This window comes from Panthera tigris, chromosome B4, assembly GCF_018350195.1.
Source record: "Panthera tigris isolate Pti1 chromosome B4, P.tigris_Pti1_mat1.1, whole genome shotgun sequence".
Classification (NCBI taxonomy): Eukaryota; Metazoa; Chordata; class Mammalia; order Carnivora; family Felidae; genus Panthera; species Panthera tigris.
The window spans coordinates 47,837,313-47,961,833 of NC_056666.1; the positions used below are offsets into that span (position 1 = coordinate 47,837,313).

General features: G+C 38.9%; 6 protein-coding genes and 1 long non-coding RNA gene across 25 annotated transcripts; 3 read left to right on the forward strand and 4 right to left on the reverse strand.

The window, feature by feature from the left end:
* The first annotated feature begins 2,073 nt into the window (after positions 1 to 2,073).
* On the forward strand, positions 2,074 to 3,081 carry LOC102962529 (histone H2A.J). Its single transcript, XM_007082765.3, has one exon. It carries the CDS (start codon positions 2,522 to 2,524, stop codon positions 2,909 to 2,911), a length of 390 nt encoding a protein of 129 aa, XP_007082827.1. The 5' UTR covers positions 2,074 to 2,521; the 3' UTR covers positions 2,912 to 3,081.
* A 15,941-nt stretch (positions 3,082 to 19,022) lies between these two features.
* WBP11 (WW domain binding protein 11) lies at positions 19,023 to 35,223 on the reverse strand. Of its 5 annotated transcripts, none has more exons than XM_042991811.1 (14): positions 35,144 to 35,223; positions 34,549 to 34,583; positions 34,289 to 34,445; positions 33,128 to 33,247; positions 32,611 to 32,642; positions 31,678 to 31,771; positions 28,559 to 28,755; positions 27,149 to 27,282; positions 26,737 to 26,936; positions 25,886 to 26,077; positions 23,541 to 23,642; positions 22,834 to 23,127; positions 21,688 to 21,870; positions 19,023 to 20,041 (listed from the first exon to the last, which is right to left on the reverse strand). In XM_042991811.1, exons 4-14 carry the CDS (start codon positions 33,189 to 33,191, stop codon positions 19,608 to 19,610), a joined length of 1,926 nt encoding a protein of 641 aa, XP_042847745.1. In that variant the 5' UTR covers positions 33,192 to 33,247; positions 34,289 to 34,445; positions 34,549 to 34,583; positions 35,144 to 35,223; the 3' UTR covers positions 19,023 to 19,607. The 5 variants fall into 5 exon arrangements, with proteins under 5 accessions (XP_042847745.1, XP_042847741.1, XP_042847742.1 ...); XM_042991807.1 differs by having other exon boundaries at positions 35,082 to 35,167; XM_042991808.1 differs by lacking the exon at positions 34,549 to 34,583 and having other exon boundaries at positions 35,082 to 35,167.
* Positions 35,224 to 35,266: 43 nt separating this feature from the next.
* CB4H12orf60 (chromosome B4 C12orf60 homolog) lies at positions 35,267 to 50,682 on the forward strand. Of its 13 annotated transcripts, none has more exons than XM_042991821.1 (4): positions 35,267 to 35,355; positions 36,266 to 36,323; positions 40,655 to 40,741; positions 49,752 to 50,682. In XM_042991821.1, the coding sequence occupies exon 4, from the start codon at positions 49,776 to 49,778 to the stop codon at positions 50,508 to 50,510; it is 735 nt and encodes a 244-aa protein (XP_042847755.1). In that variant the 5' UTR covers positions 35,267 to 35,355; positions 36,266 to 36,323; positions 40,655 to 40,741; positions 49,752 to 49,775; the 3' UTR covers positions 50,511 to 50,682. The 13 variants fall into 13 exon arrangements, with proteins under 13 accessions (XP_042847755.1, XP_042847756.1, XP_042847758.1 ...); XM_042991822.1 differs by having other exon boundaries at positions 40,662 to 40,741; XM_042991815.1 differs by lacking the exon at positions 35,267 to 35,355 and adding an exon at positions 35,487 to 36,042.
* On the reverse strand, positions 37,615 to 46,785 carry SMCO3 (single-pass membrane protein with coiled-coil domains 3). The gene is made up of 2 exons (XM_007082755.3): positions 46,723 to 46,785; positions 37,615 to 38,325 (listed from the first exon to the last, which is right to left on the reverse strand). The coding sequence occupies exon 2, from the start codon at positions 38,307 to 38,309 to the stop codon at positions 37,632 to 37,634; it is 678 nt and encodes a 225-aa protein (XP_007082817.1). The 5' UTR covers positions 38,310 to 38,325; positions 46,723 to 46,785; the 3' UTR covers positions 37,615 to 37,631.
* A 3,031-nt stretch (positions 50,683 to 53,713) lies between the features above and the next one.
* Positions 53,714 to 67,895, reverse strand: ART4 (ADP-ribosyltransferase 4 (inactive) (Dombrock blood group)). Of its 2 annotated transcripts, none has more exons than XM_007082758.3 (3): positions 67,085 to 67,895; positions 64,593 to 65,301; positions 53,714 to 56,795 (listed from the first exon to the last, which is right to left on the reverse strand). In XM_007082758.3, the coding sequence occupies exons 1-3, from the start codon at positions 67,268 to 67,270 to the stop codon at positions 56,704 to 56,706; spliced, it is 987 nt and encodes a 328-aa protein (XP_007082820.2). In that variant the 5' UTR covers positions 67,271 to 67,895; the 3' UTR covers positions 53,714 to 56,703. The 2 variants fall into 2 exon arrangements, with proteins under 2 accessions (XP_007082820.2, XP_007082821.2); XM_007082759.3 differs by having other exon boundaries at positions 67,052 to 67,134.
* Positions 67,896 to 100,536: 32,641 nt separating this feature from the next.
* On the forward strand, positions 100,537 to 103,702 carry LOC122240077. 2 transcript variants are annotated; one of them, XR_006219398.1, is made up of 3 exons: positions 100,537 to 100,631; positions 100,727 to 100,848; positions 103,395 to 103,702. It is a non-coding gene; the product is annotated as an uncharacterized LOC122240077 (long non-coding RNA). The 2 variants fall into 2 exon arrangements; XR_006219397.1 differs by having other exon boundaries at positions 100,764 to 100,848.
* A 4,385-nt stretch (positions 103,703 to 108,087) lies between these two features.
* On the reverse strand, positions 108,088 to 111,433 carry LOC102961207 (matrix Gla protein). Its single transcript, XM_007082760.3, has 4 exons — positions 111,284 to 111,433; positions 109,804 to 109,836; positions 108,876 to 108,951; positions 108,088 to 108,467 (listed from the first exon to the last, which is right to left on the reverse strand). The coding sequence occupies exons 1-4, from the start codon at positions 111,342 to 111,344 to the stop codon at positions 108,326 to 108,328; spliced, it is 312 nt and encodes a 103-aa protein (XP_007082822.1). The 5' UTR covers positions 111,345 to 111,433; the 3' UTR covers positions 108,088 to 108,325.
* Between the last annotated feature and the right edge of the window lie 13,088 nt (positions 111,434 to 124,521).

A 124,521-nucleotide genomic window follows, 5' to 3' on the forward strand; every position in this document is an offset into this window, starting at 1 on the left:
TTTTGCTTTTCAACAAATAACGATTTCTATGATTATTTAGTTGAAATAAAGTAAATTTCTTATTTCATTCAAACTTTAGGTTCTCACATCTTCCACTTTAAAATTCAGAGGTCTTAAAATAATAGAGCCCATGATCGTAGCTTTAAAGAGTGATTTGTACTGCAAATAGCTCATCAGGAGGCTTTCAATCTTTTTCTTAAGAGAATCCCTGAACAAAATGAAACTCTCAGTAGTTTCACCGCTCTAGGATACAGGACTCTCTGTCCTCCCAAAAGGTTTTATTGATAAAAGGCAGCAGTATTTAGAGGATGATTCATAACTCTCTCCCAGGCACTTAACATCTGGAGGAAGGAATATTGTAGTAAATTGTACTCCCTGTCCCGAGTCTTTAACTTTCTAAAAAAAGCTTTATAGTAATTTTTTCGATAGGTATAAATGCTTACAATTTACCCATCCTTACCCATCTCCATAACACATTTTTATTGTTAGTGATAAAAGAGTCCTCAGAATACTGTGTGTATGACTGCAAAAAATCCTGAATACTCATATTGTACTACATGACTTTAATCCTTGACAGGAAGAAAGAAAAGTCTATCAGATCTTGAAGAGATTGGGATTCTTATAATAGTAAATTGATTGATTAACTTATATTTTATTAAGACTAAAAAATCAAAGTTAGAACATTTTCAAGTTAGAAATCCTCTTGCTGACAAGAATAAAAGGAAAACATATCCAAAATAATAATTGTTAAAAGTTTCCCTTAATATCGGTAAAATTTAAGCAAAATTTACAAAACTCATATCAATAACATGTTAATAAATGCACCGGAGGTTTGTCTATTATTCAGTTTATCTAGCAGTTGTTGGATGCTTACTAACATATTTAATCTTCAAACACTTTGGGATACCTACAGAGCTTATCAACTGGTAAGTGGTACAGCCAGAATTTGGACCAAGGCAGTTTGGCTCCAGAATGAATGACTTAATCATAACAGTATACTGCTTCTCAACTTCAAATTGAGTGTCTACTATGTCAATTGAGTGTCTATGTCAATTGAGTGTCTACTATGTATATATAGGTTAATCATTGTTCTAGGCAATAAGGACACGTACAGAAATAGGCAAAAATGTGATTTCATTGCAATCAAATCTTTAATTAGGATGGTGGGAGGGTAAATCTGTTTTACTTTTAAATGGATACTATAATCCACATAAAATGTTGCTTATTTTAATGTGCTTAAAACAAATAGTATAATTGTATAATTGTTAAATTATGTCAGTGAATTGTTAAAAAATAGTTTCTTATAAAAAAAAACACAAAACTTATTTTGTTCCAAATGCTATGGCTCTGCAATTTAGGTAAGTACAGTTGCTACCATTCTTTTTAGCCTTTTCAGGACTGGAGCACCACAGGGGCAGCAGAGGACTGGGAAAGGGAACTACCAAGTGCCACCAGAATGTCTTAGGCGACCATATTGATTTCCGGACTCCTCTACAAGGAGACCCTCAGTCTCCTTGGAGAACATGATCAGCAGCGCGGTGATGAATAAGGAGCAAACCAGGGCCAAGATTTTTTGCTTCAGAAACTGTGCTGCTCCTGCGGCCTCTCCCTGGAATCCAGAGACTCTTTTCAGGCTCATAACCTCAAAGACAAGAGATGTTAGGTTTTGGCTAACCGACCTTGTTGCAGTCTCTGAGGAAAGCATTCACGTCTAGTCTAGCACTCTAGTTTCGCAGTCCCTAGAAGCGAAGATTGGCAACCTGTGAATGGCAGAATTGCTCAGGGATCCAGTGTCATCTAGGCTGATTAAGATAGTTCAGATGGTCAGTTCAGTCCGAGGCATCTTTTGGGGCCAGCTCCCCACACTGTTGAGTAACAGCAGGCGCATCTGAGTTTGCAGGATACAAGGCGCACATGTTTAAAGAAACGGCAGGGAGGCGCTTGCCCACAAGCGCGGGGTCTAGAGTCAGATAATTAGCTGGTTAGGATGCTGTATACGGTGAGAAAATCCACCTACCGGGCATAGCAAAGTAGGGCTCACCCTGCGTCCTCAATTGCTTTTAGTATTTCTTGCTGGAGTGCTTCGTACTTGTAGACAGAGTAGCTCTTCCAGATTTTTCAGTTTCTAACCATGGTTCCTTAATTCTTAAGAAGTTCCTTGGAGCAAACTTGCACGTTCAAATCTCAGGATGCACTGAATTCAACGGAGGCCCCAAACGCAGAGCGGTCCGGTCCTGCGTATTCATATGGGGGGTTATGTAAATGAGGACTAGGAGTTTGCTCTTTTGATTGGAGAGAGCTGGAGAAGGCGGTCCCTCAACCAGGAGCGCTGGTTGGAAGCGGAGCCTACCTGTCATTGGCCAATAGAACTGAGGATGTTGCTGCGCCCAATGAGAAGGCACCGCCTAGTGTCAGCACAAAGTCTTAAAGGCAGTTCCGGTGTAGTACTTCACATTCACTTGCTCAGAGCTTGATTGCTGCGGTTCGCTTCGCAGACAGGAGTTTTTGGCGAGAGGTAAACATGTCTGGTCGTGGAAAGCAGGGCGGCAAAGTGCGGGCAAAGGCCAAATCGCGGTCCTCCCGCGCGGGCCTCCAGTTCCCGGTCGGTCGAGTACACAGACTGCTGCGCAAAGGTAACTACGCGGAGCGAGTAGGCGCTGGGGCGCCCGTGTACCTGGCGGCGGTGTTGGAGTACTTGACAGCGGAGATCCTAGAGTTGGCTGGCAATGCCGCTCGTGACAACAAGAAGACCAGAATAATCCCTCGCCACCTGCAACTCGCCATCCGCAACGATGAGGAGCTAAACAAGCTGTTGGGGAAAGTCACCATTGCTCAGGGCGGCGTCCTGCCCAACATCCAGGCCGTGCTGCTGCCCAAGAAGACGGAGAGTCAAAAGGCGAAGAGCAAGTGATCCTGACGCCACCACAGGGGAGCTGGCTTTCCCAGCAAAGGCTCTTTTCATAACCGCCCGCAGTATTTTTCAATATACTCGATGTCATGGAAGGCTGGCGGGATTTAGTGGGGAGGTGGGCGGCGAGGGGCCCGCCAAGTCCAGGGCCAATAAAGTCGGTGAAAATCGTGTGGTGGAGAGAGCTATGTAGTCTCGGGGACCTTCCGGATGACCCGGGGGGCAACCGGGAGACCTCTGGAGCAGGTACTGGTGGGTTGGCTTCAGCCGCTTTGTGGGCTACTTTGGTCCGCACCCTCGAGGCGTTTTGTGGGCGGATAAAGGAGATCAGGAGGGACCCACTGGCTTGGAATTGGGCAGAGTTGGGGTCTCTCCCTACTCGCCTTAATGCAAAAGACAGGCAGAGTAGGGTGCGGTTGCGGCAGGGGGATTATTTTTACACCTCTTTCCCAGGGCTTTCACTCTTCTGTCTTGTCCCGGCTGTTCAGGAGGACCCAATTCGGAAGACGCAGTAGGGGCTAGCTGGTGTCTGGCAGGACGTTGGCTTACTGGCCATACTTTTCAAAAGGTGGAGTAACTCTCAGTCTTGGAAGAGTGGTTCTGATGACACCATGTCAACAGATTTTTCTTAGCCTAATAGCTGTTGTGTTTACATGCTTTGGTTAGCAGGTATTTTTATATACACACTTATGTTCACATTTCTTTAAGGTGAAGGAAACATCCAGTAAGATGTGTAATACAGAAGCATGAGTCATGAGTAAATTTGTTCTCCTGACACTCATGTTGCATAACAGTGCAGTGTCTTTAGTCATGAGTTGCTTATGCTTAGGAGCTTTTAAAATGATTTTCTCATGATGGCCTTGTCTCCACCATATTATACTCCTTTGGAAATGTAATCAATTTGATTTTGCTTCCTAACAACAAATAACTTGCTTGAAGTCTTTTATGTTCCCCCATTGGCATGGAGTAAAGATCTCATCCCAACAGTCTTCTAGGGTTTGCATTGCTTAATTGTACAGTAATGCTTAAATAAACATGGGATGTGTGAAAAGGTAAGGGTAAATGACTTAAGTGCAAGAAGAAACACGTCTCAGATCAGGAATCCACATTTAAAAGTTTAAACCCTAGCCATCCTATTCTGTCCTCAACTGACCCTTCCGTCTTACCCTTTTCTGCAAGCTTCATCCTGGCCCACCAGGCCCACAAGTAGGATCCCAGTTCAGATTTCACATCTTTGGAGTCCTCTTTCCTATGAGTCAGAGTTGCAGTCTTCCTTTCAAAAAACAAACAAACAAACAAAACATATATATATATTTCTTCATTTTGGTAGTGTGTGGCCCATTTTCCCACATTGACTTTATTTCTTCCCCAGTATTTTTTGAGGGAGTACAGCTGTGAATGAGGACAACTAGATTTCCACTCTCTGTGAGCTCACTTCTTTTTCCTGGTAACTGAAGACAGGACATTGAACAAAGAAATGTTAATATCAGAAAAAGAATCCCCTTCAGCTTCCATTAATACTTGTGTCTGTCTGCTGCTTGTGGAAATGAAGGTCGGGATTACTTCTCCAACATGGTCAACTTTGAGGGCTACACACATCTTTGTTAGGAGGCAGATTATTGCCCCCTAATTCCCCAGGAGAATAGACTCCAAGGGTACCATGGGCAGGTGCCAAGATGTCCACAGCTATTTATTTACTCCACTCCTACCTTCCATCCAGAAGGCTTCTTCATGTGTAAAACAGTCATAATACCAATTTTAAGGACTGAGATAGTTCATTTACTATACATATGAGGCACATATTAGGTACTGAATAAATTAAAAAAAGTATGATTTCCTACAAGATCTGGGGTTACCCTTATAGGTTAAGGTATAACTGTAACAGGCTTTTGTTTGGTTTTGTTTTGTTTTTTTAGCACACAATCATTAGGATAGTTCTCAGTGTTACCACTTTGGGGAAATGGTAGGCAGTACAGGACTGTATATATGGCATATAATATATATACATACATATATGGCATATGTATATATATAATATAAAGTGTGTACATATCCAATGCTGGTTTTGACATTTAAGTCTTTTTTTAAATGTTTATTTAGTTTTGAGAGAGAGAGAGAAAGAGAGAGAGAGAGAAAGAGAATGAGTGGGGGAGGGGCAAGAGAGGGAGACACAGAATTCGAAGCAGCCTCCAGGCTCTGAGCAAGTGGTCAGCACAGAGCCTGACTCGGGGCTCAAACCCACAAACTGTGTGATCATGGCCTGGGCCGAAGTCGGAAGCTCAACCGACTGAGCCACCCAGGCGCCCCGACATTTAAGTCTTAATTTTGTAAAAGATTTGAGGCATCTGAAAGGTTATTACCAAAATGGTGGCAAAACAAGAACAAGGGCTACTAAGACATTTATAAGAAAAAAGCAATTTTTCTTGTTCCTCTGAAGATTCACAGGAGTCTGTCTAACCCTGTTACATGAAGAGCAAGCCAGTCAAGCCTAAAAGTACAACCAGTGCCCCCTTTCCTGCACCACCTCCACTGCCCCAGGGATTGTTTCCCCTCAAATACTTCCCTTGCTGCAAGACTCAATCAGTCTCTCACCATTTCTGTCATTTATGTATTTGTTTGTGTGTTCGTTTATTCATTCATTCATTCATTCATTCATTCATTTATGAGAGAGTGAGCACACAAACCTGCACCTCAGCAGGGAAGGGGCAGAGAAAGAAGGAGAGAGAGAATCTTAAGCAGGCCCCATGCCCAGCATGAGATCATTACCTGAGCCGAAATCAAGGGTTATGCTTAACCAACTGAGCCACCCAGATGCCCCTCACCATTTCTGTTTTCAAGGGTTTTTTTAAACCTGAATAATTTATTGGCTGTTAAAAATGCATACTTTTTGCATTACTTTTTGTATTACTTTGCAGTAAGCATGCATTTACTGCAAAATCAATTCAGCCTGTGATCCTCGATGAACAAATAATTCTTGCCAATGTATGACTGTTAACTGCAAAGGCCAACATTTCTTCAAGCACTAGACTGCATAGAAGATGACTTAGGACAGAACAGGTGGGACCTGAATTCTGATTTTTTAATACATTTACAATCCACAGTTGTATTTATAGACACACGTACCCTTTCCTGCCAAGATAAGTCATTCATGTGGCAGGCTGTGACTTGGGTAGGATTTATGCTTTGTTTTTCCTCTGGGACCAGTCTTGTCTTTGTTTCTCTGAGAACTGGTCTGTGTAGTTTTTTCTGCCTGGAATCAAAAGGTTTAGTCTGTCTCCGTAATTGGTGATGACTGACCTACTGTATGCACTCTTCACAAATGCCCTTGAAAGGTCATAGACCATGGTGTTCAAGGACTTCAGCTACGTGGAACAAGACTTAAGTTCAAGTCCACTCTGCCCCATACTAGTTAGGTGATTTTGGAAATGTTGCTCAATTTCTTTAAACCTCAGTTTTATTTATTAAGGGAGCATACTAGTAGAGTTTATATTAGTGGATTTTGCAGAGGAGTCATTCAGTTAATGTGAATGAGAGCACAAAAGTTTCCCGTGTAGAAACAAGTAATTATTATTTCTATGCGCAACTCGATTTAGAGTGAATTGCAATAATTGTGGCACCTGTTGAAATAGAAAAACATCACTCTAGCAATCCTGTGACTTTTCTGATAGCAACCCATGAAAACAAGCTTAGTGGCTGTTTTACTAATTACAGGACATCCACAAATCAACCTATAACAGGAAAGAGAGTAATAAATGGTTAAAGCTTGTTAACCGGTCAGATTCAAATCTTAATATGCATTCTCCCCGCCCCTAAAGACCGCCTACTTTGGAATTAATGGCTTAACTACACCCACGCAGATTAAAAACGGAACCTGTTTGTTCAACAACTTATTGCGTATATATTATGTGTGAAACCTATAATTGATAACCAGCTGTTCAGAAAAATGATTATAATATAATAAAAAAAAGATTACAGTATAACAGGCTACACGTAAAGAAAGGGAGATGTTTTGGCAAAACATCTGTTTCGGTAAAAGCAGGTGTTTCGGTAACAGGGAACAGAGGCACCTGTATCACTCAGCCTGGCGGGGAGAGTGGCACCTGAGATAGGCCTAGGTGTGTGAGTTAGCCTGACATGCTAGCGTGTTCCAGGCAGAGAGGCAGCACGCACCAAGGCAGGGGAGTCAGAATACAATGGCTGCAGTTGGATGTGAGAGGACCTAGGGAAGAAGGTCTGGCCTGGAGATAAGAATTTGGGAGTCATAACAAAACGGTCCACTAAAAATGGTCAGTGGCTAAAGTCATTGAGAGGGAATATACATACACAGAATATATGTATAGATGCCTAAGTGGCTGTACAGAAAACAGCCACAGCTGAACGGGATGTGGGGATCTATGAGATCTAATCTCCTGGCAGAAGAAGAGTTGCTGAGGAGAAGGAAGGACATGGCCCATGGAGACAGTCTGTCAAAGGATGGAGATTTCTCATAGTTTGGCTCCCTGAACTCCTGGACACCCCTAATTTGCTTATACTTTGCCATATAATTAGAAAATGCTCTTTAAAAGTTATTATGTTCTCCCACACAGGCAATGCAGACAGGCTGACTCAGCTTACCAATGGTGTTGGAATGGATATGGATTTTTACCATATGAATTTTCACTTTGCACAGACAGAAATTTGGGGGTGTATCTGATGACAACGAGAGCATTTGTTTAAAAAAATTTTTTTTTAATGTTTATTTCTGAGAGAGAGAGATAGATCATGAGTGAGGGACAGGCAGAGAGAGACAGAGACACAGAATCTGAAGCAGACTCCAGGCTCTGAGCTGTCAGCACAGAGCCCCACGCTGGGCTCAAACCCATGAGCTGTGAGATCCTGACCTGAGCTGAAGTTGGACAGACACATTTGTTTAAAAAGCTGGGAAGAATGTTGGCAAAGAACCCTTTAATAATATATCCTTTATTATCATTCCATTTAGTTGAATATTTTTTTGAATATTGAATATTTTTTGAATATTGAATATTTAGTTGAATATTTTTACATGTTTTAATTTTAATTGAAGTTTTAAGTTTTAATCTTAAAGAAGTTACAGAAACAGTGGTAACTTATTAATTCATCAAACTAGTTATTTAATTTATTTACTTTCTTAAAGAAATATATATTGCTTATAAATATCATTTGTAGAAAGCTATAGTTATTCTTATTGAGGTACAATTGCCATATAACATTTTCAGCTGTAACATAATTGTTCAATATTTGTGTCTAATTAACAAATGTCACCACACATGGTGACTATTCTTGTGACCAGAACTTTTGAGATTTACTCTCTTAGCAACTTTCAAATATGCAATACAGTATTCGTAACTATAGTTACTGTGCTATATATTACATCTACATGACTTAATTATCTTATAACTAGAAGTTTTTACCTTTTGACTCTCTTTACCCATTTGGTACAACCCCCTCAACGCACCTGCCACCTAAGGCAACCACCAATCTGTGGTCTGTATCTATGAGCTTGGCGGTTTCATTTTTATTGTATATATATGTGAGATCATATGGTATTTGACTTTCTCTGTCTGACATTTTTCACTTAGATAATACCCCCTAGGTCCATTCATGTTGTTGCAAATGACAAGTTTTTATTCTTTTTAATAGCTGAATAATATTCCTGTGTGTGTCTGTGTGTGTGTGTGTGTGTGTTTGTGTGTGTGTTTGTGTGTGTGTGTGTGTGCCACATTTTCTTTCTCCCTTCATCTATCTAGGGACACTTGAGTTTTTTCCATATCTCAGCTATTGTAAAAATACTGCAATGAACATAGGGGTGCATATATCTTTTTGAGTTAGTATAATATAGACTTTTTCAAATGTTTGAAATGAGAAATTTGGCCTGGACAAAGTGATTTTCTTTTAATCAGCTAATGTTTAGTTTCCCAAGGGAGGGAAGTGGAAAGAAGAACAGAAAAAAAGAAAAAAAAAAAAGAGAAAAGAAAAAGAAAGGAAGGCAACTGGCTTCAGGCAGATATGAAATTACCACTGTAAAGCTTGACTTGGTTTTCTGTATAAGGAGAGGAAATAAAGGTTAGGTGTTGAACAACGGATTTTAACACATACACACAGAAAAGAGAATGACAGCACATTTAGAAAGTAACTCAGGTCCTTGATAATTTTATCAAGTCATACAATTGAAAAGCCAGTACTGCTTAACTCCAGTTGGGAAGGAAGGAGGAATAAGTCCTGTATTGTTACCTTTTTTTTTTTTTTTAAGACAAATCAGACCAACCAATCTCCTCATGTGGGTTTATTTGCTTTCTGTTTTAAAGTACTTCTCAAATGAACTATCTTGTTCATTTCAAAAGCCCAAGTGGCAACTGCAACTCTAAAATATCCCTGGCGAAATTGTGCTTATTACAGAGAGAGATGTACAAATTCCTATTAAAATGAGAAAACATGAAGGAAGCAAATGGTTGGCTTGAAAGAGGTGCAGTTTTAGATTGTGACAACTAGGAAAAACAACATGGTTTATAAAAAGAGTAATTTCTGGGGTGCCTGGGTGGCTCAGTCGGTTAACCATTCGATTTCAGCTCAGGTCAGGATCTCACGGTTCACAAGATGGAACCCCAACTTGGGCTCTCTGCTCTCAGTGCAGAGTCAGCTTTGGATCCTCTGTGTTCCCACCCCCCCCACACACACACACCTCCGCCCCTCTCCCATTCGCATGCACCCTCTCTCCCTCTCAAAAATAAATAAACGTTTGAAAAAAAAGGGGGTAATTTCTGATCCCCACAGCTTGTGATCAGTGATGACTGATCATAGATCCAGACAAAACTAAATGGACCAGTCTTCAGGGACACAAAGACAGAGCTCTTTATCTGATTTAGAAATGATGATTGAAAGCAAAGTTTGTCCTAGGGTCGCTGGTCTGAAGAGTCCTGAACGCCTCAGCCCTCGGGGGATAGCTCAGAAACAGACTTGTCAGGCTTCTGTCCACTCTCGCCCTGTGGACTTTTGTGCTCAGACACGATTACAGAGGAGTCTTCTTTTGGTTTTGATTTTTCATGGTCACAGAATGGCCTGGTCTGCTGTTGGCGTTCTATGACACGGTTTATGTTCCACAGAAAGCTATGGTGTGGCTGTGAGGCCAACCCTCAGCAGCACCAAGGCCTGGCTGACAGTCCAGACTGGTGACAAAGCTGTCCTGGGCTGCCTTCCCCTTTGTCAGTGGCTAAAGAAAAAATGTGACACCCGGAAGAGGGCTTGCTGAACCGTGGAAGTGGACAAGGGCGTCTCAAGACAATTGCCGGCAGTGTCCAAGCACCATGCAAAAGAGGGAGCTACTGTCTGTGGGTGTTTCAGCCCCACATTTGTATACTTCAAACATCCCGATCCTCTAACAACATCCGCTTGTTTTCATGTTCATCAAGGAACTTTTTATCTTGAATCATTTTTTGTGTGTCTTTGGGTAGGGTAAGAATATTCTGGTTTCTTTAACATGATATAATCCATGTATCGCTCATAATAAATGATATTTTAAATTTATATTATATTTATATATACTTCTATATATATAATTTTTGTATGTTTAAATATAAATACTAAGTAAATGCCATGACCTCACTTTCCTCCCATCTTCCAATATCCTGCTCCGCATGGCCCAGCCCAAATAGAAATCACTGTTACTCTTTTTTTAAAATTTTTAATGTTTATTTATTTTTGAGAGAGGGAGAGAGAGAGAGAGACAGAGTGTGAGTGGCGAAGGGCAGAGAGAGAGAGACACACACACAGAATCGGAAGCAGGCTCCAGGCTCCAAGCTTCATTCGGCACAGAGGCCCATGCAGGGCTCAAACGCACAAACCACGAGATCATGACCTGAGCCAAAGTCGGTCACTTAACCGACTGGGTCACCCAGGTGCCCCACCACTGTTATTCTTATTTGAACTCATGTCAGAAAAAAAAAAAAAAATCCAACCCAATAAAAATATAGACATTTATTTATAAGCTGGCTAAGCCTCTGTTTTTGCATGCATAAAAATAAGGTAATAGTGTCTATCCCTTATCATAAAGCATTTAGTGATTAGTGTATGGTAAGGGCTCAGTAAATTACTGCTATTGTTATAATCATTACCTTATATTTTCTTTTTCTTTTTTCAAAAGAGTTTTTATTTTACTTTTGAGAGAGAGTGAGAGCGAGAGAGCCAGGCAGGGGCAGAGAGAGAAAGGAAGACAGAGAGGACACTGTCAGTGAAGAGCTGGATGCAAGGCTCGAACTCACAAACCTGTGAGATCATGACCTGAGCCAAAGTCAGATGCTTAACCGACTGAGCCACCCAGGCGCCCTACCTTATATTTTCTCTGTGGCTTTTCTCTTTCCCTTTTGTATTACCCTGTGTCTCCGTCAGTGTTTATGATCTATATCCCCTGCCTGCCTCCTGAGCTTCATACGTCCTTCGCCCATTTCAGGTTCCCATGGGGTTTTCTCCCAGAGATCTCAACCTGAGCCTGTTCCGAACTAGACCAGTTCCCTTCGTTCTACTACCCCCTCCCTGGGTCTGAATTTCGACTCCCTTCATTGGGTACCCTGGGCGGGCTATCTAACCATTCTGTGCCTCAATTGACCCATCTGTAAAATGAAGGAAATGACAGTAGCTACCTCACTGGGTTGTAGTAAGCACTGAATACATTGATGCACACGAGGCAGAGGGCATGCTGAGAAGGCCTGGCACACAGCAAATGTTCCACAAGCGTTAGCTGCTCTTACCGTCCGTTTCCTCCTCTTCAGCACCATTACGCCTAACGAACCTGCGCCACACCCTTTATAAGTCCCCCGAATAACGAATAACGTCACTGCCATACAACCAAAGCTCTCAGCTGGAGACTATGCTCTTCCTTCCCTTTCTGTCTCATCCCTTCGATGACCTGGACTATCCAGTCTTGTGCTCTCTGTCCCTGAACTAGATCTTCAACTCCTCTCCTCCACCCTTCTGTGTTAGTCTGGGTGCTTGCCTGCAGTGGTCTCCCCCTGGGTCTCCCAGCTCTGGTGTTTCACCCTGCAGCCAGCCGATCCCCTGCATCACAGCCAGGGTCTCATCCTGAAATGCAGAGCCTATTCTGGCAAGCACATTGTAGTTAACCATGTGCCAGACGCTACTCTGAGAGTTTTATGCTATGAACTCAGTTGTTATCTGTGTTCAATGACTTCTCCCTGTCTCATATATTATTTATTTACTCAATAAATCTTATATTTATTCAATAAATCGGGAACTAAATCAGCCAGGATCCTGCCAGGAAACAGATGGCATGGCCCAAACACGGTGAGTTGAGAGAAGTGTAATAACGGGATTATATTTTTTAATATTTTATTTATTTTTGAGAGAAAGAGAGAGAGAGAGTGTGGGGGAGGGGCAGAGCAAGAGGGAGACACAGAATCAGAAGCAGCCTTCCGACTCTGAGCTATCAGCACAGAGCCCAATGTGGGGCTCACCAACTGTGAGATCATGACCTAAGTTGGACACTTAACCAACTGAGCCACCCAGGCGCCCCAATGGGATTATTTACAATGATGTGAGTAGTGCACAGGGAAACCACATGGAAGGGGGTTAGTGACAGCTGGGCTCCACTACCACCCTTAGGCTTGATGGAGTGAAAGGAAGGAGTGATCACCAGACCTGGTAGGAGAATGTTGAGTGGAGGGAGCCTGCATGACAGGAAGAACCAAGAGAATATAACCCAAGACAGCCATGCAGGGAGGGTCCAAGGGAATAGTTCCCATGACCTCACTTTCTTCCCTTCCTCCAGTATCCTGCTTCCCATTGGCCGGCCCCAGTGAAAGCCAAAAGACAAAAAAAAGCCCATTGATGCAGTCTCCCAGTTCAGTTTCCTGGGGCCATAGAACAGAGCAGAAACATGCAAAGAGGGGCTCTGGAGGGCCAGGCCTCTTAGTAATCCGAACGCAAAGTGAGCAGGCACCCACTGCCATAGGGGAAGAATATAACTGGGTCTTGCCTCGCATGACAAAGGTCACTCCCTCACATGACCCTTGATATACAGAGTGTGCTAACAAGAGCAAATAAAACAGATGAAATTCCTGTGTTCCTGAAGCTCCCACAAGAGTAGACCTTAAATGAAGTCCATAAAACTTACAGATGCCAGCCTGTTCTGCCATTTTTTTCCATATATATACCACTACTTCCTGTCTCTTCCAGTAGCCGACGTAGAAGCATGGGAGAACTCACACCCACTCTTCTTTGCTTCAGCTCCTTGAGTAGAACTAGCTCCATGTTTATTTATTTTTATTTTTTTAATACTTTTTTTAACGTTTATTTATTATTGAGAGACAGAGACAGAGCATGAGCATGGGAGGGGCAGAGAGAGGGGGAGACACAGAATCTGAAACAGGCTCCAGGCTCCCAGCTGTCAGCACAGAGCCTGACGCGGAGCTCGAACCCACAAACTGTGAGATCATGACCTGAGCTGGTCAGACGCTTAACGGACTGAGCCCCCCAGGCGCCCTGAACTAGCGCCATGTTTAATCTAAATGCCAATAAGGCTGGAATTTGTCGAAGAGCCGTTGGAATATTTTAGCGAGTGCCACCGTCTCTGCCAGAGTTTCCCAGAGCATGTTTTGCTGACCTCCTAGTTCTTAGCTTTGTTCTATTTAACAAACCTCTGACGTGGAGACTGCCAGTCAACCAGGGTTCCCTTAAGAGTTTGTTAAGAACAAAAATGACCAAACAAGCCTTTTATCATTAGCAAGTACACACAAGCTAACAGTGCCTAATGACCTGCCAGCAGGAGCTGGAGGAATAAATGCTCCCTATTTTTGTCAAAGGAATTGGTGCTGATAACTGTGTAACTAGGCTTGTGACAGTGGACATAAAGAAGACTGGATTTTCTTCGCACTCACATGTGCCAGTTCTGAACTGATTGCTTCTGAGCTCCACGTTCAAACTTCAGTACTACTTCTGAGAAAAGAGACCGAATTCCTTTAGTGATTTTTCCATTTTGGTAAGCATGCTGTCTCTCTCAGTAGAGGGCACTGGAATGACTTTGCAGGAGGAATGGGCGAATCTTGCTGGCTCAGGCTGCTGGTCGTTGTGGTGGGTAAGCAGTGAGGGTGCGAGGACACCCGGTGGCAATCTGTCCCACTATGTGCCCAGAATGCCCCGTCTCTCTGTGACCTGGCAACCTTGCCTCGCTCTGGGGACCAGCTTCCCGTAACCCCCCACCAGGGAGACCACACTCCAGGCCTCTGGCCTTCAGTGGTGCCCAGACTCCCTCACGTGCTTGCTTCCCCAGAGTTGATCTCCTGGGGTCCTTTCCTTGAGGTCAGCGAGAGTGACAGGCAGGCCACCTGCCTGCAGTGTGGGGTTCACACTACGAAGATAGCATTGAGTAGTTGTGACAGAGGCTGTATGGCTCACAAAGCCCAAAATATCCACCATCTGGCCCTTTACAGAAAGTTTGCTGATCCCTGTTCTAGTCTAATAGTGGAAACGAACAAATAAAAATACAAAATAAAAAAACCAAATAAACGCAAAGCATCTATTTAAATAACTGGGTTGCTCTAATAAATGTGGTATGTTATTCTTTGCTTTTTGCTTTTTTTTTATTAACCATAAGGTTTTTCATGAACATGTATTTTATGAATAAACTCTCAGTACAAATTATGGATTTTAAAATAGCTCCTCCTATGATCTGTGTTACTCAGCAATAAGAACGGCCGTAGATGTTGGATTTGTACCCTGCTTGCATTTTGATTCCCTTATCACTCAAAAAAGCCAACAAGTATTATTTGAAGGTATGGAGTTTTTTGTCTGTATGTTTTATTTTTTGTTTTGCAGTTAAGTCCCTAACTATGGCAACCTTTATCAACTCCCAAAAAAAAGTCCAGCTTTCATAAAGATAGAATGACCTTTTCGTTTGTGGGTAGTGTATTTTATAAAATCAGACAGGATTTCAGAGCTATTTTAATATCTGTTTTTCCCTTCTCCCTGCCTGAACTTTGGTTGTTACCTTCTTTCTTTACTCTCATTCCCCATTTTATTGGAGTCAAGGTTGCTGGGTGAAGTGATAATGGAGTTAATTCTGTTTTTCCCTGGACTCTAATTTTTCTTGAGATTCTATGGATATAAACACTATCGCATTCTAAGTTTCCTCCCAAAACATTGGTATACAAATCTCCAAAACAAAATTTTTTTTAACGTTTATTTTTGAGAGAGAGAGAGAGACAGAGAGTGAGCGGTGGAGGGGCAGAGAGAGAGGGAGATACAGAATCCAAAGCAGGCTCCAGGTTCTGAGCACAGAGCCCGACGCAGGGCTGGAACCCACTAACTGTGAGATCATGACCTGAGCCCAAATCGGATGGAACCACCCAGGTGCCCCGACACATTTTTTTTTTTTTTTTTTTTTTGCATCTCACAGCATTATTCAAATGTTAATTCTCCTAGTTATCAGTTATTTATCTCTTGTAAATGTGGTACAATTCTTACTAAATAGGGATTCATTATGGTAAATTGCAATACAAGACAACTTTTACGCTTCAGAAGCCTAATGAGGGGAAATAGCCTGTTTGAATATGGTAACAGATCAAGGAAAAACATGTATGTGGGAATCCATGGTCTTTTCTTTGCAAACTTATTTTTTTTTAAACAAAATGTTTTTCCTATTAGGGTCGCAGCACTATTAAGGTAATCAGTTGATATTTAGTATTTTTAACCTTTCAGAGAAAACATTTCCATTTTTAAAAAACTCATTTAAAAGATTTTTAAGATTTTTAAAAAGATTATAAAGATGATGAAAAGGTCTTTCACCGCTACATGGCATGTAATAGCCGTCAGATTATTTTTTTCCAAATTGTTTATTAGCACAGGTTAAATAAAATTCTTTTAAAAATTAGTATTGGTAAGTACCGTATTCAAGGTATAGGACAGAAGTGATATAGACACATGTTTATTTCTTGAAATTTCCCTAAGGATCTTGAAGGTAGGAACCTCATCTGATTTTGCTTTACACTGTTTCCCTAGCACCTAGCTCACAGCAGGTGCTCAGTAACTACAGAATGAATAGTTTATTTCTCATGTCTCCTTAAGCCAGGAGATACCTCATTCCATCAACTACCCTTTCATTCTCCAACCGCTCCTTCTCTACTGTCTATTGACCCTCAGCAAAATTGAGCATGCTGATCAAGCAAAACCCTTCTGCTCAGCCAGTCTTCAGCCACCTGCCCTCTGTCCTACCTACTTCTCTTCACAGCCAAACTATAAGGCATTCTTAGAAATAAGAGGGGCACCTGGGTGGCTCAGTCGCTTAAACGGCTGACTTTAGCTTGGGTCATGATCTCGTGGTCTGTGAGTTCGAGCCCCGCGTCGGGCTCTGTGTTGACGGCTCGGAGCCTGGAGCCTGCTTTGGATTCTGTGTCTCCCTCTCTCTCTGCCCCTCCCCTGCTCACACTCTTGTCTCTCTCAAAAATAAATAAACATTAACAAAAAAAAAAAAAAAAAGAAAAGAAATAAGAGAACTGTGGTAGGGAGACTTATTTTGGTCTCATAGAGGTCCCAGCTCTGACCTTTGCTAAAAGTCCTTCATCCCAGGGATGGAAAGAACAGAAAGATTTCCCCACAGCTCATTTATACCTTCCTGAACCCGGGACTGGGTGTGTAGAAATTATCCATACCTCTGCTCAGTGACAGCTTTGAACTCTAGAAGTGCTGCCATAAAGGCCTGTCCTCCAAACGGATTCTGACTGATGACCATTTTCATATAGTAGATGTGCTGCAGTCAGAATTGAGGACACAACCTGAGTGTGCAGTTGTATATGAGGTGGTGATTGTGGCATCTTCTGTGGCCTGAAGAATTACTGGATGAAGTAAAAGGAAGTTTAAGAAATATTAAAAAAAAAGTCTCCCAACTCTATATAAAGTGGTATTTTATGAAGAGCACAAACTGGAATACACAAAATGAGAATTGAAACTAAACAGAACTTGGGGCACCTGGGTGGCTCGGTCGGTTAAGCGTCCGACTTCGGCTCAGGTCATGATCTCACGGTCCGTGAGTTCGAGCCCCGCGTCGGGCTCTGTGCTGACAGCTCAGAGCCTGGAGCCTGCTTCAGATCCCGTGTCTCCCTCTCTCTGTGACCCTCCCCCGTTCATGCTCTGTCTCTGTCTCAAAAATAAATAAACGGTAAAAAAAAAAAAAAAAAAAAAAAAAAAGAAACTAAACAGAACTTTGGGTGTTGTCTAGGACTTTATGCTGATTCTACGCCATATTGTTGTGGTGATCCTTCACATCTTAAGCCCAGGAAAAAGAGTGAAAGGAATTTCAAAATGACTTTAAGGGGCAATTAACGTATAACAAAGTGACACTTTGAGAAGGAGACAGTAATATCTATCCATATTATCTGCTTAGAGATTTGTATCAAGCTTAGCAGTGATCGAACCAGTTTTTTGAAAACATGACATAAATCATGATCCTGATGGTTAAGTGTCGACTCAGAACCGACCCAAGTTTTGAACTGCTGATTCCCTTTTCCTGCAGATATGGCTAACATATAAAATGTGTCAGATTGTGCAACTGACTTTTCATACAATTAAACTAGTGATATTAGGAAATGACTTTAAGATAAACTGTCAACAGCTCCCTTAATAAATGTGAAAACACAAATCTCTTGGACAAAAATACAAATTTTAAGCAAGAACATTAAAAATTTGCAGACCAAATACCGAAGAACGATTGTTTACACTTAGATTATAATATTGACTTGATGATGATGTAACTGTGTTTCAATCTTGTATCTAAATGATAAAAGATTCAATTCACTTACTGGCCTGCACTGATTATACCAAGAACAAAAACCTCCAAATGATCCATAGACTGCTTTGACAGGATTTGCTTTAACCCAAAGGGTAACTTCCAAGAAAAAGTCACATACACAGATCTCAGAACAGAAATGTAAAAATCCATCAAAGAAATCACCCTCAAGAGAATAACAGCCTTATTGTGTTATTGTACTTTTTAGGATATCACCAATTTTTGATGACTCACATGACAGGTTTTTAAGATCTAGTGGAAAGAATAGGTACACTTAGCCTAAACTCAGTGTATACATGGTCTCCTTGGGCTTATACATGTGTCTTTGTTCACAGAATATTCACACTTTGGGCCACTGGGTAAGTCACACAAACCTTTTGGCTTCAATATTCTCATTTGTAAAATGGGGACAGTATCTACGAACATCATTTCCCAGGATTACTGGCTAGATGAATTAGTTAGAAAATGGTAATGATGCAAATTAATAAAATTAAGCATTCTTATTCATTTTATGTGCTTTTATTTTTTTTAATGCTTAGTAAGTTTTGAGAGTATGCACACACATGACCAAGGGAGAGGGAGACGGAGGATCTGAAGCGGGCTCTGCATGGACAGTAGAGAGCCCGATGTGGGGCTCGAACTCATGAACCCCAAGATCATGCATGACCTGAGCCAAAGTCAGATACCTGGGCGTCCCTCATTTGATGTGCCTTTTTTAGTATTATTTTTGAGAGGGAGACAGTGCAAGCAGGGGAGGGGCAGAGAGAGAGGGACACAATCTGAAACGGGCTCCGGGCTCCAAGCTGGAGGCGCAGAGCCTGATGTGGGACTCAAACTCACCAACTGTGAGATCATGACTTGAGTCGGCCATATGCTTAACTGACTGAGCCACCCGGCAACCCTTATGTGCTTTTACTAATAAAAGCTTATATAACTGACAATGCAATAAAGTAAAAGAAGTAACCATATCTGGCTATCTAATGATTTAGAAATGGTTTCAAAGCTTTTTATCATCAATTAGTGTCAGCTCACAAAGCTCTGGGAAAGCAAATCATCTTTGAGAAGACTCATCTTCCACACAATTAATAACCTCTCAATTTCTCCAAAGCCAATAAGATAATTCTGAAAGAAAGTAATCCTCTTTTCTTGATCCCTTAAAATTTAAAATGTAGTTTTAACCATATCTTCAATCAGAGTTTCATTGTGTACCAGCTACGGTAGTTCCTTAAAACCCAAGTTTTAAATACTGGTTTCTTTTCTGCCCATAACACAGATATCATATTTATATATTACCAGTAACACAGAGGATGTCTTGGTGTAGAACATTTATTTATTTATTCCATGAAACACTCAAAGTTTAGGTCAGTGGGAAATAGTTTTAATCAAAGAATTGTACAATTTCTTCCCACATATCTTGCTTTGTATTAGGAAATGACATTGCGATCCATTTCACTAAAATATTACAAAATATTTACAAGAAAATATTAAAATAACTCAAACACAAAAGGCCAAGATGGGGTAAAATAAACTGTTTTTCAGAAATCTCTACTCCAGTGCCCACAGCACACAAGAAGAGAATCATAACAAATAAGTAACAAAGATCCCCCGATCACGTTTCCAAAGAACTGGAGAAGGGGAACAAACGGGATGAAAATGGTGGTATGAAGGGAATGGATGTTAGCAGCACGGCTTCAATAACCAATCTATTCTGAATGAAATAACTCTGTCTTATATGCAACAAATTCTGAACAAGGCTAAATTTTAGGATATTCCTTGAACTGAAATTTAAAAATACCCTGACAGTGAAAGCAGCTCTTTCACTAAGTTTAGTAAGAGCCTCTTTCCCCACGAACCACTCATGTGAACAGAAACCTGTTCTGGCATTAAAAGCTGTCACAGTAGCCCTTCCATTTCTTTCATGAAAGCTTCATAAACATCATCCTTAGTTTGCACTGAGACCGGGACAGATGGACCAGATTTGGGGGCTGCTTTGGCAAGAGGCACAGCAGAATCATCCTCTGACTTTCTTTGGGGAGCAGCAGCGGCCCCTTTATTCTCCCGACGTACCCTCAACGCAGTGGGCACGAATCGAGTAATCTCTGCCTTGGGATTGGTGATCTGTGGCTTGGCACTGATGGTTGCGGTGGCTTTCTTCTCAATGGTGGCTGCGCTTGTATCATCCGCCTTGGGTCGCTGAATCAAGTTGGGTGGAGCACTTAGAACCCCCGGGTTCGGCAAGGGAGCTGGTGGGAAAAGCCCAGGTGGGGCAGGTCCAAGTGGAGGCACCAAAGGTGGGCGCATCATGCCAGGACGGGGTGGAGGGATACCTAAACGAAGGCGAAAACGGGCTGATGAATACTACGTGAGGCCATTTTAACCATTAAAGATGTTAAAAACACAGGTTGACAGTTTTTTAAAAATGGGCAATTTAGAAAAAATAAGCTAAAATCATGCTGCTTGCTATTTGAAACTCAGGAATACTTTTTGATAGGAAGGAATATTTTATCATGAAATTGTATTCACTTTCTTTTTTTTTTTTTAACGTTTATTTATTTTTGAGACAGAGAGAGACAGAGCATGAACGGGGGAGGGTCAGAGAGAGAGGGAGACACAGAATCTGAAACAGGTTCCAGGCTCTGAGCCGTCAGCACAGAGCCCGACGCGGGGCTCGAACTCACGGACTGCGAGATCATGACCTGAGCCGAAGTCAGCCGCTTAACCGACTGAGCCACCCAGGCGCCCCAGGAAATTGTATTCACTTTCAGTTTGTGTCCCTGTACTTATGTTTTCTTCCTCTCAGAGTAATGTACTATTTTAATCTATAAAGTTGACAACACCAACTGGTTTCAAGTAGGATGTCACCTTTGTCAAATTTCAAATCTGACAGCCCAAGACACTATACTAGCTGTGTAATGCAGATACTATCAAGGCCAAGGTTGGGGGTTTCATTCTCATGCGTTATTTACTGATTTTCACACCATTCCTCCCCTGAAAAAAGTAGCCCAATGGGCAGGAAATGTAATTCTAACCTTGGAATGAGAGAACGTAACTAATCACAGTATGTCACCACCACTGGAAAAGAATTCGTGTCCTTTTGATGGTTCAGACATACCATTGTCATTTACTCAGAACCTCCAGATTATTTTTCTTCAAACACCACTTTTAAGATTGAATACAAAGTACCAAGTTTCACAGAACCTAAGATGCTATTACTTATACAGACTCATAATTATTCCGGATACCACTGAGAATCCGGGGAGCTTAAAAGGCGGCTTTCACATTAAACAGGGAGTCAATGTAATAAACTAGAAATACACATACCACACAAACTAAGAGTGTAAGGAAATCTGCATATTTCACACTGATACCGGTTAAGAGAGGAGGGGGAATCTGCCTTATAATTTTAAACTTTAAATTCATACTCATGTAAATAAATGGAATGACTTCAGAATTAGAAGCGTTGCCTGTCCCTGTCTGTGCAAAACACCTTACTCAAATGGAGAATTTAATCCAAGGTGGTCTTTGGCTGGGAAAAATCCTTCATACGACAGACAGAATCCAATGCAAATACCCTTTGGAAAAACTCAACTTCAACCTACGCCAAAAGCGATTTAAAAACATTTTAGAGGGGCGCCTGGGTGGCTCAGTCGGTTAAGCACCCTACTTCGGCTCAGGTCATGATCTCACGGTTCGTGAGTTCGAGCCCCGCGTCAGGCTCTGGGCTGATGGCTCAGAGCCTGGAGCCTGCTTCCGATTCTGTGTCTCCCTCTCTCTCTGCCCCTCCCCAGTTCATGCTCTGTCTCTCTCTGTCCCAAAAATAAATAAACGTTAAAAAAAAAAATTAAAAAACAAAAAACAAAAAAACATTTTAGAATACCTCTTGACTTCAGGATATCGAAATGTGACAATATGCCTTAGAGCAGGATGAAGTATGTGGTAGTCAAATTTTTGTAGTATAAATCAAAAGCTTTACCTGGAGGCGCAGGGGGAGGTAGCCTTGGTGGGGGTCCCCGAGGAGGAGGGCCAGGAGGCAGACCTGGAGGTGGACCTGGGGGAGGACCAGGGGGCCGGCCTGGGGGTGGGCCTGGAGGTAAAAGTCGGGGTAAAGGCCCTCGGAGCCCTGGCATTCCAGGTGGTCTCAGGAATGGAGGAGCTCCTGTAAAGAGAAAAACGGCAAATTAGCATAAGACAAATAACATGAAGTAGGTAACTGTGGTATAAAGGTAACTCCGATGTGGTCTGACTTATCATTTTAACTTGAAATCAGGTAACTTCAAAAACTGACCAAAACATTATGGAAACTGAATTCATTCAACAAATATCTGAGCACCAGATAGGGTAGTAATTTTGTTATGGATCATTTCTCTTTATATCCCAGCACTGAAAAAAAACATACTCAATCACAGCTCTGCTGGGCTAGACATTGTACAAAGATGAGAAGAATTCTTAAATGTCCAAAATAAAGCTGAAAATGGAATACAGAGCAGGGTGCTTTAAGAATTCCCCTGAAACACAATAAGATATTGACAAGGACCACTGAAAAGGGCGTAAGATAGGTAATTTGCTTTTGCACCACCAATTGGAAAAGGATAAACTCAAGTGAAAAAACTTAACTGGCCAACTGCAGGATGAACAACTATAAAATCATAAATGGCCAAGAAGTTCGCATTTTAAATAAACTTCTTATACTGGTATGCCAAACTACATTAATACTGATCACTTTTATCTCTGAAGACTGACATCCAACAATTCCCAACCAAAGAAGGATACTTGATAGTATTTACTGTGCCCTAGTCTCACTAGCTATCAATTTAGAATTCGGCCAGCCTGTCATATTAAAAAGCAGTACTAAAGAAACCCCCAGTTTCGTATTCAGTTTCTGCCTGCGAACGTCAGAAGTAAAGAACCCTGAAAAAAGAAGACCTTTGGAGAAAAAGACGGCTGTCGTAAGTACTATACATTGCAAACAGTGCTGTAGGAATAAATCGCACTTATCCTTTCTCTCTTAGGGTATCAGAAGAAAACATCAGCACTAATGATGTATATTTTTGAAATAACTTCATCATTCTAATCACAGAGAGATGTAATTATTTTTCACAATACCGAAGTGCTAATTTACCTGGAGGTGGTCCAGGAGGAAGGCCAGTAGGTGGTCCAGGTGGCCGTAAAGGTGGAGCAGGGGGTGGTCCAAGAGGAGGTGGTCCTGGCATGGGAGGTGCTTGTATCTGAGAAGGAGGAACAGACTGTGGGGGAGCTTGCTGCTGTGAAGAGGCAGCAGATGTGCCATCAGAAAGAGATTCCTCTTTATGCTGTTTCTGTGATTGCTTTTCCGCTTCAGAATCATCAGAATCATCTTCATCATCATCCTCTGAAAATTCTTCTACTTCTCGTCCCTCCTCTGGGATTTCCTGACCTAAAGGAAATTTTAAACCAGGTAAATGGGACTGATTCATTTTTTACAGTCTGCAAAAAAGTGATGCCTGAAGACACATGCTCAATTCAGTGCTTTCTTACAATTATCTCAATAGTCTTCTTCAGTAAAATACTTAGATGTGGAAGAATCAAACAGTATTCCACTCATCTATGTTAGTGGAGCAGAGGGAAATAAGCCCAGGCTTTTGAACAAGACCGACCTGGATCTAAATGCCAGTGTAACAACTTACTAGCTGGGCAACTCTGGACAGCTTACCTTAATGTCTCCAAACCTAAAACAGGATTTATTATTTACTTTAGCGTTGCTGAGACACTAAATGGGAAACCATATGTAAAGGAACTAGCAGGAGGAAATATCCAAAAGGTGATTTCACGCCTCTTTCCCAGTTTTACCTGCCATTCGAAGCATCATGGCTTGAAGAGGAGTCAGCTCCTTCATGTTCTTCTTTTTCTTCCTTGATTTTCCAGGCATATCTGCAAATCTTACACTCAGACCTTAGGGGCCAGGGGAGGGAGAGAATGGGGTAGATCAGGAACAACAAAATTCAGTAAATGCTTACTATATAATGCTATAAAGCATCAGATATGATGGCTGCCCACTATTTGGCAGAAGTTAAGTGCTGAAAGAGCCATATAAAAGGTAATAGAAGAAGTGCCCACTGGTGGTAAACATATGCAATTGTGATTTCAAATCCATCAATTTTAAAAACTTGAAGAATACCATCAATATCTTTATGCCTGTAAAACTGAAAACCCTGATAAGAGACAGTTCTCTCTAAAAATATAAATTACAAAAATTGGCCAGAGATAAGACCAGAATTTATAGAATTGAAGTGGCAGTTAAAAATCTTTTTTTAACCTGGCCCAAATAATTTTTACAAGGAACTTCAGGCAAATGTGGGAGTTACAGAAATTTCCTGTAAAAGGGCACAGGAAAAGACAGAATGCAATCCAGAACTCATGAAGCCAGCACAACCCTGATACCAAAACTAACCTACTATAAAATACAGTTGACCCTCGAACAACATGGGTTTGAATTGAGTGGGTCCACTTATGCATGGATTTTTTTTGTGATACAGTACAGTACTGTAACTGTACTTTCCTTATGAATTATTCACACTATTTTCTTTCCTCTAGCCTACTTTATTGCACGACTGTAGTATATAATACACGCAACAGACAAAATGTGTGTTCATCAATGGTTTGTGTTATCGGTAAAACTTCTGGTCAGCACTAGGCTATTAAGTTTTGGGGGAACCAGAAGTTATGCACGGATGTTCTGATTGCACACAGGGTCGGAGCTCCTAACCCCGGTGCTGTTACACCCACCTGTATAACCAAACAGAATCTAACAGTGTTTTAAAAGAAAAATACATCATAAACATGTAGGGTTGGCCCCAGAAACGCAAGGTGAGGTTTAACATTAGAAAAGCCATGAATATGGTTCATTACATGAAACAACTTAAAAACCATAACAACATCCCAACAGATGCTTAAAAATATTTATTACAAAAACTCTTAGCAAAGTAGGACTAGAAGGGACCTTTTTAACCTGATAAATCAAGCTATCTACTAGACGCTATTAAACATGTTGCCAAAGGGTACAACATTGGAAGCAATCTTTGTTGGTAAACATTTACAAAGTTCCATGTGGGCAGGGCTTTAGTTGTGTTCACTTTGTATCCTTTGTCTAGGAAAATTCCTTGCATACAGTACAAAATGAACAAATATTAGGTGAATGTCAAATCATAGTTAGGATAGCCACTTTCAGCACATGTACACTGATGAGTATGTATGAGTAACAAAAGGTGGCAGGAAAAGGGAAAAATGAGGCAAAGGATCACACAATGCCAGAGAAAAATGGAGCTGCTGTGGCTCTAAGGACTTGCTGTTTTTGAGTGCTAGCTCCTATGTAAGTCCTCCATAACTTTTCGTTACCAGCTCTATACACCCCTTTAACCAAGTTTTTTGGTTTGCAACCATGATTTTTAAGAAATATCAGAGGAAAGATCTGTCATCATTATAAATACATCAGTAGTATTACTAACACATAAATATGGTATTGTAGGTTACAAAAACAATTTTAAAAGAAACTGCAAGACTACAGAGGTGTGAGAGATTATTATACATTTTGCACTGCTCAGTTTCTATCATGATGCTTAACATTTTCTTGATGAATATCATAACTACTTTTTAAAAGTACACGTAACTCAGTCCGATTTTGTAATAATCAAATGGACACATAACCTACATTTTGGATGTTTCCATTACATCATGACTCACTTGCAAGTGTACCTGAATTATAATTGTGGTCTGGTTCATGTGAAGACACAATGAACACAGAAAATTTAAGTTATTTAAACAGACTTATTAACAAACAAACCAACAATGTGAATATGGCTTTCTCAGTATGGTTGTGTGCTTATTCTCCTTTTTTCCTACACATCCCCATAAAAGTACATCCTCATGCTGTTGAAATAGTTATTTTTCTCCCCAAGTGGACTTTATTACATAGGCTTCTTTATTACATACACTGCTTAATTTATTTTTCCATCACAAACATCCACCGAGTACTTAGTATGTGTCAAGAACTTTTAAGATTGAGATATAAAGATGAATGGAGCTATGATCCTTCCTTTCAAGATATTCACAATTATTTTTACAGATGTATTAATAAATCAAGACCTTTGCCTTGTGTATTTATTGATCAATACCATGGACCTTTCATCAGCACATACCTGACTTTTTTTCTTCATTGTTGTCTCTTTCATTATCATCACGGTGCACAAATTCGTCCCCTTCACTTTCTCCATCTGATCTGTCAGTGTCGCTGTCATCAGTACTGTCATCATGCTTATCTTGATCCATGTCCTCAGGATACCCATCATCTTCACTGGTGCTGGAAACATCGTCGTCATGACCCCGTTGAGCTGACAAAGTAGGAGGGAGCAGGAAACAAGTATTACTACTGGATCCTCCACATACACACGGGGTCTCAGAGCACAGAAAACTATTATTTAACTCAGAATGACCTACCTGTTTCTGTAGGTTCTGTATATGAACCTACAGATTCTGGTTCTGTATATGAACCAGAAAGATTCTGTATATGATATGAGCTGTTCATACCGTCTAACAATATTTCCATATGGTAACAGTTTTAAAATCTTTTTGATAACGTAAGGTATTTTTTAAAAGGTTTAAATTTGAAAACAAATTCTATATGTGGAAACTTGGATGCACACACATATACAAGATATTTGTTTATATAGAGAACATATAAAACTATGTTCTAGTCTGATGGCAATAAAACTGAAAAGGAAACAAGTATCTGAATCTTAAGGGATTGTTAGTAAGAAGGTGACATCTCTTAATAGAGCCTATTTTAAAACACAATAAACATTTCTATACTTCCTTATGTACAATGCTTTTACTTAAGTAAATTCTATGACTTATCCATCTGTTAGTATGTACATGTAATCCCCATTCATTTTCCAAGTTCTGAGGATGGTAAACAAGATGTTAAACAGGGCCAGCTTAAAAAATGACGGTAGAAAGGTTGTTAAAAGCAAAAGAAACAGTCACTCCTTACCAAGTTCCGGACTATATAACATGTCTTCATCCCGCCTACGAGGGGGAAGATCTAGAGCAAAGCCCACTTTACGGCCATACATTTGCAAGACTTGAGGAGGTGGTGGGCCAGGGGGAGGACCAGGAGGTTTTCTGCCAGGGGGCAAACGTGGAACACCATGACCGAGAAGAGGAAGTATAGAAACTGCCCGCGTTGGAGGTCTACAAAGAAAATTTTACAGTTACCACGTTAATAATGAGAAGATATTTATTTCCTCTTTTCAAACATTTTTGAGGGATTTCTTCATATTTAATCAGGCGGGGCACCACTTACATTCACATTGTCTTTCATTTTCCACTACAATAATTTTGGCACTGGATAGTCAAAAGGTACTTTTAATAAATGCTATCTGATTATGCTACCGCTTCCTTACCCATAGGCTGAGGTCTTTTTAAGGATGGAGGGTGGCTGGGCACCAGGAAGTGGAATGTCCTGGATCAGAATGTTGGAAGGAGCATGCGGCATATCTGGCAAGGGAATACTCTCCACTTCCACGTGCTGAGCATTCTGAAACAAAATTTTTCAATGGTATGGTAAGAGCAAGCCACAAACTCAACACTAAAAATTCACCACCTGCTGCTTCATAAACTGGATTGACTTTCCATTTAACATAAGTATCAGGAAAAAATATCAATACCAATATTTGTCAATATTTCCAAAACCTGTCAATGAATGGAAAAAAAAATCCTTATCACCTCTAAAAGAGACAAGCTCTGCTGCTCTTCTCCCTCCTATCATCAACTTATCCTTTTGGGTTATGGTTTGAAATAGCTGTTTATGGAAATCCAACTATTAAAAGTATCTAGCACCAAAGCCACCCTTTTAAATGTTCTGGATGATAAATAGCACTTACCAATTAACTTAGAAATAGCATATAACCCGTGGAAGAGCTTGGGTTTCTAAAGTTAGTCTGCCTTTGTTGAATTTCTGCCACACACTAGCTGTGTGACTAAGCAAAGTTACTTTAGTTTCCTTATCTGTAAAGCGGGACCGATACTACCTACTTTATAACAACTATATCACTTTTTTTTTTTACATTTTTGAAACAAAATTCACAGTGAAATGTATAAATTCTGTTTTGACAAATGCATATAGTTCATATTCCTGTCGATCCCTAACAATATCCCATAGCAACCACTGTTATAAATTTTTTCATCCACAGATTGGTTTTGCCTATTCTAGAATGTCATACAAATGGAATAACTATGAAAGAAGTTCAACATGTTTTGACACATATCCATGGAAAAATTTTTTTATCCCATGTGGTTTTGAGTATCAGTAGGTCATTCTTTATTGCTGAGTACATTCAATTTTATAAATATACTAGTTTGTTTATCCATTCTCCTATTAATGGACATGTGGGCTATTTCCAGTTTTTGGCTATTACTGTGTTGGCAGATGGATTAATTTCTCTTGTGTAAATATGTAGCATTAGATTTGCTGGCTCATGGAGAAGGTGTATGTTTAGTTTGACAAGAAATTGCCAAGGAGCACCTGGGCGATTCAGTCGGTTAAGTGCCTGACTTCAGCTCAGGTCATGATCTCATGGTTCGTGAGTTCGAGTCCCACACCCGGCTCTGTGCTGACAGCTCAGAACCTGGAGCCTGCTTTGGATTGTTTGTCTCCCTCTCTCTCTCTGCCCCTCCCTGGCTTGTGCTCTCTCTCCCAAGAATAAATAAACATTAAAAAAAAAATTGTCAAGAGGAAGAATATGACCAATTCTCACACTGTCAATTTTAAGAGCAAATCTAAAAACATTTTAGTTTCTCTAAAACTTGATTACCTTGACAGCATCAAAATATTGGCTAAGTTGAGCCCTCTTCTGTTCGTATTCTACTTCTAGCTTTCTCAATTCTTTGTAAATATCCGGATTCTCTTTTTCATAGAGTCGTAGAATACGTTCAAAGGTTTCACGCAGCTTTTTACGCTTGTCTTTCAGCACCTTCTCATTTAACTGTGGTTGCTGCACTGGGTTAAACTCTGAGAGAAAAGAGTAGATATTCAAATTAAACACAAAAACTTGTTTCATTTAGGTTATCAACTAACTATATAATTTAATATAATCTCCCTATATGCTAAAACTTTTAAAAGGGACCTAGACCAGGTATATACTTCTAAAATTTATTATAAAGTACAACAGACATTTGTTGAAATTCCACCCTTTTAAGATAGCCATTAATTTTACTTTCTTTTATAAAAACAGCACCTAATTGATTTCATCATCACTGTAATAAAAATCGATTTTCATTCCCTTACGCGAACAACTTGCTATATAGTGAGGCTTCAGTCAGACCTGACTCTGTCCTTTAATTCGGAGATCCTGGGCACTTTACTTTAATTCTATGATCTTTAACTTCTTCATTTGGAAAATGGGGACATCAACTACTTTACAACAAAGTCTGATGACTTAATGGGATCACAAATAAAATATCCAGTGGTGTCTACCTCACCACTTAATTATTTTTATAGTGGACTGGTGTCTAGTTACCATACAATCCTTTCTCTTTCCATGTATTCAACATAGGGCTTCATTTCAAGTCTTCTGCCCCAAGAGGGATTATCAACACAAGACTCCCAGGCTTGCCTGGTCAATTATACCTGCCTCCCTCCACTCCCCCTGCCAGTGACTGACTCAGAGATCAAATGGCACATGATCCAAACTGAAACTAGATACTTCTCTGAGATTTTAAATGTGGATGTGGAGATTTTAAGTGTGGATCCCTCACAGGAGGGATAAAATAAACCTAAAGCTGAGACCTTGTGTCCCACTAATTCCACACACACATATTTCACCTTCCATCCCAAGAAGTTCATTAGCAATATACTGAATGAGGCTAACAAGAGAGTAGACCAGACAGATACATGAGAGCTTCCCTCTGGGATTTACCAACTATGGGAGTCAATGTACATATTTTTTCTGCCTAAACTAGTTTATACTGAGTTTTATAAACTGTGTTAAGTTTTATAAATTGTAATTAGAGCCCTGATCAACAGTGTTCCCTTCTTTTTTTACAGATAGCAAGTTTAATTATCTTCTTCCCTAAATCCTATTAACCTTGGTGATTTATTTGGAAGATACAGTCTTACATCACACACTATTCTTAGTGTGATTAATACAAGTGTTGAATGCCTGAGTTTTAATCCCAGCTTGCCACTTCCTAACAGCACAACCTTGAGTAAAGTATGTGCCTGAGTTTCCTCACTCATAAAACAGGCGGAACACACCTACCCAAAAGCTGTTGCAAGGGTTAAATAACATCTGGAAAAAAATTGGTAAATAGCAAGATAAGAGCTCAATAAACCTCAATTGTGACTATTATCTCCTTTAAAACCACAAAAATCATTGAAGTCATGTTAATAGGTAATGTCTTGACATCTCAGGGACAGCAACTGTCCATAGTAATATTTAACGCAGAGGCAACAAGTGGGATCAGTTACACATGAACTGGGAAACATCTGGGATCACGCAATCTGACCCAGAACTCTTGCCCCAGCTAAATGCACAAGATTTGCCACATTATTTAACAAAACTTCTAATACCATAATCCCACATAACTGGATTTTAAAAATTCATTTAATGTATTGTTGAGACCCACTGTACCTCTTTTGCTTACTATCTGATTTTTGGCAAACCACTAAAACTGGGAACCTTTGCTAACAAAACTTGGAAAAATCATTTCATTATGCAATTAAAAAAAAAAGGTAGAAGCAAATGTCCATGAACAAATAAATGGATAAAGATGTGGTATATACATACAATGGAGTATTACTCGGCAATCAAAAAGAATGAAACCTTGCCATTTGCAATAACATGGATGGAAGCAGAGTGTATTATGCTATGTGAAATCAGAGAAAGACAAATATCCTATGACTTCACTCACATGTGGAATTTATGATACAAAACAGATGAAGGGAAGCAAAAATAATACAAAAATAGGGAGGGGGACAAAACATAAGAGACTCTTAAATACTGAGAACAAATGGAGGGTTGCTGGATGGGGTGTAGGTAGGGGGATGGGCTAAATGGGCAAGGGGCATAAAGGACACTTGTTGGGATGAGCACTGGGTGTTATACAGAGGGATGAATCACTGGCTTCTATTCCTAAACTCACTATATGCTAACTTGGATGTAAATTAAAAAAAAAAAAATTAAAAAAAATAAAAATTAAAAAAAGGTAAAGGAGGCAGAAAAATAAAAAATCCCATGTTCTGAATGGATCTTTGTGGGTTGGGATAAAATTTCCAGTGGTAGCATCACAGAGACAATTCTCAAGCAACTTTGATTCAAGGAAAGATAATAAGTTATTTGTATGATTCCAGTTATAAAAAAAACTTGTGACACTGAAGATGCATATGAAGAAACTGGGTAAAATTACTCAAAGAAATGTGAAAAAAGGGAGAAATCCTAGTACGATATTCTATAAAATTAGATTTTAAGTATTTGATGACTTCTACCACCTTACTAAGTGGGTCAAGTGTCTGATCTTCTCATTGGGAAAAATGGGAAACTGATAAATTCATGGTGGGGTAATACTTAGATGTACGTTGTAGTTGCCAAAATTAAAAACCAAAACAAACAAAAACCTCCAGAATTCAGTCTTGTCTGGAAAAAACAGGCTTTCATTTTTGAACTGGTCAAAACAGGCTTTCATTACTTCAATAACAATTAGTTCCAGCTAAATAAATGGGATTCATCTTACACTAGGTAAGATCTTCATGTGCAAATCGCTCCCTACCCCTCCATTTTATTCCTCCTGATACTAAAACTAAGCCTAACTGTCAAATGTCATCATGCTTTTGTTTTACTCATGCCTGTGCTGCTCTCCTCATTACCTGCTTGCCTGCCTCCATGTATAAGACTGTTATACCTGCTATGAAATCTAGCCTTTTATAAATTCTTACCCATTTCATCCAATTTCTCCATGTCTCGGATAATCTGTTTGGGATCCTTCATCTTTAAAACTGCAGCTCGTACCATCATGCGCTGTTTTTTGTTCTTAGAGAAACAAAAGAGCACTATGTCAAGAAACTGGACACCCATATGAGTTTTTATTTCCATTTGCATCAAGAATCTGAATCTATTTGAAATGAAGCCAAACTTCTCCTCGGTTTCTAATCTCGTTTCAACCACCACAACCAAAGCTATGTAATTTTTTGCTCTCAAATATTTCAACTTTAGACAAAAAGATAAATGACCATTACTATGTGTGCTTTCTTAGGCAAGTATTTCCTTCAATTTTGTGAGGTCTTTAGCAATTACTTAAAAAAATCTTAGTATTTTTAAGCTTAATTCTAAAACTATATATTAGAGAAAAGTTTTGCAGATATGATACTGAACAATGAACTAAGAAAACCCCATTAAAAGCTATTAAAAATCTGCATTCTCTCAATGTGTTAAAGCATGATACTAAAAAGTAAATACTTTTTTATTCTGGGAAAACACTTTGCCACAAACTCGACAGCTACAAAATGAAAAAAAGGAACCCACAAAACTATTTAGAACCATATTTATTTCCATTCACTAATTCAGTAGCTTTTAACAGAGCAATATGCCTTAATAGCAAAAAGAAATTCCTTTCAAAGATATTTAACTCACTGGGAAAGATAATCAAACAGACAATGTTACAATAGCTCCTCATGAGCTTAACTGCAAAGTTTTTTCAGTTCTGTTTCCAAATATGGTATTTTGGCTTAGTAATTTTATGGTTTGTTAGAAGCAGTATGAAGTATCTTTCCTGACAAATAATTGTAAATATTGTTTTGAAATCCACTAATCCCAAACAGTAAGATGTGCCAAACACCACTACGGCTCATAGGATGCTTCTGAAATCGTACCTTCTTTAATTCTCTCTTCCGGGCTTCTTTTCCTTTAGAGACAGAGAAAACATAAAACTTTCAAATCTTGAACACTAACATTTTCTCCAACTTAATACAGATTAATTCTTATTGTGGGAGGTTGTCCTATGCACTCCAGAATATTTAGGAGCATTTGTGGGCTCTACCCATTAGATGCCAACAGCACCCTTTAATTATGTCAACCAAAGATATCTTCAGAAGTTTTTAAGCTTCTTAAAAAGTAACTATGAATCTGAAAGAAAAAGATGTCACTCTCTCTGCCCTTTCCCCCGATCATGCACACACTCTCTCAAAATAAATAAATAAACTTAAAAAAAATGGGTACTATTTTTTTTGCATGTTTAAAGTTTTCATCATGTACTCCCAAGAACACTGGATAACTTCCTACAACTGACTCCTAGCACAGCTGGTTTTATAATTAAGGCATAATAGATTCTCTAATGTTTGCAATTTTATCACTCCTCTTCTTTATCATTCCATACTAATGGACACTTACGGGCTTGGTCTGTAGGGTTCATAAATTTTCCACTCTTGGTGGATGATGTAGATCTCCGTCCCATGTTGACAACTTGTATGATTTACTTGTTCATAAAAACAAAAAACAAAAAACAAAAACCTGCAAAGACAAAGAAATAGCTTATTTTTCCTCTATTTACAACGTGTCTTCCATTTTATGTTACAAAATTTCTACCAATCTCTTGAAAAGAAACATTCCTTTGATTATTAACTTTTTAAAATGGATCACAACAGACCGACTCTGTCAACTGAAAAGAATCAGAATATGCTTTGACAATATGGGGACAAATCATGCCTACGAAAAACCATTAGATCTTTTCCTACACCCTTCGTTTCTATTTAGGGTGAAAGGGGAATCAAAAGAGAATGGTGGTAATAACGTGAGTTCAAAAAAACAGACAGCTCACTCTTGTCTCTCTCCATGGTTTTTCTTGTCATGTATTCCCAACATCTTTAAGATAGTAAAAACTCATTAATTTAAGGCTATTTAATTCAGATTTCATTCTAATTCAGATAGAATTCTTGACTCTCAAGAGCTTAAAACATAACTAAAGGTGCAAATATTAAAAATGAAAAGTATTATATGCAGGAGTGTCCAAGAATGTCAAGACACACATTTTTACTAGTACCCACTTGATTCCTGATTTGTGCTTTTTAAGATAACTGAAAGGGATGATCGTGCTTGAGAGAAAATACTTTGCAAGTCAAGATTTTTACTAATCTGAGACATTATTATATTACTTCTTTCTCTTGTTCCAATTAAGGTTTAACTTTTTAATGCTTACCCTTCCCAATAATAAAGTTGACAAATTTACTTTCTTTTGAAAGTAGACTTTTATTTATTTTAATTTTTTTTTTTTACGCATTTCTTTCTTTTTGAGAGAGAGAGAGAGAGAGAGAGCAAGCAGGGGAGGGGCAGAGAGAGGGAGACACAGAACCTGAAGCAGGCTCCAGGCTCCGAGCTGTCAGCACAGAGCCCGACGCGGGGTTCGAACCCTCAAACCGTGAGATGGTGACCTGAGCCGAAGTCGGACTCTTAACCGACTGAGCCACCCAGGCACCCCTGAAAGTAGACTTTTAAAGGGTGGGAAAGGGAAGATCATGAGATAAAATTTTTAGTAGCCTATATAAGTAATTATACCTCCCCTTCTTCCTCGTATGAAGATTGTGTCAAGAAAAGTTCACTAGTTAATGCCTCTTTCAGCAAGTGTTCAAATGCCTTGATTTCTGCTAAATGCTTCAAAGCTTTTCCAGTGGCAACTAATTCACCCTGCGCAGGATTTCCTTCACAGAAAAAACTGGGAGTCGGGGAGAAAGGAGGTGGGAACAAGCAACATTAGTAGAAATATAGGCTCCCGTAATCTTTGATGACTTGTATCTTTTTGCTGTTTTCTCAATTACCCTCAGGCTCCTGTTTTGACCTTCCTCTCCCGCAACTGTGACAAAGAACAGATACTAATTAAAGAGGATTTCTACAGAAGACCATGGAGCCTTAGTCTGCACGAACTACTTTTGGTTTAAAAGCAGAAACGACAGGGAAACTGGGCCACAAAACCGTGGGGAAACTAAATTTAACCGAAGAGGCAGCAGTGGGACGGAGCCCAGTTTACCAAGGGAAGCAACAGCAGCAGCAACTGCCGAAACCATAGCGACGGTTGACCCTGACTCGAGGTACAAGAAGACGTCAAATCTAAAGCAGCCGGTCAACGAGCACAGGCAGGAGGTGGCGCTAACTGACTCGGGTGAACAGCTGCTGAAACGCTGGAAGCCGCACCGCCCTTGGCTCGAAGATCCCCCGGTCCGCGACCCGGGAGACCCAACCGCGGAGAGGAAGAGCGGAGCTGACGGGCCTGGTGTCCCCGAGGCAAACGCGCGGGCCCGGAGAAGGGTCGGGAGAGATGATGGAACGGAGTGGAACAATCCTGCACACTCACACTTCTGCTGGGTTCCTGGGACTGCAGGAAGCGGGGATGGGACGATTCTTGGCCTCTTTTACCTCGTAGGGGCCTTCACCTCTGCCTCCCGGTCAGCAACCCTGCCACCGCCATCTTGAAACCTCGCGCCCCTCCGCCATCCTTACGTCACTTCCTATCCCTATTGCCGGAGATCTTAGCGTTTCTCCGCCCTGGTACCATAGAGAGGAACCAACAACTCCCGGACCAGAGTCTTCTTCCGCTCCGAATTAACACCGAATTGGTTGACTGTCTGGTAAGAGCCCGCCCCCATTGCGCAGAACCACGTTAATTGACACTTCTTTAGACCAATAGAAATAAGGAAAGCGAAGCAACTGGGCTAGGTGATTGGCTGATGAGAAGACTACTTTCCCTCTAGGACCGAGACATTCTGACTTAATTTCCGGGGTCTCCGTCACGTTGGGTTGAACGGGACGATTCCAGTTAGCTGTTTTGCGGTGTTTCTTTTGGCCAGAATTGTATTAGTTTTTGGATTTTGGATTTTTTCGTGATGTAAGCGCGTGCTGTCTCTTTTGGTTGTGTCTGTTTGAGAGCGGGCCCCCAAATTGCACTTGGTACTGTGTTTGTTGCTCTTTGCTAGCGTCATGTCGGTCTGGAAATTTTATAGGCACACAGAGCATTTTGTAGATTTGAGCAAGTTAGTGCCCGTTTTAGAGTTCCAGATTGTTCACCTACGATAAATTAATCTACAGTACTCTACAATAAGTTTCAGAGGAGGAAATGTGGAGATACGTCTGCAATTTTAAATCTAGAAGTGGCGAGGTTGATTTATGTTGGCTCCTTTCCCTTTTGGTCTTTTCACCAGCTAGAAGTCCTTTATGATGTCACTATACCTATATACGGATTTTCACTTAGGTCTAGTCTTTCATCCTTCCCTGCTATCTGCGGTTTGTCTGAGACTCCTCCCCCTTTCCCCTTAAAGGTAAGCTCAAATATTTAAAAATTTTACTTTTAAAAGACTCCCTTGGTTATTTCTGATTTTAATATCCCTTAATAGGAAAATATTTTAGATACAGTTCTTACTATCAATTATTGTAAATACTCCAACATTGAAGGAGATACATACTAATTTTAGCAGCAGAATATTTAAATGTGCACTTAAGCATTTAAGATCGGTTCCTTACCTAAACTACCCTTTGTTTTAGAAAATTTCCCGGTTTGGTTTTGGACCGAATTTTGAGTCCCAGAAAGAGCATTAACAAGGTATTGTAGTTTAGAACTTGTAAGTTAGGTAATAAAAAAATAAGCTTTAATTTTGAATGTGAACAAATTTAGTTTGCAACTAAGTTTAAGAAGCAGTGACAGAAGAGAAAATGAGTACATTTTGAAACATTAAATTATTTCATCTAGCTTTTTAATTTTGGGGACATGATGAGATTTTAAAATCTCAAGACATTTCTTGTACTTTTATGCAAAAAATAAACTGTAACAAACACATTCTTGCATCAACAACTTATTAATAATTTTGTGAATAGAAGCTAAGAGTCTCGATGGGTAGTTATTGGTGAAAAAACACTTGTGTCTGTAGAAATTAACTGAACCATTAGGCCTCATTAACCTCTGGATTTTTCTGAAATCAGGTAATTAATTAAATGGGCCACCTAACGTTTTATGTAGCAGAGGCAGCTTCCATTCTGATAGTATTGAAAATGAAATTTCATTTTTCTGAAAACTCAGGGTAATAAAAATTATGACTCTCCTTTAAATGACAAAGTGACAAATTCTTAAGAGAGTAACAGCTTCCTCCCCTGCATCCTAAGTGCATGTTATGTAAGTGTAGCTGGGGTTTGCATGTTTTCTTTTTAAATGTTCCAGAGGGTTCACACGTTCACATGAGGGATATTCAATCATTACACCACAGTTGGTCAGGGTTGATTGCCATTATAGAAACAGAGCCTTTATCTTTTTAGTTTTAACTTTTATCTTTTAAAAAATCCATCCAGGTTATAGCGTGTGATTAGTAGAAGGTAAAGAACCATTGTGTTCTTTCATGATTGAATTGTTGCAAAACCATATTTCAGTCTCTTCCAGTTTATAGAAAATTGGATTTAAACTGATGAACAAAATTATGGTTGCATTTCTATTTCATTCAAAGGTCACAGTTTGTCTAGGCAGCAGTTACCAAGTACATCGCCTTAGAACTAAATGATGTCTGAAGCTAGTAGTAGAAACAAAAGTCAGTGTAAATTTTAAAGATTTGAGGAATTAGAAAAGGAAAAGGTAACCCTTACACCTGCTCTTCTACAATAGCATTAAACCTAATGTCGATCCGGTAGAGAGCAGTGTAAGAAGGTATCCTGGGATATAATTTTACCTCATAGGGTCTAGCACCAGCTGATTTAGGCATTCATTGTTGACACAAAACTCTAGAGGCATCTAGTTTCAACATCTCTAAACCATCTTGCCACGTTGTTAACTGTATTTATGTCCATGTTGGAAACTTACAGAAAATGAACCTAATCAAAGAAGCAGAACACTGTTGTTGAGAAGCAGAAGTGGCACAGTGGCTGTTTATTTCATTTGGTGTTTCACTATGTTGGTGACTTCGGTAATGGCATGATGATATTTTTCTGAAGCTGACTTGAATTCCACCAGATGCTTCTCATAACTTTTAATGGCTGCTTGAAGCTGTGTTTTCTCCACTGCTCCCAGGATAGCACGGAAAATCATATCTATGCCAAGGCCAAGAACAGCAACCCCTATACTACCAAGGAGAGAAGCACCAATTTGAGCTAACACGGTGACCAATTTGTTAATTATGCCAGTTGTGACATTTGAGCCCACAAGTTTGACAGCCACTGCACTGGCTGCAGAAGTAGCTTCTCCCAGAATGACTGAAATGACCTTTTGTACTATTGCAATTTTCTCTGTTTCCCTTTCTTTAATATCCTGAAGTTTTCTGTAAAGGGTTGGCTCTAGTTTATCTTTCAGTGCTTCATCAACCTTTTGCAATTCTTTTTGGATTTCCATCATGGCTTGGATGATGATATCACAGTTTTCCTTGATGGTCCCATCTCTTTTCATCTCAATGGAGGCCAGGCTGCACCGCAAGTGCATGTTTAAAACCCCAATGAGCTTATTGGTGGCGTTGAAGCTATCAGATAAGCAGTCAAGAAGCTGCTGGTGAAGACGGTTGACTTCTTGCCTTCTCCTTGGGTTATCTGGGTAGAGGAAGTCACTGTGAGCCATATTTCAAATATAACTTCTGAAAAATAAAGTAGTAAATATTCACTAAAACTTTTGAAAAATAGCTGTTGTCTGCATACATTTGACCAGGAAATCTTATACTTTATGAATAGAAAAATAGCACTGTGCTGTCTAAGGAATTCCTCAGAAAATTCAACAGGTTCTTCAAAACAATTATTTTTATGAAACTTAGAGTCAGTGGATGGAAATGTGGGTAACAGAATGCAACCTGTTGGTGCATTAATTAGGGCACTAGCTTTTTGTGGTGGAGAGAAATCCTAGATAGGAAACATTTGGGTTTATCAAGTATCTTATTTGACAAATGTGATTATTTCCAAGTAATATTTAATAGCATTTGACATACTGTGTAGTTAGCCCTTGGTTTCCAGTGCTGCTTAATTTTCCCAAACCCTAGTCACCTACCAGATTGTTTTCTTTAATATTTGGAGTTAAGTTACTAGGGCCAGGAGAATAGTAAGATCTGAGTTTACAGGGCTATTAATATTTGATTTTGTTTGTATACTGTTACTTTAATTTATACTATTCAAGTCACTCTGTATGTCCTTACAGGCAATTATTTGGTCTCTAAACACAGGGGCCATCCAAAGGCAACACAGATATAACATTAGAATCTTTACACAAAATTTTCACGGTAAGAGCACATATTCAAAATTCTTTAGATTAAAATCTCCCTTGGGGAGAAAGTGTTCATGGTGCCGGACACAGTGTAGTTATGACTACCTCTGTAGTGTCCGTTTGCAAATCTCATAAGTTATTTAGACTGGTCTGTAGTGCACTTGTGCACTATTAAGTTTAGCTAGAGGGAGGGGCGCCTGGGTGGCTCAGTTGGTTGGGTAACCGATTTCGGCTCAGGTCATGATCTCACAGTTTGTGAGTTCGAGCCCCGCGTCAGGCTCTGTGCTGACAGCTCAGATCCTGAAGCCTATTTCAGATTCTGTGTCTCCCCCTCTCTCTACCCCTCCCCTGCTCACGCTCTGTGTCTCTCTGTCTTTCAATAATAAATGTTAAAAAAAACTAAAAAAAAAAGACTGGCTAGAGGGATGCCTGGGTGCCTGGGTGCCTCAGCCGGTTAAACATCTTACTCTTCATTTCGGCGCAGGTCATGATCTCTGTGATATTGAGCCCTGTGTGGCCTCCACGCTGACAGCATGGGGCCTGCTTGGAATTCTCGCTCTCCTCTCTGCCTTTTCCCTGCTTTCTCGCTCTCTTTCTCTCTCTCTCTCTCTCTCTCTCTCTCAAAAAAAAAAAAGAAAAAAAAAAGCTAGCCTCAGTAAGAAGACAATACCATTTCGTGAAAGTAGTAAGGAATGAGTAGCAAGAATGCACCATCGAATAAATAAAATGAATCTGGTAGGAGCCTCCTTGTGTTTATACTTCTGGCTCAGGGTACTATGTAGAGAAAAAAGGAACAAGCATGTTCTGAGTTTATTTAGGTGAAAATTTTGAGTCCTGTAAGAACAATGTTACTCCATATGCATTTGAATAGGCTTAGTATGTGCTTGGCCAGTCTATTTTTAGTTTAAAATTCTCTTGGGAGAAAAGAGAAAATGAAATCTGTATGGGGTCTGGCACATTCTGTCTTGAGTAAACAACATCCTGAGGAATTCAGGCCCTATCTATTTTGGGACCATGGGTCTTGGCCTAGATATGAGGAACCTCACAAGCATAGAATGAAGGAATGAAGATACTTTTTTCTCAAGAAAATAAATATGAAAATAACCTACTCTCCAAGTCCTAAAGATATCATTTGAAAATGGAAAGGGGTACACTTTTTAAAAAATGGATAGGGAACATAATTATTTATGCTGTTAAATTTAGAAAAAAAATGTCTCAGTACCCCTGATAGCATAAATTATCATGGCAAAAAATTCATTTTTTAAAAAAGTCCATTGATTTATTTTGAGAGAGTAAGAGTGCAAGTGGGGGAGGAGCAGAGAGAAAGGAAGAGAAAGAATTCCAAGCAGACTCCATGCTGCCAGTACAGAGCTGGACGCAGGACTCGAACCCACAATTCTTGAGATCACGACCTGGGCCTAAATCAAGAGTTAGACCCTCAACCAATGGAGCCATCCAGGTGCCCTAGTCAGAAGGTCATGTTTATATTTGATTCAGATCCGGCACACCCATGTGTTACACAAATTGCCACAAAACTGTACTTAGAAAATGTCTCAAGTTCAATTAAAGAAATGGCTGAGGGTTTATTAAATACTCCCCAAACACACCATTGGGTTGCAAACTGCACTTCAATAACCACGAATCTGGACTTTGATTTCTCTTTTATCTTCTTGAAATTTTCCATTAAACTTGTTTCTTTTTTTGGCTCTGAGTTTTCAGATATTATCATGAAGTGAAAACTCCAGTTTCTGACTTTGAATTCAGAAGATCATCAACTACATTGCTATTCAGATATTTAGGTGAGAGGAGTCGTTCTTACCCTGAAAAAGCATAAAATATCTCTAGCATCTATCCTATGCCATTATCTGAAGGCATAGCTTCCAGAAAAGGTGTGTGGTCCCATGTATGTAAAGATAAACAAATGGAGAGATGAGTCTTCCTTCTGGGTGGGAGGGTGAATGCTTCCAAGTGGTCAGTTTCTTCCCAGTTAATTCACTGTGTTAGCACAACTTGATGAATGAATCATAAAGTAACAATTAATCAGGATGTTGTTTACCTGAGGAGAATATGTACCAGATCCCACACAGATACAGAGGACTCCATTTTCTCTTTATTTTCTCCCAAGGGTTTAAACAAAACTAAATAGGTGAGGTTTCCTATTTTTCCAGGAAAAGTAATGATGGGAATTTTTCCTCCCTAGTATTAAAACATTATGAAAACAATCAGTATTGTACGGGTATAAGAATAGATGAACTCCTAGAACAAAACAGTTCTGAAAACAGACCCTTTTATATATTTGATAAATAATAAACATAGAATCTCAAGTCGATAGTAATTGAAATTATTATTCTATAAATGTTCCTGGCATAATAGACTAGTTTGGGGGGTTAAAAATTAATTTTAAAAAGTTAATGTAATATATGTAAAAAATTATAAAGTAGCTAGAAGAAAATGGATAATTTTCAGATGTTTATATGGAGGAGGACTTTATACACTTAAAGCCAAAGTAAAAAGTTACACAAAAATTTGATTAACAAGGATGACCATGTAAAAAGAACTAAAAGCAAACTGGGAAACGTGCAAGAAAAATGAAGTATGAATTTTCAAAGAGTGTTGTAATAAATAAGAAAAACAGTAGTAATCTAATAGCTAAATGAGCAAACAACTTTAAACAGGACAGTAAAAGAATAGTAGCTAATTAATTGATGAAAAAACTTAAATCTTACCTGAAAGACAGAGTATTTCAATTATATTTTCTTTCTTTTGTATACCCAAGCCCTTCTTCCCAGTTTCCAGATATCAAGCTATAATTTTGTGCCAGTAACAAGTTTGAATAAGAGACACCATGACTTGCTCAGAATTGTTTTTCAAATCTAATCAAAAATGACTTTTATTTTTTCTGAGTTGGGCTTACCTTTCTAGCTCCTTTTCTCTTGGGGAAGGGTGTTGAAAAGGTTCCTCTGGTACTGAATAAGTTCAAGATTATTTTTATCCCAACAGTGAGGTAAACACTAGAGAATTAGGTGGAGGAGAGGTAGGGTTTTAAGGTGAAACTAATGAATTATTTTTGGACACGTGAAATTTGAAGAAGCTGGTGAAGGAAGCAGTTTAATAATTCAGTGACAATTTATCTAATGGACTAGTACCTTACTATGTATAAGAAAGCATGCTAGGCTCTATAAAGCACACAAAAATGAAAAAGTACATGGTCCCTGCTTTTATGGCATTTCCAATCTAGTTAGGTAGTTAAGACATTTAAAAATACACGTGGAGTTGAAAGTAATGTGTCATTTGAAATTATAGGCTTGGCGCTTGACTTGTGCACATTCAAATTTTATTTTATTTTAATTTTTTTTGCCAGTTTCTACAAATTATTTATTATATTTTTTTATTTCTATTTTGTTCTAAATATTTATTGTCAAGGTAGCTAACATACAGTGTGCTCTTATTTCAGGAGTAGGTTCCCATGATTCATCACTTACATGCAACCAGTGCTCATCCCAACAAGCGCCCTCCTCAATGCCCATCACCATTTTCCCCTCCCCTCACCCCCCCCCCCCCATCGACCCTCAGTTTGTTCTCTGTATTTAAGAGTCTCCTATGGTTTGCCTCCCTGTTTGAAACTATTTTTTCCCCTTCCCCCATGGTCTTCTGTTAAGTTTCTCAAGTTCCACATATGAGTGAAAACATATGATATCTGTCTTTCTCTGACTGACTTATTTCACTTAGCATAATACCTTCCAGTTCCATCCACGTTGCTGCAAATGGCAGGATTTCATTCTTTCTCACTGCCAAGTAGTATTCCATTGTGTATATAAACCACATCTTTATCACATTCAAATTTTGAACAACCCACAGGTTAATATATATTAACACTAGGGCCATATGGAAATATTCAGTCATCTAGGGAAGGTTAACAATTTGTACACTTTAAAACTGTTACTCTTAAATAAGTGTTTGATATTTAGAGGAGAGGTTGTAAACCACATGGAAAAACAGCTGGCAATATGCAGCATTTCTACTATTGCCCATGACAATTTAGCTTCGACTCTCAAATTGCTTACTTCACTCAGCAAAACAAAAGCCTTGCAATTAGTTGGAGTCACTCTTCTTCGTCTTCTTTTTTTAAATCTTTATTTATTTTTGAGAGAGACAGCAAGACCGGGGGAGGGTCAGAGAGAGAGAGGGAGACACAGAATCTGAAGCAGGCTCCAGGCTCTGAGCTGTCAGCACAGAGCCTGATGCAGGGCTCAAACTCACAGACCATGAGATCATGACCTGAGATGAGGTCAGACACTTAACCGAGAGAGCCATCCGGGTGCCTCCGAGCCACCCTTCTTGAAGATCATAGTGTTACTTAGGCATGCCTCAAGTGATGTCTTACCAACAATACACTTCACTTACCTAAGAAGAGTTCTGGGTCATATACTTCTTCCTATCTTTATTACAATTTCAGGGATAACCATTTATTTATTTATTTATTTATTTATTTTATTTTTAGTTTTTTTTTTTTTAAGTTTTTTTTTGTTTTTAACGTTTATTTTTGAGACGGAGAGAGAGCGCGCAAGTGGGGGAGAGACAGAGAAGAGAGCAAGACAGAATATCTGAAACGCCTCTGCACTGGCAGCACAGAGCCCGATGTGGGGCTCAAACTCACAAATCATGCATGAGATGATGATCTGAGCCACACTCAACCGTCTTAGCCACCCGGGCGCCCCAGGGATGACCTTTTAAATATTGACTTTAAAATTCAATCTTTTAAAAATCATTTCAAAGTCATTTTATAAAAGACATTTAAAGATTGGCACCTACAGGGAGCTAAGTGGTATACACTTCATCCAATTCTTACTTATTACCTGCACCTTTTGTGTGGTAAATGTGATTTTTACATTATTTGTTATCACATGATAGTGTTCCCTGTCAATGAAAAAAATTCACTTTATGCAGTTAGCATCCACTTCTTAGCAGCAGAGTTTGTACTGTTATTTGAGTTATTTTATTGCTGTGGTTCATGAAATAGGTTCCAAAGATTCTGGGGCAGCCTGATAGAGAATTGCTGGCCAGCAGGCGGAGCTCGTGGTCTCTGGCATGCCTATTTTTCCAGAGCCTTTGCTGAAGCAGCTATGATTTCTTGTTGCTATATATGGACTGTGGGTGCATAAAATTTTATTTGATGACAGAGTTCTGTTGCTAAAAGGAAGTTTGGAAATCACAGGTATTTTTGTCTTGGGAAATTGGAATGTGAACAAAGACTAGCTTCAGTGGATTCTTACTGAAATTAACCTTGTCAATTTTGTTGAAATGAGAAGTCAACATTCAAGACAGAAGAGTGTATAAATGGTAGAAATATATTGATTGTATCTAAAAGTTAAGATTTATTTAGTGATACTATACAATTGTTTTAGTTTTTTTCAGGGAAGGAACCACCTTACAAAGTGAAAATGTATTGATTATCACATGTTCAAATAAAAAATTCTCAGGATACTTTTGTGAATAATAGTAGTTAAATGTCAAGTGTCACAGAAATTTAAAGAGGGAAATTATATTGAGGTGTTCAGAGGAAGCGTCACGGAGAAACACTTGATATGTGTTTTGACAGATGGTAGAATTATAATATGAAGAAATTAAAAGATTTGATAAAAAAGTATTTTAAAATATAAAGTCAATAGCACTGATATATAAACACTTTAAAATAGAAGAAGAAAAACACCCATTAACCTATCTTAATTTTTTTTTTTTTTGGTTATTCCTTTCTAAAGTTTGTTTAAAGGTGCAAGTAGTTTACAAAGTTGCAATAACAGTGTAAATAAAATTTTCATCTTATATTAATTTACCTAAACACTTCCCTTTATTTCTAGTTTTATAATCATTATATAAAATATTCCATAAGATATCTATCATAATTTAATAAATATCCAATTGTTTCCCTATCATAATATTCTTTAAAAAATTTTTTTAATGTTTATTTATTTTTGAGGCAGAGAGAGACAGCATGAACAGGGGAGGAGCAGAGAGAGAGGGAGACACAGAATCTGAAGCAGGCTTCAGGCTCTGAGCTGTCAGCACAGAGCCCAACGTGGGGCTTGAACTCACGGACCATGAGATCATGACCTGAGCCGAAGTCGGATGCTTAACCGACTGAGCCACCCAGGCACCCCCCCATCATAATATTCTAATGGACATTTTAATACACAGTTTTTCCCCTTTTCAATTACCTGGATTATTTCCTCAGGATAATTTCCAGAAGAATTCTATAATCCATGGGAAATAAAGTTTTTATTGCTTTTGATAAGTATTGCCAATTGCATTCCAAAAACTTTTACACTACCATCAAAAATAAATTTTTACAGCAGGACACTGTATGTTTCAAAGTCAAAGATGGTTCTGTTAAACATTGTTAATTTGGGGAGCATGCAGTTAAATTTCAAAAAGTTTTTGCTTTTGTAGAAATACATAGTGAATATGTTAATGATAAAATGATATGCGTGATCTCTGAGATTTGCTTCAAAATAATCTGGAAGGGAGAGTGGAGTAGGGTTACAGAGGATATAAAATCAACCTTGTTTTGATAATTTTTGAAGCTACATTATGGGTAAATGGGAGTTTATTTTTTTATTATCTCCACTTCTGTGTATGTTTGAACTTTTTCCATAATAACAATTAAAGAAAAAGATAACTTCTCAGCCTCTAATGTTTAGTCATTTGTGCTCTCTGAGGTTTTACATTTCTCCAGGCTGTTACTTTCTCACTATCCATTTTGGGTCCAGCGATCATGCAAGTTTCACTTATTTGGGAACATGGGAAGAGGGTATAGGTGAAGCCCGAAGCTTTTCGGAAGAAAATAACAGCTATTAACTCGTTCTGGGCCTCCTTCTGTACATCAAAACCATGGCCTTTAATTGAAAAAACAAAATCAGGGGTGCCTGGGTGTGTCGGTTAAGAGTACAACTTTGGCTTAGGTCATGATCTCACAGTTCGTGAGTTCAAGCCCTGCATCGGGCTCTGTGCTGACCACTCAGAGCCTGGAGCCTGCTTCAGATTCTGTGTCTTCCTCTCTCTCTGCCCCTCCCCGGCTCACGCTCTGTCTCTCAAAGATAAACAAACATTAAAAACAACAACAACAACAAAAACAAGAAGCTGATCATGGTGTGATGACACTGTTTCCCATGTGAGTTCTTCTAAAAAATATTTCTGACTAGGGAGAGGAGTATCAAGGAGTTATCAAATGCTCAGGTGAGACTCCTCTACTTATGTGCCTTAAGGAATTAAAAAAATTAGTAGACAATGTTTCTTGCCCTCAAGAAGATGACAGTCAATTTGGAGATACACAGCAAATGCCAATGATATTTAAATGTAACATGAAGGAGCAGAAGCAGTATAAATTAAGTAGTAGTAGATTATATGTTTCTTCTTTTACAGATACTGAGTTGCTTATATTGGTGTTAAAGACAAGAGGAAATGTTACAATCCATGTAAACAGTACACATTCACATAGGTATCATTTCTTCTTTAATCCTAATAGTGATGTCTTTACTGCTTTATCTTCCCCTCTGATTTAATCAGTCATATGAGCTGTTACTTTTTTTTTTTTTTTTAATCTGGTGTCTTCAGAGAAATAATCACAAGGAAGCTGACATCAGATCCTCTTAAAACGAAGTTGTTTTGTGACTATATTATATTTATGGCTAGGATTCAAGACTGACATGTTGTTTCAGGAACCCTTTAATCCGGAGAAGCAGAATATTATATCAATACTAGTAGAAATATCCATATTGCTTACCTTGCTGTGTTCCTGAGTTCAGTAGCCCCAGCTTGTTTAGGAGTATTGCTGAAGGGCTTTTTCATCTGGTTTCATCTGGATGTTTCCGTGGAATGTGATGACTTATAGCCTTTGCTAGTCTCTGCTGGGTCCCTCTGCCTGTCTGGTTTATAGACAATTTCTGCATTCTTTGTTCTCAGAATTCTTCTATTTCCTGTATAATATAAAGTCAGTGTATGTTAAGTAACATAATTAGAAAGACTAGTAAAGTAGTGAGCCAGTTAATTTTCTGTTCTTGAGTGGACTTCATTGTTGAAGGGCTGTACAACTGAACTAATTCTATTCAGCAGAGAAGATGACTTTGATCGCAGCTCTCAGATTCTGAGATTCTGTCCGCTATTCCAGACATCAAGCTTCCTTTAGCTTCTGTTGCATTTATACTTCCATCTGTTGCTGGTGGCTTTGGGTTCTCAAGAGATGTAAATCCAGATACCTGCAGCCAAATGTGATTTGTGTGTAGAAGTTCTGCTCTTTATCACTGTCTCTCATTGCGTTGGTGAATGTCTTGACAACAGAAAAGCCCAAAAGACCAACCTGACTCCTTTCCCTTAAAGCTTAGATCATGGGGTGCCTGGGTAACTCAGGCCATTAAGCATCTGACTTTAAAAAAATGCTTATTTATATTTGAGAGAGAGAGAGACAGACAGACAGATGGAGTGTGAGTGGGGCAGAAAGAGACAGAGACAGAATCTGAAGCAGGCTCCAGGCTCTGTGCGAGCTCTGAGCTGTCAGCACAGAGCCTTACACAGGGCTTGGACTCATGAGTGGTGAGATCATGACCTGAAGTCAGGTGCTTAACCGACTGAGCTACCCACGCACCCCAGTGTCTGACTATTGATTTCAGCTCAGGTCATGATCTCATGGTGACAAGAGATTGAGCTCTGCACGGGGCTCTGAGCTGAGTGTGGAGTCTCCCTAAGATTCTCTCTTTCCCTCTCCCTATGCCCCTCCCCCACTCATGTGTGCTCTCTCTCTCTCTCATTAAAAAAAAAAAAAATGCTTTGATCAGAGTCTTCTATGCTTCTTCATCTAGATTCTGCCCTAATACCCACTGGTTCCTCTACAGCCGGCAGGGACACCTCAGACGCAGGAAAATCACTCAGTCCCCATATAACTTAATGGAAAAAACACAGGCTTAGAATTGGACCGTCCTGATTTTGTGTACCCCAAGTATCACTTCCTAGCTATGTAGCCCTGGGAAAGTTACTTAAGATTATTTTTTTTCATCAGTGTGATTTGAGTATTAGTTTGTAATTTATGGATTGTCATTATGTATTGAGTGAGATAATGCATGTATAATATGGCAAAAACTTATTAAATGGTAGCTATTCTTATTATATTAACAACACTAATTTCTGTTGCTATTGAGTGGGTAGAGGATATAGAACCAAATCCAACTAGAAAATGTGTAAAATGTAAAGATGCTGCTCTATAGTTTTAAAGAAGGATTAAGTGGGGTGTTATTTTACTTTTGTCCCAGTGGGTCATTTTGCACTTGACATATCCTAGGGCTTACCATGTACAGGCATGGGGGGAAAAAAGAGAAGAAAGATGTGTAGACAGTGTATTGAAAGTAAGTATGGATGGATAAGTACGATTTCAATAGGTGTGGAGGGGGAAGGAGTGGGAAGAGATAATGCAGGTGGAGGGAGTACTGTGAACAAAGGAGCTAACAAAGTATTGTAGAGCATTTCCAGGGAAGAAAATTGATCCACTAGGCTGGTGGCACAGGATCTATATGAGAGCAGTGAAAGGAAGGCAAGTAGTGAAAAATTGAAAACAGTTTATAGATGACCTCAAATGCCATTCCGGGAAACTGTATTTTATTCTCTAGGCAATACTGAATTATTGAAGGTTTTTTATTATGAGATAATATGAGGAGGTTTGGATTTCAGGAAGGTTACTTCATATAAAGTGCATTAGTGGGTATAGCCAATAACGTAACTCAGTGCCTACAGTAACTGGACAAAACATAGGTAGCTGAAACACTTAGTGTAAGACAGTAGGGTGTAGAGGGTAAGTATCTAGTTTAAAAACGACAGCTGTAGCTCCAGACGATTTTTCTAATTTATAACATGGGCTTAGTGCTGCCAGTTAATCTCATTTTTTTTCGATCATCAATAGCAATCCAGATTTCTATCTTTCAGTTTTTGAATTTAGCAGTTGATATGCGTTTTGAAACTACTTTATGGTGGGTCAAACAAACCACATCTGCTGGTTGGACTTTGCCTGTGGATTGATGGTTTGTGACTCCGGGGCCAGTGTTCACAATCCTGTCTTTTTGTATCTCCTCTGGAATTCTACTTGTGAACGTTGGTTAGAGACATCAACACTCCTCTCTGAAGCAGAAGAGGAGGAATTGCAGTGAAGGTACAGAAACATTCGGAGGCAAGAGAGACTCTGATGGAGTTTGCATCAGATGGCCTTGATCTTCTTTGGAGTGTGGCACTCTACCTCCTTGGTCTGCTGTTATCCACCTCTCAGAGCTATCTGATAGTTACTTTATATGTTCTGTCCAGGATTTTTAGTTGTACTCAATAGGAAAGATTGGATGGAGTGTGCTTGCTCTATCTTAACTGGAAGCAGAGCCCCTCTATGTAATTTGTAAGCTTTATACCATCTTCTCCACTAGATTGGATAGTTATTGAGGATAATCTCTGAGAATAATGCTACTCCATATATCAGTACATCTAATTGTGGATCTACCACACAATATTCAATATGAGATTTAAGTTCATTGAAGCACTCCTACTTTATATATTTATATATAGAAAATATAAATTTATATATAAAATATAAAATATATATATTTATTTTAATTATTTTTGCTGTTTTTTAAATTAAAACACAGGATCATTTCTGCTTTATAGCTTGGGTAGCTTTCCTACCCTTGACAGGAGTTACCTCCACATTTAGATTATACTTTCAGTCTCCCTGTGGTAGACAAATATAATTTTAGTTTTGATTCGGATTACTACTTTGTTTTGCAGTGCTGAAACATTTTTGTTGGAGAAATGTCTTCAGAATCAGAAAAGGATAGAGACAAGCTGGTTCAAGCTGCCCAAAAGTTCTTCTTTCATATGCAAGATCTTGCTTCCTTCACTAACATACTTATTGAATTGTTTAACTGCAGTATGAATACTCAGATCAACCACATGACTGTGAAAGAAGATGATAATGTTAAGGATGTCTTTGAACAAATGTTCAAAATTTTAAAGGAGATGCAATCTGTACTGGAGGCAAAGTATGACCAAATGCAAAAGGAACCTTTATGTTCCCAGATTGCAACAGCTGTTTGTTCCATAGTTGAGAAGAACACCAATGTAAAGGAGTTGCATCAGTCAGCTAAAGAAATGTTCAAAAATGTCCACACACCAGTCATTGTCTCTGTGCTGAATAGTAGTAACATCCTGGGGAGTTTAGAATCTTCTGTCTCACCCTTGATGAAATATCCCATCATGAATCTTCGGTTAAGTGACCTCTATAGAAAAGACACCAAGGAGCAATCAGATGCCATCACATCTGAGAAAAGCACAAGTCCAGGGCCACCCCAAATCAGTACAATAGACACCTTGAAGAAGTTGCAGGGTGCGCCGAAAAGTGAGCAAACCAAGAATACCATCAAGTCCACTGCAGATCAGCTGGAGCAAATTGTCAAAGCTTTGCTACCAATCTTAGAGGTCCTCCAAAAAGTCATAAGCACTATGGAAACCAAGACACCCGTGCCTAAGAAGACCAATGACCAGTAGGAGTGCTCATTTCTGTCAGAGAATCAGTTTGAGTCCTGTGAAATTTTGGAGTATGTTCTAAGACCTTTCATGCTAGAAATGTGTTATGTTGAGACATAAGTGCAAAGAGTAGTCACCCAACAGACCATTTACCTTGAATTTTGCTTTATTCAAATAAAAATAATCAAAGAAAGCCTGCTTGAAGTGGTAGTTACTAAAGATAACACTTTGTTCAGAAAAGCAAGGTAATGTATTATGTTTGAGGATGTTTCTAAACGTTACCTGTCATCTTAAAACAGTTAAAATAACCCCAAACTAATTTCCACCCTTAGTAATTTTTTTTGAACATTTATTTACCTTTGAGAGACAGAGAGAGACAGAATGTGAACAGGGGAAGGGACAGAGAGAGAGGGAGATGCAGAATCAGAAGCAGGCTCCAGGCTCTCAGCTGTCAGCACAGAGCCTGACACGGGGTTCAAACACATGAACCATGAGATCATGACCTGAGCTGAAGTCGTACACTTAACCAACTGAGCCATCCAAGCACTCGCCACCCTTAGTAATTCTATTTCTAGATACTGCAGTGCGAAATCCAGGTAAATGTCAACGTTATCATTAGATAATCTGGCAGAAACTACTGTTGAGACAGGACACGTATAAAATAAACTTCTGCATTTCTGTCCCTTATATACCCATCTCTGAAACATTAGTGCCTTAACTCTTATATGCCATCACTAAATACTTTTGGTATGATTTATCCAGAAGTGATTGATTGATTGATTGATTTTTTAATGTTTATTTTTTATTTTTGAGAGAGACAGAGACAGAGCACAAGTGGGGGAGGGACAGAGAGAGAGGGAGACACAGAATCCGAAGCAGGCTCCAGGCTCTGAGCTGTTAGTATAGAGCCTGACGCGGAGCTCGAACTCATGAACTATGAGATCATGCTCTCAGCCGAAGATCATGACCTGATCGTGATGCTTAACCTACTGAGCCACCCAGGCGCTCCCAGAAGTAAATAAGAGCAATGAAGGAAGAGTAGTTGTTTTCTTGCTTACTTGACTAAGACCAGAGCAAACAATTTATTCTTGTCTGTTTCCTACTGAAGTTTTGTGATTAGGAACTATTGGAGGTTGAAAAATGGAGTTGCTCTAACCTTTCATGAAGACTGAAACACTTGTAGGATTTCTGAGATGTGCTTTTATGGGGGAAGAAAAGTTAGACAAGTCCCTTTGCCTACCAGAAAGTCTTTGACGCTCATTCAGTGGGAAGAAGCATATGCTTTCAACATTGCCATATTCTACATGAACCTAATAAGAACTTCACTGAGAATAAGAAAAGCAATTAGTAACTTGAGTTCTTTAAAAAAATTTTTTTTAATGTTTTATTTATTTTTGAGAGCAAGAGAGAGCATGAGCGGGGGAGGGGCAGAGAGCGAGGGAGACACAGGATCTGAAACAGGCTCTAGGCTCTGGGCTGTCAGTGCAGAGCCCGACGCAGGGCTCGAACTCACAGACCTCGAGATCATGACCTGAGCCGAAGTCAGACGCTTAACCGACTGAGGCACCCAGACGCCCCAGTAATTTTAGTTCTTTATTGGAACTTTTTTTCTGAGAATACCTAAGTTTTTTCCTCGTGTAAACATTTTCTCATCTGAAGCTTTAAGTCTCATTTTCTTCTTTAAAGAGAAAACATATTTCCCTATACTTAAAAAAAGTCTGCAGCATGAGAAACTAAAAGGGAAAGAGATGGTAGGCATTTGATGGAGGGGGGAAGATGGCACTCAGTTTGTGTACTTTTTAGCCTGCGATGCAGTCACTTCCACCGAGGTTCCCAGGTCACCTCCTCAGTCATGGCTACTTTGAAGTTGCACTTTTGCTAACCTGAGTCAGGAGCTCAGCTCCAAAGCCAAGGCTGTCATTGGAATCACCACTATAATTTTAAAGTAGGAATCTCTTCCTTGCTCCTTAACAATAAGACCTTCCGAACATCCTGTGGCAAGGGCCACGGGGATTTTGACCATTTCCAGGGTTTAGAGGGTTTGCAAAAAGGATGAGTTTCATTACATGGAGTCTGCAGTTTCTCTCAGCTCCAACGCTGAAATCTTGTTTGTTTGCAATAGGTATCCATTAATAGCTGTCTTATTTTGAGGACATTCTTGAGCTGATCCATTTCTATCCTGACTTCAAAAATACGCATATATAAATGGGAGGAGGGAGACGTGGTTCTCACTTTGTTACTTTTTCTGAAACTGTGTGTATTCAGGTTTTCACCTGCTTTCTCTTGGTCTTAAGATTGTGTCCCAGGATATTACAACAGCAGGGGGGGTCACATGGAAATGAATGGGACAAGGGCCAAGAAAAGTCTTGGGCAGAGTCTTTCTGTGAAATGACTGGAAGAATGACTGGTAGCAGTTCTAGGGAAGTCCTCACCACATGTCAATGGGAACGACAGCTGGTGTCATCCCTTGACCTCAGAGATGGGCAGTGCATCAGTAAGAGTGGTTTTCAGATGCTGGTGGCTCCTGTGAGGCTGGCCATCACTGACAGTGCCTCTCACAGATATTCCCCCACCACCCAGGACTGCTAATCTTCCCACATTGATGACTTCTTGGTGGTGGCTGCTTCCCAGCCTGTGGAGATACTGTGTGTGTGTCGGTGGGGAAGCCTCACTCCTTTCAAACCTATTACTCTTGTTTAATGTTTCTCTCAAATTCTTTGTTTTGGGTTCCTCTCATTTTCTATCAGTTCCTCCAGGTTTTGAAAAGCAGCACGGGGAAGACTCACTCGTTTCTACCTCTTATCTAGTCTCAGTCCTCAGGGGCCATGAGCCCAGTGTGAACTAACTGAATGAAGCATAAGTGGGGACAAAAATGTGAACTGCCATAAAGCAAAACAAAATGAAACACATGGGCATTTACTACGAGAAAATAAAGAAAAGAAGGAAGGAAAGAGGAAGGAAGGAAAACAAGGAAGGAAAGTAGGAAGAGAGTCCTGTAATACTTGTAATGCTTTTTTTTCTTCATGTTTTCTCACTTGCCAATGTTTGGTATGTGTTGGCATCTCTGAAAGCATCTAATTCAATGAATGTTTGTTGAATTTTACCAAATCAAGATCTGGTTCATAGAGCATAAGTCAATTTGATTCTGATCATGACACAACTCAGGCCAAGAATCCTGGCTCCCCAGGCAAATCAAACTCTACAGAAATTTTCTTTCACTGGCTTTATTATTTTTCAAAGTAATAGCGAACAGAGAAATTCACGACAATCAGATAGGCATATTAGAACACTAAATTATAAAGATAAAAATAAAATAATAGATGAGGCCAGATAACTTTTTGTGTACACAAAAAGGAGAGAAGCATGTTTTATTTTAATAAAAATTACTATAGGAGGTAAATACTATGCAACTTTATAACACCAGCTCTTTTAACAATTCATGTGAATTTGTGCACAGTCAAGCGTCCATTTTATCTTCAAAGGTATCCCGGAAGAAAAAAAAGAGCAGAAATTACAGTGAAATTTTTGAAAGTGATGTCCTAAAATTTCATGAACTTAGACTTTAAATTGATTTAAATCAACGGTCCACCTCACGGTTTTCTTGCACAAAAACTGTGGACCATAGAGAGAGATCAAGGGAACGTAAACTATGGACATTCATCCTTAACCTACAAATCTACATAATTCAGGGGAATAACTTCTATCTCTGGAGATTTGTTCTATAAAGCAGCGGCAGGATCATAATCCCATAAGTCACAAGCCTGGAGGGCTTCTTAAACATAGGTTCTAAGTTTCTGATTCCATGGATTGGGATCAGGCCCTAGAGCTCACATTTCTAACAAATTCTTAAGGGACACTGATGCTGCAGGTGCTGGAGGCATGTATTAAGAGTCACCTATTTAGAATGTCTTACTCAGAAAACTGATTTCTCATGGAGATCCAGTGCGTTAGACTGCCTTTTTAGCTTGACTGGGTGACTCTTTCCTCTCTGGTCCACATTACAGCTTCACTCTGCCAGACCTACTTCCTGACCCTTACGTACACTGATCATTCCTATATCCTCCGACTCTCTCCTGCTCAGGTGTCTCCTTTCTACCCATCTGAACCCCTTTCTCAAGCCTCATCTCTGATAGAAAGCTGTATCCAACCATAGGTCAGAAGGATCTCATTTTTCTCTAAACTTCAAGTGCTTATTTGTATGCACGATGACACTAAGCACTTGACACATACCTACACTTACTATCTTCTTCCTCTAACCCATTGCTCCACTCCCAGTGTTCCAAGGCCTCGTTCAAATCCTGCCTCCTCCCTGAAGCCTTCCTGGCATCTCTTCTTGCTTCAGTTTGAAGGAGTCTCTCTTTTGAACTATCATGAACAGAAGGCTTGATTTCCCCCTTTCTTTTGCTATTTCCTCTGGGACTCGTTTATGTTCTTTTTTTAATTTCTCCCAAGAGATTGTAAACTCATGGAAGATCTGGCCTACGACATTCAACTTTTAATCCCCAAAGTGTTTTGTACATAGTATGGTTCAATAAGTGCATTTATGTGGCACAGAAAAAAAAATTATATATGCAAGATGTTGGAAGGCTTTTCTATTGCTTCACTGAGGCTCACAGCAAAGCTTCTTCCCAGAGTCAGGCCTGCGGGACTCTACTCAGTAGCCACTAAACTGCCGAGGTCCCTGGGCAATAAATCAGGAATATTGTGTTTATGGAAATTTTATCCTTGCTTTATTAGGTATAGAGACCAATGTAAGCTAGGTGACAGAGATGCGCTTGGCCCTATTCTCAAAACTCCGTGTAAAGTATTAGATGCCTGAATTCTCTACCAGCTGATTTTAGGCTAATTCTTCACTGAGTCTCTTCTCTCATGGCACGGTCCTTTTAGAAAGTTCTCCTGGGGTCAGTTAAGCTGATTTTACTTTCATTGTTTCTTACTCAAATCTCAGAGGGGCTAAGTAGCATGGACTTTCAAAATTCAAAGGTGTAGAGCTAGCCCTCACTTTCACTCCATTTAGCCCAATACTAAGGTCTTTGGAAATCCGCTAAAACAACCCCATTGCCCCACTCGTATTGTATACTACTGAGGTGAGTTGGAGAACATTCCCAGCTGTGAAGTTCGATGATTTATACTCCCTTTCACTTAATTATTGTCACATAGTGGCGACTCAATGTATCTTTGATATGTGCTTGGTTATCAGACTTTTTTTCTCCTACATCTTCTCCTTTATCTCCACACACATCTACATACATCCCTAATAAATGTACTTAAATTTTTGATGCTGACTTAAAATCCAATTTGCCATAAAGTTCTTTCTGAATTAATATATGAATTTAAATTCTCACTTCTGTTAATGTTTTAGAAACACGTGCAGCACCCCACTACTGGCAGTGAATGAATGAGATTTCACTAACATCTTGTATTAACTTTCCTTTTATTTCTCAAGTTTTCATATTTCCTCCTATCTAAGACTATATTGGTTTGGTCCTGAATGCTGATAAAATTTTCACACTTTAGTTAAGTCTCTGGACTTCAAAGCTTTTCCATCTGATGAAGAATTTGGTCTCTGCTTTCGAACTCAAGCTTCTCTGGTTTGTTCCTATTTAGGATTGCTAAAAAAAAAATAATGGAGAATCCTTGTATTCATGATTCCTTTAATTGCTTAAGGTAGTATATTCAATTCAAATTATTTATGCAAATATACTATTTATTGATTTCTGTAATAAAAAAAGCCCAGGAGTCCACTTGCAGGCACAATTGGATCTAAGGGCTCATTTACTCTCATCAAAATCGTTTCTTTTCATTCCTCAATTCTTCCTTCATTGTGTTCGCTCCATTCTCAAGGAGATAGAGTCTTCCCTGCTGGTGGCAAAATAGCTGCTTAGTAGCTCCAGGCTCCTACTCACTCTGCTTTCATTAATCTTCACTCAAAAAAAAAAAAAAAAAAAGGCTCCCACCCCACTGCCAATCCTGATGCCAAAAAATTACCATGATTGTATCTCACTGGCTCTGGCTGGGTCCTTTTCTATTTCAGTATGAATCTCTGTGTCCATGGAGAAGAAATATACGGAGTTACAGGTCCACTCACAGGCAGCGGGCTGGGCCAGCTCTGTGTCAGTTGGTGACTGGGCAGAGTGATTCCCCAAGGGTATTCAGGGTGCCCTGGCTGGCGTCAAGCAAAAGGGCACAGAGAAAGCAAAACCACAAGGTTCCTTTATACTCTACTTTTAGAAGAGATGACGACACTGGTCAAGAAGGAGAGAGAAGCAATAACCATGGGAGCTGGGTTGTACTTTTTGCTGGAAGCTGTAAAAACAAACACAAAGTTAGAGATGTTTTAGGTGGCAGAGAATTTTTTTTTAAATGACCTCATTTCTCCTTTGATTCACTTTTTTTTTAAGTTAGAAAATTCCTAATAAAAGTATTTTAAGTTGGCTACTTAAAAAAATATTCTTTTAGATATTTTCTAACAGAACTCAGCTTGTTTATTTTGCAGATGATGAAACAGGCACCAAGAAGTTCAGATATTTACTGCAGGTTACCCAGCTAGTAGGTATTTGAGATCTCCTGATTTGCCACCCTTATTATCATCAGCAGCACTCTCCCCATCACCCTTACCCCCATCTAATTACCATCAGCTTCGTCATCATTATGAAAGCTAACATTGATTAAACAACTCATTCTGTGCTATGATCTATTTTAAGCACTTGCTATAGATGAACTCATGTAATCCTCACAGGAAATCTACGCAGTGTTTACTCTCCATTATCCCCATTTTTCAGTTGGTAAAATGGTGACACAAAATGTGGAGACATTTACCAAGCATCACACATCTTTTTAACCACTATATTGTTTCTCCAGACTTTGCATGTCCATTTTTTAATTACAAAGTGGGCCAAGGGTATTGACACAATCTTGCTTGGTGTGTGGTGTGTGTGTGTGTGTGTGTGTGTGTGTGTGTGTGTGTGTACTGCCTACACATGCATGCTCTTCACAGGAAGTATGGGGAAGGTTAGCAGGCAGTTAGATGTGGCTCATGGAAGCAAGACTGGAATACAAGAAACTATGTCAGGTATCACTACTAATTGGGAATTTAATGGGATGAAGATATAGAATGAGTTGGAAGATGGAAACCTTTAAAAAAGGCTCTAGATAAAGAGTGGAATCACCTTTTTAACCAGCCTTCACTGATTATTTAGAGTAGAAAAGATGTTTAGGGTAGGAAGACTTTCAGCTCTGTGATTGCCTATTTAAACATCTCATTTGATAGGATGACCCGATGATGGAGAAATATTTTTCCACTACTTTCACATAATAATGTGTAAAATCCTTTGAGTTTCCTGAAATTTCTTGGAATTCTATATATGCAAACGATATTTAAAACCCCAATTTTCACCAATAAGAGTAGACACGGAGAGTTAATAGTGGGTACAGATTTCTAAGCTTTTGCCAAACTTTGTGTAAAACTATATTAATCTGAACTCTCACAGGGACCTTGGAACCATTAATACCACTGTCGCAGGTTATTCATTATTCACTTCTTGTTTTGTTTTCTCTTCATTCAGGCTGAGGTCCCAAGGACCTCTGACCCTGCCTTTCCTCACTTTTTAACGGGATGAGATTCTACTGAAGAATTATCAGAAAATATTGATTGACAGCAAACCAATATAGCTGGTTTAAACTATGGTTATTGGAAGGAATTAGCTTTGGTCTTGAAGCTTTGCCCCTAGCCTACCTTTACCATGGTAGTCACTTTCACTGGGCCCCAGTTTTCTCATCTGTAAAATGAGAGCACCTCGAGGTTTTTGGAAATACTCGGATCACTGTCATTCCACTTTGTTTCACGGCTATTACAATGAGGCTCAAAGAAGTGACAGACATACAGATATTACTATTTTGAATCATACTCATCCTTCAAACCACCTATTAAGCCCCTTTCATAATAACCAGGATATTAAAAAAGCTTACTTTAATTTTATTTTCTCAGCTAAAGTAACTTTTCTTTCCTCTTTTGTTCCTTTTTTCTCTACCTTTCTTACAGTCATTAAATTTCTACCTCACACTTTATTATTTTTTTGCACAGACAATATCTTTATTTAGGAGAATAAATGAAAAACATCTGTGAATTAAATTCAATGCAATCTACAAAATCTTTCATTTAAGGATAACTCACATTAAATTGACTTTTGTATTTGTTTTTACTTTTCTTCTAGACTATCTATTTAATACTTTGTGTTCCCTCTGTCCCTAGTAGAGTATTTTTCAAATTGGAGTTTGTGATGCATTAATGCCTTGTCATGACCATCACGCTTTAATAATGTCATAAAATGGATTAGAATAAAAAACACTCTAGTTAAACGGCATGCAAAATGGTAACTGATTGTTTTGTGTGTGTGTGTGTGTGTGTGTGTGTGTGTGTGTTTGTAATTTATGTGTATGCAAAGTGAGTTATAATCTAGTCACAGTCACAGAGCATTAAGACTAATGGTAGGTTCTTAGTAATATTTTTGAACAGCAAATAAATCTCCTGAAAATACTCTATAGAGAAAACTGTCATGGGCTTTTTGTCATAAGGCATGGGAAAAAGTTGTACTTTTGTCATTTGTAAGCTGAATGATCTCACATAAGCCATTTAACCTCTCTAAACCTCAGTATTCACATCAGTACAGTGGGGTCAGTAACCCAATGTACAGGGTGGTGGTAAGAATTAAACAGATAATGTGTGTGAAAACCTTTTGTAAATGAAATTGCTACATAAATATCATTTTACTAGTGACTTATAACCTCAATTTGGTCATCTATACCTTAGGGTATACAGCCTGGGGACAACATATGATTATTATACCTTTTATTTAATGAATTCTGAATCTGCGAATTATACCAGATTGTTCAGAAAGAGTCAATCCCTTGAAAAAAACAGAAAAAGCTAAAACTGACATACAGCATATCTAGGTAATCTGGTATTTGGAGCCGAATGCTATCTATAGCTCGTTTCTGTCAAAATGCAGAGATTAATGAGTGTCATTATTTTAGAGTTAGCTAGGAAAAAGTTGGCACTCAAACAATGGTAAGCATTGTTTCTTCCGCCTCTTCTTTTGTTTTATTTTTAACTCTCAATGTCACTGAAGCACACATTTGTGCCATTAAACTATTATTCCACTTCCATGTGCAAAGTACTTTGCAGAGTTTTTCAATTGTGTTTGAGAGAGTGGATACCAAGTACTACCACAATGTTCCCTCTTGCCCCATTTTATGAATAAAGAAACAGGCTGATAGGCTGTCATTTGCACAAGGCCACGAAGCTATTAACATATGTCCAGCCCATCCTGGCTCCAAAGTCTTCTCTTTCCACCATGCTGTGGTGGTTTCCACCATCCCAGGTTCATTCAGTTACTCATTCTTTCATGCATTCGGGTGAGATAGACACTATCCTTCGAGAGTAATGTGATATCACAAATTGGGAAAACTTGTTTGAGATAAAGCCCAGAGTCAAAGAACACAGGAAACAGGAAGTTAATAAAATAAATAGTATGTAACAGTAATAGTAGCTGAAAGTTTGGAGTACTTACTAGCATCAGGTATTGTGCTAAGAGCTTTTACATGCATAAGTCATTTTATACTCACTAGAATCTTATAAGGTAGGTTTTTATTAAAATTTTCCCCTGTGTTACATATAAAGAAATGGAAGCACGGAAGAACTAAGCCATTTGTCCATGTCCTTACTGCTAGTAACTGGCAAAGTTAACATGTAAAACCAGGCTTGCTACAAACAATTGACTGTATTTTTTTCTAGAAACATGCTTAAGAATGTTGATTATGTGAAACATTTTAACAAATAAATCCTTCCTTGTGAATCCAATGATATAGAACAGAGCATGTATTTGTGTGTGTACAGATTTTTGGCACGGATTATTTTCTTGAACAAAGCAACATTTAAGGACAAATAACTGACATAACATATTTCGAATGTTTCAGTGAGCATGAAAACATCTGTTCCTATGGTAACCAGTATAGGTCATATGAGGGGTGAGAGAAGAATTAGAAGGGAGAGCTGTTAGTTTAGAATGTCTTAAATGATTTGTCTTTTTCAAATTGACTCGCTTAAATATATTATGCTACCAATTTGACCTGTTGACTCTCTGAAGGCGACAGATTCCTGGGTGCTCTTTGAACTTGGGAATTGTAGTTACAAGTTAACAGAACCAATTTTGAAATAAATTGAAGGACTGAAGAAGCTATGCTCTCTAATCTACTGTCTTTTCATTGGGAGAATTATGGTGTCCTGGCTGACCAATTTTAAATTTTTTTTTTTTTTACGTTTATTTATTTTTGGGACAGAGAGAGACAGAGCATGAACGGGGGAAGGGCAGAGAGAGAGGGAGACACAGAATCGGAAGCAGGCTCCAGGCTCTGAGCCATCAGCCCAGAGCCCGACGGGGGGCTCGAACCCACGGACCGCGAGATCGTGACCTGAGCTGAAGTCGGACGCTTAACCGACCTAGCCACCCAGGCGCCCCCTGGCTGACCAATTTTAAAGGTCTTCGTGTTGTCTTTCAAATATGTTGTCTGTCAGATTAAGAGGGAACAGGAGAGGAAACAAGTCACTGGCTGAGAGGGAATTGTTGAGACATAAGATAGTTTGTGGCTTCTGCTCAGGAAAAAAATTGAAGGGATAAGAAACAGTTGAGAGGACTCCGGTTTCATGAGGAATTAGATATCAATAGAATACCATCTGTGCATCCCTAGACTGAGGTTGATGGTGAACAATATCAGTTACCTAGAAAAACAGGTCTGGAGAGAGTCCACTGATCTTACTCCCTTCCAGTGAAGGACTCCCAGAAAAGAAAAACACACCGCCACCTTCCTCCTTCCATTGTTCATGTATGGATCAATCCAATACTGCTCCAAGATGTTGGGATAAGTGGAGTGTTACTTGTTAGTTAACAGAAATGACTTCAGGAAAGTTTCAGAAATAGCTTACTCATTGAGAAAACAAATACCACTGCAGTGAATGGCTGCAAGCATCGTGAAATTAATCAAACTTTTTTTGTAGTGAGTAGAGATAGGTGGATATTGGTTGTGTTTGTCTTAAGATTAGTCTTTTTGTCCTCAACTAAAGTGTCTATGCTAACCACCAGCCAATGGCAGCCTTGAGGCTTCCCTCAGTTGGCTTCCCTAAGGGGTTTAGGGAAGGCAGAACCAGAGGATGGAGGAGCCTTCTCTGCAACTTTCAGCCAGAGCCAAAGGAGTCAAAGGAAGAATGGCATCACAGCAGCTTGGGCTTGTTCCTCTCCCTCTTTCAATCTCCCAGTTTTGTAGTTGTGCTGGCTGGGAAGACACTCCAACTCCAGCTCTTGGCCTACCATGTAATGCCTCTGACCAAAACATCACCTTCTATGACCAGTGGTAGTTTCATTCCACCATTTACAATTTCTTCCCAAGACTGCACAGTTGGGGAATTTCTGGGAAAGATTTAGATATAATAACTCACATTGCAAGTGCCCACATTCCAGATCATTTATATTATGGCTACAGCTCCTTAGTTTTTGATTAGGGGTTGAGCTTTGTAGAATATTTTCTCATTCTAGTAAGTATTGAAACTGTTTTTAGTCAATTGCGTTATCTGGTCATCTGACCCAAGGCCCAGGTCATGTAGAGGCATTGAAAGAGAATGCTTCATTTATTCACTTACTTATTCAACAAATACAGATTAAGTACCTCTATGTTCCAGGAGACTAAAATTAATATTGGTTAAGGCTTATTTACCATATACTATATGCTAGGGAATGTAGAAATTCTTTAGTGTTTTATTTTATTTTCCCAAGAGCCCTGTGGGGCTCTGTTATGATGCTCCTTACATAGCTGAAGAAACATAGGGAGTTTAAGCAACTGGATTGAGAACACAGCTAAAACATAGTACCAGTTGGACAGGAATTTAGACAGAGTGGATCTGGGGTCCAAGTGCCTGGATTCCATGCCAAGCTCTTAAATACTATGTAGTCATATCCTGGCTCACAAAAAGCTTACAGAACAGTACAAGATTATTGATTCCCTTAAGTATGATTTGTGATTCCAAAGATCCAGTCAAGACCAACCAAGCTTCCAGAATCTAGTGATATGCATGGTTACTCCAGCTAAGCCTTAACTCAAAGTTGTGCTTGAGTTGTTTCCTGACAGGAAAGCAAGGGTCATTAATTTGGTGTGGAGGGTCTTGAAACACCTTTTCTTTGAGACTTAGAGAGAAGAGAGTATGGGTAATTGTTTCTATTACATTCTCCTTTTTCTCAGTTTCCTGAAAGCTACAAACATCATGAAATTAATACATTTTTTTGGTAATAAGTAGAGATAGGTGGATATTGGTTGTGTCAATGCCCTACAACTTTTTACTTAATATATTTTATTGTGCTCATCAACCTTGTAGAAAAATTTTTCTGTCTCAACTTCATCATGATGAGGATGAAGCAACTGTGTCATAGTCAAGTATAGTTCCAAAGAATCCTGGAAACTGGCTATGAATGTTCTCATTTATTATCAAAATCTCACTGTTTTCTTCATACTCTAGTGTTTCATATTCTCCTCTGCAAACACTAATCTCTTGGTTCTGTGGAACAGATACTCATTTCACGCATAGTACTGCCTACCACACTTCCAAGGAGAGGCAGGAGGAGATTAAAGTATTGATAGGTCACCTCTCCCCTGGTCTGTGTTTGCAGATAGCACCAGAGTGAGCAGGCCCAAGACTTCAGCGTGGATGATAGTTTCAAGATCTTTGTAACACTGTAGCCCCAAAATTTTGAGAAACGCTGACAGCCTGAATTACTAACAGTACCAATAGTGATGGAGTAGAGAAAGATTCAGGGATATTTCAAAGGTAGACACTGCAGTTGTGTGAGTGGGAATGAGTGCACAGGTGGATAAGGACGGTCTCCCTTCTGAATCAAACAGGGCACAGCACTTGCTACAGAAGTACCCTTTTGTGTAGTGACTGTGGCTGGCAACATACAGGGATGGAAAGGAGTCAACCATGTATTTTTCTAAAAAAGGCCTTAACATATATTTTTGTTTCATGATGTCTCCAATTCCTTCTGCTTCAGTTCATTTTTTTTCATGGTATCATCAGAGCTCTTGCTCAAATACTGCTCTAATCGATGTTCCATTCCTTAAAAACTTCCAATGACTTCCCATTATCTATAGCATGAAGTTTGAAAAGTCCTCAGCATAGAATACAAGAGTTTTAATGGTCTAGCTCATCTGAATCTTCCCACTCCAATCAATCCCGTATTCCCTTTCTACTCTTCCTATGTCCTACACCTCCTATATTCCAACCATCCAGAATCGTGGAGATTCCCTAAAGACACCAGCTATTTGAAATCTGTGATTCAGCATATGCTGTTTTCTGCTTGCAATGGCTTTTCCTCTCTTCTTTCACTGAAAACCCCCATTCCTACTTCAAGTCCCATGTGGTCGTCTATTCTGAAGCCTTTCTTACTTTCTCCAGAGACAATGAATAGCTTCCTGCATAGGGAAGCCACAGCCGTTGCTTAAACATCTGGTGTGTTGCTTAGTGCTTTTGAGTGTGGACAGTTGTTCATATTTCCATTTCTCATTAGACTAAAAATCTCCCTAGGATAATGATCTTGCTTGATTCATTTCATATTGCCTGGGGTCTCCCATCCCAGTTCCTGGAACATAGAAGATAGTTAATAGATAAGAGTGAATGAATAAATCATGCTTCCTGCTTTACTTTCAAAACTCCTTATTCCTGTAATGGCCATGACAAAAAAAAAATGAGTTAGAGGGAGAAGGTAAAAATACTATATTTTATGTGCTATTTTTTTCAGTAGAGGTTTACTCTCTGTGTCTAGAATGCACTGCAGAAATACATTTTTTTTTTCTAGAGGTAGTTTAGCAGAAAGAAGAGAAGGGAAACCAAGAAAGAAGGCAGGTTATCTCTAATCTGTCAGTTCCACCATCCCTGAAGGCCACTTTCCATGGTTTTGGCCTTTCCCTCAACAAGCTTACCCAGAAAAATAACTTTTGTAAAAGAACAGTGGTCTGTGATCCTGATTAGAGTGGATTCAATTTAGATCAATAATATAATACCTTTTAGTAGCTGACAGTTATATGTGCTCTGGTTCCCAGCTGACTGCAATTGCAACCAATTTCCTCTTGGGTTGTAGCTCATATTTACAACTTTGAACAACTCATAGGGAGGGACCAGGACCTCCTTCTTGACAGAGACTTCTTCTACAGGTGCACCCAGACAGGTGAATATGGTAAATAGAGTTTGGTTTTCAGACTGCTGTGTGTCTTCTTTTTGGAGGGAGGTGGAGAGGAATTGGCCAAATCGGATGGTGGCACCTCTGTAGGCTTCCAGATTGATACCCTTCATCTCATGATGCACCTCATAACACAATGAGTTATTCTTCCCGACTATCTCTTTCCTTAGCAGCTGGATTGCTGAGGTCAGGTAGTAGTGTAGGTATTTGAAATGGAATGAATGTTTATACTGCCGTGGAGTCCTAGTAGCACTGGCCATGGCTCTGATGAAGTCTGTGCGAATGCTATTGTTTGATGTATAAACTGAGATGGCCACAGCATGCGTAATATTAATGTTCTTGGGGAGATCTTTTGCTTGGTTGAACCAGGTTAAATAGGCATTACTCCAGACCCTGTAGTAATTTCTACGTGTTTCTATTTCTTTTGTGAAATAATCCCCTTGACTTAGCTTCTCCATGACCTGCTGGCTGCATCCTTGGTACTGATCATCAAAGGAATTTGGTGCCAAGTCAAAGTTGATGTTAATGGCAACCTATAAGAAAAGAAAAATATTGATTTTAACCATTCATATCAGATGGTAGGTGTGGTGGCTGACTTGCTATACTGCATAAAGCCAAGTCTTTGCTTCAAGACTTATTTGCTGAAGTAAGTTTCACTCATATTCATTACACACTGCCCCAGTACGCCCTGCATCAGTGACCTGTGTTAGAGATTGAATTTGGGTTGATAAATATTACTAAAAGCTCAAAAAACCCTCATCTCCTCAGGGAGGAAGTGACCCTTCTCGTGTAACCAAAAACAGTATTTTTGCACAGGGAGTACTTTGAAGAAAAAAATTGTAATCTTAAAGTTTATGTGTACCTTCTGTTTCCCCTGTCGATTCCCTCCACATTCTCTCATGGGTGTTAAGAAATATCTCTGTAGGTGAATACTTAAAACCTATATTAAGTCTTTGAACTTTATTTAAGAAAAACCTTCAGTGATGAGTAATGTTGGGTTCTCCCAAGGGGGGCCCAGTATATAACAGCCCTCTTTTCTGACCAATTGAAAAAATTGAGGGGGGTGGGAAAGCATATATGAAGGTTAAAATAACATCTTTACTACTGAACTGTTGGGGCACACATCTTTAGGTCTGATGGAAAGTAGATTTGCTAAGAGTAAACCTCAGAATGAGGCAGACTTGCCTACTTAGCTGTAGACAGTGTTGGACTGTGGTCCTGCCCAAAGTAAGATTCTGGTCATGGAGGTACACGGAGCTCATGCCCTTTGCCATCAGGCTAACTCCCAGGAAGAAGAGCAGACTCAAACTCAGAATACCCAGTTATTAATCCTAATGTTACCAATCAAGTAAATTTGCCCAGCTCCAGAGGAGTAGTACAGTGGTCAGGAGTGTGCCGAAGATAGTTCCTCCTCTTAGGAGACAGGAGTGGGAAAAAGACATTTTCTCATTGGTAGTCAATAGAATGTTACTTATTAATATCTAGTCCATATTAAACTGAGGTTAGAGATTTGAATACAAATTCATTAAGCATCATCAGTGCATATTTTTTAGAGCCCTATTTTCAATTATCCAAATTCCAAGATGTTTTCTTCTTGGCAAAGAAACTGTGCTTTTCTAATAGACAGTACTCATTATATTAGGAGATAGGATTCCATCCAGTCAATGTCAAAAATGTTGCAGCTAACACTCAAAAACATACCATTTGGTGTTTTTACTGTTATTTATGATGAAAAGATGTTTAGTTGTATGTAAAATGGAACAGACTTTTAAGACTGCTTAATGATTTTAACCAATAGCTCTTTACGGAAGATTTACAAATAGTTCTACAGAATCTATTTACGCCAAAAGAAGCCAAAATCAATAATATCATGTTCTGTTCAATCTTGTAAGCTCTAAAAACTTTACTATATTACTCGATCTCAAATATGTACTTTGTTATCTCTTAACAGTAGGTTATTTTTCCTTATGCAGAACTTTATAATACTTCTTGTGACTTGATCCATATGACACAGTCTAAAGTCAAATAGGCTATTTTGCACCACTTGTCCTACAGAAGCAGTGTTTCACTTAAGTTTTATGGAGAATCAAGAAAATAACACTATGCCCCTAGCTTCCATAATGCCAAATTTATAAACTCTAAAGAATTCCACAATTGTTGATCATTGTTTTCAACCCCCTTCACTAAGCATTATTTGTTAAAATGTCTGAAAGAAATTAGAACCAAGTGACTAAAGGTCATTTAAAGGTTGTCACCAGGAAAGTGCCCCACCGGAGCACTCACCATAAAGAAATCTCCTCTTCAATTGTGCCCTACCTCAGAACTCCAGGAGGGTGTCTGCAAGGCAGAGAACAGCATCAGGAGAGGAAGCTGCTTTGGAAGGAGCCAGATTCTCAGCACAGGGGCTGTAGGAGTAGTTGGGAAAAGAGTCCTCCTGCATCTGTTGGTCAATGGATGGTATTTGTTTGTGTTAAAAGTACTTCTTTGCTGTTGCGGCTTCATCCTGAAACGAGTGTTCAGTGTTCTCCTTTGGGAAACTTCCTTGTTCACATCTTGTTGATGACTACCAGGCAGCAGTTTTCTGAGGGAAGAGATCAACTCCAACTTACTTGCAGAGCTGATATTTCTGTGAAAAAGCCAGATCTGTGCACCAAAAAAGGGATTCTAAAGTGAATTTGTTAAGTTTCCCATTAAAAAAAAAAATCCCTTATCTAGTCTGTGTGGGGGGAATTCCAAAGGCCTGTTAAAGGTCAGGCTCAGCAGCTCAACCTTAACTTTCTCAGGAAGACAGGAAAAGGCACAAGCTGTACAGTGTCTGGGGCCAAGCGACATTATCTTGAGCTGCAGGGTTTCATCGCGAGTGATATGATTGGCTCCCACAGGTTGCTGGAAAGATGCCACCTCAAGGTGGGTCTATGTCAGGTACATTTGGTGCCGCTGATAGGCCGCCCCTGCCCAGAAGGGGCTGATAAGAAGCAGCACACCTTTTAGGGTTACTGTCAAAAAGAAGGCTCTCATTGCTGCTTTCCCACGATAGCCTTGAAACTCTCTAATCCAGAAACTATTCCTGTGGGGGTCACAGCTCTTCTGTTTTCTCTTCTGAAGGCATCAGATCCTCTATCCACACTATTTCAGTCTATAGTGAATCCTACTGACTACTGTCAGAAGACAGCCTCTGAACAGCTGACATCAATCAAAAGCAGGGTCCAGTGTGCTAAGTTAATGCAGCACAAGTGTTCTGTTAGACACTCTCTCTCAGGCACTTCCCTTTCTAGTTTGAACATCTTTCATCTGTTCCCAATCATTGGGATAATTGTTTTTCTTGCAAATCTTTCCCATTAACACTTCCCATTTCACTATTTAACTGTGAAAAGAGACTAAATCTTGTTCTTAGAAATTCTGGTATTTTGGGGGGTGACTGTGTGGCCCAGTCTGTTAAGTGTCTGACTTTGGATCAGGTTATGATCTCACAGTTCATGAGTTTGAGCCCCGCATTGGGCTCTGTGCTGACAGCTCAGAGCCTGGAACCTGCTTTGGATTCTGTGTCTCCCTTTCTCTCTGCCCTTCTCCCACGCACGCTCTGTCTCTCTCTCTCTCAAAAATAAATAAACACTAAAAAACCCGTGAAATTATGGTATTCTTTTCAGCATCCTAAAATAGTTTGTAATCTAAATTTTCTGATGATCACAGCAGTTCTGTCTCATGACAGAAGTTCAGAGTATTCACACAAGTATAAAAGGGGATACAAAATTACCCATAACCTATCACCTGGACAAGGGTACTATTTAGATTTAGATTTTGGTATTACACAACACACACACACACACACACACACACACACACATTTAGGACTAAATTAATATAGTATGCAATTTTCATACTGTTTTTTCCCTTAACATTTTTAATGTAAGCACATCTCCCTATAGTTTAATAACTATTGAAAACATGACTTTTTTTTTTTTTATAGCTGCACAGTATTCCACCATAGGTGCTACAATGCAATGAAATATGGAATGGATCCATGCATCCATCTCAGAAACAGATTGATCAATGAATAGAACATAATAGTACCTCCCTTATCCAACGCTTTGACCTGTTTTTAATTCTTACAACATCTTCTGGCCCTGAGAAATCAATCAATTAAATAAATAAATAAATAAATAAATAAATACAATTATCTTTATTTGTGCCAAGGTTTATTGAATAAATATCTTATATTTAGCTTGCGTTCAACTTTGTGCTATTGTAAGCAATGATTTGTGAGCCTGTTTGGGACATAAATCTTTGTGTGTTTCTCTTCTTGCAACTTTAAGATGCAAATCTGGAGATGTGACCACAGATCGTTGAAATGGATATTTTTTGGACTTAAAGGAAAACACGATAAAATAAATATCCCTTTAAGACTTTTAAATTCTTAAGATTCCTCATTATCAACCATCAATTTGGGAGACTGAGGTGTGGTGAAGAGCCCTGGAGTCTGAAAACTTGAACTATGGGCTTAATTCTACAGCTTGCTGGCTGGATCAAGAAGAATAAGCAGGCTGGCTTAGTGGGTTAAGCGTCAGGATCTTGATTCTGGCTCAGGTCATCATTTCCAGGTTCATGAGATCAAGCACTGCATTGGGCTCTGCACTGACAAGCTCTGTGCTGACACCGTAGAGCCTGTTTGGGATTCTCTTTCTTCATCTCTCTCTGCCCCTGCTCCCCACCCCCCAAATAAATAAACAAAAAAAAAAAAAAAAAGAAGAAGAAGAAGAAACAGCAAGTTGTGCTGAGCTTCAGTTTCCTAACCTTATAGGGTTGTCAAAAGTAAATAACAGTTACCTTTTATTGGGAGTGTACTGTGTTTCAAGACCCTTTTTTTAGTATCTCAACCTACAAGACCACTGTGAGGAGATTAACTTCCACGTCACAGGTGCATTTCCTGAGGCTGTGTGAGGTTAAAGAGACTGTCAGTGATCACAGGTTCATTCCTCTCCTCCCATTAGCTCCCTGTCTCCAAAAACTCTAAAGGAGTCTGTCATTTTATTTCTATTGTCTGTAAACATTTGCTAATTTTCCTTAAGTGTGACTTCCACTTCCAGAATAATACCACTAGGGGGAAGTAGGAAACCTTGTAACCTTTTTATACAGTTCCTTTGTCCAGAATTTAAAGGAGCTGGAAGAAAGAAAGGGAAAAAAGGGAGGGAAGGAGAGACAGAGACAGAACAGAGAGTGGGTCTAAGAACAGTAGTGAGAAGTTGAGACTATTGTCCTTGAGCTGATTAAAGAGAGAGGGAGGGAGGGATGGAGGAAAGGAAGAAAGAACTCTGACAATAAAATGGAATAGGGAAAGACAAGGGGTCTGATGTGTGTGTGTACGTTTTTGTATTAAAATGAAAACAATATTTTCTGATAATGTTTTTTAAAAAATATTTATTTTGAGAGAGAGAGAGAATGAGCGAGGGAGGGACAGAGAAAGAGGGAGAGAGAATCCCAAGCAGGCTCTGTGCTGTCAGTTCAGAGTCCAATGAGGGGCTTGATCTCATGGACCATTGTTGCAGGATTCTTTACCTCAATACCCCGGGGTTTGTTGTCTCCCCGGCTTGAAAAAAAGAAGTTGAATGTAAAAATGTGAGAAGTGAAAATGTGCAGCAGGCAAAAGTTTATTACAGTATAAGATTAGAAAGTAAGAACAGTATGAAAGCTCTCTTTGCAGAGAAGGAGCATGTGAAAGTGAACGCCCCCGACTATAGGCAAGGCTCTTTGCTTTAGAAGGTTCCGGGCAGTCCCCCCGTACTTTCCCCCCTTGTTTCTTCTCAGTTTTCATCCTTATTGGCTTGATAACTCTAGGTGCTGGGTTGTCCATTCCTGGTTGGCTCGATTCCATTGTGTTAGGAGTCCGACTATGGTCATACTATCCCTTGTATAACATAAGTTTTATGTTTACTTCTTTTAGTTAGGTATTTTGACTGTCAAACTCCTGAGGAGAACCTGAGGGGGAGGAGGTGGTGTCTGTTAACATTCTTAAGAGGAACCTTAGGCCTGAGGGAGCTTTCTGTGGTCAGATGCTCCCAGCATTGTTCCAAAATATGTGTTGTTTTTCACCCTGGGACCTCAGGTTCTAACCTTTCCCTCCCTGCCTATTTTATCCTACCTTTCCCTTATTGTACCCAGAGATCATGACCTGAGCCGAAACCAGGAGTCAGATGCTTAACCGACTGAGCCACCCAGGCGCCCCTTTCTGACAATATGTAGACTCATTAAAAAATCATCTTTTGCCTTGGGGGCTATTTTATGAAAGTTCCCATGTGATAATTTAATATTAGTTCATTTAGAGCTGGGAGTTCACTCCATTATCATTTTCTTGATACCCAGTTCCTTAAAATGCAATCTATTTCTGCTGTCTTGATGGGTAAAAGGGATGTGGGCTTTGAAGTTGCACAGAACTGTGTTGGTATTTTGCCTTTATGTCTTCCTTGTTTTTGTGAATTTGAACAAGTTATGTTGGTTCTTAGTCTCATTTTCTTCGCGTGTAAAACTGGAGGTGGTATCACTCTTATAGGGCTGTGATGGCAGTGAAATTGAGATAGTCTATAAAATATCATGGAATGGATCCATGAACCATACTGCCTCAGGAACAGATTGATTAGTGAATAGAGAGGCACTTTGATTCAATTCCTAGTTCTATTATGACCTTAATGTCTGACCATGGGCACAGTATTTTACCTCTCTGCTCCTCAGTTTCCTGTTTCCTAGTGCCACTGACACCAGCTTCTCAAGGCATGTGGGCTCAGCTTACGCTCTACTCAGATTTGTGAAGACCAACAACTCACAGGGTGTCCAACAAAGTAAAAGTTAATTTTTATTATTTTTTTTCCAAATAAACAGCTGTTTAAGAAAAGGTTTTCAAAAAAAAAAAAAAGAAAGAAAGAAAGAAAGAAAGAAAAGGTTTTCTAGAATAAATTCTAAACATTCTAGACCAGTTTTGTAAAGCTACTAAAGCTACTTTTGGAGCATAGGTTGAAGTAGTCCTAGAGGGTCTTGTCCCGGGGGAACTGTGTCCTTTGCCACCAACCTAAAGGTTTTGTAATGGCCCTGAGTACTTCCTGTTTGGATCTTATTAAACTCATTTGGAACTGTGTCAATTTAAGGCCAGAAATCCTTGTTATCTGCCAGAAATCCTTTGTTATCCACAGGAAGGTAGTTTGATAGAGACCCCCAAATTTGGTAATTTGGGATGGTTTTAACATCTTGTTAGTTCTCTTTTACCCTCAATACCCTTACAGAAGTGAGCAAAACTTCCTTAATCATTTTATTTTTATAACTTTTATTTAGATAAAAATTTTAACTCACAGAAACATTTCAAGTCTGTACAAGGAACATGCATATGTCCAAGGAATTCCTCCATACCCTATCCATAATAGATAGCACACATGTTTACATTTCTAGATTTTCCCCCACTTGATCTATCATTCTCTTACTTTTTTTTTAAACCACCTGAGAATTAATCATAGACATCATCCCCTGTGAAAAGATAAACTGAAGCATATTAAAAATGTTAAGAACTTATTTGTGCAAAAATAGATTCAAATCAGGCAGCACCAGACCAGAAGTGATTAGGAGAGCTCCACCAATAGGGTCCAGAGGCAAGATTTTTATGGAGAAAGGTGGAAACAAAGCAAGGACATTATTTGATTGGCTGTAGCGTAAGCATTTGCCTCATTTGGGAAAGCTTAGTTGGCTGTTTGTGACTGGTTGTCTTTAGGTTCTGATTTCTTAACCTTGAGGTCTTTACATGCTTAGGTTTTGGTTTGCTTACATAGGCTATTAAGGTACTAGAACCTTCTCAGTCAAATGACTTCCTTGTTTAATTAATTTAATGTACTTCACACTTAAATACCTCAGAATTTATTTTCTAAAGACAAAGATTTTTTTTTTACATAACCACAGTACAATTACCAATGATGAGGTTTTTTGGGGGTGATAGTGGGGTTCGTGGGGTCCAGAGCCAACGACAAAGAAAGAATTCTTAAAGACGTCTTTGTTGCAAAAAGGTGATTTATTGAAGCACGGGGACAGGACCTGTGGCCAAGAAGAGCTACTCTGGACCACAGGAGAGACTGGTTATACACTATGGGGTCGGGGGAAGTAAAGTTGAGGGGAAGTTTCCTGTGAGATTTTCATATGCTAAGACTTACAGGATACTGGAGGCCTAGCTATTGTCAAGCTAAGGTTGTTTTTCCCTCTAGCAAAGCATTGACATTAAGATAATAAGGAGTTTCTGGAGAAACTTTGCTCTGCCAGCCTCCAGTATTTGTCAAAGGGCTGCAGGTTATAAGGAAATTGTGTTCTATTTGCCATTGCCTTCTGCCTTTGTTTCTCACATCGCTATGGAGGGGTGATGTTGGGGCTCCAGGAAACGGAGTCTATTGGTTTCTGGAGATTAGGCTATTGATAAGATTGCCTTTTTCTTGTGATTTACTAAGATATTTGTCAATAGATGGAGACTCAAATCCTGCAGGACTATGATCTCTATTAGTTATCCCTTTGTTTTTCTCCTTTCCTTCGTTCTTGGGCAGCCAGGAGTGCCCAAGGAATATCACAAGTATGGCACCTGGGGGATGGGGGAGCATTTGCGGCCTGTCAGCTTGGCTTATGCTCCCTTATCAACCAATATCAAGAAATTTAACATTTATACAATACTATTATCTTACACATAGTCCAGAAATGATTTCATCAACTCTTCCTATAATTTCCTTTCTGGCTATTTTCCAGGATCACCCTTTGCATTTAGTTGTCAAGTTTCTTTAGTATCTTGAAACTGAAACATTTTCCTCAGTATTTATATTGCTTTTTGACCTTGACGTTTTTGAAAATTATGGGCCAGTTATTCTGTAGATGTCTCTCATTTGGGGCTTCTCTATTATTTCCTGATGATTAGTTTCAGGTCATAGAGTTTTGGCAGGGAAATCACAGAAGAGATGTGCTATCCCAGGAGGCACTTGCCTCCATTATTTCAATATATTTGTAATAATAGTTGTTAGATCAATAGCTTCATTATGAAACATATTATCTAACCTTTCATATTTCCACTTTTTTTTTAAGTATAGGACCTTAGTGTTGGGAATCGTCTTCTACCCACGGTGAATTTCCCCCTCAACATTCTTACAGAATAACTTCTGTTGTGTGTGTTCTTGTAATATTGAGATTTATAGTAAATAAATATTTGCTCTTGTCCAAGGTTTGTGGTACACACCTCCTAGAACCTTTGTAATTTCTTAAGCACTAAGAGCTATAGGGACATCTTTTCCAGTTCCTCAAATAGCTCCAGAGCCAAAAGGGTGAAATTGGTGTCTTTGTTATTCCAAACAATTCCACTGAGGTTATGTTAATGAAGTGGTGTTTTAAAGGCCCTAAGGAGGTTCTAGTTCAAGATGGCCACTTTAGGAAGACTCTGAACTCACCTCCTTCAGGGAACACACCAAATTAAACTTATTAATAGAACAATTCCTCCTGAAGAACTGAGGGCTGACTAAACACCTACCGAGCAACCAAAGATAGAGAGAATGGCATTAGAACTGCAAGAGAGACAGAGACACAGTAACAAATGGAACCCCCGCCATTGAGGCTGCAAACATAGTGGGGAGGGATAGTACTGAGGTTCTGGGAATAGATCCCTGGGTCCTTGAGCACAGGACAAAAGCCATGGTTTAAAAGGGCAACTAGCATATAAAAGAGACAATGCTAGAACCCTGGCAAGTGGTGGAGGAGCTTTGGGAAACCTTTCCAGGTCAGAGGGACATGGTTTACCTTTTCACCCACTTAGACCGGGGCAGGGTCTGGACACCGAAACAGACGGGTGCGGTTGTCTCAGTGAGACTGGGACTTAAGTGAGCCCAGGAGTCACAAGCCCACATTAGCGCTAGTCATGCTGGGGCACAGAAAAAGGAGCTGAGTTTTAAAAAGTCCCAGGAAGGGGCACCGGGGTGGCTCAGTCAGTTAAACAGTCTACTCTTGATCTCAGCTCAGGGTCATGAGTTCAAGCCCCACATTAGACTCCATGCTGGGCGTGAAGTGTACTTTTAAAAAAAAAAGGGCCACGGAGATGTGGGAATGCTCTCCCCATGCCACCTTAAAATCCCACACTGGATCAGGGTCTGGACATCATAAGGTATGGGTTGGGATGGCATAATTGGTGCGTCCAGATGCCATAACTGGTGAGTTGGATTGGCACAGAAAGCTAATGACCTCAGCAAGTCCAGGGTCGACAAACCCTCACCAGCCCTAGCCATGCTGGGACACAGGACTGCAGGAACATTCTCTCCCCCTCCACTTTAAAAGCACAGACCGTAGGAAGGTCAGAATACCATAAGGTAAAGTTTTCGTTGCCATAAAGGGCAGGTTCAGAATGCATCCTTGGAGGGTCCTGATGCCCCAATGAGCAGGTCTAGAAACCATAACTGGTGGATCCATTCATCACAGGGAACTTGTAACCTCAACAAGTGCAGGAACCTAAAGCCCACATTACCCACCCCCACATCACACTGAGGCACAGAAAAAAAAAAAAAAAAGACGAGGTTTAAAAGGTCTGAGAAACTGTGGGAAAGTTCTCTCCCCATCTACCTAAAAAGGCCAGACTAGAGCAGAGTCCAGCTCACAGAGAACTTGTGACTTCAGTGAGACCAGGGTCCATAAGCCCACACCAGTCAATGTTTGGTGTTGGGGTATAGAAAACACGTCGTGATTTTGTGGATTTTTAAAATTTTTAAAATATTTTTTAATTCAACATATATATTTTTTATTTTAAAAATTTGTCTTGTTTTGTTTTTATTTTTATTTTTATTTGTTGGTTTTGTTATTTTCTTTCTGCTTTTTTCTTTTCTATAATTTTTTCTTTTCTTTTTTCTATTATTATTAATTATTATTATTATTTTCTTTATTCTTTCTGTAAAAAGTCATAGTTTAAAGGAGGCTGCACACTGAAAACCATAAAACATTGATGAAAGAAATTAAAGATGATACAAGCAAGTGGAATGGTATCCCATGCTCATGAATTGGAAAAATTAATGTTGTCAAAATGTCCATATTACTTAAAGCAATCTACAGATTCAGTGCAATCCCTATCAGAATATCAACAGCATTTTCCACAAAACTAGAACAAATAATACTAAAATTTTTATGGAATCACAGAAGACCCCAAACAGCCAAAGCAATCTGGAGAAAGGAGAACAAAGCTGGAGGTATCACAATTATGGATTTCAAGATATACTACAAAGCTGCAGTAGTCAAAACAACGGGTACTGGGGAAAAAAGACACATGGATCAATAGAACAGAATAGACACCCCAGAAATAAACCCACCTTATATGGCCAATTAGCCTATGACAAAAGAGGCAAGAATATACAGTGGGGAAAAGACAATTTTTTCAATAAATGGTACTGGGAAAACCTGACAGCTACATTTGAAAGAATAAAACTAAACTACTTTCTAATATTATGCACAAAAATAAACTCAAAGTGGATTGAAGACCCAACTATGATACCTGAAACCATAAAATTCCTCGAAGAAAACAGAGACAGCAATTTCTCTGACATCAGCCGTCACAACATTTTTCTAGCTATATCTCCTAAGAGAAGGGAAACAATAAAATAAACTATTGGGACTACATCAAAATAAAAAGCTTTTGCACAGCAAAACAAAACAAAAGGATAGCCTACTAAATGGGAGAATATATTTGAAAATGATATATCTGATAAGGGGTTGATATCAAAAATACATAAAGAATTACATAGCTCAACACCAAAAAACAAAAAACAAAAACAAAAACAAAAAAACCCCAAATAATCCAAATAAAAATGGCCAGAGGACCTGAATAGACATTTTTCCAAAGGATACATCCAGATGTCCGAGATACATGAAAAAATGCTTGGCATCAGTGATCATCAGGGAAATGCAAATCAGAACCACAATGAGATATCACCTCACACCTGTCAGAATAGCTAAAATCAAGAAGACAAGAAACAAATGTTGGCAAGCATGTGGAGAAGAAAGAACCCTTGTGCACTATTGGTCAGAACGTAAATTTTTACCGCCACTGTGGAAAATAGTATGGAGGTTCCTCAAAAAATTAAAAATAGAAATTCTATATGATCCAATAATTCCACTACTGGGTATTTACCCAGGAAAAATGAAAACACTAACTTGAAAAAATACATGCACCCCTCTGTTTATTGCAGCATTGTTTATAATAGCCAAGACACGGAAGCAACCTAAGTGTCCATCAATAGATGAATGGATACAGGAAATGTTTTACATACATAATGGAATATTACACAGCCATAAAAAGGATGAGAATTGTGCCATTTGAGACAACAGGGATGAACTAGAAGGCATTGTGCTAAGTGAAATGAGTCAGACTGAGAAAGACAAATATTATATGACTCCACTCATAAATGGAGTCTTAAAAAATAAGTGAAAGCAAAATCAGAACTATAAATACAGAGAACAAACTGATGGTTGCCAGAAGAGAGGGGCAAAATGCGTGAAGGGCAGGTGGGCAAAATGGGTGAAGGAGAGAGGAAGATACAGGTCTCTGGTTATGGAATGAGTAAGTCACAAGAATAAAAAGCAGGGCATAAGGAATACAGTTAATGATATTGTAAAAGCAGTGTAATAGCACAGATAGTAGCTATACTAGTGGTGAACATAATATAATGTAATAACTTGTCAGATCATTAACTTGTACATTTGAAACTAATATAACATTGTGTGTCAACCATACTCAAAAACATAAATAAAATACAATAAATAAATACAATAAAGTTGAAAAAAAGCCTTCTAGGTCCAAGTATCTCTTTTATGTAACTGGCATTTGGGGAAATTAATATGTCAAGGAATCTTAAACATAGACTTACTGCAAGTGTGTAAAATAATGTATGTTCTTGCATTTTTCAGAGGAGATAGTCCATAACTTATATTAGAGTCTCAAGCTATTAGTAGCCATAAAAATTAAAGACAATAATTTTAAATATGTTATTTTTAGATAAAAATTACTTATATGTCATTTTTAAAAAGCCCCTAAAGATGGTTGCCAGGGGAACCAAACCAATGTTAGAGGGTTGGAACTTTCCGTCTCACTATCTCTAGGGAGGGGAGGTGGCTGAAAGTTGAATAATCACCAATGGCCAATGATATATCGATCATGCCTATGTAAAGAAGCCTCCACAAAAATCCATCAGGCTGGAATTTGGAGAGCTTCCAGGTTGGCGCACACACCCACATTCCAGGATGGTGGCACACCCCACTTCCAATGGGCCAGAAGCTCTTGCACTTAGGACCCTTCTGGATCTTGCTTTATGTATCTCTTCATCTTGCTTATCTGTATCCTTTATAATAAACTGGCAAACGTAAGGAAATGTTTTTCTGAGTTCTGTGAGCTGTTCTAGCACAGTAATTGAACCCAAGGAGGGGATCTTGAGAATCTCTGATTTATAGCAATTTGGTTAGAAGCACAGGTTGATAAACTGGACTTGTGATTGGCATCTAAAGTGGGGGCAGCAGTCTAGAAGGACTGAATGATATTATCTCTGAGTAGATTGTAAGACTCAGGTGGATTGAATTAATTATAGGACACCCAGCCACTGTTGCAGAATTGCTTAATGTGTGAAAATCCCATCCCACACATCTGGTGTCAGAAGTGAAGTGGCATTGTAGCTGAGTATTGAGAGTAAGGAGACATATAGGAGTGTTTGCCTTGATAGCCCCCACACAACAGTTGGCACTCAATAAGTTTGCTGAATGAATGAATGAGTGAATGAATGAGCACTTGCAAACTTTCAGTAACTGGACAGTTTCCACCACCCTAGGAAGTTGACATTTGCATTAGAAATGAGAAATGGAAGAGCTGACATTTCCAATAATCTTCTAGCCATTTGTTCAAGTTCATTTCTCTCAAGAAACATGGGAGAATAAACAATGAATAAATACAAAGAAAGTAAACAAGGAAGGAAGGCAGAAGGAATCAAGAACTAAATGAAAGAAAAAGTGGCTGAAGGAAAGCAGAAAGACAAGGAACGAAAGGAAGAAAGGAAAAAAGATAACTTCAAAAATTATGAAGACATTTTATTAAGTTGCTGTAATCTTACCCACTTTTTTCTTTGCTGGTACATGTGCATACCCTGACTGGGGCAATATTGTCTTCGAGGATGAAGCGATGAATGGAAGGAGACAGGAAGACTAGGAAACTTAAAGCTGGAAGAGAAGGTAGAAAGGACTAGGGGTTAGACAGACAAGACAAGATTCCTTCAAGATGCTCTGAGGCCCAGGCTCACAGGCAAGACAAAGGTCCAAGGACTATGGTTGGGTCTGTCTGTAGCTCTGGGTGCATAACTGGCAGCAGAAGATCCATCATAACTCTGGGACCATCCCAACACTTGGGAAGAACAGAGTGAGAATATCAGGCAAGGGAGTAGCCATCCATCATGCATTTGCTTATAACATATTTGCTGAGCTCTGTCTGAGGTCCTGGAGATTCAGCAAAAACAACCAGAAAGGTCCTGACTCTCAAGGAACTTAGATTTATGCAATTTTGAGGGTCAGCTCATAGGTAACAGGGGCTTAACACTTGGAAGAAAATTCAGGCAAAAACCTCCATCTTTCAAAAGGGTCCTATCTATCTATCTAGCATCGCCATCTATCATCTGTCATTTTTTCTTTCTGTCATATTATATATATACGTTATATATACATAATATATATAATATATATATATATATATATTATACTAGTCAGATTAATTAATTAATCCTATGCCTCAGGAGATTAGAACTGAAGCATAGCCCCCAAATGAGCAATTTTTATTAGAGAATGAAAGCTATAAAATTTTGAAGATATAGTTAGGATTGAGGGTAGTAGAAGCCAATTACATTTCTAGGGAGAGGTCTGTAATCCCAGATAAATCCTGAGAGCAAGTTCTTGTATGGGAGAATTGCAAATGAGAAGACCTGCTTCCAACACCCAGGCCCTGGGTCTCTCTGAGATGCGCATATGAGGCTGGGTGTATGGCAATCTGGAAATGAACAGGATTGAGTTTTTCAGAGATGGAATGAGTGGGACCCTCTGTGGGAAACTGAGGCTGGTAGAAATGGGAGGAAACAAGGAAGGAGCAGTATTATGGCATGAGCAGCCCTGCAGGCACTCTAGTGAGATTGCTGACATCTCTATTTGAGGGGTTTAATTTTTTTTCTTCAATATATGAAATTTATTGTCAAATTGGTTTCCATACAACACCCAGTGCTCATCCCAAAAGATTCCCTCTTCAATACCCACCCTCCCCTTCCTCCCACCCCCCATCAACCCTCAGTTTGTTCTCAGTTTTTAAGAGTCTCTTATGCTTTGGCTCTCTCCCACTCTAACCTCTTTTTTTTTTTTTTTCCTTCCCCTCCCCCATGGGTTTCTGTTAAGTTTCTCAGGATCCACATAAGAGTGAAAACATATGGTATCTGTCTTTCTCTGTATGGCTTACTTCACTTAGCATAACACTCTCCAGTTCCATCCACGTTGCTACAAAGGGCCATATTTCATTCTTTCTCATTGCTACGTAGTATTCCATTGTGTACATAAACCACAATTTCTTTATCCATTCATCAGTTGATGGACATTTAGGCTCTTTCCATAATTTGGCTATTGTTGAGAGTGCTGCTATAAACATTGGGGTACAAGTGCCCCTATGCATCAGTACTCCTGTATCCCTTGGCTAAATTCCTAGCAGTGCTATTGCTGGGTCATAGGGTGGGTCTATTTTTAATTTTTTGAGGAACCTCCACACTGTTTTCCAGAGTGGCTGCACCAGTTTGCATTCCCAGCAACAGTGCAAAAGCGTTCCCGTTTCTCCACATCCTCTCCAGCATCTAGTCTCCTGATTTGTTCATTTTGGCCACTCTGACTGGCGTGAGGTGATATCTGAGTGTGGTTTTGATTTGTATTTCCCTGATGAGGAGTGACGTTGAGCATCTTTTCATGTGCCTGTTGGCCATCCAGATGTCTTCTTTAGAGAAGTGTCTATTCATGTTTTCTGCCCATTTCTTCACTAGATTATTTGTTTTTCGGGTGTGGAGTTTGGTGAGCTCTTTATAGATTTTGTATGTGAGTGTGTGTGTGTGTGTGTGTGTGTGTGTGTGTGTGTATGATAATATAATGTTTTGTATGCAAGTATTCTTCATGATAAAGAGTTTTCTATTGAGCCATGTTCCTTCACTTTCTGCCCTTTCCTCACTTTGGTACATGTTTTGATTGATGCCCTTGTTCTTTCTCATGTACAGGGAGGAGCTTGCTAGGTATTGACCAAAGTTTCCAACCAACAGATGCAAATCTGTGCTCCATGGCTTAGTAGTTGTAAATTCAGTTCCACGCTTATGTTGACTGCTAGACGCTGGTGAAATTAAGGTACTTCTGTTTTGGTATAATAGTTTTTTTTCAATAATATTTTCTTTGCACATTTTCATTTTGTTCATTAAAGGGCAAGGGACTGGAAGGGTTTATACCAGGTTAACATCTGTATCCTGTGTGTATGATCGGTCCCTTTCTTGCATTTCCTGTATGATGTATCTCTACCACTGATCAGAAAACAATCATTCAGGGAGTATGAACCTTACTCTTCTCCTGATGCTCATAGTGAATAAATACTTTTGTGACTCAGAAGTCTGCCTCTGGAATCATTCTTTTAACCCATTACTCCTCCTGCTTCTCTGGGTTCATAAACCACTCCCTCGAAATATAATTAACTTTTAGTACCTTCAGTCCTGACTGTGTCTTAAAAACTTTGTAGTTTCTGTCTTCTAGTAAAAATTGATGGCCTTTCTTCTCCACCCAGGTATTGTCTCTCTGAGAAGAGAGGTGAATTCTGGGTTCACTGCTCATTGATGTTTCTTGAGAGTTGGGCAAAGTGACTATCTTTTAATGGATGGTGGTGAAAATAGAGAATAATCTATGCTGCAGCCATTTTTTTTTCTCCTAGATTCTATGAATATCTGAAATCAAAATGATTTATCAATTTAAAGATTAAATGATTTATCAATTTAATTTTCTTTTAAAAACTCTTATCTTCTACTTGAAAAATTTATGTTTGAGTCATAAATATAATATTAGTCTTATTCTATAAAATTAATTACCCTGGACTTATGCTAACAGAACTTTTGCTCTCCTCTTACTCTGAGGCATGTCACAAATCTTACATTAATTAACAATGACTGGTACAAACAAATCACATTTCTTTAATCATTAGCTTTTTTCCCCCCTACTAACTAGAGGAGAAAACGTTTCAGTCTACCTTATCCCAAATGTAATAATGTATCAAATAGCACATAGTATTACATCAGTTTCGTCTAATCCCAATGTATTCACTGTTGTTGTGAATAATCTCTGATAGTGGTGGCCAAATCCCTCTTCCCTCTTTCTTTTCTAAACTTGAAGATCCTATTTTGTTCTTCCAAGTTTTCTTTTTCCAGACTCAACATTCTGACTCCACCCTGCCTTAGACTCTATCATCCTGGCCATCTTCCTCTTTCAATTCCAGTAACTCAATGACCCTTGTGAAACATGGCAACAGGACACCACACATGTGTCTAATTAATGGGACTGAAACTGCTTTTGTTCTGAACACTCTCCACTGTTGCAACCTAAGGTGAAGCAGCTTTTGGGGGACTATATCATTTTTTTGAATCACTGAATTCACACCTATTAGAAATTATGTTATTTGCACATGAACTTCGACTGTTAAGTCAGATATCACCAATAATATGCACCTGTAAATTTGAAGTAGATTTAGCAAGCTGACTTTTAGGACCTGACATTTATGCATACTTAACCTCTTTATTTTAACCTGTCAATGACTTCATGAATCCTGATTCTGAATATGTAGTGTTACAGCAATAACTCATTGTTTAATTTCATGCAAAAATCAGAATACTATTCTTTTTTTATATCTTCATCAAAACATTAATTAAAATATTAAAAACAGCACAAGACTAAGTAGAGATTCCTGGGTATGATAATAGGTGTTTCTTTTAGGTTGAAATTATGCATTTAATTAATTAATTAATTAATTAATTTGAAATTATGCATTTTAAGGTTCTCTTTAGTTATACATCAATCAGTTAGTCAGCTCCACTAGGTTTGAACACATCTAATTCTGCTAACATCTTAACCAGGTTCACAATTTATCAGGTGAAATCAAAAGATAGTTTAACACGCAAAATGTTTAAAAACTTTTCTAAAAATGCTGTTAGACACATGAAAAGATGCTCAACATCGCTCATCATCAGGGAAATACAAATCAAAACCACACAGAGATAACACCTCACACCAGTCAGAGTGGCTAAAATTAACAACTCAGGAAACAACAGATGTTGGTGAGGATGTGAAGAAAGGAGAACCCTCTTGCACTGGTGGTGGGAATGCAAACTGGTGCAGCCACTCTGGAAGACAGTGTGGAGGTTCCTCAAAAAATTAAAAATAGAACTACCCTATGACCCAGCAATAGCACTACTAGAAATTTATCCAAAGGATAAAGGAGTGCTGATTCATAGGGGTACATGTACCCCAATGTTTATAGCAGCGGTTTCAACAATAGCTAAATTATGGAAAGAGCCCAAATGTCCATCAACTGATGAGTGGATAAAAAAGATGTGGTATACACACACACACACGCGCGCGCGCGCGCGCACACACACACACACACACACACACACACACACACACAATATGGAATACTACTTGGCAATGAAAAAGAATGAAATCTTGCCATTTTCATCAATGTGGATGGAACTGGGTATTATGCTAAGTGAAATAAGTCAGTCAGAGAAAGACAGATATCATATGTTCTCACTCATATGTGGAATTTGAGAAACTTAACAGAAGACCATGTGGGAAGGGAAGGAAAAAAATAGTTACAAACTGAGAGGGAGTCAAACCATAAGAGACTCTTAAATACAGAGAACAAACTGAGGGTTGATGGAGGTGGGGGGTTAAGGGGGCAGGCAAAATGGGTGATGGGCATTGAGGAGGGCACTTGTGGGGATGAGCACTGGGTGTTGTATGTAAGTGATGAATCATGGGAATCTACTCCTGAAGCCAAGAGCACAGTGCATAGTCTGTATGCTAGCTAACTTGACAATAAATTATATTACAAAAAATGCTGTTAGGTGGGTTTGTACTCTCCATTTAGCCATAATTCACACCTTTTACTCTTAGACCAGTTTAATAGCATATGCTATCTACCCACCTGGACTCTTTAGACATTTGAATATGCCAACCCTATCTGAGTCATTCCACTTAGGATGTAGAAACCTTAATAGACTATCACTCTCACTCTGAAAATGAGAAAAAAAACCCAGATAATCTACAAAATCATAAATTTCCTGGAATCCATGAAAGAACCAAGGTCACATGACAAACAGGTCAACTGAATTTCAAAGGGTAACAGACCCCCTGAGGAGATATGGGACACGTAAGTTGCTTCAGATCTTTGTTGAAATAGAAGAGAAAGATGCAACTGCCATAAAAGTAGGGAAAAAGTAAGCAGCCAAAATTTTAACACATTCTTAAAGGTCAGGTGTGGGCTAGCAAAACAATTTAGAATCTTCTGAAGCTCCAGACTGAAAGAGAATAGACACTAATTCTCAAGATCAGAGATTCCTCCTTGGTGATGAAAACAGGTTCACAACTTCTCTCATTTAAAGCAAAGGCCATTTGCCTTTGAGGGAGAGACAGGGAAACCCATCTGGCTCAGGAGCCTGACATGATAGAAAGCAAAGGTCTACTTCCATTGGGAAGGGACGGGAAACTGTCCTTGCAAGATCCCTCATAGATACAAGGCAGAGTTTGGCTGTCATGATAAGGGGTAAAGGGGGAAATTAGGGTAGATAAAGGGAGTGCTGAGATAGTTCAATCCCAGAGGCCAGGCCAAGAGTCTTTCTTAAGGTTGAGGCTATAGAAGGAGGACAGAGAACCCCTTTCCCTGCTCCACAAGGAGCCTAGCAGCAAGCAGTGAGAAACAGCCAACTACTGCAGGGGGAGGAGCAAGATCACACAGAGAGATGATCTCCTACCCCTGGTAGTGCAAGTGCACAGGACCTGCTGAAAACTGAGAGTAGAACAGAAACATGGAGAAAATCCATTAGGCACCTCAGACTCCACACCAGGTACAAGTTAACAGCAGTCCACCACTGGGGGAGTTCGAAGTCTGTGGTGCACTGAAGGCAGCTAGAGCAAAACAACATCCAACACAGTTCAACTTCTGACTAGGTTGACTTAGTTCCCAACACTAATAGCCTGATAAGATGAGTGTCTCTTCAGGGCCAAATACCACTGACCTCGACTTTATTGTTTTCTACACACAGCATCAAGCCACAAATTATGACACGCATACAAAACCAAGAAAAACAATGTCCAAAGATCAATCTGTAGCGCCAAACATACAGATGGTCTGGGATCCAGATGTTAGAGCTATTAGATAGGGATTTTAACTATGATCAACAGCTTAGAAACATAATGAAAGTTGGTCAAATGCTTTCCTAAAATCTAGATATAACATGTTCCAACCCTATTTTTAAAAATTTTTTAATGTTTATTTATTTTTGAGAGAGAGACAGAGACAGAGCATGAGCAGGGGAGGGGCAGAGACAGAGGGAGACACAGAATCCAAAGTAGGCTCCGGGCTCTGAGCTGTCAGCAGAGGGCCTGATGTGGGACTCAAACTTACCAACTGTGAGATCATGACCTGAGCTGAAGTTTGCCGCAGACTGAGCCACCTAGGCATCCCTACCTGTTCCAACCTTCTTAACTCAGCTGTCATTTTAAGATCTTCTGCCTTCAGTTGTGTTTGTTCTCTCTTTGAACTTCTGGAAACCTATTTCATAAGAATCTGGTCTATCCTGTTTATTAATTTAAATTTCTTCATGCTAATCATCTTGTTTGTTTTACTTAATTTTCTAATTTTCCTCAGCATTTGGTATAGGTGCTCCTCAAATATTCTATACCTATCTTCAAAAAAAAAAAAAAATGTTGCTTTGATTAGATTATCACCTCTTCTGTCTTTTCTTCTCTGTGCCTTCCAAATGACTTTGACATGTTAGGGATCTCATGGTTTCCATGTTCTTTGGCTTCCTATGCCACATATTTGCTTAATCTACACTCAGGTCTTCTTGAAGCTTTTCTAAGCTCTTAGTCTTTGCTATATTTACCCTCTGGTTGCTATTAATTTGTGTATGCATTTTGGAACTATCACTATGGGTCACATCAACATAACAATGATAGTTCTATCATTTTGTATACTTAAATTGTTCTAGAATTTGACATCATTTTATTGCTAAAATTTAGGGCCCATGATGTTGAGAAGAGAGAGGAACTTGTTTTAGGTAAGCTTTTTGAACTTCCCAAATAAGTCCAAGCGATCTCTAAGTTCTCCAATATATTTAACAGCTATTTGTGTTAGGAGATAACTATATTTTAAATTAAATTTATATATTCTGAAGGAAGCGGGTAGTGTTTTAAGAGTTTACTGTCTTTGGGGCAGCTGGGTGGCTCAGTCGTTTAAGTGTCTGACTTTGGCTTAGGTCATTATCTCGCTGTCTGTGAGTTCAAGCCCTTCGTTGGGCTCTGTGCTGACAGCTTAGAGCCCGAAACCTGCTTCAGATTCTTCCTCTCTCTCTGCCCCTTCCCCACTTGCATTCTGTGTCTGTCTCTCTCTCAAAAAATAAATAAACAAAAAGGAGTTTACTGTCTTTGTCTTCTCAGTAGATTTCTATTCAATATGTAGTTATTGTTGTTCTTAAAGGCTTTTTTTTTTCATTTACAAATATGATTCTGCTGGTCCACCACCTATTAACTGTGGATTGGTGATTAAGTTGTGTACTTTGTGTGTCTAATGGCCAGAATGACTATGCTAACTCTTCTCTATCTGGAGCAGTGATGAATAATCTTGTTTCTTCATCCTCTTCCATTTTTAGTATGTTCTACCACTTGTTTCTAATAAATCAGGGCTTGTGGGGCTGTCGTTCTTAGGCAGTCATATTATCAGCTTGATTCAATATGCAGTTCAGATCAGACAAACACTTAAGTAGGATTTGAAATCAAATCTTTTGTTCACTATTCTATCACCTATGCTTATAATAGTGCCTGTCACCTGGATAGGCCTTCAGTAAATTTTGGTTGAATACATTTCTTTTTTTTGGCGGGGGGCTAGGGGGTATGTGTGAATGAATCTGTGCTTGCCAAAGACTATGCTAAGAATTTTCTAATATATTCTTAATTATGTCAACAATGTTGTGAGGAGGTATTATAGTCCCTTTTTTACAGGTGATTATATTGAGAGTCAGGCAATGTGCCTTGCCTAACTTTGCTCACTTAGTACAAAGCAAACAAAAGAATTTAAACCAGATCTCCTGACCTTAGTCAATGAGTGTTTGCTCTAAACTGCACTATATTAGAAAGCTGAAGGTAACCCTTTAAAACAATAAGGCCACCACCACCATTTATTGAATCTTTTCTATATTTCCAGATATGTTGAATCTCACTTAACTAAATGTCATTTTTTGGTAATATTATTATCATTACTTCAAGTTTACTAATTGAGGTTTAAGGTAAATAAAGTTTAGCCTTCTTTCCTAGTTTCTGTTACCTCTTCTTCCTTAGATCCGTTGTTGGGGTCAGGGGAGTGGGGAGGTGTTTAGTCCTTTTGTCTTCACTCTTCTCACTTTGTTGTTGACCCCTTGTACTCTGAATCTTGCTTTCCTGGAGTGGTGGTACAAGCCTGTCTCTTTCTTTCTTTCCTTCTTTCTTTCTTTCTTTCTTTCTTTCTTTCGGGAGCTCATGTTGGGTAGGGGCAAATTAAGAGAGAGAGAGAGAGAGAGAGAGAGAGAGAATACCAAGCAAACTCTGCCTTTTCAGCCTGGAGCCCTATTTGGGGCTTGAATTCACAAACCATGAGATCATGACCTGAGCCGAAACCAAGAGTCCAGAGCTTAACCAACTGAGCCACCTAGGCGCCCCATGTCTGTTTTTCCTACGTTCGATTCTTTTCCTTATGAAACTATAGTATTTATGTCTCTTTTCTGACTCAGCTTACTTCTCTGAACTTGACAGAGTTTGTCCAGTTCACAAACCCTGATGCACATGGTTTGTGATTCTCTAATCTTGTCTTGGATTATAGACAGTTTTAATACTTCTTGGCCAGACTTAGAGTCTTGATGTCTGAGTTCTCACTGGACTTATCTTTCAAGTCCCTGCAGGATCAAAGGACACAGTGCTTAAGATATAGGCAGATGTGGGTTTCACTCCAGATTCTGTTTTTTCTAGTGTGATGACACTGAGCAAATTACTTACCCTCTCTGGCAAATGGAGATAATCCAACTCATATGGTCATTATTAGGACTGAACGAACAAAGTTTATGAAGTGTTTAAGACAGTATTATAGAGGCAGTGCTCAAGTAATGGCAATTACTACTATAGTTTTGATTACTATAATTATTATTATTTAGAAGGAGTTTGGCTAGACTCAAATTGGCATTTTTATTATTCTTAATACTATATGTTAATCATCAGAACAAACCAGTCAAAATAATTTATCTGCACAATAGTTTCCTGACAAACGAACCTCACTTTTCCCGTATATTTAAATAATTTATATTTATATTATTTATATCTTTGCTTAGCAAAGACCTTTGGGAAAGGGGTGGAGGGAAGAGGGATTTAAGTATCAGATGAGGGACCTTTATGGTTCTTTTTAATTTTAAATTATACACTTCCCTTAAGTTGCAACTGTTCAACATTTTATTATGTTTTTTCTTATTCTTTCTTTTCTCTTTCTTTCTTTCTTTCTTTTTTTTTTTGAAGTAGGCTCAACTTGGTGCTTGAACTCATGACCCTAAGGTCAAGAGTCACATGCTCTACTGACTGAGTAGAGCACCCCAGCCAGGTGCCCCTCTTACTTACTTTTTTAAAACATTTATGAATGCTATAAAGATTATTATTTTTTTCTTATAGAAGAAAACATATGTACATTTTGCAAATAGATGCTTTGTCATTTCAATGTATATTTAATTATAAAAATGTTAATTGGTAGCCATCATGTTCTTGTTCAAATTTAGAGAGTAAGTAAGAATATTTTAACTGAGATATAATGTAGGTTTTCTGGGCCTGACATCCAGTTTCATTGCTTAATTACTAGTATTATTTTTTCCCCTTCATTTTAAAAATATGCTTTTAACTGTTGTTTCAGGCTGGAAGACCTTTGGGTAAAACCCTAATTGCTGTCAAGGAAAACATAATTTTCTGGCCAACTTAATATAACCACACAGTTCTACATTCATGTAAGTTGTGTACAGACGCAGAGCCGTTCTGTAATATTGAGAAGGAAAGTTTTGGTCAAGCTGGTGCCTCTGGATTTTGACTGTAGGTGCATAAACATTGACATTTTATGACTAATAACCAGGAAAACAGCTACTCACACCAAAGGTTCAGGATTAGTGTTGCTCACTTATTGGCCCAGAAGAACAGCTTACTATAATTCTCTCAATGATTTGAAATTGTGAGTTTTTAGAGCCAGCTGGGGCAGGAAGGATAGGAAACTAAGCACATGAACTCTACAGGCCCACTTGTGCCTGATCTTCTTTACATTAAAGAGGACTAGGCTTGCAGGCAACAGCTAGGGAGAAATCTAAAAAGGTGATTATCTACAACAAGAATGGCACATTGATTTTTATGTATCAAGAATGACACATTGGTTTTCATGACTGACTGCAGATTATTTCTCAAGGGGGAGATTTTGGATTGGAGTATGGGTTAATGGGGCTGGCACAGGGCTACCCCTTACCTAGCAGTAAGAGGTAGTAATGGAAGGAGGGGCAAGCAAAAGGGATGAGAGACAGTGAAGTAAAACAAATCTATTTTAAGGATTTTACCTTGAGATAGTCCTTTGTGTGATGAAGTCTTCCATTATCAGATTTCGGTTAGAAGTATTGAATTATCAGAAAACACAGAGATACATATGTTAGTATATTTTCACATTTAACTGTTTGTAGCACATAGGAAACTTTTATTTTAAAGATGGGTGTTAGAAATTTTTTTAAAAAAGAAAGTGATTCATGATCTGCTAAAAAGTGGTTGAGTAGTGTGTATTTTTACCAGCTCTATATCTAGAAGTATGTACTAATGTAGATAAAAATATCTAACCTGGGTAGAGAATTGTTTTTAATGCATGTCCCCTGCCGCATACCAAATATACACTTAGCAGTTTGAAAATTCTCATTATCCAACTTAATTGTAATAAGTGATAAAGTAGGTAGAACAGACATTATTAGCTTTATTTTTCACAGTGAAGAAACTATGGGTCAAATAGGCCAAATGCTTCTGGTAAGTACTATGTAACCAGCAAGTGTTAGGATTAGGCATAAGACCCCCATCTATTATCTACTGTTCTTAAGCCCAGATTCATTTTTACTATATCACGTGGACAATAGCAAAATAAAATGTGTATTACCTTGCTTATATTAGTTTAATTACATTTAAGACTATGAGACGCAAGATGCTTAGAGAGTAATAGAAATTCTTTCCTTCTTTGTCGAACTCTTAAATGTTACCTACGTTTGACCACATTTGTTTCATAACCCAGAGCTATGTTTACAATAAGATCTAAAGAATGAAATAAGCTATCCAAAAAATAAAGTCCAAAGCCCCAAATATGCTCACCTCAAATATATCTGTGCATATTAATGAAGAGTCAAGTTGTGGGCCTAAATGCCAAATAGTTATTTTATTTTATTCTGTAACCATTCACTGAACTAATAGCTCAATTATGATCATCTCCTTTTTTGCCCATCCTCATATGTTCATTCCACCTGTCCTGGAGTACCTCACTTTCTTCAGCCCACTTCTTGCATTGTATACTATATAATCCTCTCCCTATTCTGAACAGAGTGGGGGCTAACAGCTGGTTTTATGGATATAAATATTGGATTCATATATCTTTCCTTTTTGAGCATGGATAAAAATCACAGAGTATTAAGGTTAGAAGGTTCATTTGGTCTAACTGACAATCCATTCCAAGAATCCCCTTTTCATTGTTCCTGTCGAGTGGTGTTATCCCCATGTTTAAACGTAGTCCGTGGTGAGAAGCTTACTGAAACGACCTTTTTCAAATTTGGATTTGTCTCTTAAATTTTGCATTCATTGAAACATTTTTTCTCCCTGTCTTTTTTACCCTTTGTTCATAATCCCACCCTTAAGATGGCAACATGTAAATCTTTTTCTTTTCTCACATGTTAAACCTTTGCATGTTTGTACCTGGATGTCATATACACCTTTTCTGCTTCAAACCAAACAGCACTCATGATGTTAACCACTGGTCATACTGCCTAGTTTTAAATCCCTTTCCTTTTCATGTTTATTCTCCTCTAGACATAATGGCCTGATATCCAGAGCCCATTTCTATGCTGTAAAATAGAGCCATAAGATGAGTCACGATAGAGAGACAGTCATTCTGATTTAACGGACACATACATCTGAACTTTCTAAGGAGGAGATTTGGGTTACTGAGATTATGACATGAAGAGAGGTCAAACAGAGGAAGGAATCTTCCCGTCTAGTTTTGACCCTCTTTGGTTCTAGTGACTGGAGCGCAAGAAAACACGGAGAGAGATACTGAAAATAAATTCCAATTAAGTTTAGAGAAATACATGGCCTCTCATGAAGGAACAAGCTTTCCAATCCACCTTTCCCAAAACCTCACATGCCCAGCAAAACATCAGCCAATGATGAATTGTGGAAGCAGAGTGCCACCACCAAATGGGGAATAGACACAGGCTTCATTTTGGTGCATCCAAAATGAATTATTTTGGATTTCTTTTGGTAGCTGAAGACAGAAAGAAGGCATTTCCTTGATTCTCTTTGAAAGCCCAGATTTATGTGTACCAGGATTAGCATAGTTATCTATTAGATAAACTAAATATCCTCTGGGGTGGTCTCTGATGAAAGATCTTGGAAATCTGGAGGCTTAAAAATACGGATACTGAAAAAACTTTTTGAAGTATACATAGGGCTAATTCTACAGAATATCTGAATTCCTAGTTGATCCTGTCAAAATCTTATTTAGCCTCTGGAAGTAATATCTCTTTGTTTTCAATGTGAAGATAATAAATCATGTCATTGTTTAAAATTGTAGGTATGTGTACACCAGGCAGGCACAGAGCTGAATTATGACTTTGAAGGTTTTTAACTGCAACATTTAGAAACCCATATTTTGGTTTGGCTCAACGCCCTCTTTTCATCTTTCAGGTCACTGAGTGCAAAGGGGGAAAAAAAAAACCCTGAACTGTAAATATTTTTGAAGTACAGGTTTATTTTCCCTTCTTGCAAAACTAAAATTGAATTATTTGATTTTGTCCAAGGGATCTAGTTTGTTCCAAGACAGGAGATGAATCTTTATCACTGAAAAGTGCTTTTTAGACTGATTTCAAACATATAACTTTGTGATTCCCAAAGAAGTCTTATCAGAAACTGAAAGATGATTGCACAGGAGTTTTTCATTCTCAACATTTCTTCAGCATTAGGGTTTGGTCTTCTTTTTTTCTCTGCTGTTGAAAGTATGGTCGGTTTGCAAACATTGTCCATCCCTATTTTATTTTATTTTTTGCTTTTGCAAAAAGACTCCCAAAGCTTCTCACTTGTGGTGAATAAGGGGCCATTCAGATGTCAAAAATTGAGTTTCAGTCTTGTTTTGCTTTTAGCTTACTTATGACTTTAATTTAGTACTGTTTTAGTTTTCACATCTCTTGATTATGGATAATGATACCTGCTTTTCCTAAAACCCATAGATATTGTTAGTACCAGTGGAAAATATGTATATATGTGAAATCATTTAAAATAAATTCATTTATAAAAATGAAAAATTAATACCATACATCCAAGGCTCCATGGGCAGAAGTAAGGACAGACCTTGTATGGAGAAGATCTTGAATTGCATTTGCAGTGAGCTGGGAGAGAGGAGGGTTATCTGCAGTGAGATTGTTTCTCTTCTTTTTCTCATCACATACATACACACATATGCACGCACACACAAATACCATTTCTACTTAGGTTTGCATCCATAGCTGACATTCTAGATATTAGGCCTAGAATGTTTCTCTTTCAAACCAATCCTGACTTCTTATATATGCTGGGAAAATGCAGGGGCTCTAGAAATGAATAATTCCCAAGGTAAGCTTCAGGTTCCCCCTCATCTAGAGAATTCCTCTAGGGATTGTCTGGGTCTCTTTTTTCTTTACTTTTGGTTCACAACCAGAGAAACCTGCTGTTCAGATGGCAAAGAAGAGCCTCTTTACTTGTCAGTAGACTAGATTGCTACTTTATAATATGATTTGAGATGTACCCTGTGACAAAACATCTTGTTCAGGAGCTTGTCTTGATGCCTTTAAGGTCACTCTTTGAGACTAGTTTTGTGTGTGTGTGTGTGTGTGTGTGTGTGAACACAGTCCTCTCCAAATTCTATTTTTAAAATGCAAACATCTCCTTAGAAAAACAAAGGCAAACTTGTTTGAGTCAGTAGTGGAGAGGAGAAAAAGAGACACTGGAAAGGAAAAGTGTGGATCCTTAAGACAATATTTTCCTTCTTTGTCATAGTTCTAGCTCAGATGACCTGGTCTCATGTCTTTCTATGCCAAAGCACATGTTAGTACCTAACATGGACTTAAACCTCTGGGGTAGGGAGGAGTGAGGAAGGCCTGGCCTGGGAAATCCTCTAAATAGCACTTCATTTGGGAAACTTTATCTGACTCATTGTAAACTTTTAATGAACTTCCTTTGTCTTTTGCCCTCTTAGCCCAGTTAGCTGGGTTTATATTGGATTATATGTTAGCAAATCATTATGTAGCACCTGATAACTCTGTTAGGCATTTTGAATGATAAGGGGATAAAGTAAACGGGGGTCAAGTGACTGACCTCAGACAGCATGTGTAATGAACTTATTGGCTCCCTAAATCTGCACTGGGACCTCCAATATAGCAAGCTACATTAATGAGGATGCAGTGGCAAGGTGTTACAATTAGCTTTGAAGTGAATTTTGATGCCAACCTTTCCTTCCTAGTGCTGCCTTCCCTCACTCTTTTTGGCTCTTTCCCCCTGATGAATCTGTTGCTAATCTTCATTGGTAAAGATATTTTATTCAAAGGCATAAAAGACTTTCTCATCAAATTTTCAGGTGAGTCATATCTCCAAAAAGAGCTAATAAAATAAATGACAAAATTATTTCAACTATCGAATTCAGCAAGATGACATTTAAAAAGCAATAAAATATACTTTGCATTTAGATTATAAAATGTACTCAGAAGGAGAGGATGGGGGAAGATATGATTTGCTAGCAGCTTATGTCAAAACACCTGAAGGATTTAACAGCCCATGAGAAGCAACCATGAAAGAAATAAATGTAAGCTTGGACTCCTCATAGATGAAACAGGTTTGGGTCATGACAGGTCACAGTTAGTTGAACTCTGAAACCATCAGACAATATTTTGTACTTCGGGTCCTATGGGACAGATACTGATAAACTAGAATATATTCAGAAAAGGATGCATTGAGGGAGTGTGACATAAGCAAGATGGTGAAGTGGGAAGGCTTGAACTTGCCTTTTCCCTATAAACATCAATTCAGCAACAATTTACAAATTCTCTTTGTGAGTAATCCAGAAACTAATTGAAAGGCTCCTGTGCCTAGAGCAAACACAAATCCAGACTCACTGAAGCTGGTAGAGAAACTTGGGACCCCCTCACACTGGAGTCCCTGTCCCTAGCACAACCATATGATCTGGAAGAAACCCTTTAGCTCCCAGCTTCTCCAAGGGGAAGGAAGCTGTTGGTTTGTACACCCAGCATCCTAACTTTTCTCAGGGGGCTACCCAGAAGACTGGCTTCTGTCTCACTAGTTTTGCAACTCTGACAGGTTTGGCACAACCTAGCCACCCAGGGGAAAATGAAGATGGCATCTTGGGTTCGTAGATGCAATAGATCCTTCTCTCTGCTCAGCACAGAGTTATTAGGATGAAGAGTGTCATCTCTCAGCTATACCTCGGGAGACGAAAAAGTTGATTCATGTGTCTAGAGCCCCAACTTTTCTAGGGCTGACCAAATAATTAACGTTTGTCAGTTTTGACAATCTTGGGTGTCTGATGGGTCTGGCACAGTCTAGCTGCTGGGAGAGAATGGGCCAAGTGTGTAGATGCCATAGATCCTCTCCCCAGCTTAGCACAGGATAAGCAAATGAACCTCCCCCTGTCCCCAGCTCTCTGCTTCCCTCAGAGGAGGAAAGGATTGATCCATGCATCTAGCACCCCAGCCTCTCTGGGAGTATCCCCAAGAACTGGTATCTATTTTGCCAGTTTTGGGGCTTTAGTTTTTCCAGCACAGTCTTGACAATAAGGAGGAATAGAAATAATGGTTTAGACTGGTAATCACCATAGTTACACCTCCTCTTGCTTCCCCAGCTCAGCACAGAGCAAGAGGACAAAAACCACAGCTTTCTGCTCTTTGAGAGGAAAAAGAGTTAATAGAGGCCCCTAGAATCTCTGGCTGTCTGATAGGTAAAGTTGTTCTTCTGTGTGAGGCCAGTCCATGAAGACTGGGATAGGTGCTTGCTTTGTCAAAGGTGCAGACACCAATAGAGAGTCAAGAAAAATGAAGAATCAGACAAAGATCTTCTAAACAAATAAATACGATAAATCTCCAGAAACCAAAATTAATGAAATGGAGTTATATGGCTTACCCGAGAGAAAATTCAGAATAACTGTCATAAAGTTGCTCATTGAGGTCAAAAGAGCAATATATGAGCAAAGTGAGAATTTCAACAAAGAGAAAGAAAGTATAAGAAAGTCCCAAACATAAATCATGAAGCTGAAGAACACAATTGAACTGAAAAATTCACTAGAAGGGTTCAGTAATAGACTAGCTGAAGCAGAAAAAAGGATCAGCAAAGCTGAATACAGGGCATTGGAAATAATTCAGCCAGAGGAGCAAAAAAGACTGAAAAAAAAGAAAATAAAGCTTTAGGGAACTAATTGAACATCATCAAGAGAACCAATGTACACATGATTGGAATCCCAAAAGAAGAGAAAAAGAAAGGACCAGAAAGTTTATTCAAGGAAATAATGGCTGAAAACTTTCCAAATCTGGGGAAGGATATGTACATTCAGATTTAAGAAGCCCAACAAAGCCTAAATAAGATGAACCTCCCAAAATGTACAGATCTTCCTCAACTTGATGGAGTTATTCCTTAATAACCCATCATAAGCTCAAAATATCTTAAGTTGAAAATGCATTTAATACACATAACCTGAACATCATTAAACACATCACCTTAGTCTGTCTGGGTTGCCGTAAAAAAATACCTCAGAACAGATATCTTATAAACAACAGACATTTTTTTTTTCACAGTTCTGGAGGCTGGGAAGTCTGAGATCAAAGTGCCAGCATGGTCACATTCTTGTGAAGTTCTTCTTTCTGAGTCATAGCCAACATTTTCTCACACATGTCCTCACACAGCAAGGGGCTAAGGAGCTCTTGACACCTCTTTTATAAGGCACTAATCCCATTCATGAAGGCTCCACACTTGTGATTTATGCATTTCTTAAAGTTTACCTACTAATACCATCACCTTCAGGAATTAGGATTTTAACATATGAATCTGGGTGAGAGGATACATTCAGATGATAATACTCCCAAAGCAAAAAATATGGAGTGACCGAATGGATTAAAAAATCCCAACTATATCCTGTCTGTAAGAAACTCACTTTAGGTTTAAAGACATACATAGGCTGATAGTGATGGGATAGAAAATGATAATCATGCAAATAGTAGCCAAAAGAGAGGAGGTGTGTTTATATTTATAACAGACAAAATGGACTTTAGGTCAAAAACTATCAAAAGATGTAATGAAAGTCATTAAATAATGACAAAAGGGCCAATTCAACAGGAAAGATATAAATATATATGCAATTATAAATATATATGCACTCAACATCAGAGCACCTAAATTTATAAAGCATTGACGGAACCAAAAGAAGAAATAGACAGCAATACAATCATAGTAGAAGACTTGAATACTCCAATAATGGATACAACACCCAGACAGAAGATTCATAAAAAAACAAAACAAAAACAAAACAAAACAAAACAGAGGACTTGAATAACACTTTAGACCAATTGGACCTAATATACATATACAGGACATTCCACCCTATAGTGGCAGAATACACAGTCTTCTCAAGCATACATGGATCTTTCCTCAAGATAGATAACATATTAGGTCATAAAACAAGTCTTAACAAATTTAATTTACTTCCTTTCTGGTTTGTATGCCTTGTATTTCTTTGTCTAGCCTAATTGCTTTGGTTAGGACTTCCTGTATTACATTGAGTGAAAATGAAAGAAGTGAAATTGTCCTAGTTTGCAGACAACAAGATTTCATATATAAGAATCCTTAAAAACTCTATTTAAAAAAGCCTATTAGATCTAATAAACAATTTTAGTAAAGTTGCAGGATACCAATCAACATAAAAATTTGTTGAATTTCTATACACTAACAATGAACTATTTGAAAAGGAAAATAATTCCATTTATAATAGCACCAGAAAGGATAATATACTTAGAAGTAAACTTATTGAGGTTAAAAGACTTGTGTATTGAAAACTATAAAATATTGATAACATAAATTAAAGAAGACATAAATGGAAAAACATCCCATGTTCAATGATTGGTAGACTTGCTAAAATGCCCATACTACCCAAAGGAATCTACAGATTCAATGCCGTCTTTATAAAAATCCCAATGGTATTTTGGATAGAAATAAGAAGAAAACAATTCTAAAATTCATTTGGAACCACAAATGACTGCAAAAACCCTGAGAAAGAAGAACAAAGCTGGAAGCATCAAATTTCCTGATCAAAATATATTACAAAGTTACAGTAACCCAAATAGCATAGTACTGGCATAAAGACAGATATATAGACCAAGAGAACAGAATAGAGAGTTCTGAAATAAATAAATGAATCTACAGTCAACTGATTTTCAACAAGGGTGTCATGAATACACAATGGGGAAAGGATAGTCTCTTCAACAAATCGTGTTTGGGAAACTAGTTATCCACATTCAAAAGAATAAAATGAGACCCTTACATTACACCATGCACAAAAATCAACTCAAAATGGGTTAATGACTTAAACCTAAGACTTAAAATTATAAAACTGCTAGCAGAAAACATAGGGGAAAATCTTCATGACATTGGTCTTAGCAATGATTCATAGATATGACACAGAAAGCAAAGGTATTCAAAACAAAAATAAACAATTGGGCCTACATCAAACTAAAAAGCTTCTGTAGAGTAAAAGAATCACCAGAGTGAAAGGGCTACCTAGAAGTTGGGAGAAAATATTTGCAAACCATATGTCTCATAAAAAGTCAATCTCCAAAATATATAAGGAGCTCCTACACCTCAGGAGCAAATAAAATGAAATAAAATAAAATAAAATAAAATAAAATAAAATAAAATAATAAAATAACCTGATGAAAAAAATGGGAAAAGGACTTAAATAGCTATTTTTTCCAAAGAAAACATTCAGATGACCAACAGATACGTAAAAAGATGCTATCACTAATCATCAGGGAAATGAAATCAAAACCACACTGAGATATCACCTTGCAACTGTCAGGATGGCAATTTTGGAGAAAAAAAAAAGAGATAACTATTGGTGAGGTTGTGGAGAAATTGAAATCCTTGCACACTATTGGTGTGAATGCAAAATGGTGAACTGTTATGAAATACAATATGGCAGTTCTTCAAAAAATTAAAACTAGAATAAAAACATATTAAACATATTAAAACATATAGTCTGGCAATTCTACTTCTGGGTATACACCCCCCCCCCAAAAAAAAAGAATCAGAATGTTGAAGAGGTAATTGAACTCCCATGTTCATTACAGTGTTATTCACAATAATCAATATGTAGAAACGAGTAAAATGTTCATTGACAGATGAATGAAGAAAATGTGGTATATACATACAATGGAATACTATTCAATTTTCAAGAAGAAGGAAATTCTGCAGTGTGCAACAATATGGATGAATCTTGTTACATTATGCTAAGTGAAATAAGTCAGTCACAGAAAGAAAATATTGCATTATTCCACTTATGTAAGATATGTGAAAATGGTCAAATTCATGTAATTGAAGAGTGGATAGTGATTGCCAAGGGTTAGTGGGGGAGTTATAAATCCAGGAATATAAAGTTTCAATTAAACAAGATGAATAAGCTCTAAAGATCTGCTATACAATATTGCATCTATAGTCAACAACTACATGTAAAAAAATTAAGACAGTAGATCTTATGTTAAGTGTGCTTACCATAATAAAATAAAATAATGAAAAAGAAATTGTGTAGCTTTTCTGTACTAGAATCATAGCAAATGGAACATATAGCATTGGGCTATTTTTTGTATCAATATAGAAAGAATATTTCAATCAGTAAATGAAATAGACCCCCAGTCCTGAGAGTTGTGAGGTCCTGGTCACCATGTATTTCTCAGACCATAGCTGATATACCAGGTTGCCATGCTCCTGATAAGAGAATAAGTTTATTTTACAAATGAATGGAGTTTGTGTTTCTGTTTGCTAAAAATAAATAAATAAATAAAAATAAAGAAAAGAAAAGATATATGGGAGTATGAATGTGCCTGAGCAGCATAGCAAATATAGAAATTTGAAAAGAAAAAAGATATATAAGGCAGTTGAATATATGCACACTGTTTTATTCTAGAGAGGAGAGTTAATGCTAAAATGTTTAGATGGATTCAATGTAAGAAAAATTTCTATCCTAACATTTAGTTATCCAAAGATGAGCTAGAGCATCATGTGACCTAGAGAACTTTGCAACACTAGAGATTTAAGTGCAAACTGATCATCTGCTACAGTATGGCCATAGGGAGTAGTGTAGAGCAGGTATATGATAAATACTTTTTAAAAGTTCAATACATGCTAGGCATGCTATATAAGGAAAGAGTGAGAGGTTGGGCTTGACCAACAATTCTAAAGTAAGTTGGGCACGGTGGTGATCAATGCTCTTTAAAAAGAACATTCTAGTGTCAAATTGTGACCCCCTGTGTTAACTAGATTCAAACAGATCCCTTTATTGATGGACCATACAGAGGTTTTAATATACCAAATTTTATATAAGTATATGCCTCCAAGAGGAGATATACAAAAACAATAGAACTTATTTGGGCATAAAACAACTTTTGGCAGGACAATGACTGGAACATCATTCCTTAGAATATTTTTTTGGGAAACACTGGTGTAAATGTGCTCCATTTTTTTTCTTCTCTTAATTCCTTTTATGTTTTCAAAGACGTGGGTGCTATTTGTCCTTGTGCTTCTACCAAATTTTGTAGTTCTAGCCATCTTTTCCTGTATAGCATGGCTGCATGTAGAAATGTATTTATCAGTTTATTGAAATATTTATCTCCTCTTTCTCAGGTCTATGACTTTTTGGTGCACTCTCATGTTTGAGGTCTAATTCACTCCTAGGAGTAAGTCACAGCATTTATGATTTTCTTTGAATACTTTTATAATACAAAATCATTATTCTTTAGGATCTTTTCTAAGACTCCTTGTATGGAGGAAAATTCTCTCTCGGAATGTTTAAAAACTGTATCGAAATGTATGCAGATTATTTTTCTATTTTATTATAGGTTTGTGGTCAAAAGAAGAAGTCATTATCCTTAGATGAAATGGGTAGAGACAAATTTTGTATATTACTTTCTCCAAAGTAAAGGAGTCAGAGTGTTTCTAGGTAAGCACCATAAAAATCTCCTGTATTAGCTGAAAAAAAGCGCATTCCTTGAACAGTATTTTTCAAAGCTTAACCTCATGTTTTAACAACCCTAGATGACTTATGTTCCTGGCTTTCTTGTTTGTTGGTTAGCCTTCACTGTCTGAATTCAGAGAAATGAGAGATGGAAAAACCCCCAACAGGTCACCCAGTTCATTTCTCTAAAAGAAATTAATAGGTAAGTCTCATAATGTAGTCCCTACCATCAACTTACTTAAGGGTAATTTGGGGGTAGCTTACATTTTTAAATTGGAGAAAAATGGGGCCAATTTCAATCTCAGGATGAATTTAGAGTCCACCAAAAGATTTCCATATTCTACCTCTGCTGTGTGAATGTGTGTGTGTGTGCACATATATTCATAAACTGAGCAATTAAGCCAAACATTTCTGGCTTTTTAAAACTGAGCTGGCAGAGGAAGGGAAGATAAGAAAGAAGTAATCACAAGACTGAAAGAATCCAGTGTCGGGGAAAAGGCTTATGTCTTTATGCCTTTGCACTGACCAGTTTTAAGATGTGGGCTGTTTCATAACTTGGAGCAAGTTGCTCTCTTCAGCTAAGGGCAATTTTGGGGACAGGGACTCAGCCCACTGAAAGCCATCAGCTGCTGGCATATGAGGAAATGAGTGCCTCAGTCCTGGGGAAAGGAAAGGACCACAAAATCAATTACAGCCCACACTTGCACTGTTACATCCACATAAACACTGTTTATGTTCCAGAAGCAGCTTCTCCAGGATTCTGGTTGGACTCTTTTCCAGGAAAAAATTATAATCTAGTCACATTTTCCTGTTTTATCGAAATGTATTTCCCAGTTTTAGTATAACAATGATCTCTTCTTTCTCAGCTTTACTTCTCTTTTAGTATATTCTCATGTTTGAAATCTAGTTCCCTCCTAGAGCAAGTTAGAATACTTTTAAAAAATAGCAGGACAAACCACAGCCCCTGCTACTGCAGCTCATTGTAATGCTGAGAACCACTAATACTCATTATTTCGCTTTCAACTACCCATTCTAGATCACCTTACTGTTAGTCAACACATCTGGTGGTCTAGGTGTCTAATTTACTAAGTGAAATAGATCCCCATTCCTGAGAGTTATGAGCTGCTCGCCATGTCCTTCTCAGACCATGGCTGATATATCTGTCCATTTCTTATCACAATTGGGCAGAGAAACATCAAGAGGCATTCCAATGGATTACCTAGATATCAAATGCATTTTTCCCTTCTTAGATTCAGAAGCCCTACCTTCTCCTGATAAACATGTTCAATTATCTCCTTGAGAAAAGATGACTCTGTTATTTGCCAACTGTCCTCTTAGCATGAAGAGATGTGACCAGTAGCATCTAGAGCTTAAATGGGACTTTTGCAAATGTCCTGTGGTGAAATTGTTCTTTTTGTATGACTCAGGATTTTCAACCCACAGGTATTAGAACTGTACGGAGGGAAAGTATAAATTCTTCATGTGGGTTACAAAATATGATAAACAGACCCCACTCCTGCTTCCTTACCTTAGTTCTCAGACCCTTCCTTACCTTAGTTCTCACTCAGCCCTCAGTCTCTAGTGGGGACATACTGAAGTATTATGGTTGATAGTTTAGGATGTATAATACATCATGGATAAAGATGCCCCTTCTTGTAGAGAAGAATGGATTAATTCTTCTTGTAGAGAAGAATGGATTAATATGTTCTTTTCTGAATTAACATCAATTACCAGGAATTCTTACTTATGGACGAGGCATGGCAGAAGATATATCTAGTGATAGTCAGAGAGGTGGCAATGTCTAGGCTCCAGAGGAGGGCCACCTAGGATGAAATAGAACCTTAGTTTGTGAATTAAAAAAAGAGAGCCAATTTGGGCAGTTTCAGGGTTCCAAATCAAAATAAGTTCAGGATAAAATTTTCTCTCATTAGAATTATGTATTATGGCAAAGAACTGAGCCCAGATCATAAGAATCGAGGAAGTGAAGGAAAGGTGACTAATGATGGGTAATCAAGGTACTTAAGAACTCAGAGGTAGAACAACAGGTTTCTTGCAAATTTTCTTTACTGAAAAGGTAGAGATAGGGATTTGAATAGTGCTTAAACGTACTACTACTACTATTTAAGTATATAACTTTCACTCCATTCTAATATGGATACTTTTATGACTGCATAAAAACACAGCTGCATGAATTCTAAACCCAGCTGAGCATAAAAGCTAAGATAATAAATTTTTCTTAACAAAAATGAATTACTCTGGCCTACTGTTCTTACACTACATGTTTCATCAGCATAGGTAGATATTGTATGGGGGCAAATTGAGGAAGAGTGGAGTACAAGCTGACCAGTGCTCTCAATAGCTTTTGGCTATAAGTTCTGCTGACTGCTTTCAAAGTATAAGTGGGAATCCCCAAGAGGAATTGTCTTGCCATTTCTTAATATACAGAGGATAGTACATTACAACGATAGTAATAGTAGAATAGAAAATAACAGTAACCATAGTTAACATTTATTAAACACTTACTCTATGCCAGACACTGTTTTGTGTACTTGCATATATTTCATTTATTTAATATTTACAACAACTTTAAGGTGGGTACTAGAATAATCTCATTTTACAGGTAGGGAAATTGACACCCACTGAGATTAAATAACTTGCCTACAAATTTCACACTTCTAAGTGGTGAAGCTGGGAGTTCCAAAGTCCTTATTCTTAAACTCTATGCTGAAATGTAAGATTTCTTTATAGGTTGGGAGAAGAGTATTCTGCCTACGTTCAAGCACTCTTAGGTTCCCAGGATGTACTATTCCACGAAAGGCCTCACCAAGATCATGAAAGGGGAAGATAATAAGGCCTGTGACCTCTTACTTCATTTGTCTTAGCTCTGAAAGACCAAAGCATATCAAAAAGGAAATAGAACTAAGAAGGTGGATAGATAAAATTTTGACCGACTTGAAACTACGTTAAAACTAGCTTCGTCAGATTGGAAAGTGTGACTATATACGACGAAAGTTTGGTACAAATATATGGACCATTTGTACATAACCCTTTCTAAAAACTGGCTTATGGAATTAAGCTTCATGAGATCAGTACAAGTGAATTTCTCAAGAGAATAAAATTACCTGGTCTTGGAACAGTCATTCAGTCGCTAAGCTCTCAAATTACTCAACATAAAATGAAGAGGTTGAATTAGGTTATTGATGAACTCCTTGTCAGCTCAAAAACTATGACTACAGTGTTGTGTAATTGATAAGAGGTCTGGAGCTTGAAAACCTTGGTCCCAATATTTACCATCTGATTGATTGTCACAGATTTGGTTCCTGGGAAACAAACTCTAAGACTCAGAGATTTGTGTGCAGATGGTTTATAAGGGAGTACTTTTGGGTACAGCCTGAGAGGGGTGAAGAATATAGGCCTAGGCAGAGTGAACATTTGAGCTGTTATACAATTTTAGTAAATGGCTCAGTCAGTTCTATGAGAAAACTCTGAGGCTGAGATGACTATTCAGAGTAGTCCTGTCTGATAATGGGCTTTTAGGCAATTTACCCTCTCTTAATAAATAACTAAAGAAAACAGACAATACATATGAAACAATGATTTTCAGGACACTGGGCATCAGTTAATGAAAGATGATGGTGATCCCTAAGAGATGAGAAACAAAGTGAGTCCTGTCATTACCTCAGCTTGGTGCCTTAATAGAATTTCCAGGCTATGGCTCAGGAAGGGAGGACCAAAATGAAATATGGTGGACTTGTTGAGTTGATGAGTTGAGAGTCCTGGGAGAATATGGTGGTTATAGTTTACATGGCAAAACACTGGAAAGGAGAGAGTTACAGAGAGAGGGATCTCCGGATATCTTGAGAACACCTCTCACATATGTGGTAGGGAGCTGATTGGCACATAAATATAAGAAAATACTCATCCAAGAGGAATAGAGGGAACAGTGGCTGGCACTAACTAAGGGCTGGGATTATTGCCTATTCTTACCACCCAGTCATGGACATTGGGTACAACACCAAGAAGATCTTTTCTCAGTGTGGGGGAAGCAATTGGCCTAGACTACTACTGAGTTTTTCTCATTTTAAAAGGAAGATTTAAGACAATGAAGCTTTTTGCAGGTGATTTAACTTATTCCCAGAACAAAGCTCAAGAATACTTATAAAAATACAGTAATATCCAGCACACACACACAAAAATAAAATTTGCAATGTCTGGCATCAAATAAAAGATTACCAGGAATTAAAGAAGTAGGAAATTATGATCCATAATAAGTAGAATAATCAACCAACCAAAACAAGTGTGGAAGTGACACAGATATTGAAATTAGCAAACAAGGACATTAAAATAGTTATCCAGGGGTATATGGGTGGCTTAGTTGGTTGAATGTCTGACTCTTGATTTCGGCTCAGGTTATGATCCCAGGGTCTTGGGATCAATCCCCCCATTGGGCTCCACACTGGGTACATAGCCTGCTTGAAATTCTCTCTCTCTCTCTGTCCCTCTCCCCTGCTCGCACTCTCTCCCTCTCTTTAAAAAAAATTATCCTAACTGTATCTAAGATGTTTAAAATGTTGCGATATGGAAAATAAGAAAACATCCAAATCAAACTACCATAGATGAAAACTGTAATGTCTAAAATGAAAAGTGCACTGGATAGGATTAACAGTAAATTAGATATTACTGGATATAACTGAATAAACTCTAGACACATTAAAAGAAACTGTCAAAAATGAAATACACAGAGGGAAAAAAAAGCTTATAAAAATTAAATTAATAACAGGGAGCCCTGGACAACTTTAAGTGCATGTCATTGCAGTCTCCAAAGGAGAAGTGGAGTGAAGGAAGGAAAATCTTTGAAGAAATAATGACTGATATTTAATTCAATTTAATTAATAAAATGTAATGCAATCTACGAAGCTCAATAAACTTGAAGAACAAAAAAAATAAGGAAAACCACGCCAAGGTACATCATAATCAATTTAGTCAAAACCAATGATAGAAAAACCTTAGAAGCTGCAAGACATAAGACAGTACTTATAGAAGAATAAAGATAAGAGCGACAACAGATTTATAGCAGAAACAATGCAAGCTATAAGACAGTGGAACATCTTAAAAGAATGAAAAGAAAAAAAACTGACAATGTAGAATTTGATATGCAGTGAGAACATATTTCAAATGTGAAGGCAAAATTTGAAAACTTAAAGAATCCAGCAGACCTTCACTACAAGTAATGTTAGAGAAAGTCCATCAAGCAGAAGGAAAATGAGACCAGATGGAAATCTAGATGCATACAAAAGAACGAGGAGCAATGGGAATGGAAACTACATGGGTAAATGTATGAGATATTTTTTGTATTATCTAAGCCCTTTAAAAAATAATTGACTCTTTAAAGCAAAAATAACAAAATTGTCTTATAGGATCTATAGCATATGTAAAAGCAAAAAAATAACTAGACCATTTAGATTGTTTACGTATAATGAGATTAGTGTGATAGGTTTAAGTCTATCATCTTGCCATTTGTTTTCAATTTGTCCCTTTTAGTTTTTTATTCCCCTTTCCCCCTATATTTTGCTTTATTTTGGACTCCTTGACGCTGATGCAAATGAGGATGAGTCCTATAACTGCCCCAATTTTTTTGAGACTTTTCAGAACATACAACAGAAAATAGAACCCAGCAAAGCCTTATGGCCTTCCTAAATTGAGGAGACAGAGCTGGGAGTCCAGAAAGGTAGCTAGTGATCACAGAGAAGAGTATCTCAGAGAAGAGAGATGCACAGAAGAGAGAGCTCTAGAGGTCTGTAGGGAATTGTACTCAAATCCTTGGCTGGGAACCATCAGCTGTCAATATGTCTGTTGGCCAGGGGCATATCTCAGCTTGAGTAATACACCACGGCATTCACAACAATGTCTTCAGAAAGTTACCGTTCTGAGTCTCAATTTTACCATCTAATAAATACTACTCATCTTCTGGGCTATTGTAAGACCCAATGAGTTATCACATGCATAATAGCTTAGAAAATGATAAAACAGTCATCGTTACATTTATATGATGATGGTTTAAATTATATAATACACATTATTATGATGAATGTAACAGTTTCAAAATTGGGGGATCCCTCCCAGGCATGACTAGTCAGTCTGTGTTTATACAGCTTTCATTGAAAACCCTTTATGAACAGAACTGAGTACCAAGTCTGTAGAGAGAAAAGAAATTACACTTTCTTACCATAATGTTAGCCAAGAAAATATACATAAAAAGAAATTTTGATCAAAACATGAATTGAATAGGGGCTCCTGGGTGGCTCAGCCGGTTAGGTGTCCAACTTTGGCTAGGTCATGATCTCATGGGTGTGAGTTTGAGCCCTGTGTCGGGTTCTGTGCTAACAGCTCAGAGCCTGGAGCCTGCTTCAAATTCTGTATCTCCCTGTCTCTCTGTCCCTTCTCAGTTTGTGCTCTCTCTCTCTCTCTCTCTTAAAAATAAATAAATAAACATTAAAAATTTTTAAACGAATTGAATAATGTTATTGTACTTGACTCTTTACATATATTCCTCAAAGGCTAGACACTGGCTTGAGTGGTGTGATAGGAAGTGGGTGGATTTAATCATTACTGATTTCATAAAGTGCTTGGGTTTTGTGCTGGATTTTGAAGGATTAGAAAGATCATCCACTAAAGACGTGAAGGCAGTGGGCCTACCAAAAGGAATGGATGATAAAGGTGGGCATGAACAAGTTCTCATGGCAAAGAAGAGAAAGTTCTGAACAGGGATTGAGAAGTCCTGGGCTCTGTCTCTAACTACCAAGCGGGAGACTCTGGAGTCTCATTTCCTCATTGACAAACCAGGCTTAAGTGAGTTACAGCATATTGTCTGGCTCCAAAATTCCATGATTGAATTGTTAAAAAATCTCTGGTGATTGTGAAAGCAAACATTTTCTTGGCCTAAGAGTCAAAGCTGTGACATCTTAAGAAATGATAACACTCAGGAAATTATGATGAGGGTGATGAGCCAAGATAGAACCTGGAATCCACACAGAAAGGATTTAGGACCATTTAAAGTTTGGGAGCAGAGTCGCCTGGCTGGCCCAGTCAGAGGAGCATGTGACTCTTGATCTCAGGGTTGTGAGTTTGAGCCCCACACTGGGTATAGAGACTACTTAAATAAATAAATCTTAAAAAGTTTGGGAGCAGGAAAATCATATGATTAATTATCTATAATGTTTGAAAACCCTGGAAATACTAAGAAGCAATCATTCACCAGTCCCAAGGTAGAGTTTAGACAAATTATGGCTGGGTGACTTATGCCTTCTAAGTTTCATTCTTTCTATGCAGTTATGTTTCTAATCAACACCAGAACATGATTAACAGAATCTCATATTCTGGGTTAGGTGGGCCATGATTTAAATATCTCAGCATTTTGCCGGAAGAAATCAGACTCACAAAATGAAAGTATCCAACCAGCAGTTTATTTTGTAATAATTACACATCTTAAGTCCTTCTTGACTTTCACTACGCTGCGCTTTCATTGCTTATCAATCTGGGGGCAGGGAGGAGGGCTGCAGCCAGACAAGAATGTTTAAGAAATAAGCAGTTTGTATGTGTTTATATAGTTCAGTGATGCTACTGCAAAGGAATACAAAACCAGGCACCAGGCTCTGGAAAGAAAGAGACTTTTTCCAATCTCATTTGCCCCCTCGGCGCTGTGGGAAATAGCGATTGTAGGCAGCATTGTATCCATAAACCATGGCATAGCGTTCGCAAAGCTTGAAGTCATCACAGGCTTCCCGATTGATCTCATAGGTGGGCTTGGTCCTTTCTCTAATCCTAGAAAGTGGGGGGAAAAAAGAGGCCCCAAATGAGAACATAATAGAATTTTTTTTTAAAAAGGAAAAGGGGGAAAAATAATAAGAAAATATAGGAGACACACCCCAATATTAAGAGATACTTAACAGGGAGGAAAGGTGGAACAGGAGTAATTTTTTTTTTTTAATAAAAATAGAAATTTTCTTTCTGTCCTCCTTTTCCTTCTCCCTCCCTCTGCTTTCTGGGTCTTTCATAAACTAGTCTTCTTGAAATTCAGTTGTTTTCTGTATACTGTTTTTAAATTCTTTGATTTAGGGGACACAATTAGAAATAATATATATGATTAAAAAAAAAAGTTTCTCATTCCATTCCGATCTGTGATGCTATGTTGGGAAAAATTACCTCTTTCCATCAAGTTTTGTTACCCACCTTTCATGGGCTTTAGCTCTCCATCTCTGTTGCGGGGATATAAAAGTATTAGCATTTCTTCTGTTAGTGAAGGGATCTTAAAAGAAAAAAAAGATAATTATAGTTTTAGGGAAACAGTAGTTGAAAATATTTCCATGAATAGTCCCTGACACATATATATTTGAAAACTCATTAATTCATGCATTCCATGTAACTAGAGATCTACAAAAGTCAAAGGGAAAGATAAAGCCAATTTCATAAACTGCCTGATCAAAGGAAAGCAGTGTATGTATTTTAGAGACTTATTACATAGGCCACAGTAATTTCTGTTTGTTTATTTCCCCTTTCGGAAATCATTTTGCCATTTTCAATTTTGGTGTTCCTATTCGGTGTGTTTTTAATTCCTGTGAGGAGAAATTCTCTCTGTCCTGAGGAGGGACATGCTTGTAAAGCATGACTTTTGATTACTGGAAATGGACAGTGTCAATGTTATGAAAATAGTGAAAAACTGAAAACGAGAGTGTTGCGTTACTTCTTCCCACACTCAGTCTTTGAAAGTCCAGATATTCAGTAACATTCAATGTAATGCTGATGACTGTGGTTTCCCAGCTGACTAGGCCTCGAATTCCTTACTCTGCCATTTGTTGTTACTCCTTGTTTTCCATCTGTGTGGTTGATGTGGTGCCAACTTAAAATTTCCAAGTGAGATTTTATGGCTCCAATTCTGTTGAATGCACTTGCAAGGCCATATTATGCTATTTCAAGCTTAAAAAAATTGCTCGTCTGGCGATTTTTACGGTCATTAGATTTTTAAACGTAGTTTTCCAAAAGAGACCCTCTTTCTTTTCCCTGTATTACCTCAATGGATTATCATTTTGTCTATTTAAGACTAGGGAGGGAGATTCTTTAATACATGAGATTTAAATAAGGAAGTCAAATATTTACTTACAAATTTCATAGGATTCCATGCTTTCATGAGATTCTGGAATAAAAAAAAATTCATTTGATTGTTATTTATCAGACATGACAATGGTCTGCATTTGGGGAAGGAAGGAGAGAAAAGAGTCAAAAAGATGTGAAGAATATATTTAGCAGTGTGGTTATGACAAATCAGACATTTTGGATTTGCAAGTTGTGTCTCTAGCTCTGTCCTTGATGTAATTATCTCTACACTTCAGATTTGCTGATGTTGAAGGAGCTAGTCGTCACGGCCTTGACTGAAATTTCTCAAGGGCTATGAGGTCCTCAGGCTAGTGAAATAAGATAATTTCGATGTTGCACACAAATCTCCAGAGAGGCATCTTCTCTGATTAATTTGGGACCTGGCTAAGAGCAGGGTTGAGAAAGGGACAGAAGGGTCCGGAAAATAGCCAACGTCTTCCAGGCAGACTGGGGAGATGGTCAGTTGGGCTTTACCAAGACAGGTTTTTAAGAGGTTCCTAAAGCCTCTTAAGGACCTGTGTTAACTTGGCAGGCACAAAAACCACTGGCTCCAGAGGACAACTCACACTGGGCGTGATGCCAGTTCAGAGAAAGAACTGAGACGATGCCAAAGCAAAAGTTTTCTTCTTTCCACTGCTCTCCCATGTGCTGCAGGTAAATTTGGCAATAAGAGGTTTATATTTGTAAGCAAGTGGTTTTATGTAAAAAATTAAAAAGGAGATGAAAATACCAAATCCTCTGATACTGAAACCATGTGAATAATTTCAAGAGTGAGAAGAAATACAGATGGTTATTAGTATGATTTAGGTTTAAGGACATCTAAGATATCCAGATAACTGAAGCGTAAGACTGATCAAAAATAATCTTGCTTTGGATTTTCTTTCATAAGCTTTGATCAGACACATATAATTAACAACATAGAGAAACCAGGTGAAATTTATCTTTGGACAATAGAAATTATACCGTCTATTTTTCTCTGAGGTTCTTTAAATGTAAAACTTCGTTTTTAGATCAATTCACTGAAGAAATGTAGTAAGTTTAGGAGATTGTCTTGTCCCTGCAGAGAGAGCTATACTTAACACTTCATGTGAGAACTGATTTTCTTAAAGGTGAGTGATTTAACTAACACCTTTAACCAACAGTTCCCAACGTAGAAGTAAACATCCCTAAACATGAGAACTCAGGGGCTGGGAATTTGATATCTTCTTTCTGAAACAGTGAAGTGTCTAGGTGAATAGTGACTTCCCAGAGACAGGACATGCCTGTCAAGTTGTATACGAAAGTCTGGATATTTAGTATGTAAAAAAACACACTTGATGGAATGAATCAGTGTCCACAGGGCTTGGGAAATGTTAAGTTAATGATACTTTAAGATTATATCAGAGAAAGGGGGAAGAAGAGGAGGAGGGGGAGGAAAAAACTGAAGTAAGCTGAAATCAGAGACAGGAAAGAAACACCAGAAGCACGGCAGAAGAAAGGTTTCTCACCATAGCACAGAACTGCCACGGCCAAGGCAGCCAGAATGGAGAGAAGGAGCAGGCTCTTCATGGTGTCTCTGTGGTCCTGTGGGTTGGTCTCACTGGCTTGCGCAGCAGCAGAGGGGAGAGAGGCTCCTGCAGGCTGTCAGTGGAAGGCTGTGGAGTTTTTATAAGAACTAGAGCAGCTGAAATGGGAGGAACCAGTGGGAGGGGGCCAGAGAAGGTGGAGACTGGTTGGCCCTAAACTAACACTGGGACTTTTCCCAAATATTCATTCCTTCCAGATATTATCTACTCTGGGTGGGCAGTTTTCCCTCACTCCTGGACCTGACTGTGCTGTAGCAGGATGCTGCCCTGAGACAGAAGTTGTGGCCACCCTATATTTGGGGCCAGATCTGGGCAAAGTTCCACAGAGAAGGGAGTTGCCACAAACACGTGTTTGCCTTTCTGATTCCTTCTCTGATCTACTCTCCTGGCCCTGAGTGCAGTCTGGTTTGAAGACAGAGCTGCAGTGTTCTGCTCGCTCCCCTGATGGATGGAGGAGAGGTTCTGAGGGCAAAGGACTTCACTTCATAAACTGGTTCTCATACAGACTTACTTTCCCAGTAAGGTTGAGCTGTCAATTCTGGATCACTTGGCATGTGTCCGGTGGTACGCAACTTTTTGCATTCTTCCAAGCCCTCAGCACGGCAGAGGTGCCCAGTGATGCCATGGGTTCTGTTTCCTCCCTTGGCCCCATCGTAACTTGCCCATCCAGTTTTGTGACTTGAGTCCAAACCTGTGCCCTGAGGCTCTCTTAGGCTGGATATCACTGATCTAAAGTGCAGTGAGGATAAAAGGGTACTCATCTCTTATTTTCTGAAGGCAGTGTCTTGATAATGAACTAATCCAATATGCTCTTCGTGAGTGATAGGTGAGAGGCTGGTTACTGTGCTAGGTGCTCCTGGGGGATCTAGAGACAGACAAGACACGTCCCTAAGGAGGTAAGTAATAGCTTCTTGTATATTCGCTTTGCTCTTTAGCTGTCATGTATCCTCAAACATAGATTCTCACAAACTCACACTTCCACTATACCTTCAGTAGCAGAAATGCTGTTTCTTTTCTTTTTTTGTAGGAGACAGACTGTAATTTGGTGTCTCTGGTTATCCTGGAGGCAGAGCTTTTTTTTCTTCTTCTTCTTGGAAATGTAGAAAACTCTTCTATCAAGATGTGTCTCTGCTGCCTGGTACCCAAGAGTCCTCTTGGCAGACAGGTAGACTTGAGTCACAGAGCAGCAGATTGTAGATGAGCTGAAGCCGCAGGAACTCTGACTTGGGCTCGAACAGCAAAAGGGTTGGGAATGAGAGCAGGTGGTATAGTTTTCAATAATAGTTTCTTTCAAGGAGCAGTGATGGACAGTTAGGTGGAGCCTCATTCTTTTAGTCTTATTGGAATGGATTTCCTTCCCAACCTCCCCCCGCTGAAGAGCTTTTAGGATTCCCTGTTAAAGGAAATAGTTCAGAACCCTTATAATCTGAAGGATTCATGAGTTGAGAAGGAGCAATAAAATTCAGGCTTTCCCTCCAGATTTATTCCTATTAAGAGGCATATTCTTTGTGATAAAATCTTAAAGAAGACTTCAAAAGGAGACGTCTTATCCCTGTATGCTTATCCCTGATAAAGTAAACCCATCATGATTTCTGGTCACAAGATTGGTGGTCGTTTCCCTCTTTAAATTACAAACTTGCAGGGAGCCTGGGTGGCTCAGTTGGTTAAGCACTCTTGGTTTTGGCTCAGGTCATGATCTCATGGCTCATGAGTTTGAGCCCTGTATCGGGCTCTGTCTGACAGTGCAGAGCCTGCTTGGGATTCTTCTCTCTCCCTCTCTCTCTCTCCCCTCCTCCCCCCCCCCCCACTTGTGTGCTCTCTCTGTCTCTCTCTCTCTCTCTCTCTCTCTCTCTCAAAATAAATACATAAACTTAAAAAAAAGTTGAAATCACAAACTTGCTCTCAGGGTTGGCTTCAGTGCCCTTTTTACAAGAGAAATCATCCAAATTGTTATATTTGCAAAAGCTAGTTTACTACATTGCATTTACTTCATTTACTGCATTGCTTGTTTGGGGAAAACAAACTAGCCGTGGCCTATTCATGTAGCATTTTATATGTACTCAACTCAGTTACTAACCCCCAATTTACCTGATATGAAGCAAGTTTAGTTCCAATGTTGGTTCTCTAAAATGAGTAGGACACTCCACCTCCTCTCCACCCTATCTCCAGAATTAAAGAGAATTCTTCTTTTCCAGCTACAAACACGTGCTTTGTTTTGTTTTTTTTTTCAATATATGAAGTTTATTGTCAAATTGGTTTCCATACAACACCCAGTGCTCATCCCAAAAGGTGCCCTCCTCAATACCCATCACCCACCTTCCGCTCCCTCCTACCCCCCATCAACCCTCAGTTTGTTCTCAGTTTTTAAGAGTCTCTTATGCTTTGGCTCTCTTCCACTCTAACCTTTTTTTTTTCCTTCCCCTCCTCCATGGGTTTCTATTAAGTTTCTCAGGATCCACATAAGAGTGAAACCATATGGTAACTGTCTTTCTCTGTATGGCTTATTTCACTTAGTATCACACTCTCCAGTTCCATCCACGTTGCTACAAAGGGCCATATTTCATTCTTTCTCATTGCCACGCAGTACTCCATTGTGTATATAAACCACAATTTCTTTATCCATTCATCAGTTGATGGACACTTAGGTTCTTTCCATAATTTGGCTATTGTTGAGAGTGCTGCTATAAACATTGGGGTACAAGTGCCCCTATGCATCAGTACTCCTGTATCCCTTGGCTAAATTCCTAGCAGTGCTGCTGCTGGGTCATAGGGTAGGTCTATTTTTAATTTTTTGAGGAACCTCCACACTGTTTTCCAGAGTGTCTGCACCAATTTGCATTCCCACCAACAGTGCAAGAGGGTTCCCGTTTCTCCACATCCTCTCCAGCATCTGTAGTCTCCTGATTTGTTCATTTTGGCCACTCTGACTGGCGTGAGGTGGTATCTGAGTGTGGTTTTGATTTGTATTTCCCTGATGAGGAGCGACATTGAGCATCTTTTCATGTGCCTGTTGGCCATCCGGATGTCTTCTTTAGAGAAGTGTCTATTCATGTTTTCTGCCCATTTCTTCACTGGGTTATTTGTTTTTTGGGTTTGGAGTTTGGTGAGCTCTTTAAGATTTTGGATACTAGCCCTTTGTCCGATGTGTCATTTGCAAATATCTTTTCCCATTCTGTTGGTTGCCTTTTAGTTTTGTTGGTTGTTTCCTTTGCTGTGCAGAAGCTTTTTATCTTCATAAGGTCCCAGTAGTTCATTTTTGCTTTTAATTCCCTTGCCTTTGGGGATGTGTCAAGTAAGAAATTGCTACGGCTGAGGTCAGAGAGGTCTTTTCCTGCTTTCTCCTCTAAGGTTTTGATGGTTTCCTGTCTCACATTCAGGTCCTTTATCCATTTTGAGTTTATTTTTGTGAATGGTGTGAGAAAGTGGTCTAGTTTCAATCTTCTGCATGTTGCTGTCCAGTTCTCCCAGTACCATTTGTTAAAGAGACTGTCTTTTTTCCATTGGATATTCTTTCCTGCTTTGTCAAATATTGGTTGGCCATACATTTGTGGACTAGTTCTGGGGTTTCTATTCTATTCCATTGGTCTATGTGTCTGTTTTTGTGCCAATACCATGCTGTCTTGATGATTACAGCTTTGTAGTAGAGGCTAAAGTCTGGGATTGTGCTGCCTCCTGCTTTGGTCTTCTTCTTCAAAATTACTTTGGCTATTCGGGGCCTTTTGTGGTTCCATATGAATTTTAGGATTGCTTGTTCTAGTTTTGAGAAGAATGTTGGTGCAATTTTGATTGAGATTGCATTGAATGTGTAGATAGCTTTGGGGAGTATTGACATTTTGACAATATTTATTCTTTCAATCCATGAACACGGAATGTTTTTCCATTTCTTTATATCTTCTTCAATTTCCTTCATAAACTTTCTATAGTTTTCAGCATACAGATCTTTTACATCTTTGGTTAGATTTATTCCTAGGTATTTTATGCTTCTTGGTGCACTTGTACAAACACGTGCTTTGTAATGCACATTAGCTTGGTCTTTTCTGGCCAGATTCCAACTGTGCTCTGTCAGCCTTCTGACATTACAATTATTTATTTTTACACCTCTGAATCCAAATGTGAAAATCTTACACTTCTCTTTCCAATTTAAGCTTCACCTCTTCCCCACAAGTTTTTTTCATCACTGCTTCCACTGGATTTCTAAATTTGTAAGCATTTTTCCTTATCTTCTTGCTCTTTGCAAGGCTAACAATTTCTGTTGGAAAAGGTCTCTCACCAGTCACTCATCTTCCCTGTCTACTGTTTTCCATTTATTTATGGGTTCTCCTATGCTAAGTACCATTTTTATATAATTTGTAAAAATTAATAGCATGTGCGAGAATTCAGAGCCCTTCTTTTTTCTCTTCTCCCATTCCACTCCCTGTCTCAAAGATAATTTTGTATGTGCCAACTCCAGTTATGTGTTTTTATGAAGAGGATTGGGCTAACTCAATGGGGAACTCAATGGGGGCTTTGTATTGGAAAGGGTCAAGATTGATTCATTGGAAAGAAGAAAGAGGGAGAAAAAAAATGGAGGTAGAAAAAAGTGGAAGGAGAGAAATAAGAAGAGCCTTGTAGGAGAGTTTTAGATAGAGACTGAGTCACAGAGAGAAGAGCTTTGAGGCAGCTGTAAGATGTGAGACATTAAATGTGAGACATCAGAGGGTGCCTGGGTGGCTCAGTCTGTTGAGCATCCGGCTTCAGCTCGGGTCATGATCTCATGGTCTGTGAGTTTGAGCCCTGCATTGGGCTCTGTGCTGACAGCTCAGAGCCGGGAGCCTGCTTCGGATTCTGTGTCTCCCTCTCTCTCTGCCCCTCCCCTGCTCATGCTCTGTCTGTCTCAAAAATAAATAAAAACATTCAAAAAAATTAAAAGTGTGACATCGGAAAAGACAAACAAGAGCTGCTTTGGTTATGAATAAGATTGTTTGAGATTTTAAAAGATTGAGAATTACCAGAAAATGTTAAAATTGGGTTTTTTAAAAATGTTTATTTATTTTGAGAGAGAGAGCATGAGTGCAAGCAGGGGGAGGGGCAGAGAGAGGGAGAGAAAGAATCCCAAGCAGACTCTGTGCTGAGAGCCCTGACTTGGGGCTCCATCTGATGAGAACTGTGAGATCATGACCTGAGCTGAAATCAAGAGCCGAAATCCTAACTGACTGAGCCACCCAGGCACCCCTTAAAATAGTTTTTAATGAACGTTGGTTGCTAGCTTGTATTTTCTTCATTGAAATATCTTGTAAAGACTAGACTACATGAAGCTCCAGCTTGTATCTGGATTTTAGATAATTACGAAAGACGTTTTTCTATTAGTGCGGAGCCTGCTTGGGATTCTCTCTCTCTGCCTCTTCCCCCAACCCCCTCAAAATGAATAAAATAAACTAAAAAAAAAAAAAGGTTTTAAAAGTTGCCAGCTCTTTTTAAAATTAATAGCTAATATTCTTGTTATTATGCTTACTAAATTTCTGTTAAATCATTTGCTGTTGTTTAAAACTAGTATTCTATCTTCCTTCGAACTATTTCTCACAACTTGTGACTGTGCTCTCAAGTTCCTGTGTACTACGATTTGATGAGCAAAGCCATCATCCTCTCCCTTCCCTTCATGTCTTGACAGATGTTGACTACACAAGTACTTTGTTTTCACCTCCTTCATAGAGACATCGGCTCATTCCCCCTTACATCCCAGCTCATTAGTCCTACCTGCAAGGCTCCTCTTCCTGTGAGGCACCAAATCTCCTTCAACTCCTACAGATTATTTGGGTCCATTGCTTGTTGTAAATTGCCTGAATGTAGGAAGGAGCATTTTAGAGTTGGAATAATGAAAGGCGAATACAAGGATGAACCAGAATGTGGGATGCCAGTAGAAGAGATCTAAGGGGATTCCTTCCCCTCCAGCTAAGGCCATTGGTGCTGTGGGAGAAATTTGCCAGACTTTTCCTTCACACCTCATTCTGAAGCAGCAACTGGAGTCTGATGAGCAAATGGCCAAACTTTCCTAACCTCATGTCCTGCCAAGACAGGAGACATAGAAGCTGTTCTCTATTTTGCTCTGAGTTGAAGGAGCAGGTTGTAAACTGAACCTTGATTTCCAGTTTTGCTTGGGGTTAAAGTAACCGTAGAAATTGACTTTGCCGTCATTGCAGAACCTGTATTCTTATACCAAACCAGAGTAAATGTCAGATGACAGTCAGCAAACATGAGTGTTCATAGACTTGGTGATTTCTAAAGTAAGCTCAAAGGTTTTGGAAAGCAGCATATTTGAGTTAGAGCTTCTTTGGATAGACAATTTAGTGTGCAGAGTCCTGAACAGAGACATGGGGTATTTGGGTTCCAATACCAAATTCATCCCTTTCTCTGATTTTGTGAGCCATTTAACTATCCAAGTGTAAGTGGTGATACGCAAATCTTTCATTCTTATTGTTAAATTTCAAAAGACATTGAAGAAATCAGCATTTTAAATATGTATATCTTTTTATAATTTTATCTTTATTTCTGAGACTTTAGACTCATGCATCCCTGTACATGCGACCACAGAATTCCTTAAGCAGGTGTCAGAACCTTGGGGAATATTGCATGGTTGTATCAGCAGTTAAGTCATATTCTTTGAGATCAAATAGCCCTGTGTTTCTATGAAATCAAATAACCCTCTGCCATGAAGTTACTGTATGACATTGGATAAAATATACATAAAATATATAACCTCTTTGAGCCCTAATTTTCTCATATATAACATGTGGATAATTACATTCAGTTTATAGGATAATTATGAAAAGTAAATCACATAATGAATAAAAACTGATTATCATACCTATATGATACATGATAATATTACTTGGATAGTTATATGATTATTACTTCACATCTGCTATCTTATTGAAATATTGAAGTTTTAATGGAAAGGAAAAGGGTAGAGGAGATGATCTATATGGGAAGACAGCTGTCCCCAACCAGAAGCCCAGTGTATTTAATATCCAGGCTTCTCTGCCTTTCCCCGGACATTTCTGTACATGGTTCCCTAGATGCCCTTCCTATGTCTGAGTTTGACAAGCATTTATTTTCACTTAGTTCAGCTAAGACAAATTAAGAAGAGACAGGGATTCAGTGGTCAGGAAGCTATGGCAGTTAAGGAATCTGAGATGTAGAATCCATCCAAGGATCTTCCCTTAAACGAACAGAACGAAGAGGTCAGCACTGTGTTGTGAAGCTGGCTAGGTTTCTGTCTCTCATTTCGTTGTCCTTTGTTGTCCTAGAAAGTGATTTCTGTTTACATTTTCAGGGCTGGTACTGCCTAATTCTTCTCCCCTTTGCCTTTTTCCTTTACTGGCAAGACCAAGGATATTAGTGCTGCCAGTAAAATAATACTATGAACTCATAAAACCAACATTCTGTAAATAAAGCTGAATCTCATGGAACAGAAAAAAAAAAGTCTGACTGGAGCCAGGAAAATTCCTCAAAGAGACAAAATACTTAGTCTGAAAAAGAGAGGACGAATAAGCAAGGACGGACAGAGGAAGTAGAATTGGTGAGAAATACATTAATTTTATTACTGTGCCATTATTTTAGTCACAGAAATACTATAGAAAAGGGTAACTCTCTTGGCATGTCCTCCAGCAAATAGTTTTCTGAAGAGCTTCTGGCAGATCTGACCATTTTCCCTCTCCTCCATTCTCTCCCTGAATTCAGAATTCTCTGAGCTTGTCATCGGTGCTTTATGCAATGTTCTGCAAATAATGATGCTCCCAAGTGCTAATAAAAACTTTGTCCAACGAGAAAGCATACCACTTAGACTTTTCTAGGGCTGGTTGGCCGCCCAAACAAATTTTTAAAGAAGAGGAACCACTACTTAAATTTGGGACCTAATGTCACCCTTGATTCATGAGGCTAGGGTCCATCTCTGTATTTTTCTCCGTTATATTTCCAGTTTAGAGTTGGCACATAGAAGATGCTCAGTACATTTGTTAAATGGATTGATGGTCGGATGACTGGTTGGATGGATGAAAGAATGACTAAACCATGAGACTACTTCTGTCTCTGGAGGGCAGGGTCATACTTCTCTTATCCTCCTGAGGGCAGGTGGAATGCAAGATCTTGTTTTGCTTGTGGCTTCTGTTGCCCAGGTTATACTACCCTGCCAATTTCACAAGATTCCTATATAGTCTGAAAACACTGCCAGTCATATCACTGTCTTTCTAATCCCTTTGTTGTCACTCCTGGGAATATCTGCAAATAGTCTCTCCACTAAAGAATACTCTTTAGTTATGGGAAAATATCTATATAAAATATCTATATAAATTCTGACGTGGTGCTGGAACTCTTGGACTGGAAGATCATGACCTGAGACAAAATCAAGAGTCGGATGCTGAACCGACTGAGCCATCCAGGCACCCCTCAAAATTAGTTGGCAACTTTTAAAGGTGACATGAGAAATGAAAATATGCTTTTTGAAATCCTCCAATTAGAGACAGATATCTGGATGTATCTTGTATAATCCAAAGGTACTTCACTTAAATGAGAATTTAAATCATTCTTAAAGTGGTTTTAACTTTAGGAAACAGATTGACTAGGAAACTTAAGGAAAATCTAGTAGCTAGCTGCATGGAACAAGTCTAGCAAATTCCTTTGCACTGCAGCACATTTTCACCTGCTCTTGCATTGCTCTCTCGGACAAAACAAACAAGTTGGGGACGTGAACATTTCTCATCTTCATTCCATTTTGGTATTCCCTCCATACTTTTGGTATTCCCTCAGACAAACAACCATCACATTAAATAGGTTGGACTCTAAAGAAAGGCCCTGTAAGAAGTAAATAGCTCTTCTGGCTGAGGGATGTGCTTTTTGGGATAAGAAAGTCTATGGAAACAACCTAAGTGTCTGTTGACAGGTAAATGGAGAAAGAAAATATTGTATACACACAATGGAGCATTATTCAGCCATAAGACCGTTTGTGACAACGTTAATGAACCTGGAGGATGTTATATGAAGTGAAATAAGCCGGACACAGAGAAACAAATCCTGTATGATCTGTCTTACATATGGAACCTAAAAAAGTCAAAATTACAGAAACAGAGGATGGAATCAGTAGTTGCCAAGGACCAGGGGTAGGAAATGGGAAGATGTTGGTCAAAGTGTACAAATTTTAGTTACAAGATAAGTAAGTTTTTTTTTAACGTTTATTTATTTTTGAGACAGAGAGAGACAGAGCATGAACGGGGGAGGAGCAGAGAGAGAGGGAGACACAGAATCGGAAGCAGGCTCCAGGCTCCAGGCTCTGGGCCATCCCCCCACCACCGAGCCTGACGCGGGGCTCGAACTCACAGACCGTGAGATCGTGACCTGACCTGAAGTCGGACACTCAACCGACTGAGCCACCCAGGCGCCCCCAAGATAAGTAAGTTTTACAGATCTAATGTGCAGCATGGTAAATATAGTTAACAATACTGTACTGTATACTTGAAATTTGCTAAGAGAGTAGATCTTAAGTGTTCTCACTGCACTAAAAAAAAAAAAAGATAACTATGGGAGGTGATGGATATGTTAATTAACTTGATTGTGGTAATCATTTCACAGTTTGCATATCGAACCATCACATTCATCTCAAATGTATACAATTTTTATTTGTTAATTATACCTCAGTAAAACTAAAAACAAAACAAAACAAAAAAAGGCCTGGATTTAAATTCTGGCTCTGCTGTTTACTCTTTGTGTGACATTCGACAAGTTATTTAAATTCCTGAGCCTCACGTTCCTCAGTGCCACATATAAGCATTATAAAACCTGCCCCAAAGGACTGTTAGACGGATTAAATAAGACAATAAATATTTAAAAAAAACGAACAATAAATTTAGAGCTCCTTGAGTAATGGCTGGCATGTAATGCCATGGGATACACACATTCAATAAATATGATTTCAACAAGATCGGGTTAACTTCATTGGTTTAGTGTTACTTACAATTTTCCCCAGTAGTGGAGGAATAGATGGCCAAAGCAGAGGAGAGAATGGAAAAAGTGGAAGCGACTGAATCTGCAAGGTGTCCTCCAGTGGGAACCAAACTGGGAGCTGGCAGAGCTCAGTTTAATTCTTACGCTGCCATGTAATGCCTACGTGACTTTTGATCCGAGAACTCAATTTTCTTTTCAAGCACTAGTTGGAATAGACTTGTACAAGTTTGTGCTGCTAGATTATTTCATCCTTGAAGTGGATCAACAAGATAGAAAATTATTCTCTAATCCAGTGTTTGAGGGAACACTCTGTTCTTAATGCTGTTTTGGGAGTGGTGCTTCCAGGACTGACTGGTGTTTGGATGGCAACACTTAGGCCTGAAAGCCGTTAGCAAGATGTCTTACAAATGTTCCATTCAAATCACTGCCTGCCAGTAGGGCCCAGGCAGCTGTTGTTTCCCAGGGCAGTCAAATATCTTCATACATTTGCATGAGATGTGGATATGCTTTGCAATCTTTGGGACAAAAAAAAAAAAAAACGATTTTTTTCAGCCAGTGTTTGGTCAGTGAGGGAAAAACCTCATGGAGGAGATGTGTAATTCTGCAATTTCTCTCCTTTGTTTCCTCATCCAATCCTGGAAACAGGACGAAATTCAGAAAAAGGATCTTTAGACAGGACACAAAGGAAAAAATTTCCAGGTTAATATTAGGGAGCGTAGGGTGCAGAACATGTCTCTGCTGACCAAGCTACAAAGCAAACGGGTTGTATAATAAGAGATGGTTTCCACATCCGAATTCTCCCCAATAGAGCCATTTTGGAAAATAACGCTGTGAAATGTGTGTCAGGATGACCCGTGGAGACCTAATTCAGCCCTGCCTGCCGGCGTTCACTTAAGCAGTCCCATAACCAGGGCTTATCTGAATCCTGGTGGCCTCACCCAGACTCTGCTCCTTCCAGTTGATCATTCTCTGTGTTTCCTGTCTTCCTCATAATCTTAGATTATTTATTTCCTGTCCCTATAGAATTTGGAAAGTGACTTTTATTCTGTTGAGGGAATGAAAGGGAGTTCTTCCTCTGGTTTTTTGGTAGGAGATAAATGAATGGGTGTAAGAATGGGATCCAAAGGAAAGGAAGATAAACTGAAGAAAACAAAATGTAATGTAGTTTTGTATTATGTTTTGCAAGAGCAATAGAAGGGCAGGTGAAATGGATATGGGCTGGAATGTGGATTAGTAATGATGAGGGTTCGGCATGAATACTCATTTGTCTTGCTCCTCCTCCAGACTTTGAGGTCTTTGAGGTTAGCCTCTGGATCTGATTCATCTTTAAAACATACAACAGTAGCTGCCCACTGCTTGAATTAAGCCAATAGCCCTTTCACATGTGTCCCCGGTTCTCTGGTGACAGAAAACAGTGGAAAAGAGCACAGGCTTTGGAGTCAATGGGACAGAACGTGAGTTCTGGTCTGTCACTTTGTGATCTCTGTCATTTCCCTGATTCTCATTTTCTTTATCTTAAAAAAAAAAAAATGGCAGTGATAATGCAAAGTAGCCTGTGCAGTTGTAATGAGGATTAAATTAAATAATGCATGAGCACATGTAGCGGGCATAGTGCTGTCATATAGTTAATATACCATGAAAGTAACTACTATTATTTCAAACTAACTATGTGACTGTGGATAAGTCATTTTCTCACTGTAGCATTTGACGGATAACAATTGTTACATAAATTGTTGTAAAGATTTATTGAGATAATCCTTATAAAATACACAGTGCCTGTGATATAGTGGTTAGTCATTAAATGTAGAAGTCATTAAACCTCTACTCCTGGTTGTCTTTTCCATTCTTTTCTTTCACTATTTCCCTGCATATAACCAATACTCTAGCCAAAATGAGCAACTTGTTCCTAAGACGTCCCTCAACCTTTGCTCCTTTTATTGTTTACTCTCTTTTTCTGTTTTTCTGCCTCTGTCTATAACAACCTTGGGCATTTTTTGAAGCTTATCTCAAAAACTACTGACTTCATGACATATTACTTAAGTTAGCCTCCAAGTGGGTTATTTTTTTTTCCCATTAAACACTCCCTTAATACTCTTTTATTTCTTTACCACTACATATCTTCTTCCTTTTTGAGTTTACAGGCATTTTTGTTCTCTATCTTGCTACTTACCTTCTCCCCAGCTGTTGATGGTAAAATCACTGGTCTCCAGGCACATTTATCTGCCAGATTCTAGCTCGTTAGCTAGGAAATTATCATTTCCAGGAAGATTGAAATCTTTCTTTCTGAAAGAAGAAAGGATTCTCTTGCTGAATTCACATATTGAGTTAAATATCTCTGGTATCTTCTCATAGTAACCCTAGGATTCTCTTGCTGAGTTCACATATTGAGTTAAATATCTCTGATATCTTCTCATAGTAACCCTATATATGCCAAATAGCTTGAAACAAAGCCCAATTTTTAATTTGAAAAGGAAAAAGATGACTGGCTTATCTATAATTAATATACAGAAAGTTAATTCTAAAAATAGGGTAGGGCAATCCAAAAGCTTCTCATCTACCTCAATTTGCAAAATTTTTATATTCACTAAACATTTACTGAATAGCTGAACCATTTTCCCTCTTCCCAGAAGCTGTGCTGTATTTATTGGAATGAATCTCAGCACTTTCTTCCCATTTTCAGATGACTGTAACATATGAACTTTCTTACAAGGTCAGCAACCAGAGCTGGAGGATTTGTGGGGATTTGTGTTTTGAAGCCAAAGATTCTTGGAAACGAGAAGAAACTTTGATACAGAGATTGGCTATTCTCTATATTGTGGACTCTCCAGAAAAGCAGTTTGTAACATACTCAATATTTTTGTGCCAGCAATAAATCCAATGGACAATGGCACAAAAGTAAAAATGTTCCCGGAACAGCTGGAGGCCTTTGACCTTAGCAAGTCTGGCAACTTTGACTTGGTTTTCTCAGCCGCCACATTCGGTCTTAATACTGTGCTTCGTACCTGGACTCACCCCTTCCAGGGTCACGCACAGTTTATCTGGCCGCATTTTTCCTGCGGAGGCTCAAAGACACATAAAAAAAGCAAACTCACTGCTCTTCTTGCTGGCGAATTTCTCTGTTGCCCTAAACGAAAGCAACAACGTAGGCTGCCGTGAGTAGATTTCGCAAGGCTTTCTTGTAGGAATGG

What these genes read in the sequence shown, in the direction of transcription:
- LOC102962529 (XM_007082765.3), top strand. Translation starts at nt 2,522, where the DNA reads ATGTCTGGTCGTGGAAAGCAGGGCGGCAAAGTGCGGGCAAAGGCCAAA.
- WBP11 (XM_042991811.1), bottom strand. Translation starts at nt 33,191, where the DNA reads ATGGGACGGAGATCTACATCATCCACCAAGAGTGGAAAATTTATGAAC. An exon ending in GGAAGAGAGAATTAAAGAAG is followed by an intron (nt 31,772 to 32,610) that starts GTACGATTTCAG and finishes TGTTTCTCTAAG; the next exon opens with AACAAAAAACAGCGCATGAT. An exon ending in CAATGAAGAAAAAAAGTCAG is followed by an intron (nt 23,643 to 25,885) that starts GTATGTGCTGAT and finishes CTGGCCCCTAAG; the next exon opens with GTCTGAGTGTAAGATTTGCA.
- SMCO3 (XM_007082755.3), bottom strand. Translation starts at nt 38,309, where the DNA reads ATGGCTCACAGTGACTTCCTCTACCCAGATAACCCAAGGAGAAGGCAA.
- CB4H12orf60 (XM_042991821.1), top strand. Translation starts at nt 49,776, where the DNA reads ATGTCTTCAGAATCAGAAAAGGATAGAGACAAGCTGGTTCAAGCTGCC.
- ART4 (XM_007082758.3), bottom strand. Translation starts at nt 67,270, where the DNA reads ATGAAGCCGCAACAGCAAAGAAGTACTTTTAACACAAACAAATACCAT. An exon ending in CACCCTCCTGGAGTTCTGAG is followed by an intron (nt 65,302 to 67,084) that starts GTAGGGCACAAT and finishes CTTTTCTTATAG; the next exon opens with GTTGCCATTAACATCAACTT. An exon ending in TAACTGTCAGCTACTAAAAG is followed by an intron (nt 56,796 to 64,592) that starts GTATTATATTAT and finishes TTGTTTTTACAG; the next exon opens with CTTCCAGCAAAAAGTACAAC.
- LOC102961207 (XM_007082760.3), bottom strand. Translation starts at nt 111,344, where the DNA reads ATGAAGAGCCTGCTCCTTCTCTCCATTCTGGCTGCCTTGGCCGTGGCA. An exon ending in CATGGAATCCTATGAAATTT is followed by an intron (nt 108,952 to 109,803) that starts GTAAGTAAATAT and finishes TTTTCTTTTAAG; the next exon opens with ATCCCTTCACTAACAGAAGA. An exon ending in AGAGCTAAAGCCCATGAAAG is followed by an intron (nt 108,468 to 108,875) that starts GTGGGTAACAAA and finishes CCCACTTTCTAG; the next exon opens with GATTAGAGAAAGGACCAAGC.